The 103859-nt window shown below is 48.2% G+C and overlaps 2 protein-coding genes and 1 long non-coding RNA gene across 4 annotated transcripts; 2 read left to right on the top strand and 1 right to left on the bottom strand.

Annotated features, from left to right (window-relative positions):
* Positions 1 to 18274: 18274 nt before the first annotated feature.
* Positions 18275 to 71366, bottom strand: LOC135303430 (uncharacterized). The gene is made up of 3 exons (XR_010364914.1): positions 70903 to 71366; positions 33303 to 33422; positions 18275 to 19007 (listed from the first exon to the last, which is right to left on the bottom strand). It is a non-coding gene; the product is annotated as an uncharacterized LOC135303430 (long non-coding RNA).
* TH (tyrosine hydroxylase) lies at positions 54788 to 70912 on the top strand. Its single transcript, XM_064425234.1, has 13 exons — positions 54788 to 54901; positions 59272 to 59475; positions 62318 to 62492; positions 63306 to 63394; positions 63606 to 63673; positions 65399 to 65449; positions 66257 to 66402; positions 66790 to 66925; positions 67048 to 67117; positions 67387 to 67443; positions 68021 to 68116; positions 68280 to 68413; positions 70666 to 70912. The coding sequence occupies exons 1-13, from the start codon at positions 54812 to 54814 to the stop codon at positions 70823 to 70825; spliced, it is 1476 nt and encodes a 491-aa protein (XP_064281304.1). The 5' UTR covers positions 54788 to 54811; the 3' UTR covers positions 70826 to 70912.
* Positions 71367 to 85786: 14420 nt separating the features above from the next.
* On the top strand, positions 85787 to 88907 carry INS (insulin). 2 transcript variants are annotated; one of them, XM_064422617.1, is made up of 3 exons: positions 85787 to 85838; positions 86344 to 86553; positions 88771 to 88907. In XM_064422617.1, coding segments are annotated over exons 1-3 (348 nt in total). In that variant the 5' UTR covers positions 85787 to 85837. The 2 variants fall into 2 exon arrangements, with proteins under 2 accessions (XP_064278687.1, XP_064278686.1); XM_064422616.1 differs by lacking the exon at positions 85787 to 85838 and having other exon boundaries at positions 86367 to 86553.
* Positions 88908 to 103859: the final 14952 nt, after the last annotated feature.

Here is a 103859-nt window from a genome sequence, read left to right as displayed (position 1 = left end):
TGGGAAGGTGAAGAGGAAGTGGGTATCGGAAGTTTGTTTGTCCTGGCAGCAGCTCTCAGGAGGTGGGTTGGGGTGCCTTTATTCAGGGGAGCAGCACCTCTGAGAACAGTGTTGTCCTTTAAAAACCACCCATAACCACAGTGTCCCACCTTGTCCTCCTCTAACTTGAGCTGCATGTTCAGAGTCTTTATCTAAAGGCAATAAGCAAATGTGAATCACTCCTTGGAAACTATCGGCAGACTCATAAGCTCTGTCCATTACTTTTGGGCTCATAGTGAAGACCTGCTTCAGGGGAGGTGAGCCAGAGGTAAAAACTGTGTGTGTGTAAGAATGCTGTGAAATAAAACAGGGCTGGTGGCATGAAAAACTGTGGCAGAGACTATTAATTCCCTTAGAGAGCTCCAGTGAATGTTAGGAGTTGAATGGAGCAAAACGGGCTGGCCTGTAGAATATGCTGAACGAACACAAAGCAGAAATGGTTATTAAAATTGACCTACTTTACAGGGACCCTGTGTATAATCTCTGCTGCCTTAGTACTGGGAAGATAAAATTTTTCAGGAGTGTCACTTGGCAATTCCAGATTCAGTAATTGCAGTGGATGCTCTGTAATCTAGATCTGTACAAGTATTCCACATACATGATTCCATTCGAAGAAGAAAAACTCCAAAACAATTCCCATTTTCATGGGAAAATGAAGGCTTTAAGAGCAAGCAGCATTTAGGAGCCTGCAATCAAGAGCAATAGCTGTTGAACTGTGCTTCAAGTTAATTCCCTAATAAAAGTTGCTCTAATAAACAGTTCGTTTGAAAGGCACAGGGAATTCAAGTGCTCTAATAAATGTCTTGCAAAGGTTTTATACCCTTTGTGGCTCTTCAACAATACCCCAGGTATCACAGCAAGAGCTGTGAGCTGGCCTGGGCTGTGCTCAGCAGCAGCAGGGAGGGCAGGTGGAATGGGGAGTAATGTGGTACCTTTCCCCAGAGAGAGTTCAATGGCTTCATCCTCACAGGTGACCTCCAAAAAATAAATTCATATAGACTCCCACATATTTATTCTCAGCCTAAACCAACATCATGTCATCTCTCCCAAGCAGTTTAGACATCGGGACTGCTGCATTGGTCTGCACAAGTGTCCCATTATTGCAGAATGCATTTTTTTAAAGCATGTTACTACTGCTGGGCAGGGTGTTTGTTTTCCTTCCTTAGATGCACTGATCATTTTAGTATTTCCAAAAGCAGTACTTGGCTCTCAGTCAAGTAACTCCCAGCATTGTTGCCATGTTCATCTGATCACCCAAGATACCATTGCAGCAACTTTGAAGCAGTATCAACTGTAACACTATTGGCAAGAAATCAGCTGTAAGCAATTTTCACTTAAGCAATACTAATATTAGGGGGGAAAAGAGCTTAGTCAGCATCACAAATTATCTTAATGCTGTCAGTCAGAGCTAGAGGGAAATCAGGAAGGTACAATTTTATTTTAAAAACCCCACAGTGCTCATGAGTCTTCCAAACAGTTGAGGGGGAAGAAGGTGCAAGAAAAAGGATGTATGTGTGCTTTAGAAACACGGGATGGACAGAGGGACTCCTCTCCCCAGCCATGGTCATGGTGACAGATTCTCAGATAAACCTGCTGAAGAGAGCTCTGCTACACCAGAGAGAAGGGCACTGGATCACTGTGCCCTTTAAAGGAAGCATTAGGGTGGATGCAAGGTAGGTTCTGTGGAAATTGCAGCGGGTACCTTCAGCCAGCCCAGCTCACTCATCTTCAGCACTACCTGAAGACTGCTTGGACCTCGCTGAGAAGACTACTGACCCTAAAAACTCACACCTAGAACTCTACTCCATTTATGCAAAATACCTGCCAGTTCAAAGAGTTGGAGATGAAAGCCCTCTGACCATGAGAGTCACCTGTCAGCAGACAGAGTAACAGCAGACCTGTCTCTCAGCCAGGTACTTCCCCTGCTTGGAGGAGCCAGCTACACTTGATGATGGGACCCTCAGTGTCTGGGTTAGCTGCCATCAACCAGGAGCTCCCCTGAGGGATTCCAGAAAGCCTGGGTGCCTGCCTAAACTGCTACAGGAAACGCTTGTGGCAGGGATGGGGAATGCCTCTGATGAGAACATCATTTCTCTTTAGATGTGCAACTAGAAACTCAATGCCTAAAATGGAAACCCCAGCTCCCAGCAAGACAAAAACCCAGCCCTAAGGTACAGGGCTGCAGGAGAGTCATTTAGTCAGATTCAGGCAGAAGAAGATATGCTGAGGAATTCTGAGAATTAAGAAAAAAAAAAGCTGGGGACTCCAGGGGGTACAGGCTTGTCAATGTACAGATACAAAGCACACTTCTGTAAACCTTCCACATCTCCATCCACCCAGATTCCCCTTTTTCCAAGCAGCATTTCACAGGCCACAGACATGGCAAATAAAGCAGAAACAAGTTGCAGGATGGTGTCAAGATTAGCTGCCCCCCATCCCCACGCAGAAAGAACCCTTCCACTTTCAACCACAGTCCCCTCCTTGGCATTTTTTTGTTACTCGGGCTGAAGATTTTCTTGTTACCCAAAGCACTTAAAGCCCAGTACAAGGCAAAAATAATCCTGTGCATTATGGCCTGGTGGTGTTTAAAGGATGATGCTGTCTGTCATGGGCAACCTCAGCTTCAGTTCCATGGCTCCTTCCAAATTTCTCCACATACTACTGAAAACAATTTTGAAGGAAGGGCCTGTGCAGCCTGCTGGAAGGCTTGTACACCACAGGAAGAGCTGGGAAGCAGGCAGGAGAACGCCCTGCAGCATCCCCATGGCAGAATGGCATTGTTGGTCCTCCTTGCAGAGCGAGTGGCTTCAGCAGAGCCCAGCACCACAGAAAACAGAATATTTGGAGATAAGAGTCATGGGGAAAAGGGCTCTCTCCTGTTCCTAACGCCACAAGATATCACCACTAAATACCCTCCTTGCCACAGATCATCGTGCAGGAAACAGCCCACGATTGGTTTCAAAGTAAAACAACTCAATTTACACTAACACCTCATAAAGATCTTGTTAGGAACAGCAGGCAGCGAGGGAGCTCCTGCAAATCAGCTTGCTGCTGCCTCCCCTCCCATCCGTGAGGAGCGGCCGCCAAGAAAATACTTGTCCTGCCAGCCTTTGGTCCGAGTAGCGAGGCTTTTCGGCTGCCACGGTTTGTGGGCAGACGGCTGTGTGCCGAGACTAGTCCCGAGGTCATTTCACTCCTTTCATGCAGGTCACAGAATAGCTGGCTAACAGCAACAATTTTCAGGCATTTCTTATCTGGATTGGATGCGGGCCAGGAGGCTGGGAGGGTGCATAGCTAGGAGTGAAAGGCAGCCCCTTGCACAGCTGACGGCAGGCAGAGCTGCCCTGGCTTTGCCCAGCTTGGGCACTGGCCAACGAGGGCTCGATTTGCTTCCCAGAAACTGCCACCAACAAAGCATTGGCCAGAAGCATACCTGGGAATAATGGGCTAACAACAGGAAAGCAGCACCAGGTGTAGTCACAAGTGAATGTCACACCCTAAGGAGGCCATTGGGCACTATAACAAATGGCTTGGAATTCCGGGGACACCATACACGCCCAGCTCCTTTGGAGCTTTGTGCACACTCTGGCACACAGGAACAGAGGAGCTCTGCCAGGTGCTTTCAGAGCAGCCCTGGGACTCACTGCAGGTCCTCTCAAGCCAGTCCCCGGGGCTTGCTCTTTGGAGAAGTGAGTGGATGCTCCTGTGGCTGAGTCTGAGAACATGGAGGGGTTTTACACTTACAGATTCTCAGTCTTTTTATTATGTTTGAGTACTTTCTTCCACCCATTATTTTCCCATAATAAAGATTTACTCAGAATAATGGTAAAGCTGGTACAAAAAAGAGAGGGGTGGCATGGTTAAGGCCCTTCCCAGTAAGAGAGGCTGGTTTGCACCTCTGTTGCAACCATCTTCGAGAAGGGAAAGTTGAAAGGGAGCATCAGCATCCTTAGCTTAGGGGAAGTATTGTAAAAACATCAGAGACTGAGATTTCTGCTGTAAATTAGATTGAGGGTGTCTCCTGTTCTTGAGAGCCTACAATCAGACAAAGATCATTGTTCAGATCAGGATGACTAAATTCTTGTTTTCTGCAGGTCACTGCCTGCCCCCTTACTCCTGCTGTCACCTCTCTTTTGTCCCCAGGCATAACAAAGTGGCAAAAGAGTACATGAAGTGATCCCCACAAGTCCTATCACAGCTGTGCTACAGGTGAGGCAGGACAGAGATACTCAGACAAACCCCAGCCAGGCTCCAAAGCCAGCATCCAAACATGGTGAGCAAGAAAAACCCAAGACTAGATACACATTTGTTATCTGCCAAAGCCATCAGCATTGTAAAAGACAGGAGAAATAAACAGTCATGTAGAGAAACAGAAATGGAAAGGAGAAGCAAGTGTAAGAAAGTGGCCAGCAGTGGAAAGCATAGTGCATTAAATCAGAGCAAGAAGCACAGAGAAATTATTTCAAGTATTGGTCTGTGACACCCTTCCCTCCCCTTCCATAAATGCTTGTGTTTATGGGTAGATGTTAATAACAGCAGAAGCATAAACATCAGAAAAGGAGAAACTTGTGGTAAAGCTGCAGGGACCAGGGCAGTGCTTCAGGCTTTGACCTGTGAGCATCCACTTTGCTGCTGGAGAAGCCTCAGTTCTCTTCTTTCATCTCCTGGCCTCAGCCCCAGCACTCACAGCCTGCAGTACAACAGTTATCCAGTCACCAGACCCAGTAAATTGTGCTTGCTTTTTAAGTTGTTTGGTTTTGCCTTTTTTTTTTTTTAAGGGAAGAGAAACCAACAAAGAGGCATGATAGCCCCAAGGGGAATTTTCTGTTAAAGTCACTGCCAAAAGAATGACCAATTTGTAAGTGAAATGTTGACACTTTTATAACACAGCAAATATCTTTCCCTTGAATGAAGCACTTCAAGATTTTTTTTTTTTTGGTAGAAAAGATGAATTTTGTCAGGATGTTAAATACTTGTAGGAAGTGTTGCAATACTATAACACATTTTCCCTTTCACTCTGTTTCCCACATACAATTCCTTCAAGGGTGCACAAAGGAGCCACGGTCCTCTAGCAGAATCATCCACAGAAAAAGCAGGTGAAACTGGGTAAATAAAAGCCCAGCTTAGAAGTATTAGTAAATACCACATCCCCTTACCAGCAGAGTACCTGCAAAGCCCTCTGCACAGGATGCTGACTCCCATTTTCCTGCTTTCACCATGGGCTTGTTTTTATCAAAGGAAAGTCAGCCGGTCTCAGTGGAAGCAACTGGTCCCCTCAGTGAAACACCTGCATGTGATTCAGTGCCGAGGGTGCTTCTGTGTCTTCTCCTTGCCCAGGAGACACCAGAGGAAAGTGGGCAATGGAGAGGGTGAATGTGCTTCCAGCAGCTTGAAGTTTGCAGCACACGCTGTGTTTGGGTCTGATTTGAATGGAGGCAAGGATGGGGACCAGGTCTGGGTGAAGCAGCACAGCTCTGCACCATCTCCTTGCCCAATTCCCTGACCCCTCTTCTCCAGCAGCCCTCAGGAGTGTCCCTGCATCCCTGCACTCTGCATGGACCCAGAGTGCTGCCGAGATAGTTTATACCCGTTGGTCTTTGGTCTTGCTAGAGGACAGCCAGTAAAGGGAGGTGAGAGCAGAGGAGCTTTTGAAGTGGGGAGACCACAAAGCTCATTTAGGATGCATACACCACCAAAAAAACCCCAGCCACCAGACAGTAATAACTTCAAAACAGTGCTGACTGGAGTTGAAAACAGTGATGTACTGGCAGAAAAACTAGTGCCTAAGCCAAGTTCAGACGTGGTGTAAGCTGAGTGTGATTGTTTATGATGCTGAAGAGCGCTAATGGTTGCCGGCAGGCAAGTCTCGCTGTTAAAGAGAAACACACAACTTGTTAAAGCGACCTCTGGGCACTCTTTCAGGCCTAGCAGAAATCATAACCAACCTACTCTCTGCATAAAACCTGCTGGAGAAAGCGAGGGCAGTGTCATGTTCCTTGGTGGAATCTGGGGTGTAGGACACAGGCTGCATTTAGCGTGCACATTGCAGAAATCATGGAGGGAGCAGAAAGCTGGAGAGGGCACAGAGGAAGTGGACACAGACTGGGGCAGGAGGCCACACAGGCTGCCTACAAGATGTTTTCTTCTGCCGTGTTTGGGGGAACAGGATTTGGGATCATTCTTTGTGAAAAAGCAGATGCAGTGAATAAGAAGAGTTTTAGAAGTGAAGCATTGGCATTAGAAAATGGCCCATTCTGGGAGGTGTTGAATGCAATAATTTCTCATTCCAAAATGTTCAATATTTTATTGAGATTGACAAATTTCTTCATGGTCAAAATGTACAGCAGACCATTTGCTGAAGAAAAGATTTCACTCTGGGTGAAACTTAGCTCAAACTTAGTTTAAAATTTCATTTTGAGGTACCTCTGAATTATAGATACATCAAAGTACAGTGATTACATTTGATCTACCACAAAAATTCTGGGTTCTGCTTCTTCCTTAACAAAGTGATAGCAAGTCAGCATGAGAAAAAGTCAGGTGGTCAGCTGAAAAACAGCAAGTTGGAAAAAATAGAGGTATGGATGTGTGTGACAGCTTGTCCCCTAACCGCTCCAGCCATGGGGATAGCCTTGATGTTCAAAATATGCTCCTAAAACATCTCAGAGGGCAGGATTTGTGTGGCATTAACAGCCCTGAGTGCTCTTTGCCCAAGATTCAGCCCTGCTGTAGGATTTGCAGCACACAGCTTGGGGACCAGAAGACTCTGCTGGGACACAGACACCACAGCTGATGTATAGGGAGGGGTTCTCCCACAGGATCCTCTCCAAGCCCATTTTTCTCCAGTGCCTTTGGTTCCCCCTCCCCATCTCTACTTAAAATTAACTTTGCATCAGACATCAACCCACTTTGTTCCTCAGTGCTTTCACCGTGGGAGAAAGCTGGAAGTGGAAGGTGGAGCACAGGGAGCAAAGGACAAAAAAAGAAAATGGAAAATATGGAAGAAAGTGAGAGACTGAGGACGGAGGGGAGGAAGGGCTTGAAAGGGCTGCTGAGGGACAGCGGCAGGGTGGCCCCCGGCTGCCCCGCATTGTGCTTGGCTCTATCCATCTAAATAAAGGGACTATCCTGACTTTCGTCCCAGCTGGGAGAGGTTTTGTTGCCTTTTGGGTTTTGGTGTCGTCCCCTCCCCCTGTTTTGCTCCCCCTCCTCTCTTCCCTCCCCTTCCCTCCCCGCTTTCATCCCGAGTGCATCAAAGTGCCCCCGTGTCTCCGACCCCTCGGGCGTTTCCACCCCCTCCCTGAAGGCACAATGTCCCCCTTTGTGGCCACCACCCAGATGACCTTTTCTACCTTCTTATCCTCATTTATCCCTGCGCCCCCGGGTAAATAAACCCTGAGGCGAGGGATGGGTAGAAGCTGGGACGGAGAGAGCTGGCCGTGGGGCAGCTGGGCTCCTTTTGCAGCCCCTCTAGCCCCAGCCAGGCAGGAGTAATCCCAGGGGAATGAGCACGGGAGAGTTACTAGGAACTGGCTTGTGCACCAGGGACAGTCAGCCTGCCCAGCATCCCACAGTGAGGTGGAGATGCAGATTTCACCCCAGAAGAGAATGCATCCCTACTTCCACTTCATTTAAATGCCCATGTCAGCCAGCCCCTTTGCAGAGGCAGAGCCAGGCTTGAGTCAGGGTAGCCAAGGGTATGTGGACACATGGACCTTTGAAAAGCAAATGTCCAGCCACAGTCTGTACCAGGGATGTTCACAGGGGAGGAGAAAAACATTTGCTGGGCTCTGTGCAGCACCAGCCTACTCACAGCCCATGCTGTTGTGCCTGGGAGCTGCTCACTTCTCCCCTGGCTTTTCTCCCCTCTGCACATCTCCCTTCAGTTCCCACTGGCTTATCCATCTTTATTAGTCCCTGCTTGTTTTGGCAGATCTCGTCACCTGCCAGGGCTCTGGTCCTGCATGGGGCTTCACCTCTGCTCTCTGCCACGTTTTCCAGTGCCCCCAGCCTGGCACATGTTCCTGAGCAATCATAAATGCACTGCGGCTCGATACAGTGCTCCAGCTATGAAATCCCAGTGAAAGCCTTCCTTCTGCATGTCTGATGCTTTCAGACCTTGACATTCAAGCAGATGTGCCTGTGCCAAGTTCTGTTCCAGCTGTGCACTCTGCAAAGGCAGGTCTAGGATGGACATGTGAACATCCCCTATTCCCTGGGGCAGACAAGGATATCAGAGTGGGCTCAGGTGGCTCTCCCTGGCTGAGCATCTGGCTTGTGTTACTTCACTTTTTACTTCAGCTTTATTCGTAAAGGGAAAGCTCAGATCCACACAGTGCCCCAGGTTGTCCCAAATGGAGAACTCTCCACCCCAAAGCCCTAGTCTCCATGTGTTTCAGATCCTTTTTTGGCTGCCCAAGGTGATACAGTCAGATCCTAAATTAGTCCCTTATAATCTAAATTGAATTTAGACCCAGAAAATCCCCAGCTTTCAGATGTTTCTGGTTACACAATAACTCTGGCTCTTCTTCTCACAAGAGTGAAATGGCAGGATTTTGAAATTCCTTGTTGGTTCATGTTTGCATATAAATGCTGATTTTATCTTTTCTGTACACAAAGTAAACACCAAGCTGTTTTACAATAATGTTGCCGTTGGAACATGCACCAAGGATGGCAAAACAACTTAGAGATGTTTCCAGACCCAAGGACCATGCCTCCCTTCACACAAAGAAGCCGCCCGCTCCGAGATGCCCGGCACACCCTCATCCCTGTTTATGCAGATCAACAGGCAGGTTTCATTAGGCGCTAGTAAGATCCCGAAAGAAAAGTTGGGTGGAGATGACAAAGGATGTGTATTCACCTAGGCTACCTAAGCACAGGTTCCTGATGGAGCTGAATTTTTCCATAGGTCCCCAAGAACCGTGGAGCCTGCTGGAAGTGCACAGAATCACTGCAACTGAGAAATGATGGCTCTTACTTAAACTGGGATTTACATCTCTTATAATGCTGGTCAACATTACAAGGACTGTAATTCATATTAAAATAAATGCTTAAAGTAATGTATCTATTGATGATTAACTCTCTGGGGGGAAACTCTTATGCTGAGAGATGCTCTTTGTGAAAGAACTAAATGCAGTCATGGCCAGAAGCAGAGAAAGGAAGATGTGCTGCGAGGAGGAGATAGCTGTCAGAGAGTAAATTAATTCAGCATAATCCCAGATTTACAGAGCCCTGCTAGAGGATCAGAGGTGGCCATACTTAAAAAAAATTACCCTTTCCACAAGCCTGACAGCCTTAGTTATGGAAAGAATAATGTACAATCAAATAAACCCACATTTTCTGATTATTTCTTCTTATTTGTCACTGGATATTGCAGAAACTCTGTTTGAAGGTCAACAGCCTCTGGTGAAAGAGGTGCTCTTGGGTATAAAGGGAGAGGATAAAAATCCAGCCCAAATACCTCCCTTCAGCCATCTAGGAGTGCGGTGTCTACTTCAAGTTAGTCATTTGACTACTCATCTGCTCTAGCAGCCCACGAACACAGAGGCATTTTCTGAGAGCAATTCATTCTGCTTGCCCTGGGATGACTGTTTGACATGGGATCAGCCACCCCTGGGTGATGCCTGGCCCTCCCAACATCCAGAGGTGGGTCTGTGGTGAGGAGATGCGTCAGTGGTAGCCAGCTTTGGGTGGTCACGGGTGGAGGAGTCACCTCTTGCCCTATATACCTGGGTGCTCATGGAGGCTGGAGCACTTCCCCCATCCCAAAAGTTATCTCTGAAAAAACACCTATTCACCCCAAAGTTCACTGAAATCCAGGTTCCAGTGGCCTTTGTGTTGCATCTGTACCCTCTGAGACAGTACCAGAAACAGACCCCAGCTCCCTGCTGCTGGCCACCACACCTGATCAGCATACAACAGACTGAAAAAAGCCCACGGCCTTGTGCACTGAGCATCAACCCTTGATCTTGAAATGGCACTAAATGCATCCCATGAAATCTCGGTGATATATTTATCATGTCCTAGCAGTCATACAAGTTTCGAATGTTACACTGCCTCTAAGATTGCAAGAGCAAAACTGAAATTGTGACACCAGCTGTTTAAAGGGAAACAATTTAAAAAGTATACTTGCAGGATATTCCTGTTAGGAACCACACTTTCTTTCTTGCTGCTTTGGACAAGAGGTTTAGGAGAAGGACTGGTGTGTGTACATGTTCTCAAGGCACTGACTTCTGCGTCTGAGGCAAGAGACAGCAGAAGGTGGATGAAGAAGACAACAGAGAAATGTCACATTATTTAGTAATAGGAGTTGTTCCATGTCAGAAGCAATTTCAGTGGGACAAACAAATCATCCCAAGCCTGCTGGCACAGCTGCCCAAGCCAGGCTCATACGTCTGCAGTACAAATCACAAGAAGCCTCTGTAATGCAACAGATCCCATTGCAGTGTGTCAAGCCCTGCTGCCAGTCCCAGCTGTCATTTGCAGCCAGGTAGGTAACACTGCTGCACATTTCATTGCTACAGGCAGACCCTCAGCCTGCCTAGAAATGTGAGCAACAGCTTGGGTCAGTATGAAAGAAAGAGTATATTAAATTGTCAAGAATGACAGAAAATGCATATGCCAGTATCTTGTCTCTAAATGGAGTCACTCGCCCACACAAGCTCCTCATCTGACCTCACTTGGGTGGCTTTTACTGCCTTCATTGTTTCTGTAAAATCCTCAGAGGTATTTCAGTCCATAAAGAAGATGGAAAATCTATTAATTGCCTTATGGCTGCACGACAAGCCCACCCCTAATTTGCCCTGAGCCCTCCTCCTTGCCAGAATCCCCAATCCCTATTCCCTACTGAAAGCCAGGGGCACTGAAAGCCAGGCTGGAGAGATCTCCTCTCTGCCTCCACTGCAGCCCTTTGCTTTGCAGAAGGACATGTATCTGTGACACGGCAAGTGAGGGGGCAGGTACACTTGTGTTCCTTGAAAGAAGCCCCACCATGTGCATTTTCTGTAGGTGAACAGATGTGCCCATTCTATGTGTCCCAACCCGCCCTGATCTGGTGTCGCTGCTCCTGTCCTGGCACCGTTTCCCTGTCCCCACAGCCCCGCCACCCGCCTCCCTCCTCCCCCCCGTTTCTGCCTTACCTCCAGCCTCTCCGGGCAGTGATTAATGGTGCCCATCAATCAGGCACGGCTGCGATGAATGCGGCAGCAGTTTGCGATTAACCTTGGAGAACCTTGTCCCCCTGTCCCCGGCCATCCCCCTCCAGAGCCCCCCACTGAGATTATCGGGTGAAATGAGGCGGGATGAGTTTGTACCGGGGGGTGGGCCCTGGAAAACAGGTCCCCTGCTCTTTTCATATTGAAATGGAGAGTTCTCAATCTCTCTTTTGAACTTTGCTCGAAGGGATAAAAAAGAAACCCGAACCCCAGTGTTTTCCTTCAATAATGCAGAGGGGAATCCAGATTGGGACAATCAACGTTAGTGACAACAGTGGTGCCAAAAGGAGTTGTTTCACCTGCCTTGTGGGAGAAGAGAAAGTGTAAAACCATGGGGTAGCTGCTCAGAGGGGACAGGGTTCCACTTGACCTCCCTCTGTCTGCTCTGCTGTCTGTGTAGCAAACCCTGGCTTTGCTAGGGCTGGACCGACACAGGACAGAGGAGTCCTTGCTTTCAAGAAGTGATGGCAATGATTTCTTAGTTTCTTATAATGCTTCTTCGTGGCTTCAACAGGGATTCGGATTACTCATCTCTGCCACTGGAGGAGAGTGGAAAGAGAAGGTGTTCCCATTTCTGCTTGTGCCAGGTGCTTACATTTGGGATTGCTTGGCTGGAGCAGACTGACATCCTTGCAAACAGCAGTGTGGCTCTCCCCAGAGCAGCAGGGTGCACCTTGTGCTGTGGTTTGGCACACGGCAGCAGGCTGAGGAGGAAAAGCCAATGACACCACCTGAACTGCACCTGCACTTAACACACTGCCACGGTGTGAGTTGACGCTGGGTGGTTTTGATTTGGAGGTGTTCAAGGGCAAAGTTTAGGCCTCTTGGTGAGAGGGTTTGGTCATGGTGGTGGCTCATTGCTGGGGCTGGCATTTCTCAGGCAGGCAATGCTGTCACCGTGGCATGATCACCCCATGGGTCACACATGTGTTGTGACAGCAGGGGAGGAGGTGAAACAATCAGCACCTTGAGGAGAGACAACCAGAGATCAATCTAGGGCTTGTAATTCCAGGAGGAAAGCTCTGGTGAGTGAGATCATTTTCCAGTGGGTGGGATACCTTTATGCTTTCGCTCCTCCAAAAGTCCTTAGTGCCCCCTCATTTGCTTATAATCACCAAGAGGCTTTCTTGGTAAGAAATAAAGCTTCACATGCTCCCATTTAGACGCCCATGGGGCCCTTTTTAGTCTTGTCCCTTTGTAGATAAGTATGCAAATTAACAAACGAACTTCAATTAATAGCCAAATCCCTTTAAAGAAACAGCTTCATAGTCAAGCATTTCTGAACAGGGTTTTACCCATTATTTGTCTCTCATTTGAATGGTTATTATGAACATTTTGAACTCTGTTGTTCATACATTTATATACCCACACATACACATGCAGTCTTGCATGCATGCAAATGTCTGTGTGTCCAGCCAGTGTTTTCAAGCTCAGGAGGAAGAAACCTTGCTTTGCTCATGGATTTGGCAGGGAGCTACTTGGGCTGCCATCAGTTCAGGGGCTGGCCTCCAGCATTAGCCTGTTTCATCTTCTTCTGCAGCATCCCATCCCTCCTCATCCCAGATTGTGGGTGCTTGAAGGGTGCCACGGGGCTGCCCCTTTCAGGAGAGCCCAGCAGCCTGACAAAGCAAGGCCGAGCTTCACCACAGCTCTCAGGGAGGAGGGGCAAGGCCGGGAGGGCACATGACTATTAAGATCTCCCTTCAAATGTTATTAAATAATGTTTTGCTGCTGCAGCACAACAGGTGTGGGGAGGCACAGGCAGGTAAACCCAGCCCAGAGCAGGGCAGCCTGCCAAGTCTGTTTCCTTACATAAATCTCTCCACTTCAAGGTATGCAATTAATCCCGGCTCCAGCCTCCGTTTACCACAGACCTTCTTTGTACACATGATGTATTAATCACCAGAAAGGACTTTTGCACCTCTGCTATCATACTCTCTTTGCAGGCGGCTGCAAAGAACTTTGAGAACCCACAGAGACCAAGGGACGTGGTGGCAGGGGCGGGTTGGTGATGACACCAGACGGCCAGAGGACGTGCGTGGACACACACATGTGTGGGGCTCTGTACCTCTGCCATACTATGCTGTGCTGCAGCTCCTCTGACGCTGATTTTGCCAGCAGATCCCCTGCTCCTCTTTCCCTGGAGACAACGGATGTTAATCAGTAACAGCTCCCCACCCTGAGTTTTACAGGGCTGATTACCAGGAGAGCTCATTAAAAAGCCAGGAGGACAGCAGATCCCCATCAGGAAGCCTGATCCTGCAAGAGCCTGCATGCAGTTCTTCATCCCTGGTGTACACAGGGCAGCAGCCCTATCTCCTGCATCTCAACGGAGGGAGAGGCATGGCTGGCCCACACTGGAGCCTGCCCACACCAGGCTGCCAGAGCACCCTTGTTCTGGCCCCATTTTGGCAAGCCCAAACTGTTTGTGCTGCCCAGATTGGGTTTTGCTGGAACATGACTCTGCAGCCACCAGTGTCCAGCTTGCACCAAGAGTCCAGTTAGGCCAGACAACTCAGATGTCAAGAGCCCTCAGTTTTCCCTTTCTCTCCCTGTTTTGCCCTCTATGATGTGTGCACTGTGTGTTTAACATCCCTTTCAGAACCAGCAGCAAGAGAAGCCCTGAAGTCACACACTCATCTGGATCCTGGCACCAGATCTGATGGCCTCTCCTGTCCACACTTCCCCAAAATCCTTTGGGGTAAAGCAGAGACAGAGGCCAGCAGATGGCCAGTGTGGTTTAACATGTACATGGAATGCTCCTATCTCCAAGGCCTCATAAAGATTACAGATGCACATCTTCAAAGCAACAGAGAATGGAGCATGGGACAGGCGAACGCCCACCCTGCTCCCACCAGGGCCACGGGAGCCCAGGGGGATGCCTCTCCTCCCCATCTGCCTGGGAGGGGTCAAGGGCTGGGCCTTCAGCCCCCACGATAAGGGGGGTGGGAGGGAGCCATGAGCAAGGCTGGAGCTCACTGCTGGCTTCCAGCTGCCTCAGCTTGGCTTTCGGTGTGGCCAGTGCCATGTCTCTGCCTGGGGACACACGTGCATGAGGCGGCTGAGTCACAGAGCTCTGCTCCAGAGACTCTACCCAAGCGCTGCTCAGCACCCATCTGAAACCTGGCTGTCACCCAGGGGACACAGCTGGGCACTCAGCACCTATTGCTTGGGGCTCCCCAGCTGTGCCTGAGGTTTTTTTGGATGTTGGCAGCCAGTGCCTGGTTTATGCTGAGGAAGGCAACCTGCAGGTAACCCCCTGCTCCTGAACCTATAGTGCTGTGCTCCCTCAGGCCACGTTGTCCCTTGTCCCTTGTCCCAGCTCCTCACTTCAAGCCATGAATTATTGTCTGAGCCTGACCACTCAAAACCTTTCCACTTCTTGTTTTCCTTTGGCTGTAATGTTTGTCCCTGGATGTACTCAGACTATCCACAGCAAGGTAAAAATAGCTACTGGGCTTCTCTAGCTGCTATTTCTTTGGCTGTAGCCTTACTTTCAGGTGAGAAGCAGTCTGCAAGATGCTTGTTCATTTGGTAGGAACTTGAGCAGAAAAGAAACATTCCCAGTTCCACAGTGAAGACTTGCCTGCCCCAGCCACAGAGGGTAAGGCACGGTGTGAAGGCAGAGTGCCAACAAAGTAGCCACTCACCCCGAGATAAAGCTGCTGAAGACTGATGTTAATTAAACAGAGAACGTTTTTGTTTTGGCATGCTTATTAATTATTATTATGACTATTTGCAGTTTATATTGCAGTAATGCCTACAGGTCTGAATGAGCAGCCTGGAGTCACTGCTGTCCAGAGAGCAAGCATCCAGGTGGGCAGAGGCCAGGCCCTGAGAGCTTACCCACAAACTAGCAGGACCTCAAGCTAGCTTTTCATCCCAACAAAACTGTCCTTTTCTCCTTGAGTTGCAGCTGAAATGTGCTGTTTGAAGCAGCAGGGATCAGAGGGGTGCCCTGAGGACCACTGGACCACTTCTGCCATGTGGCCACTACTGGGGACTCAGGGTGGGGGGACCTGCAGAGCTGACAGAGTGACTGGGAACCAGGTCCAGAAAGGACACTGGGTTGCCACATTACCTGTTCTTCTTGCAGTCAGTAACAAAGGTCTCCACAGTGCAATGTTTCCTCCCTTCAGGCTGTTTTTCATTGTTCTGTGATGCAGGGGCCACAGACAGGAAGAAGAAGGTAAAAAAAGGAAAGGAACAAAGAAAGAAAAAGAAAAAAAATCAAAGAGGCATGATCTTCTAGGTCCTGAAATCATTGCAAAGTCTGGGAGCCAAGGGATTATTTTCTCTTTCCAAAGAGGGCCAAGACAGAAGCAGAAAGTGAGAATGGGTGTGAGGGCATCACAGCAGTGTGAGCATGGTCCTCTGCAGTGCCCCATCACCACTGGCTCCCACACAGGACACAGCACCAAGGAGAACCTCGCAGGCCAGAAAGTGGTGATGTGGGTCCCTTGCAGAGGAGGATGCTTTTTGTTTCTTCTGAGATTAGGAAGGAGAATACAGCTGTGCCTGTGCTCTGGCTTTTGGACAACATCCCTGCAACTGGGGCACTGCTGAGGATGGAATGGACACTTCATTCACTGCACATCTCTGCATCTCCACGTGCCCCTGTGAGACAGAGCTGAACCAGAGAGGGGCACCCACTGAGATCTGCAGCTGGGGACCCCAGGAATGAGCAGAGTAAGAGTATGCCTGTCCTTGCTTTCATTTGCCTTCTTTTGTCATGCTTATGAAGAATTTGTTTTTTCTTTTGAAGTCTCCCTTCTCCAGCCCCAAATAAGCTGCCTCATCACTTTGTCCCCCCTTTCCCACCACCTGAGCTTTTCAAGCATGGCTTCATGAACCATGGCTGGCTCTGGCTCTATATCACCAGCCAGGAGCTCGAGGATCCCTCCTGCTGCCTCCTTTGCACTTCTATCAGGTTCAACCTGTTCAATTAGTGGTGCCCCAGGCACTGTGGGTTCCAGCTTTCTCTTTCTGCTTCATTTAATTTGAACACACACACCTCTCCCTCCCTTCTCCTCCCTGCTCACTTCAAGGCCCCAGGCTCTGCACTGTGAAAGGCACAAGGCAGGGCATCACTTACACACCTGGAATATGTTACAACAAGCCCAACAGTCTTTTACAAGGAAGTCTTGGGCCCAGATGATGAGTTAGAAAGTCCTTTTGCAAAGCCGCCTTTCTTGGGTAACCAAATGCACAGCTAAAACCCATTCACTGATTCCCAGTGCTCCTTAGGGGATTGGTTTTCTGAGCTGCTTTCTTCTTTTTTTTTGCTTGGGTTTAACATTGTCCTGTGCACACGTGTAGAGCCAACCAGCCGTGTACACAAGCAGCACACACAATGAGGAAAGGATTAGCTGGAACTGCTTGCTGGCTTTTATTCTGATTTCAAAAGGAAGCTGCTTCTGGAACACCTCAGTTGCTTGCCTCATTGTGGAGAAAATTGTAATGGGCACCTCTCTTGCCCCATCCTGGCACTGGCATGGGGATGCCTGAAGAAGCTGCAGGATGGCAGATCCATGTTGTGGGCAGTTGTTGCAGTGTCACACAGGGTATGGAGGAGGCCAGGTCTCATTTTCCTCTGTGTGTTTGTGTGGACAACAGTGGCTGTGGCACAGGGATGGATGCTGTGCCTGTGCACAGTGTGCTGGAGTGATGCTCTTCCTGCCACGGGAAATGTGGTGGCAGTGGGGACAAGCTCTGGGTGCTTTGTGTGAGCAACACGACCTGACAGGCAGCACGCTGCTGCTGGGGACTTGGCCCTGCCGCGGGGACCTTCGGGGACACCAGCCTCTCCAGAGGGGGTGACTGGGAGCATCTGAGCTGTGCACCAATCCCCCACAAAGGCACAGCCTGCAGTGCTCCAGGGTGGGTAGGAAATGAAACTTAAAGCTAAAAATAAAGAAAATAATCTGATCTGTGAAATTGCGTGTTCAGGTGCTGTTGGTGTTGGCAGGGAAGAACTGCAGCTCCAGGAACCTGATGGTGGCTTTGGAGCGCCTCATTGCCTGCAAGCCCAGCAGAGAGCCTCAGCCAAGCAGAGGAGCCCTTTGCAGTTCCCTGGGCAGCTCTTCACTGGCTGCATTAGCTGCTGGGCAGCTGCCCAGGGGCCCATGAGGCATTTGCCCTCACTGCCAGGCTGCTTGGAATATCTCTGCTATGAAAAAGCTGCCAGAGATGTTGATTCCAGTTCTGTAGAATGAATGGGACAAAGAACTATCAACATTGACACAGTTAGACTTATTTTTGTCAGCAGAAATGCTGACTGCTGTGTGAGGACCAGCAGCAGCAGCAGCAGAGAAAACAACATTACGATAACAAAGTGACAGAAAGTCATTTGGCCTGTCATTTCAAGATGAAGATTTAAACATTTCTCTTACTAAAGAACAGCTGGAAATATTACACCAGTCTGTGTTAAATCTCTTCTCTGCTGCCACTACACTCAGCTGTCCCACTCACGTCTTGGCTGTACACTGCAAAGCATAAAAGCTTGCATGTCTCATTTTGTGCTGGACAGTTTTTCCACGTGGTTTCTTAATGCCTCAGGAGTTTATTCTGCAATATTCAATTTTTTTTCCTGTCACCAATCAACTTAAACGGTTGGTTGTTTGCTAATTTTACAGGCAGAGAAATATTTGGCCGAGTATACTGCTGCAACAGTTTAACCAGAACATTCATCATTGTTTACCAAAACTCAGTGACTGGGTAGGACAAGAGTTCAGCCTGACCACTGCTGCTTGGAGCCCAGAGGAGATGCTGAGTGGATGCAGATGCCATTCAAGGTCACCACCTTCCTCTGAGTGAAAGTTAGGGACGCTCACTCAGCATTTAGTGATAGACTCCTTCAGGTGGGGAGCTGCTGGAAGCCCTCCTCAGCCCTGCAGGGAGGATCACGGGCTGCTGCTGAGCAGAGCCATCCCCAGCACGTGGAGCAAAATTTTGGTGGGGATGAAATCGATGGGAATTTTTATGACAGATTTCAGGGTCTGTTTTCATTAAAAAAAAAAAAAAAGAAAAAAAAAAAGAGTTTACTGTTGTCTTTTCTCTCAATCTTTTGCAAGCTTCAAACGCTGTCTCAAACCTGTTCCAGCCACTTTCTGTTTGAAATGGTGAGAAGATGACAGCAAAGCTACCTATAGTCTGTCTGTCTCAATGGGGTGACTCAGCCCAAAATGCCACAGGTCCATGACAGTGGCTCTGTGCTCCCTGACTGGGTCCCTGAGTGGGATTTAGTGGGATTTAGGTGAGGACCAGCCAGGGGTGGATGGGAGTGCGGGGTGTTCCTGAAGCCTCACCTCCATCTGCCTGGAGCCTTGTGGGGCTGATGACTACAAATGTGCAGCCAAGGGAGTGAATTTGAAAGGCAAAAAAGACGTTTAATGCAGGAACTTGTGTAATTCTTTGTTTGTAAAACCCTGGGTTTGCTGTACCTATCCCTCAGGAAGGTGATACAGCCAGCTATCTAATTTTTCATGCATTTTGCCATTAAAAGGGCACGCTTTCAAGAGGGCTGGAAGAAAAGAGGCCGTGCTTATTCCATTGACCCCGTGCTATCTCTTTATAAACATGGCTGAAGGATTTCTACGGCTGAGATGGGTAACAAAAGGCTCTGCAGAGCCACAGCTGGGATTTTTCATGCTCCAAGGAGAGACGAGCATCTTGCATCCCACCGAGGATTTTGGCTGGAGCTGCCGCAGCTGTCCCCACCTCTCTCCGCTCTCTTTCACCCGGGACATCCTGCACGGGCTGAACAAGGGGGAGACAGTGAGGATGCCGGGCACAGAGCGAGGGGGAGCAGGAAGAAAAGCAGGGAAGGAAGGACAGGAGGGGCGAGGAGGGACAGGAGGGGCGGCGAGGGACAGGCACCGCGAGGCAGAGGGGAAAGGTGGAAGGAGGGGGCTCGCGGCGAGGCGAGGGGACGGGAGCTGCCCCTTTCCCGTGAAAGCGGCTTTTCAGATGGAAATGGAGGGTCAGCAGCCGCCCTTGGACAATGGCCCCGTTCCCCGCGGGCACAAAGAAGCGGGGGGACGCTGCCGGAGCCCCGCTCCGCACCCCGGCCCGGGCAGGCCGAGGGGAGGCCCGGCCGGCGCTGCCGCCGCTGCTCGGGCTGCAGGCCCAGGGCCCGCGGGGCACGAAAACTGGCTGGAAGAATGCTAACAAGCTAGGGGGAAGGGAAAAAAAAAAAAAAAAAAAGACGGAGAGAGAGAAAAGCTGAAAGATTTCAACACAAATAATCTTCAAGGAGTGTTCTGTAAACAGAACGGAGGGCAGGGCGCCAGGAGCACCTGCCTCTCCGCATTGACATTAATTGTTTCGGGAAGAAGGGGGGAAAACGCCTCCTCTCGCCGCACGGTGCTCGCTGTGAGCCCGTCCCGGGTGGCTGGGGAGGCTGAGGGGGCTGCCTGGCGGTGGGTGCCGCAGTAAAGGCACCCAAAGCCCCTCTGCCTTCCCCTACCGCTTCATTCCCGAGTGATGCCTGAGGACCCGAATGCTTGCTAAAGGCATTGGTGGTTTAAACCTCTTAGTGTCTTATATCACCCTTGGTTCCTGCTATTGTTTTCACTCCCTGTACCGTGTGTAATCCCTTGCCGGGCGCTGCCAAGCTCCTGACCTCGCAGCTCCCCTGCACCGCCGAGTTCCTCAGGCACAAGTTTTGTCCTGTTCTGGGGGTGGGTATAAAGGAGCTGGAAGGCTCCTGCACCCACACAAGCAGTGGAGAAGGATTAGACCGTGCACGAACAAGTCCCTAATCATACAGTTTGGCAATCTCACGGTAAGCCACCTCACCCCTCCCAGCAGGGAGTTAATCTCCGGTCTCAAAGCGTGTGGCAGCTCCCCGCAAAGCAGCGTCAGTGTTTGCAGGGGCTCAGGGGAGGATGGTGCTGGAGGTGGCAGCTCTGGAGCCATTTCCCTCTACCCCTTTCCAGCCTGCAACCTGTGCCAGCCTCGGCCGAAGAGCTCTCTGCCTCTCATGAGCACAGCTCCAAGGACCTAAAGCGTTGACACACAAGTGCACACAGTTTAGGTTGAGATCCTACGGGTACCCATTATGCACTGCATCTCCAAACAACAATAACCTGGGGGCTGCTTCTTCCCTTAGAGCCATGAAGGACGTCAAGGCACGGAGGGTTATTCGGTGGTGGTGGGGATGTGGGTGGGCTGGACATGATGCATACGCAGATGGGACACAAGGCTGAATCCTTGTTTGGTGCTTGGAGTGTAACTGAGGCTGCCAGAGCTGCCTCGGGGGCATCTCCTGTCTCCCTGCTTTAACAAATAATGCTTGCCTGAGGCACACAGCAGGCCCAAGCAAAGCAATCCAGAAATCATCCAAGGGTGCTGATGGATTTGTTAGGTGGTGTAAAGGGTATACTGGTTTCATCTGAACACCACAAGGCTGATTACAACTTGCTAAGGAGCTCTCCTGGCTGTTGCAGTCAAAGATCTCCCTACAGATGCAGCTAACATCAGCCAAGGGCTGATGGCTAATGTTTGTTTGTTGCTCTGCCTTGGAGCTAGATGGCACGACTGAATTTTGCAGGCATTGCTCAATTACCATGAAACAGCATGTCAAAACTTCGGCATTTGCTCACCTTATGCATGCAGAAGAGTCTGGATGGAGGTGTCACCAGAGGTGACTCTGCAGTTCGGCAACACAAGCTGGAAAATGACCAGACAAGGCTCTGTCATGGGAAGCAGTTCATGTAGTGCTTCCTCAAGGGAGGGAAATCTGCAGTGAACTTGTGTTTGTTGCAGCATCACCCACTTTAAATGAGGGTTATGTGGGTACAGCAGAGCAGTGGGAACAATGTGGTGTTCTGTTGGTGTTGCATTATTCCAAGGTTTTGGCATTGACCAGGTCTCTAAAGCTGGAGGAGATCTGCTGGAGGAAAGCACTAGTGAAGTCAAATATCTCCTGTTCCTTGCTTTTACCTAGGTTTTGTTGTTTGATGCCCAAGCTTTCATTTTTCTGTCTCCAGCTTTCTTCTCTTGATAGTCAATATTCCTTACTTGGGACACTCTTAAACCTCACTGTTAAGTCAGTCAGCTTTTTTCTGCCCTGCCTAGTGTCCTCCTCGGTACATCCTAAAAGTACCTCTCTCTGTCCCATCACTCCTCTTTTGGGAATGGCCATCCTACCTTAGATCTTGGCCCTGGATGCTTCCCAGTGAATTGCACATCCCCAAGCAGTCACACCATGCTTGGTGTCCCCAGCTGACATCAGGGACCCAGGCAGAGTTTCAAGCCCCCACAATGGATGGGGAAACCTGCAGATTTGGGGGGAAGAAAAAGGAAGAGGCTGCCCGTGGCCAATGCCTCTTTCCCCCCATCCTGCCCTCTCCCAGTTTAACCATTAACAGGCTGGCTGGCCTCGCCGAGACAATGGTCTGTTTGTTTAGCATGGGGGGAGCTCATATCGGGGGCCTGGCAGATTTATCAAAGCAGAGTGATTAGCTCTATTAGAGAAGGGATTTGTGTAAACAAAAAGACAGGTGCAAAGAGACGATTCCAGCTGGCAAGGGCTTCACAGAGCATGAAGCATTTCAGTGGCAATAAAACTTCTTCCAGGAAACAAGAGTCAGACTGGAGAGAGCATGGGTGGTTTCAACCTATTTGACTGGCCCTCCTGACCACCAACCCTCCCAACCATTTATCCTCTCTGCCTCAGACAAGGGGGATGTGGCCTTTGGTGTGCCCATGGCTCTCACTGCTCCTCTGAATCTCCTCTTGTGGATGGGTTGCAGTGTTGGTAGTGGAAGCTGTCCCTTGGGGATGTGCCACTTGTCACCCCTGAGCCACATAATGGACTCCAGTTCACAGTGGGAAGGCTAAACCCTGTCCTGCCATCCCCGTGGTCTTCCTTCCTTCCTTGTCCTGCTGGAGTGATGCTGGGCCACTGTGGTCCCACCAATTGTCAGGAAAGGTGTTTGTCATTTGCCAACAAATGTGGCTTGGTGCAAGCCTGGTGCCAACCTCTGCAAGCAGAGACAAAGGCTGAATCCCAAAATGCCCAGACCTTTACCTATTTTGAGAGCTTTCTTTGGAAACTGAAGAGGAAAGCCCTATCAGCAGCACACATACCATAATCTTCTAATTCAAAGCACCTCTGTTCACTGCATTCACAAATTTATCCTAATAGCTGCTTTGTGAAATTATTATTCAGTTTAAACTACACCGAGACCAGAATAAGCATGATTTTCTCTCCACTGCCAGAGTGTTCAGGCTTTGTCACAAGAAACACTTGAAAGCAGAGCATGCAGCTCCCCCAGCCCACCTCTTTGGAGCATTGCTGAGCAGAAGTTGAAGTTTTGGTTATGAAAGGTCATGTGAGCGAAGCAAATCAATGAAACAGGAGGAAGCTCACCATGGGCTGTGGTTTGGCTTCTCTGATTTGAGATCTGCCAAATGTGACCCAGGAAAAGAGAAATTTTTCACACCCAGCTGCAGTTCATTGTCACAGCAGAGGACTGGTAACAATAATCTGTCTTTTTTTTTCCTTCTGCAATAACCCTTCCTGCAATAGCAGATATGTTTTCTGCTTCCTTTGCTACCTGTGTCCTTAAATGATCTCTTCAAAGGAGCTATACTGATGCTGTAATATTTTACTGAATGTAACATGCATTAAGCTGTTTCTTCAGACATGTTATGTTAGCCAAGAATGTATTAGCAATCCTGGCTGAGGGCTGGGGTTTGTAGATGATTCAGGCCCATGAGGCACCTAAGCACCTACTGAGATTTTAGAAGCACTCTAAATTATAGCCTGCAATTCTAGATACTGGCTTGTTTGTGTCTTTAGGTACCTAGCAATGCTTGACTTTTTTTTCCTCTGTTATTATTATTTACATTTTACTACAATTTAGTATTATTATTGTTATATTTTTGTTCTATTATTAAGCTGTTCTTATTCTAACCCACGCGTTTTCTCACTTTACCCTTCCAGTTCTCTTCCTCCCACCCCACTGGTTGGGGGAATAGTGAGCAGCTCTGTAGTGCTCATATCCCAGCTGAGGTTAAACCACTACAGGTGCCCAGGGAAAAATCCAGTCCTCTGTGTGGCTCCTGAGACCTCTTTTGTACACAGGCCACCGGTGTACCCAAAGGCTGCAGCCAAGGTGCCACTGCACACCACTGATTTCTGCACAGTCTGTGGAACTTCAGTCCTCCTTGCCCTGCCTTGGCTGGTTTTTATATGCCAACAGAGATGATAAGGTTGGTCTCTGTTTGCAAAGTATGAAAGATTTCATGAGCTATCGCTCTGCTTGCCGCTGGCCACGTGTGCAACTGCATTCTTTGCCTGCTTGGATGTACTGGTTATCACTGAAGGTAGCTATAAAATCAAGCCCTGGGGCTATGTTTTCAGAAACAGGTGCCTCAAATGTGGGCCCAAAACATACACATCCTTAAGGAGAGCTGTGCAGCAAGCACTGGGCCCTGTGCACACACTACCCCTGTTTCTTGAACAGTACATGTTTCAGCTGCCCAAAGTATGGTGCCACTTAAAGTTGGCCTTTGAAGCCCAGCTTTGTATGGTTTTGATGAGGTTACTTTACTGAGAAATCCAATGGCTCACTCACTGCATGTGTGTCTCTGCTGCACTTGCTGGGTGGATGACTTGTGTGTTCGGTCCCTGGATGAGGATGATTGTCATTTGTCCTGCTATGTTCCCTCCCCCCCTGTAATTGTGACCTGTTCCATGCTGTTTCTCTCTTTATGGGACATGTGGGGCTGATAATGGCACAGATGTTACAAGCAACTCTCTAAGCCTGAGCAGGTCCCAGCATGTGAGTTCTCTCTTGCCAGGTTTGTGGTGATGCCTTTTGCACCTTCCTTCGTGGTAACGCTGTTTGGCCACCAGGAGCGTGCATGTCCTCTCTCCTTCTGCCTTGCTGGCTTGCTGGTTTATGACCACTTGTTGTTGTTCATCTTGGCTGAAAACAAAAGAGCAAGAAAGGACGTGTGTGTGTGTGTGTGTGTGTGTGTGTGTGTGTGTGTGTGAAATCAGAAGTCCAGTGAAAGCAGAGATGGTGTAGAACCTAAGCAGAGCCCTAAGCACTACACCTGATTTCTCATATTCACGCTTTCCTCACAGCAAACAAGCCTCTGTGCTGCTTAGAGCTACAACCTTTCTGGTTGAAGTGTTCCTGTTTCACCAGTATCACATAATTTGCATTGAGGGTCAGTTCCACTTTCTCTTGGCATTTTGTAGCTATTGAAAGGAGAAAGCTTAGAGGCTCTGCTCTTGCCTCGGACTTCAAGGAACAGAGCATATTTCACCCCATTAATGTGAAAGCATCAATTCCCTTGTGCATTCAAATGGCAAAACAGATCCATCAGTGTGACAGAACTGTCTGAGGGATCTTCATTTATGCCTTTTCCCCAAGGGTCAAACAGTGGACATAGGCGAGAGTGGAAAGAAAACCGGGCTCATGAAAATTCATGCAATTATTTCTTGGCAAGTCATCACTACCATTTTGCTTTTGGGTCAGGAGGGTGTAGAAATGCTGGTGGCTAGGCAGAGATCCTGTGAACCTGGCCTGCCTGCCACCTTGCACACCCCAAGGAGCCCGAACACAGCATCCTGCGGTGAAGAAATGGCAAACCTGTGATTTCCCCTGCTTTGTGCTCCTCCTGGGCTCTGCTTTGCCAAGGGTGCCTTTTGCTGCACCATCACTCAAATTTAGTTTGCACATGGACAGGAAGTGAATGAGAGGAGAGGCAAATGAGATGTTCTGCCCCTGGCATCTTAACAGAAAGGCTCCAGTTTACTTTGCCACATAATCAAATCCATGCAAATGCCGGGTGTCAGCAATGTCTGATAGTGGCTGTTTCAGAGAAGGATGAAGTAGTGGTGTTCACTGAAACCTGTGACAGCACCTGTACATTGTGACCAACAGATGACCTGCTGACAGCCCCAACAATTGCAATGCATGTACAAAAGGTGTCTTTTGGATTGCCTGGATTGTCACAGATCTCAGTGCTTTGATGAAAGGACAGGGGGAGTCCTGCATGTGAATCACAGCTGATGTTGCTGTGGGGGGACCTGGGCTAGCTGAGAAGGTGCCAGTGGCCCTGTGCAGCCTGTGCCTGGTAGCCAGCAATGTCACATACTGGTTGCTCACATATTGTCCAGCTGGAGAGGCAGGGCTACAGACCTATCACTCTCACTGCAGTCAGAGGGCTGCCAGCTCAGTGCACCCTTTGTCTCAGATAGCTCTGCTGCCATATGCATTTCACCCTCCCAGTGCCAGGCAGCAGCAAAGATTGGCACTGTTTCTAGGAGTGGAATGGAGGAGGTTAAACCTACAGATGCCTTATTTCTAGGTGTCCTATTTGTATTTTAGCCCTCCATAGGCAAGGGCAAACAACAGATCGGGAAATGAGCCTGATGCAGCTTCTCCCCTTGAAACCTGTCCCAGTGCTTCCCAGCAGCACGGAAATGCAGCAAGACTCCCAGAGCCCTGCACACCTCTTGTCTGGAATATATACTTGTGTGGAGAGGTACAAGTGCTTCCTATTTGGTAAGTGCTCTTAAGAGCTGTTTACAGCTTGCAGACACCAGCAGAAATCCCTGGGCGGAAGGAAAGGGAGCTGCCACCTGAATCCCTTCTACTTGGGATTAATTCGTGCTTCGCAGCATGTTTCCCTGATGGAGCAGCAGAGGCCCCAGGGATTATTCCTGTGCTAACCAACCCACTGGCTGGCCCCAGCCCCACTCCTCCTCTAGGCAGCTCTGCTTCTCAGCGGAAGGTCTTGCCCTGGGTTGCTCCATGGCCTGCAGTCCTGCGTTTCCATCAGAAAGGATCAGCTGTGATGTTTGGGCTGCAGGCAGGCAACACAGAAAATTAATACCCTTTTCTTCACTGGCTCAGAGGGGGGAGAGCTTCCTGCCATCCAAATCGTGCCATCAGGATGTGCTATAAGAAAACAAAACTAAGAACACCAACAGCAACAAAAGCCAGTGCATATGTAAAGGAGACTCAACAAGGAGGCTCATGTGTTATGACAGCTCTCAAGGACAGCCCTAGACCTCAACCATCTCTGGGGACATTCGTGGTCCTCCTTCTGGGAGGACAGCCTGGGTACCAAAGGGCACCAGCACTGCAGCTTTGTGACAGCGAGGAGCTGTGCTGCTCTGAAACCCTCCTCCCATGCACTCAGCACCCTTAGTGGCCATGGAAAGCCCTGCTCAAGCCATGACAATTAGAAAAAATGCCTTCAAAGAAAGGCTTGAATATGTGGAAGGACACAGAAGTTATGAAGGCTTCCTTCACTATCTGTTATGTGCTGACTTATGAGTCTGGGTGGCTGTCGAGATGATTTGTAGTGGGGGAGCATCAGTGAGTGCAGTGGCTGCTGCTGGCCTTGATAAAACCCCAACTTTAGACCATGAGTCTCTGTCCTTGCCTAGGCTTTCACAGAATCCCAGAATGGGTCAGGTTGGAAGGGACCACAGGGGGTCATCAGGTGCAACCTCCCTGTTCAAGCAGGGCCATCCCAGGGCTCGTGGCACAGGATTGTGTCCAGATGGTTCTTGAATCTCCAGTGAGGGAGACTCCACAAACTCTCTGGGTAATCTGTTCCAGTGTGCAGTCACCTGCACAGTAAAATTAATCCTCACATCTTTCCTTTCCTCCTTTTCCTTTTCCTTTTCTCAGAGAAGGGTTCACAAGAGGAGCACTGCAGCCTGCTGAGTTAAGCTGCAATGGAGTGGCAGTGTTCCTTATGCCTGCTGGTCCAGCAGAGCACAGCTCTTCAGAGAGGGCAGGTTCCCAAGTTCCTCTTCTGTGCCAGGAAATCCCAGTTGTTCCCATTGCTTGGTGCAGACATCAGACTGAAGGGCCAAAACTCATAAGCAGAGGCAGCAGCCCCAGGGCTGAAGGTCACCAGGGAAGAGGATGGCAAGGTTCTGCTGCACAGTGGTGGTGGAGACAGTGGCCACACAGCTCTGCCCTCCTGGCTGTAAACGTGTCTGGGTGAAGCAGTGGCCCTTGCTGAGGCAGCAGCCAGCTTCTCCTTGCTGCAGCAGGAGTTTTTGGCCAGCTTCCTCATCCTCAGCACCCCTGAAACCCCTTACACATCTGTCCTGCCATAAGTGGCTGGTGAATCCTTCTCCTGCACATCTGCCATTTGGCTTACCAGCCTTTTTTTGTATTATTTTATTTTATTTTATTTTATTTTATTTTATTTTATTTTATTTTATTTTATTTTATTTTATTTTATTTTATTTTATTTTATTTTATTTTATTTTATTTTATTTTATTTTATTTTATTTTATTTTATTTTATTTTATTTTATTTTATTTCTATTCCAGGTAGCTCCCCTATGGCTTGGCAGTACTTGCAGTGGACCCTGGTCCATCCTAGGGCAGGGGGCACCTGTCCGGTGAGGGCTTTGCCGGGGACCAGCTCGGTGCTGCCGGTGGAGCATTCCTCCTGCACCTTTCCACAGAGGTGTGCATGCCTTTCGTTGCCTGCCAGGGAAGCGGAGGAGCAGGATTGCTCAATTAACATATATGTACCTTGGCAGGGCACCAGCCCGGATCGCTGGCTCCACCCTGCCTTCCCTTCCCTCCAGCCATATCGTTTCCCCCCTCCTTCTTTGACATACCATTCCTCCTCGCTATCTAGGCTAATCTTCATCAGTCATTGCCCTGGTGCTCTCCTGCTCTGACACGCTCCGAGTTTCAGTACAATTCCTGCGGCAGGTCGTGTCACGTCCTCTCACGCCGGCTGCTTTACACGGATCCGCGCTGAGGCACCGCACAGCCTTGAGCAAGACTTCTTCTGCTTGCAGTAATTTAGGGTGTCTTTCTTTATTGCTGGCTGCTCAGCTCCCCGGGAGGAGGAGCCGAGGCTTTCGGCTTGCTCCGGAGGGCTGGCTAAAACGCGGCACGGGGCAGAAACCAGCCAGCGTGTTCCAGCTTGAGCTGCCGCCCGTGTGATTTAGACACTGAGGGATGCAGATTTGTTATTTCTGGAATGTCCGTGAGTTTCACTTGGGGTGGTTTTTTGTTTGTTTTCTAGAAGGGCCAGACTGATACCCTGTTTATGGCCAGCACGCTGTTCTCTTTTAAGCAAAAAGGGTCTGCCTCTGCAGGGCTCTTTGCCACATCTGTGCTGCTGCAGGAGATACAGCACTTCCCTCAGTAGCCCGGGTGTGCAAACGCAGAAATCAAGGTTCTAACAAGGGAAGGAGTCGGTCTGTGCCATTCATCCCTCCTGAACTCCCTCATGGCCTGTGCTTACCTACCCATTTCAGTCCCGTCCTTCATCTCTCCAGGCCTCACCAACCCCTTTTCCATCCTTCCCCTGCGCTCTCTGTTTCCATACATCATTCCATGTTCACATCTTTGCAGGGTTTTTCATGTTAGATCACACCTTCCCTTTTCACCTCGCAACTCAGCTGTGCAGTCCTCAGCATGGCACATGAAGAGGTGCCACTCTTGTTTTGGTCAGAGTTCTGTGAAATCTCCCTCCTGCCCACTCAGGCCATGCCTTGCTGCTGGAAGTGGGTTTTGCAAAGCACCAGGCACTGCATTCCAGTGAGGGATCAGTGATGGGGAAAACTTTGGTAGTTGTGATTGTGCAGGTGAAGGAGAAGTACCTGAACCACTAGAAGGATATGCCTGGAGGAGACAGAGATGAAACATCTCCAAGTATGGGCCACAGGAGCAAATCAGGAGGCTCAGTGAAACCAAGGCAGTGTTCCTGTGTCCATGATTGCCCAGCCTGATCGGTTAACATGCAAAAGAGATCCTGCAGCTTTTGTGTTTGCATCTGGTATTGTCACAGGGCTGGGCCACGGGCTGAGATCTGTGGTCTCTGTGCTTTGTTATATAGTGGTTACATGAGCTGATGTTGCAGGGCACTTTGAATACTAATTCGGTGTTTGCATGTTATCTTTTTCCCTAAGTAATTGCCATAGAGCGACACATGAGTTATGGTGAGAGAAGGCTGTGCCAGAGAGAGGACACACTGCATGGAGAGGGGTGAGGCCATGGAGATTGGGACTGATCCTTACTTTTTGGTAAATTCCCAAAGGAAGTTTAGAGTCAAGCTGAGAAATATAATCAAACCAAGTGATAAATATACTCAGCTACAGCAGTCCCACTTTGAGTTTGCAGGCATTTCTTTCTCGATGTTTTTACTGCTGCTGGGTAGCAAATAAACTCATGGAAATGTGAGAAATCCTCTTTGATTAAGGACTCTGGGTTTCCCAAGTCTGTGCCCATTCTAACATGGTGCTGTTCTCCCTGTGATCATTTGATCTTGGCTGAAACACTCCAGATTTATACTATTTAGGGCTGTATCTCTCCATTGACATGTAAAACTTCAAACTGAACAAGGTGGAGCAGCCCCTGAGCCCTGGTGTCCTTGGCTGTCTCACCTGCTCTGTCAGGGGTGGGAAGCAGCAGAGCAAGGAGGGAGAGGATGCCCCATCCATGATAGGCATCATTTTGTGCCTCCCCCTCTTATTTCCATCATGGCAAACAGCTGTTGCTTTTATTTTAATTAACAATGAATAAGGAAGAAGGAAGTTCTGAATTCAGGCGTATGGAAATGCTTGGCTAAAAAGCAGAAAACAGAGAGAAATCAGTTTGAGGAACTTACTTCCTTTCACCGTGACAGTTTTATCCCCTCCTGAAAAGAAAAAGGCAAGAGCAAAACATGTCTGGTGTAACCGCTAAACCACTAAAAAGGCCAACAAACATGGGTTGCTTAACAATTGGTCTTCAAATAAAGGTGGAACAGAGCTGTGCTTGTTGCAGGCCTGCTCCCTGTCTTAGTGCCATGACTAAGGCTTTTATCACATGCTAAACCAGGGCAAGTTATTGCACTGCACAAGCAACGATGACACCAAATCTGGAGGCACTGTGCAGTGGTGTCTTCAGGGGTGCTGTGCCAAGGGCAGTCTGGTGTAGCTGCTCAGCTTAGGCTCGCCAGACAGCCCTGAGTACCTGTAGGGACCCACATCCCACCTGGGCTGCAATCCCGACGGAAAGGGGTCAGCAGAGTGCTGCTGCCCTTTGTGCCTGCTTGAGTTTTGGCAGCCTGGCTCTGCCCCCAGCCCCTCTGCTCTCCTCCCTGTTCCACCAGCTACTGCCTGGCCCCGGAGAGAGTGGGGAGGAGGAGGAGGAGGAGGAGGGCATTAGGCAAATATCCCCGGCTTCTTAAGATTCCTGCTTAATGAGCACGTTTGCTCTGTGCCGCATTGCCCCCCTATCAGTACTCTTATCAGGCTGAGCCTGCCTCTGCCACCTGCAAGCACAGATATCAGAGTAGGTGGGGGGGGGGGGGGGGGGAGCATAAACCAGCTTGTTTTAAGTTCCTAGGCACTAAAGGAGTTTCAAAGTGAACTTATCACTTTATTTTTGTCATTAAAAAAAAAAGAATAGGATAAAACGTGACGGGCTTGCTTTATGATTCACTGATTGCAGATGTTTCCTGTCAGGTGGCAGCAGTGCTTGGCTTTCTGTTTGTCATTTCCAAAAGGCAAAGGTGCTTGGCACCATTTGGAGCACATGTTAAGCCACCAAGCCATACAAGCTGCCTCCCCAGGAGGTGCCAGGTCCGAGGGCTTCACGTCTCTACGTGCCTGCATCTGTGCCAAAGGACTTTCATATCTGTTCTTGGGCTAAAAACACATTTCCAAAAGGAGTCATAGGGACTCACTGAAGAAAACAAGGTGTGGTAATGGGTAACTGCCCACTGCCACTTCAAGTGGGTTTTAAGGTATTTTCTGGCCAAGTGCTCAGACATCTTACTCACACCAGGTTCGGGTCGGGTCTTGACCAGCAAACAGGCAGAGAATTACACCTGAGCTCACCTGTGACCTTACCAAATCCTGCAGCCTGAGTGCCCAAACACTGTCCAGGGAATTGGTGCTGGCCCACTCCCGACTGCATTAATCCTGGAGCCTGGCCCAGGCTTTATCACATTCAGGCACCAAACAATGCACAGCCCCTCTCTTCATGATTAAAGAGCAGAACAAAACAAAAATCTTCTATTTCTACAAATGTATTACAAATATATAGGACCTCAAGTATTTGAACGTAGTCTTTGTTGCGATCACACTGCAACAGTCTTGACTATGTTAAGATGAAAATTCTGTTCTATTAAAAAAGTTTTGAAGCCCCATGCTTTCTTCAAGTGACAAGTTGCATCAAAAATCTCAGAGATCCTGAGTAACAGAAATCCCAGAAAAGCCATGTGCTGGACAAAGCACTGCTGACATTAAAAATGTGATTTATCTCTCTTTTGACTGTCTATCTTATGGATGCCAAGAGCATCATAGCCCCCTTCCCTCCTTAGCTGTGCCACAACTGCATCAAGGTGTCCACACAGGGCTTATGGAAGCAGTGAGTGTTTCCAGGGTGTGTTTGGGTGAACAGCAATGCTCACCAACAATGTGTGTGCACCTGCTGCCATTGATGGCTGTCTGTGTAAGGCCTTCCTTGGGGTCTGTCTGAGGGTGAGCAGTGACAGGGGCATGCAAAGACAGATGGTGAAGCAAGAAGGGCACTTTCTGTATCCAGCCTGGCTGCTGGCCTGTGCCTGTGCCCAGTCAGGTGTGTTGGTGCTGGGCAGCTGGGCTGCAGCTACACCAGGGCACTCGTAGCCCTGCAGCTTTGTGTGCACAAGCTGCTGACATGGGGCAGGATGAGAGATGCCAGCCTTATTCTGGAGATAGGGAAGGGGCCTTTTCATCCCAGGGATCGCTGTGAGCAGCCTTCACACACAGGCTGAGGTCTGGGGGCATAGCCCTCAGGTGAACACACTGCTAAACACCACTGAGCCCTCTCAGAGCCAAGACCTACATCCAAATGTCATTGGGCTATTTTTGAAGGGGAAAATCCCACCTTGAGACAGCAAAATGTAGAGGCCTAAGACTTATTTTTCCCGTCTTTCTTCCCTGCTGAGCTATAAGGATGCAGGGTAGCTGGAGGCACAGCTTGCTCAGGGTCTGTCAGCTCCCCAGCCCTACCCTGTGCTTTAAACAGGACAAACAGGTTATGACATTAAAGTTTCAAAACCTGTGGGGGGTACCTGACACGGGAGAGGTTAATGCAGGGGCACTCTAGGCCCCTGGAGAAGGGGAGGGGATGCTTTCAGGCTTGAAATGTAGACACAACTTTTCCAAAGTTGGAGCTGGCTCAGAAGAAAACCAAACTCACTCTCCCCTCCCTCTTGTCTCCTCTGGCAGTCTGTGAAGCCTGTACCTTGGCAGGCAGAGGCTCAAAAACACATTGCCTCAGGCAAGGCTGTGTCTCACCCTGATCAGAGCAGCCCAGGGCCTGGATCCCTGCACTGCCTGTAGAACTTCTGAGCACCCAGTTGCCAGCCAGCTGAGGGGGAAAACTGCACTCCCCTGCCTAAACACCAATCTGAAACAGCCCAGCCATGCCCAAAGATCAATGGCCTGAAACCCAGAGCTGTGGAGATGCTGCTGGTGAGGTCTCTGTCCCATTGCCATCACCATGCTGGAAGTGAGGCTGGAAGAAAAAATACACAAGTGGGTCTTGGGTTTATTGCTCTAACTGGCATGTTGGCATGGGAATGCTGTGGGCAGCCCACAGGACTGTGAGATGTGAGATTTTAACAGGATCACGGGGAAAACTTGCCTGTGATGAAAGGGGAGGAAAGCTCTTGTCCCTGGGCATAAGATCTCTCCCCTGCCATGCCCTGAGTTCCTTGCACAACCAGCACTTTATGGAAGGTGAAAGGAAGAAAAACTCCTTTATGGCTGCCCCATGGGCTGGGGAGCCCCAGTGTTGTGGCCTTGCCTCCTGACTGTGGGGTGCTGAAGCCCTAAAATTAGGCTGCAGCACCCACCATCACAGTACAGAGCTGCTCTGGCAGGGTCAGCAAGCAGAAGTTGGGAGTCAAAGCACCTCTGTACAGGGTCTATCACTGTGCCTGCCCCAGAGCCCCAGAACAATCTGCAGAAGAAGCAAGCACTTGGGAAAAGGTGAGAAAAGCCTTGGAGGACTTAGAAAATTTGCTTGTGGGCCCTTAACTGAACCACAGGTGTGCAACATACCTTAAAGTTCCTGTAGTGGGAATCCAAAACACTCTCTAAGGGTCACCCCAGGAATTATGGTGTCCAAGCAGTCTCCTGGTGTTAGCACAGGTTCTGGGGCTCAGGAATTGCCTGTGCTGTCTGTAAGGGAGAAGGAGAAAAAGCAGCTTTTTGGGACTGGAGTAACCACCAAGTACAGTCAAGAAATGTTAGTTATACTCCAACAGCATCCATGCTGTCCTTCATTTCCTTAAAACTGCTAGGAGCCCTCCCATGGGATTTAATATACCATTTTACAAGAGAGCAAGATGTGTTCTCCCACTTACAGTGCATCAAGAAGTAACTGGTGTGCTTGGTCCCAGGGCTCTTTGGTGCTCAGCGCATGGGCACCTGAGTTGGAAAACCCCCAGGGACTCATACGAGGAGCTCCAGAGGCTGACCATTGACCTGGGCTCCCTCCCAGTTCCAGCACAACTCCATGGAGTCCCCTTCTATGCTCTTTCCTACCTAAGGGATGGTGCGGCAGAGAGGTAGGTGCTGTGTGTCCCTTGGCTCAGCTCTGCCATCCTTGTGTGAGGGATGCAGTGGCTGAGCATCCCAGCTGCTCTCCCGCCGCTGCAGTGGACAGGGCAGGCACAGAGGAGGCTCCACGCTGCTAGAGCTCCCCCCTCTGCATGTGCTCCCCCGTGGCTGATGGGTCCCCAGACCCTGGGAGAGTGACACCCTGACATTTCCCCTCTCTTCTGTCTCCGAGTGTCATTTCTCAGCACAGCCAAGCTCTGTGTCCCCCGCGGTGCTTTGGAGGGCACCCGCTGCAGTGGCTGCATCCCGCAGGAGGGAGGAAAAGGGGGACAGTGGAATGCAGATGAAAACAGCTGGGAACCCCTCCATCTGCCAGAGGGTCAAGGTTTCACTCACAGCCATTGTGGGAACTTCCTCGTGGATCCACATACTATATATTTTTTTTAATCATTTATTCTAGCTTCTGAAGCCCTCCAGTGACAAGCTGTCATTTTGCTCCCTTAATCGTATTTTGTGCCTGTGCTGCTCTCTAGGCAGGTCTCGGAGCTGCTTCCTATCTCTCCCAACACTTAACCATTTACAGCCTGGAAGACATGCAGAGATGTTTTTCTCTTTTCTGGAGGATGAATCCATCCCCCTTTCACCTTCCTTTCAGCAGCTGCTGGAGCTGCTGCTACAGTTGCAGTTTATGTGCAGAAAGATCCCCACCAAGGAGAAGGGAGAGCACTTGGAGAAGAAAAGGGTGGCAGTCCTCAAGGAAACCCCTTTGTGAGTCCTGGTTCAGCTCAGATCTAGGTCCAAGGGAAGTAAAAACTAAATATTCTTAGTTATTTGCTATTCTCAGCAGTGCTCTGTAGGGCTGAAAAGATGGTGTAGAAGAAAAGCCACTATGGGCTCAGTAATGCAATATTCTGTTTGGTGGGCAGCACTTACCAGGAGCCCTGAGGAGAAGTACCCAACCCCTGGTATCCCTGGGCTCCTCTGGCTGGGTTTGCTCTGGTGCAATCTCTACATTACCAGCAGAAATTCTTGAAGCCCAAATGTCTGCCAGATCAGCTGGAAGCCTGAGCCCTTCCCAAGGAGCCTGGAGGCAAGGAAACAGGATGCTGTTTTAATGTAGAAGACACTTTTACACATAGCATCTGCTTGAGCAATCTAGAGAAGTGGCACTCAGGTTCCCTGGCAACTTTGCAAGTGCCAGGGAAAATCCAGCAAAGAGATATATTTAAATGGTGGAAGAATTGCCTCCTTACAGATGGAAAGCAGGTAAGGAGGTGGCCTGCTGCCCTCATCTTTTGTTTAAGTAAGTGGCTGGTGTGCATCAGAGAGCCTCTGAACCCACTGCTTTGTATATGCACTGGGACCCTTCTGACTGAATGGAAGCAGGAGAAGCTCATTGGGACATCAGTGATGCCCACAGTCACCATTTATATGCTGCAGAAAGAGAGCGCTCAGGGGCTTCAAGGGAGCTGCTGCAGTGCCTGAGAGGGTTTTGGTGGGATTTGTACCAAATCTACACAATCTTCCCCTGCTCTCAGCCTGCCCTTCTTCCAGCTGTGGGTCTCCCTGTGGGTCTCTCTGCAGAGCAGTCTCTGCCAAGGGGCTCCTCTGAAATGAGAGGTCTGCTGCACCTGGCTAGCAAAATCCCCTCCACTGGCTGTGACAGCAGTGACATTTAATGCTCCCCAGCCTTGCAAAGACAACACCTTTGGGATTCAGCCCACCACATGCGCCGAGCAGTGGGCTTACAGTGCCATGAGCAGGGACAGATGGTGAGGAGAGCATGTTGCTCAGGTACAAACAGCAGCAGGAGGTGATAAGAAAGGTTGTGTGCAGTTGCTGAGGGAGACCTGCTACAAGCAATTGCCTGTAAAAACTCCGGAGAGATGCAGGATGAGTTTGCAGGGTTGATAGTTAGATTAATAATGTTCTCCCTCATGGGACAGGAATTTGCCCCGTGGCAGATCTCAGCCTCCAGCTCTGCAAGATGCACATGCATCTGCCTGTGTTAAATGTAGCTGGATCTCATCCATGCTCGGGTCAGCAGCAGGGCTGGGACCCCCTGACTGCCACACAGTCCCCTGCCATAGAGCATCACTGCAGCCTCTGCTGCCTTCCCACTTCTCTTAGTTATACCCCACATCTTCTGTGTGAACCTGAAAACTTTGCGTACCCCTCCAACTCTGAAGTGAACGGTATATTCTTCATTTTCATAATTAATGCTATTCCTATTATTAAGGGCTACCAAGAATCTGCCTTTGAGGGATGTATTAAAGGAGATGATGGGTAGATACGTGGGATTGGACAGGCCCTACCCTGCAGGCTTGATAGCCAGTGGTGTGCATCTTCCCTGACCTGGAGATGTGCCGGTTGCAGTTCTGATTGATTACAGGTGCCAGTTTGGTTACACAGTTGCTGAACACAGCATGTTCCTCCTTTCACATTCTGATTCCCACTTCCCTGAATAAGTCACAGACAAGATGACCTTGTCAATGCTTGCCTGACAGTTTCAAAACCTGTTTACTCTGGTCTCTTCCTGGTCATCCCAGGAAAGTGCTGCTGGGATGGAGATACTCCATGTGCAAACCCATGCAACACGAGCAGAGCGAGGGCAATGACTGCCTTTAGACCTCAGCCTCTTCTTTTTCAGTGCTGGAACTCTCTGCTCCCCACAGAAAAGCTGAAAGGAAGGAGTGGGTGCAGGGGCAGGAGTGATGGTGTGGCAGAGACCCTCAGCCACTCCTCCCTGAGGAGATGCACATTCATCAGCTGGAGCTGATGCCAAAGGGGAAACCTTTGTCCCCTCTCCCAGATGCATGACAAGGGACCCACAGGCAAAAAAAGACTGTGACACCTTATCATTTGCAGCAAACTTGATGTAGTTTTTCCTTTCTAGATTCTTCTCCTTCCCTCACCTACTCCCCTCACCTACCTGCAAGTCACTTCTGTGGAAAGGGGCTGCATTCCTCCCATGTCTCAGCAGCAGAAATGCAGACAGGCTGAGAAGCAGCCTGGTGAGATTCCTACAGTCCTTCAAGCACTTAGACTGAAACTGGAAAACAGTGCAACCAGCAAGGAAGAGGAGTGCATGGCACAGTAACAAGGGCTGAGAAATGCATCAGTGGGTGAGAAAGGCTCTAATCCTGCAGTGGTAACAACAGTGTGGGACAGACTGGGTATGTGGCTAGATCTGACTGCTGGAGTTGAAATTCAAACTCTTAAGACAGCATTGAAAACTTTTAAGTACCTTTAAAAACCCCAATATTTTTGAAGCCAGCATCATGGCAGTAAAGGTGCCCTCTTGGGCAAGTGCATCTGCTCAGCATGTTCAGAAAGCAGCACACAGTTCCTCTGTGCTGGCAGAGGGAGCTCCTGCAGCCACAAAGTCCCCAAAGAGAGTAGAAACCCTGAATATCCATGTCCCAGGCAAAGGCTTCTTTTTCTTGGGATTCAGAGGGTGGAAGAGTGGGTTGCAAAAGGCTGGAAGCATCAAGAGAGGAGAGAGGTAGTGTGGACATGGCTCATGGCTATCACTAACACATCCTTTGGGGATGTGCCTGGTCAAGAATGCTCTCCTGTGACCAGCCAAGGATAAAGTTCTCCTCAGGGCACTGCTCAACCAGTGTCAAAACAGCAGCAGCAGCAGCTTTACTCAGGCATGAGGGATGTCCGAGGCATGGCTGTGGGTGCCCACCTCCTAAAAGCCTGAACTGCTGACTGTCATGGCTCAATCCCTCAAAGCCACCTGCCCCAAGAGAGAGGAGGGAGCCAATGAGATCTGTTCACTGCAAAAAAAATCCCATCTTCCATTTCAAGGCTAATGGAGGGGTCACAGAGCATCCAGGGAAAGGACTGCTGCAAACTGTTGCCCAAATGCCTTCTTGAGCATCTTGTCATCTGTGTGCTGCCACATCTCTGCTGGTCTCCTCTGTCAGAAACAACCAAGAGCCCAGCATTGGCATGGGGGCATCTGTGCAGGCTGGACGGGGAGCAGAAAGAACCAAATTTTGCAGAAATCCTGGTTAAAGTGAATTTGGATTAAAATTCCTCAGAGATTTTAAGGCAGATTGTCACAAAATGAAAATCACTTCAACCTCAGGAATCTGCCATAGGATTACCAAAGCTTTGCATTATATTTTAGATGGCTGTCACTCCTCAAGTAAGAAGCTCATTCCTTGGGTTTTTTCTCCTGCAAAAATGTTATTGCAAGTGCAAACTGTGTCCTAGGGCATTTCATAGAATCATAGAATAGTATGGGTTGGAAGGGGTCTCAAAGATCAACTAGTTAATGTCCCTTGCCATGGGCAAGGACACCTCCCACTAGATGAGATTGCTTAAAGTCCCATCCAACTTGAACTTGAACACTTCCAGGGATGGGGAACCCACAACTTCTCTGTTGCAACCCATTCCAGTGCCTCACCACCTTCACAGTAAAGAGTTTTTCCCTAATAACTAATCTAAACCTGCTCTCTTTCAGTCTAAATCCATTTCCCTCCTTGTTCTCTCACTACATGCCCTTGTAAAATAAACCTTTTTGTAGGCTGCTTTGGGGACTGGGGCGCTGCTCTAGGGTGTCCCTGGACCTTCCTCTTCTCCAGGCTGAACACCCCCAACTCTCTCAACCTGTCTCCACTGGAGAGCCACCCCAGACCTCTAACCACCTTCATGGCCCTTTCTCATATATACATATATGTACATGTAAAGGAAAAAAAGCCACGTCTTATATCTTGCAGCACACCATGAAACGCTTCGGGTGTGGGCTGCTGTGGGCTTGGAGAGGGGCTTCGCAGCTGTACCCTGCCACTGCCACAAGAACAGCCGCAGCCCCGAGACGGGGAGAGCCCGACCTCGCTGGGGCTGGCACGGACCCTGGCGCTGAGCCGCTCGTGTCTGCGGTGCCCGGTTCGGGGGGAGCAGCGGGTCTGTCCGCAGCCCCAAAGCCGGGGAGCAGGAGGGGTGCGGGGGCAGGATGCCGGGGAGCAGGGAGGGGTCCTGGGGCAGAATTCCAGGGAGCAGGAAGGGTGCGGGGGCAGGATGCTGAGGATCAGAGAGGGGGCAGGATGCCAGGGAGCAGGAGGGGTGCAGAGGCAGGATGCCGGGGTGGAGGAGCGGTGCAGGGGCAGGATGCTGTGGAGCAGAGAGGGGTCCTGGGGCAGGATGGCGGGGATCAGGGAGGGGTGCGGGGGAAAGATGTTGAGGATCAGGGAGGGGTGCGGAGGCAGGATGGCGGGAATCAGAGAGGGAGCAGGATGGCGTGGAGCAGAGAAGGGTGCTGGGGCAGGATTCCAGGGAGCAGGAAGGATGCGGGGGCAGGATGCTGAGGATCAGGGAGGGGTGCGGGAGCAGGATTCCGGGAATCAGAGAGGGGGCAGGATGCCGGGGAGCAGGAGGGGTGCGGGGGCAGGATGCCGGGGATCACAGGGGGCAGGATGCCGGGGATCAGGAGGGGTGCTGGGGCAGGAAGCCGTGGATCAGAGGGGCAGGGTGCCCTGGCTGCCGGCGGATCCGCAGCGCCGCCCGGTGCGCTGCCGCCGCACTGCGCTGCTGCTGCCGCGCCGAGCAGCGAGACCTTCCGGAGCGCATCTCTCTGAACTCCGGCCCCTCCTTCGCCTTGCCCAGGGTGAAACAGCAGCGGAGCAGCGGGGCCCTCCTTGCCATTGAGGCACGGCTCCCGCCGCGCCCTGTCTGTCGCTGAGTTTGTCCGTGCCCCTGATTTTGCCCAGCATCACCCGGGCAAAGCGTGTGAGGTCCAGGTGGAGCCCCAAAGCAGATCACGGCCTGGGGATACCCGCCCAGGAAAGCAGTTCACAGGAGCAAGACAGTTTTGGTGAGGATCTCCTCACTGCTGGGATGGCACCTTCCAACCCCGGCTCCTCCTCCTGCACCTTGCAGCCCTCACGGTGCCCCCTGCGAGGAAGTCACTTATTCATCACAGCCCACGCTGTCCTGACAGCCTCAGGCACGCACAGATCACCCCTGTCTTGCACAGGTTATCTATTTAATCTGTTTTCCACTTAAAACACTATGCAGAAAACTACAGATTTCTCTGCATTCACTGCACCACCAGGTCGTTCCTATCTGTAAAGTTTACCACCATTTTCTTTCAGGCCCGTGGTTAAGATATCAAACTGCCTCAGCCAGAGAGGATGCCCTCCTCTCTTTTATCAAGGGTGCTTTCTTTAGGGCTGGTTTTCCATGGGTTTTAACAGCACAACTAACTCCTCTTTGCATTTTAACTGCTCATGTCCCTAAACAGAAAAGCTTTCAGTCTGTAATTTGGGGTGATTTCAATTAAGACTACATTATTTGAGAAGGATTTACCATGGAAGTGTCCCAGCCCAGCTCGGATGCACTGCTCCCCCATGGTACCACCAAGACCTGCCTTTGCACTGGGGCAACAACCCTGTCTTTTTCCCCATAAAGAGATCACGTCCTGCTGTTTTCTTGTGCCTCCCAATTCCACCTGCCTCCGGTGTCACTACAAAGCACAACCAAAAATCTATACTTCTTCAATACCCTGTGCCTTGCCGAGGACAGTGCTAATAGGAGAGGCAGACCACTTGAAGGGCTGATCAATAGGCCCTGCCTGGGTTTGATGGTCGGTGTCTCAGGGAGCCAAACGCTGTCTAAACCCTCAATTACCCTTCCCTCGCCTCTCCCTGCCTCCTGACAACCACGGTGGTTAAGCCCTCTTCAGCACTCACAAGTGGACTGCTGCCTAATAAAAGGCTGCAAAATGCCAGCACATCCCTGTGCCACTTCAGCAGATCACTATTTAATGCTGAAAAGAAATTCAGTGAAGCAAAACTGACCCATGGCTCCACTTAAAAAAAGGCAGTAACAACAGTGAAAAGAAGGAAAAAGAAGGTTTAAAAAATACATTACAAGGAACAGGGGGTTTAAGACCTTTTAGAAACAGTTTCAGATGAAGCCTGTGGGCCTATTTTTCACAGCAGATGTAATTTTTCAAAGATGACTAAGTGTCCAGCTTTTCCAAAAATTGGGACCAGAACAGTCACTTCAGTGCAGGGGTCTGAATCAAAACCTTTTTGGGTGGCATGGGTTTTGAGTGTGGAGAAAGGGAGAGGGGAACTGGCCAGCCCTGCCCTGCCCTGCCATGGGATATGCTGATCTTTGGAGCTGTTCCCTGTCTGCTGTCAGGATACATCCCCAGGCTGCAGGTGGGGCTGATGGGGAAGGAGAGGCAGATGCCCATTCCCAGAGATTATTGTCAGTCACCCTGAAGTGAAGCAGGATCCCATTGGAAGCGTGAAAACGAGGGTGAAAGAGGGTGAGCAAACATGCTGTCATGGGAAGACGAGGCACAGGAGGTTTCTGTGGGCTGGGGCTCTGTGTCCAGCTGGACTCAGCCTGCTTGGCTTCCTGGAAATTCAACAGGGGAATGAGATTTCAGGCTCCCTCATGCCCATCTCCACCCATTAAACGAATGTTTACTGAAAGGCAGAAAGCTATTCCAAGTCCCTCTTGTTTCAGGAAACCACTTCTTTACGGACATCTCCTGAGTGGTCAGAAGCATCTGTCAGTGGAAAGGAGGACAGGAGCACTCCTGAGTGCTGCCAAAGTTTTGCAATCTTCCTTTGATGTGTCCCCCATCAAGGCAGAGCCTGCCTGCCTTGCCTGGCATGAAGGCTCTGGGGAGCAGCTCCAGCCTTCCTCCTCCCAGTCCCAGTTCAACCCCTGGCTGACCACCAGAACCTGGGGAGAAGGGGGGCTTCAGAGAAAGGGAGAGGAGAAACTTGCAACATCAGGAACATTTTTGACCAATTCCTTTCGTGGATGGTGAGTCAGGGGTGCTGAGAGGATGGTTTGGATTTCACTTCCTCCCGGATGTGTCTCTGATTACATCTCCTTGAGACCTAACAGAATTTTGATAGCACTGAGCAAAAGGCAGGGTGGAGATGGCAGTGGGACTTCATAGCTGATTTACATACAAAATAAACACAGAAGGTTTCTACATCAGCTTTATCTCCTATTTTAAGGCAAGATGGCCCTCAGGAGGAGATTCCATGTTCAGGACTATCTTGCAGATAGTCCTCCTCCAGGCCACCATTTCTCAAGAAACACAAGAATGGAGTTTCTTTCAGCCATGCTCGTGGGGGTGTGAGCAGAAGTTTATGTCCTGCACAGCTGTGGACTCTGGGAGAAGCTGGTCTGCTTTTCAGCCCTTGCTAGCAAGAGTAGAAGCCCAGGGACTGACCTACCCATGGTCAATCCTACCACCTACAGTGAGACAGGAGAATAACAGAGGGATCAGGAGAGCTGCTGAGGCACCACTGGGAAACTCAGCCTGTTTTTCTTACCCTGTGTTGGAGGCCTGATAGAACAACAATTATGGGAGGCAGGGAAGGGAGCAGTGCCATGATTACAGAAGAGCCTTAGAAAGGATGTAAATATGATTTTTCAGGCTACTATTGAGCAGAATGCAGCATCTTCCTGTTCTGGGAAATCCAAATCCAGTGATAACAATAACAAATAACAAATAACAAATAACAGCTACCTTCTGAAGAGTCACATGAGCCACCATTTGTCCCGATCCACCTGTGCTAAGAAGGGCTGGAGGATGTGGGGGAAGGTTCCCTGGCTGTGACTCAGCGCGGGGCCAGCCTGGAGCACTGCGTCACTCTGTGCCAGTGGAGAGCACAGGCCAGCAGGCACGTCACAAGCAGCAGCCAGTCACCTGTTCCCGTGCCCTGGCCCTGCCAAGGGTCCATCTCCAGAGCTCACAGCTGCCCCACGGGCATCAGGGACCCAACGGGGCTGAGTACAGAGCACAGTGGGGCTCTGGAAGGAGCTGCAATGTGTCATGGCAATCAGAAGAAGGTACTAAGGTGTCACATAATTACCAAGGGTACTAAGTGGTCCTTATATAAAATTTTTCCCAGCAAACTAAAAAGTGTGTTGACCAGCTGGAGGGAAGGAGACTTTCTTTTTTTTGTTCTTTTATTTTGCTTGCTTTTGGGTTTTTAAAATTTTTGTGGGAGGGATTGTTTCAGGTGGGCTTTTGAAGAGAATTTTTTTCAAGCACTGCTATATTCCTTTTCTTTTGTATTCTCTGCATTGATGATCCCAGAATGGCAGAGTGCTTGAAGCTGGAAGGGATTTCTAGACTGCCTTGTTCCGTTCCCTGCTTTGGCAGAGCAGCTGCATGGGACTGGGTTCAGCTGGGCCCACCAGTACCCCTAGGGCCTTTGGTGCAAAGCTGCTTTCCAGCCTGTTGGCTCCCAGTGTGTGCTGGTGCCTGGGATTGTTCCCCTGCACTGTCACTTGCTGGGGCTGACCACTTCTTCAGCCTGCAAAGGTCCTTTGGAAGGGCACCACAGCCATCTGGCCATCACATGTCACCTGGGATAACCTCATTTCAATTCTAGTTTTTAAGCCCTTCCTGGGAATGAGGAGTCCTCCAAGTCCTTTTTGGGACTGTAGAGGTGACCAAAAAGAGAACAGTGGGAACCACCCACAGTGTGTTTTCTGTTTTGGAGCATGGATTTCTCTGACAGAGAAGTTCTAAACACCTTTGTCACCTGACTAGCCCCAAACATGCTCTAAGAGCTGCTTGCACAGAAGGCCTTTCAAATAGATCTGGACCAGATGGAGAGGTTAATTTGTGAAAACAAGAAGCTAGGAAGGATAAAAAAAGGATAACCGGTCTCATCCTTGCACTCAGGTCCCCATTATCTCTCTGTGCCTAAGCTTCACTTTGACTGTGGTTTGGTGGCTGCCTGCTGCTCTCTAGGTGGGAGAGCAGTGCCAGGAGAGGAGGTCTTGTGCACAGCCAGAGCACAGCTGTATCACACTGCTGGGCCCCCGGTTGTGCTGGAAGAGAAGAGCACTCCTTCTCTGGAATTTCATCCTCAAGGAGTAAACCAGGGAGCAGCATTTTATTTCAGCCATGATCTCCACTGCCTGGCAGCTGCAGTTTGCCATGGACACACCTTGTGAGTGGAAAGAGGTGCTTAAGCTGGGACCACGAGGAGGAGATCAGCTGTTCTGCCCATCCGAGGTGTGGCATGGTCTATACTGCTCCTGCCCTGGAGATGATGTCCCTGAGTCCACAAGAGAAAGGTCTGGCACTTGGGAGGGGGTGACAAGGGTGGGATGGTGACCCAAAGCAGACGGGGAGCCACACCAGCTCTGCACCATTTGCTTGTTTACGGTGCCCCAAGCTGTCATCCTCCTGCAGCAGGGAGGCATTCCAAACAGTGCCGGTCCTGATCAAACAGGGGCTTAACAGAGGCCTTCTCTGGGAGCTGCCAGGGCTGAAAAGCAGCCCTGTGTCATGAAACATGGGGAAAAACAGGCCGTTGTCCCTGCTCCTGGCCCGCGCTGCTTATCGGCGGCGCAGTGGGAACAGCTCCACTTAGGGATGTTTGCTCTGCCTGACTGCAGCAGTGTGATAGGGAATGTGGTGAGACATCAGGGCCCCTGCCACTCCCCACGGACACTGCCAGTGCTACGGACAGCATGTGCAAAGGCAGATCCTCTCTCCCATCCTCAGCCCCCTGGGTCCAGCCCATGGCCCACCATGTGCCCACCTCTTCCATGCTTTCAAACACATCTGCTCTGCTTAAATTTCCCCAGTGCATGCCACCCTACCCTCCACAATGGGGTTTGGGAAAGCCCCCTCCCCACCTCGTAACCCCTTAATCTCTGAAAAGCAGAAAGGACCGCTTGTCTTTTGCTCAGTTATTTGCAAGCCCCAGTACAAGGGGAGGAAGCTGGTCCTGCATGTGGTGCTGGGATTGCACCCCAGTCCAGACCTGCTCTGAGCTCCCCTTGTCTCCTCCTCACCTCATCCTCAGCAGTTTCTCGACCAATTTCTGGAATAAACCTCTGTCTAATGGCAGGGGACTCTGACTCAGTGCATGCCTTAATAAGAGGTTATCAGCCATATTGATCCTGCTCCCATTTCTGAGTGCTGGAGACGAGGCTGCAGCTCTCCTGCAGCTCCAAGAGAAGGATCCCCATGACAGCCTCCTGAATCCTCTGTACCCCAGAGCATCCTTTAGGATGTGGAGAGCTGTCTTGGGATGATGTAGACTCTTGGAGGAGTTGGGGCTGGGTGTCTCTTTTGTGCTGTCATGAAAGGGACCACATTTCTGCTTTTTGGATACCATTTTAAGCATGGAAACAGGGGGCTGGATGGGGTATTACTTACTTTCTGTGCTGTCCCTTGACTGCCAGGTAATTCCTGAACTGATGGTGAGCTCTCATTAGTGCAGGATCTCTCCCAGTGGTGCTCCACTTGTGTCTCTTCGAGGTCAAAAAGTTCCCTGCACTTTCTTCAAGGTTCTTTCATGGAGATGCTTCTCAGCACCCCTATGAAATGAAATCCATTCTAGAGGACAGAAAACTGCTGTAAGATGGAATGCTTGGGGACCTGGAGGGATGTTCGGTGCAGTTGCATTGGCTGAAGCCAATGGGATGAGTCCTTTTACATCCAAAGCTGTAAATTTTCAGGTATGCTAAAGCTCATTCTGGAGAAAAAATTGGAAAAGATGACAATCTGGGGAAAAATCATTGATTTTTATGACAGGAGCCTTTGATCCTCCTAGTTATGCCACATGAGTGACTTGGGAAGCAGAGGTTTGGTTACAGTCCTGAAGAGTATGGGATCAGCAACAGCCAAACCAACCACAGGAAAGTGTTAAACTAACCTTCTGCCATCCCATTATCAAAAAAGAAAAGAATAAAAAAGGAGATAATCCTTGTTTAAATATCACAAGCAGCAGCTGAGTCAGTGGGAGCTTTAGACTGGAAATGTCAGGGAGGAATTTAGATTTTCTGAGCAGTTGCTGCTCTGCAATTATCATAAGGCACTTACAAGGACCCCTTGTCTCTTGTTGCCCTCAACACGCATCTGCAGGGAGGGGGAGCAGAGAAAAAACACATGGCCCTACTGGGGACAGATAAGGAAATCCAAACTCCATCCCACTAAAGACACAAGGCAAATCCCTTCAGGCTATGGTCAGGCTTCTGCTGCTGTTCAGGTCGAACGTAGGTAGGGAGGAAGGGAACGGGGAGGTGGGGGAAGGCAAACCCACAGGAGAGGCAGGGAAGCAATATATATGAGAAAGAGGGGAAAATCACATCCTGCCTTCTCCTATAAAGGTATTTATTTGCCTTTGGTAGTGTTTTGGAAGTAGGAACGAGAAGGGAGACAGAACAATGAAGATACAGGGAGTTTTTAGCCTCTTCTCTGTAGTGCTTTTCCTCCTGGACCATCCCACCTCATTGCCATCCAGCACGTCCCTGATGTAAATTAAATAAGGGAAAGTACTATTAAACCTCCTGATGCAGGCACTGCCAGCACCAAAGGGAAAGGGGAAAGGATGAGCACACAAACCACGTAATTTCTACCACATTAAGTGATGTAAAGAGATGAATTTTCCAGCTGGTACACACGGAAAGGCCAAAGACTTCCTCTGCAGGGGTGATGTGTTCTTACCTGTCTTTTCTCAGGAAAAATGCCAGGTTTCTGAAACCAGCCTTGGCCAGGGGCGATGTGGAAGGACCTCAGCCATGCAGTGCTAGTGGGTCTTGAGAGGGGTCTGCCTTTCCTTCCTGGGGCTTCCTGGCTGGGGGCAGTAGGTGCCCTGTCCCAGCTTTGTGCCTTGTGTGTCACCACAGCCGGATCTCCTCCGCAGCACACAGGCTGTCCATTCCTGGTAGACTTACCCTCTCCTGTCCCTGTTTAGGACAGCTAAGGCAAAGGGGAGCACAGCATTCCCAAAGCCCATTTGGCTAGCTTGCTGTCACTATTAGAAATATATGTCCTACTGCTGACTTGAACTTTTCTTCTTTGCCTAACTTTCAGCTATTGATCTTTTTGTTCTCTTCTCCACTAAGACCTGTATGAGTCCAAAGATCCTTAGGGATCCATGTGTGTAACTGACAGCCCCACCATTTGGGAAGATAGAAAAAGTAATCTCATAAATGCTTTTCCATGACATCATCCCAGCAGCTTAATGGCAGAAGTACTGAAGTCAGGCATATTGTTCCAGTAGAGATCCCAGACTCTTTTCTTTCTTTACTTTCCATGACTGTGAATCAATAAAACATTGTTGATACACCTTGAAGATCCAAAAGAGAAGCACAGGGCTTTGATGAGTCATCCCCTTAAGCCTTGTGGGTGGAATGAACCTTGCCATGGATGATGCATTTGTATTCATCCTCTGAAAAGGAGAGGAAAATATTTTCCTGTGATCTTTTTCATGTATTTATTTACTTGATGACTACCTGTTAGGAATAACAGATGAGATCCCAAGCAGATCTGAATCAGTTGGAAAGCACTGGCTTCCCTGTGAAATGATGGTGATAATTTCCAGTAGAGGTCTGGTTGTGTCTTTGTAATAAATCTCACTGTTCTATGCCGAATGCAAAACATCTGTCTGTGTATAAACAGAACGATGAATAAACATTCGTATGAAGTCAATATGGTGACATTTTCATAGGTCTGAGACCCTTTGTGTGACACGTAACGCTAACATCACATCAGACCTTTTGTTTGACAGGTGGATGGTTTTTATCTCCCAGTGCCCGAGGAGAGAGGGAACTGACTGAAGTAAGAAGTGGACGATTTGCTGTTCACATGGAAGTAGCACTGAGCTGCATTTTGCTGGGCCACCTTGGTGACCTGAGCTGTTGTTACAGAAGATGAGAATAGGAGTAGGAAAAGAGGAGGGGGAGGAAGATGTATCTATGTCAGAGGAGTTACATGCTCATGAAAATGGAGTGAGTTGGGCAAGCACTGACAAAGCTCTGATGGAAAACTCTTGTCCTCTTCTAGCATCATTTGATTCCACAGCTGGAACAGCAGGGATAGGTGGCCAGGAAACAGAGGAGAAGACAACACTCAGAGGAAGGGACCAAGAGCTGATATGGGGCCAAGACCCATCCCAGCCACACTGTGCAGCCTTGCAGTCGGGTCCTAAGGCACAGGTGGCTCCGGGCTGAAGTCCCTTCAGGTGCCATGTCATCAGCTTTGGCCACACTCAGACCAGTCCAACACAGAGTGAAGGTTTCCTTCTGGAAGGGCAGTGGGAACTTGCTTTGGTACCTCATCAAGGTTTGTCTTTCTCCTTTCTGATGCTGCTTTGAGTTACATAAATTCTGTCTTATTCCATGGCATGGGTGAATGAGCAAGAAGGTTAAACATGCCAGACACCATAGTCATCAACAATGAAGAGACTAAATTCCCCAAAACCAGCAGCAGCACTGGGACTTAATGAACTTGGCAATAAAATGGGGACATGTCCTTAACTTTCTTTTTTCATCTACAGGAAGAGCTGAAAAATTGAGGCCACTGTAAACCTCTTAGTGCTGGGATTTCCAAGGGTGTGGAAAAAAATCAGCAGTAGCAGGAGTCCCTTTTCCACATGTATTCAGCAATACAGAGACCTGATGGACTACCAGGCATCAGGTGAGAGGAATGAAAGGAGATGAGAGCCAAATATTTTCTATTGATTTCTGCATCTCTTGCCCACCATTAACTGTTTCTTCACAGCTGAAGGTCACAGCAATTACCAGCCTGGTGGCAGAAGGCAGGAAGCGAAGCAGTGAGTCAAATGACTTGCCCACGGCCATGAACTGAGCTGTCAGAAAGGCAGTCCCTGTTTTCTGTGTTCATGGTTGGCAATAGAATTAGCTGTGGACATTTGATTCCTCTTGTCATAATGATTTGGATGTTTTCTGGCTGCTCTTTAGCTGCACAATCTTTTTTTTTTTTTTTTCCAAAAAAAAGCAAATTCACTGTCAAACTCAATATTCAAAAATTCTGTGCCAGACCTTCATATGATAATTACTGTTTCTTGAAGGTTTTTCCACCTCTCTGGGAGCTTGTAGAATCCTCTTCAGCCTTTCCTCACTTCTCAAAAGGGTTGCATTCAATTTTTTTTTTTTTCCGAAAGAAAGTAAACTCCAAGAACTGGGAGTAAAATATTTTGTGTCACAGACTTATATAAAATCAGGAGTAGTGGTGGTGCAGAAAATCTGTTGCAATACACATAAATTGCCTTTCTGCACAAAGATGACATTCTCTGATGATCTTGTTAAAGAAATTGTCCACAAGTTGAAATACAGTGGGCCAGAGGTGTCATCAATTAATTTTACAACAACACTAAATGGCATGTTCCAAGAGGTGTGCATTATATTCCACCACCTGCTCCTGACTCTCTGCTTGCTGGCCACATTTCCGAAGAGAAAATTGCTCCTAAGTGCTTCCCCATTGATCTGAGACAAGATGGTTGTTTTGGATTCTGCAGTGGCAGATGAATCATCAATACAATATTTCTGAATTTTCACTCCCCTGTTCCAGGTCCATTTGCTGAAATAGAGAGCTGGGTTTGCTTCTGAAAACTCAGGGCTAAATTCTCAGTTCCTGAGAAAAGGCTGTTTCCCCCCTCCATCCAGGTAGCCTCCAGTCCCTTTGAAAACACTTTCCCCAAACAATTAATTGTTTTCCTGGAAATCAGGTTATTTTCCTCTGAAAAGTTGATTGCTGCAAAAACTTCCCAGAATTCTATTTTCACTGTTTTCCAGTGAGTGGAGATTGAATGGGTTTTGAGGCAAGATTTGAGCAACATGGGTACAGAATTTTGTGTCTGAATGTGAAAATGAAAACAGAGTTATGAGACCAGCCCCATGCTTCAAAATAGGGGGCAGAAGGAAGTTTTTTTGTGGGTTATAGGAATATTCTCAGGTTTAGCTAAAGGCTAATTTGGCCTTTTGGAATGTGAAATCTCTGACATGGATGTTTGCATTCAGCTGCTGAGGGTATTGGCCTTGGTCCTTAAACAATTGGTTGGCATCTGTGGAACAGATCTTTCCTGTACACTGCATTGTGAAAATGCACTGGCACGGTGAGGCAAAATGTCATTGGAGGAGGTTGCACAGCCCTACTCCATCATCTCTAAATAAGTGTGTGGTTTTTTTGGTTTGTGGGGTTTTTTTTGGGTTTTTTTTTTTTTTTTTTTTTTCCTTTTAATGTAATTTGCTGTTTTGATTTTGCCTTGGAAGAACAACTCCTGCACAGGGACCCATCACATCCCAGAGGTGGCCTCTGCAGTGGAGGGGATGGCAGAGCTTTTCTCCCAGGGTGGCACAAAGCCTCTCGCTGCCCTGACTGGAGGTTTAGCACATCTCTGCTGCTTTCAGCCCCCCTTCCCCAGGGCTCATCTGTCGTGAGACAGCCTGAGCACAAAAGTCCACGTTTTCTAGATAATAGGAGGCTGCGAAGTTAAGATGGAGGTGAGGATTTTAATTATCTCTTTTATTTTTTTCCCCTCCTGACGCTGGCCCAGTCTTAGGGAGGATGCAATGATGTGAAGGCCTGAGGTGTCATTATGGGTTATTAAACTCCTTTGTGGCACTTGGGGATGTTGAATGGAGCCGTGAAGGGAGAAGAGGAAAAAACATCTCTTGATGGAGCTGGCTCACCCCCCTATAATTGCTTCAAAATTACGGCAGACTGTAATTATTCATGCTGTGGAGGGGAAGAGGGAGAGAGAGCAGGTGGGTGAAGGGGAGAGCAGCAAGGGTGCCTGGGCACCCCTCATGGCTACCAGGATTGCCTTGGTTGTGATGGGAAGTGGCAGCTTGCCCTCACATCAGAGTACCCCATCCCTTTCTGGGCCTTGCTGGGGGACTGTCACAGCACAAACCCTGTCCCTGCAGCTCCCTGGCCCACCAGAGACACTCCCCACTCTTGCCCAGTGCCTCTGGTTCAGCCTGGGGCTTGCATCAAGACTAGAGGTTGGTCTGTGGAGATCTCCCCAGCTCCCCACAATTAGGGGTGGGTGTTTGGCAGGTGGGGTTCCCCCTTGGTCCCCATACCCGAGGTGCCCAGAAAGGCTTATTATTGTAAACAGTGCTTGATGATGGGACATGGTTGGATGATCTACTCGATAAATTGAGCCTTGCACTGTGGTGGAAAGAGAATTTAAAGATAGGCTTGTATATATATTGATTGTCATCATAGTTATGCTTATTTCTGTGCTTTGCCTGCTCCAATCCAGCCACAAATATTGGTACCTTGCTTCTATCTCTGCACCACCAATCCCATATCCCATGGCAGGTGAAATGAGCCGCCACAGGACCCGCAGTACTTGGCACCTTAATGCCTTTCCTGGGTTGTTTCTGGGTCCGCTTCACCCTTGAGGGAAGCACAGTCACAGCATCCCAGTTTATGGACTTCTCTGTCTGGGGACTAGTGGAGGGAAAGAGTGTCCAGCTGTGTTTGCCATGGCTGCTTTATGTCAGATTAATCCCTTAAAACACACAGCTGGATACACATGGCACCCACACACATTCAAGGATGGTCATGTGGTTGGAGTATGAGACACAAAGCAGCGATGGAGACCCATCCATTTGTTGTATTTCCTTTGTAAAGCTTCCTAAAGGCTCCTCTTCCCTATTAGCAAATCTGGTAATTAGTCAAACATGACAAAAGCTGAGACAAACCTGTCTTGGCTTAACCAAATACGCTTACACCCCCACAAAAGTCATGCCTGATATCAGCAGAACTTAAACATGGACCCAGGCAGGTGGTTTAGGGAGATGTAGACACATGAAGACATGAAAAAATCTAAGATGTGGCTGGTTTCCAAAAAGATGGGAATTTGCCTGCAAAGGACACAGGTGGAAAGTATGTTGAAGAGCTTTGCACTGGCCTGTCTTGGAAAAAGCAAAATCCTTTTGCAGCCGTGCTGATGATTGCTCTGAAGGACATCCACCCACCTTGCTGCCCAAAAGGAGGACCTGCTGCCACATGGTTTCTCCCAGCTCCCCTCCTCTGTCAGCTCCTCCAGGACAGGAGAACCAACCTGATTTTCCACTCTTATCAGAGAGTGAAATTCTTACCAGGACAACCCCCTCACGGCAATCTGGACGTTTTGCCCTTGTTTGCATGGAAAGCAGAACTTTGGCTCCATGCTGGACAGCATTTCCATACAATGCAGGACTCTCATCACCAGACAGGGATGGGGTGGGCAGATTAGCAGAGATTAAAGAAGAAGAGAGTTGTATGCCAAATTTGCCAACAGTAGGAAGACAAGGCAATAAAAATCAAGGGCTTTGGGATGAAATAACTAAGTAGAAGGACTGATGATCTTGAATAAAGTACTGGATTTCATAAGGGAAGTAACAACATGCAGCGAGAAAAAAGGAAAACAGAAAATATATTCAGAGAAATTCCATCTAGTCATACAATAATCTTGAGAATTTGTCTGATGTTATCAGCACATTTTAAAGCCTCTGCTTGTCAGAAGAGCTTTCATATGTAATCTCTGAATAGGTTACAGCCTGCAGGAAGGCTGAGTGGCTTGTTCTGTTCCTATATTTACTATTTTTCCAATTTTCTCAATTCTTTACATGAACTGACATTTTAAGGCTATCCTCTTAGCAAATTTATTACAGATTTGGATAACTGGAGCTTGCTGTGATGGCTGATTTTAGGTTTATCATCACTGGCAAATACTTCTCTAAAGAGACCTTTAAACTAAGTCAGTTTCCAAAAATAATAGGTCTAGCAAAATGATTTCTCTTTCTGACTTTAAGGTAAGAAAACAGCATGAAGGAAAAGGGATTAATCAATTAATTTAAATTTTGTCTTTGTTCTTTAGTTGAACTGAAAACCTCAAATGAAAAATGTTGTCATTCCATATTCTACCTGCTGTTTTAAATGTAGTACAAGCCAGAATAATTCCTCCATAGTTAAAACTTGATTTGGTAAATACATTCAAATGCAATTCTTGTAACTCTCCTCCTACCCAGGTCCCTATTTCCTTTCCAAGTGAAATCCCAGTGAAGCTGGCCCAGTCTTGGCAAGACCCTTCATTGACAATGCTTCTTTTTAACAGGTATTACTCTAGCAAAGTCTCTGAATTGTTTTGATTAAATATTTCTGGAGTACCTAGCATAACTGTGGCTTTTCATCCTTAATGTCTCTGCAGCTTCATCCTAGATTGTGAGGAAGAGCCGTGCCCTTTGCCCCCTTTCTATGCCACCTTTACTGGCATTAATGGTGTTACAGAATCCCCACTGAGGTCTCTTCACTGGTGCCTCCCATGGAAGATACCTGAGCATTGTTTCTGTGGCCTCTTTTGGAGTGGGTTCTTTTGTTCCTTACAATCTTCAGAGCCCTGTTCCTGGCATCCCAGCCTGTCCAACAACCATGGTTCACCTCAGCCAGGGACACAAAAATAAAGCAACCATAGCATTGTGCTAATTTGCATCCCCCAACAGGAGGGTCCTCAAAGCCACCCCAGCAGACAGGAGGTGGCTGAGCCTGCAGTGCTGCTCCTTGACTGCCTTCTGGCCAGTGGAGTGCCTTGGGACCTGCTCCCAAAATATTTCCTGAGAAAATCTTGCAACACCAGGCAGCATTACCCTCCGTCGGTTTGGAGGGGTTTTATCTTGTGTTTTGAGCATCCAGGGTTTAGCAGAGAGCAAATACACAGTTTAGGAGACTCAGAGGGGATTAGGGATGAAATTAAAGCAAAAGCAAGGGCTGTTCTCAGTGTGTGAGGTGATACCACACCTGAGGACACAGAGGCTGGGGATAGATAAACCACGATGGCTGCTTAACTCCTTCCTCTGGTTTTTACTGCACTGAACAGCCAAGTGCCCTCAGCACCTGCAATAACAGAAGATACTCCACACGACTTAAAATCAATTTTGTCTCACTACTGCACCAATCTTTAGCTGCTGCCAACTGCTTACTTCAGATTCAACTCCCACCAATGAGCTTCCCAAGCTGCCTTGGTGGGGCAGGCAGTGTTGGTCATGCTGCCTGCTCCATGGTGTTTGATAAACATCAACAGCTTTGCATCTCCAAGGATGTCAATGGGTTGTTGGTCCTGCAGAGCTTTTGGCACTGCAGAAGTCATCAGCAGCCTGGGATAAATTCATCTGTCCTGCTGAGTGCAGGATGAGCCACCAACCCTACCAGATGTCCGCAAGGTTGCAGGTGAGCTCTGGGGCAGTCAGCTGGTGAAAGGCCACCAGCTTCCCTGCCACAGGGATTTGTGCCAGTCAGTGGCCTGTCACCAGGATGGTGGTGGCTCACACAAAACATGGCCATGCATTCCTGCAGCACTGGTTTGGGTGGGACAGCTGCTGCAAATCTAACCAGAGAAAAATGCCAGTTTTACTCACAGCAAAGCAGAGACCCTGGCATGGGTCTGACCTGTCACACACTGTCAGCCCCAGCTGTACTCAATCATTTGGTCCCTTAGGAATTACTGCAAGAGGAGCAAAGCACTTAGGAAGGCAGGACTGCGAGGGTTTTTCTAGGTTGTTTCCTCTAAAGCCTTTTCCATGTCTGAGGAGTCAGATTCTGCCCTGCTGCTGTCAGAGTGACATGGCCAAATCAAGGAGGTGGTGGGGGAGCCCTGGCAGGCACAGCGTTGTCAGTAGCCGGGCGCCGGGAGGTGCACGCATGAGAACGGCATCCAGTCCCGCAGCTGCCTTGTGGGAATCAGTGTTATTTTCCTATTGCTTTACTGCCTCCATGACAAGGCAAACAAGGGGGGGAAAAAGGCTGGAGAGGGCTAAATCTCTCCCTTCCTTTTATTTCATCCTTTCACAGATTAAAATCCTTTCACGCGACTCCCAAGCTGGGGAAGCAAATGTGCCGGACTGAAACATGTAATGAGAATGAACTCCATCCAGAAGTGGGGGGAGGGGGAAAGGACAGAAGGGGTAAATTAGAGAAGAAATCTTTTGGATGCAGGCAAACAGGTGGGGGATTGTCTGGTCTGTGAAGGCAGGGTGTCTGCAATCTTTGTAGCGATTAGATTTAATGGGACAGACACGTTTCTCTCCTTCACATCCCCTCCTCCTCTCAGCCCGAGGGGGAGAAAGGAGGGAGGTGGTGATGGGGAGGTGGCAGGGGAAGACAAGATTTGAAAGAGTCTTTGACGTCAGCCCTGCCCTATAAAAAGCTGGCAAGGAGCTGGAAAGCAGACAGCAGAGCTCGTGGAAGAGCAAAGATGCCAACCCCGAACATCTCCACCTCTGCAGCCAAAGGCTTCCGCAGGGCGGTGTCGGAGCTGGACTCCAAGCAAGCCGAGGCCATCATGGTAAGACAACCCTACCCCACTTCTTTCCCTCCCCCTCCAAAATCCACAGCCTCTTCCATAGCTGTAGGCAGAGGCAGACAAAGATAGATGGACCAACACTTTGTTTGTGGGACTTCCCTGACATGGGCACATCCGGGCGCCAGGCTGGCAAAGGGAAATTACTCCAACAGTTCTCTCCACATACTGATACATGTGAAATGAAAACATTTAAGGGGGTGAAAACTTGAAATAAGAAAACCAACTCAACCAAAAGTAAGGTGAATAACCCACAGACTTATGGCAAGAATAGTAAGGAATTCCCCCGTGAAAGGCAATTTGAAGACCTTAATGATTTCCAGATTTCAAGGCATTAAACTCCAGAGATTTCACCTTTTCTAGCATAATAAAAAAGTGGGCCTGTCATTTCAGACAGCACACAAGGCACAGGCAGTTTAACTTGTTTGTTCATGGTTGCTGTATCCAGTTTATCTCCCAGAACATCCTTCCCCCATTTCTGTTCCCAGTCCTCCTTGATGTATTCTCAGCCCTGTGTTTAGCCCAGGGAAAGCTCCTGCACACACCAGGTCTGAATGTGTCAGGGAAAGGAGAGGAGCATCAACATCAAATGTCTTTAGAAAGCCAAGCCTAGCCAACCCATCAGACTTGCTGTAGGGACAGGGACATTTCAGCTCTTAACTTTGAAGCCTTGCCAGGCAGGATGAGCTTGAAGACTCCCAATATCGGACGGTCCTGTGGGGCAGAGATGTGGATAGGCAGCAGGTGACGATGCAGGAGCCAGAGCAGCCAGTGGCAATGGACCTTAGGAATAGAGATGGGTGAGGTAGCAGATATGTCTGGCAGATGCCTGCAGTGTGACTCCAGCAGGTCACTTTTAGAGCTCCCCATTTCTCTCCCTTATACCTACCTGTTGCCTTTTTCACCCACTCTCCTCTTAACCCTGTGCAATGCTCTGCCTCACTAAGATCAACCACTACACTGGCAGAAAGGTGTTTTGGACAGTGGAGTTTGCTGGAAAAGAAGGGAAACATTTAGAAAACAAGGAGGTAAGCTTGCTTTCTCTAATAAATGGAAATCAGGGAAGACTTCCCTCTCGTGCAGTCATTTTCATTCTGCAAAATAATGAACACTCAAGTGGCCCTTGAAAACCTGATATTTTCCAGGCAACTTGTAAAATCAGTATTTGAGATGCTCAGTGTCTGGAGAAGTGAAGAGTGTTTGGTTATTGCACCCTCTGGGGTGTTGCTCTGTGTTTTATGAAAAAATGGGGCACTGAACATAGGGGCCAGGGGAGTTCATGTTCAACAAATGGGCTGACAAGAGTGAGGCAACCTGCTTGGGGTGAGTGGCTCCTCCAGCCTGGAGGGTACATAAAACCTTAGCCTGTGATTGTTTTTGAATGAAAATTTTCAGAAAAGGGAAAACAAATAAAATTAAAACTTTGCCCTGTGAGGATTGCTCTGAGAGTTGGATGCATGAAAAGATTTTCTTTTGCTCTCACCTAGCACAGATGATCTCCACAATCCTGCCTTCTACCAGGCAAGAGGCATGACTCTGCATTTGTATGTGACATGGCATGTCCCTGGCCCTCGTGTTGTCACTGTGACCGTGGGTGATCTGCCCCACAGCCATCGCCCACCATCACATCACCTCCGGCAGCTCTGAGGTGTTCCCTTGCCAGGGCAGCTGCAAACTGGGGGGAAAATCCAGACCTTTGCAATCCCAATACTCCTCTACACCAGCAGGTATTTTACATGTCAGCTGGGCCAGGCAAACATCAAACTCCATGGAAAATTCTTTGGTTACATATTAAGTTTTTCTGCTGCTAATAGTTTTTGCAAGAGACCCTGGGACTGTAGCTGGGGCAGAGTTTGGTTACAGAGCCAGGCAGGAGACAGCCATTGGAGCCAAAATAGCAGGAAAAAGCACCCAGGAAAGCAGGGGTGGGACATTAATGTCCCCAGTCTTTACAATCCTTCCTGATTGCTGTAAATAATGAGCTGGGGGAAAAAAGCAACAAAATCGCTCAGAACACAGTATTTTTAATATTAATATGCAAGCTGGGCACTCTGACTTGCAGCAAATTTGAGGAAAGAAAAATGAACAATCCCTTCATAAGAGGTGCAAACTAACCTTCAGAAGAGGTGAATGAGTCAGGCCCCGGTTAGGCAAATAAATGCTTTGCAAAATCAAATTACAGTTCTCACTGTACCCAGATGTGCACTCAGAGAGGGAGTCTGCAATGCAATTCAGAATATCACATAATGGTGCCTTTGGAAGAAAGAAGGCATTTATCATGAGATCAGTTTGGTTATTATATATGCCACATTCCTAATTTCCAGCAAAATGAGCATAAATGTGAGGAGCAGATTTGAGGACAGTGGGGTGGGGAACATGCAGCCAGGCGGCTTCATCTGGCAGAGGAGGCAGCAGGCGGGCAGATCCCCCCCAGCCCTCTTCTCTCAAGCAAAATTCAGCCTTTTTTTGCTTTGTTTTGATTTCCCCCCCCCAATTTACCCACTTAAACTATGCCATCATACAGCTACAAAACTTCCAGGACTCCTTGACAGGGACCAAAGCCCCCACCCCTGCCTGCCAGTGGCCACCAGCCCCAGCACATGTGTGGGACTGGTTGAGTCTGCTTCTCCTGGTGCAGCTTTCCAGTCACCCAACCCTGGCATTTCAAACCCCACCCAGCTGGATTTTAACCTGGTTTACCCCCTGAATATGAGGGTCTAATTTCCCTCCTCTCCCCTTCTCCAAACCAGAAGTAAAATCCTGCTGCACCTGGGGGCACAGGGTGACAAAGCACCCTTGGGTAAAGCACTGCCTGGCTTGACATGGCTGTGGAGCTCATTTTCTGTGGCTGGCACAGGGCACAGTTTGCCCTGCTTATTGCAGACACATTAAAGTAAACACCAGCTTAGCTTAAAACACTGCAGTGATGGAAAACACACACTTAAAGCCGAGCAATACACATGCTCACAAGATTTTTAAAGTTGTAACTGAGATCACCTGTTAGATGTCTGCTCTCTTTGGGCACGAATTCCACCAATTCAGACAAGCAGCAGCAGGCACTTACTTGTTAGAAAGTGTTTTTCTGTGGCCTGAGGAATAAAGGGTGGATCTGGAAATATAATTTTGTAGGGGTATCTTTACTGAAACAGGAGCAGATAGAGGTGTGTGGGCTGAGTTTTTGAGGCTGCATTTAAAGTGTCAGCTTTACACCGTTAAAGCATCCAAGATGATTCTCACAGGAAACATGAGTTACTGATAGTGGGCTTTGAAAATCAGAGAGAAAATAAACTTAGTAGTCAGTCAGGCTGTCTTGTGAAAAGGAAAACACTTAATTTTCACAAGGTAGGGAAAGCACTGCTTAGTTAGTATATTAGCATGTTCTAAATATTTTCAGTGTAATCTCAGGGAAAACTGCAGCCAGTCCCACTCTGTGAACTTCGGTGCTGCGCCAGGTTTCTTTTAGCAAGCTCTGGAGGTTTGTCATCTGGTTTGGGTCTTGAACACTGAAAACTGGAACCAGATGCATTGCCTCTGAATAGAAAACTGGTTGTAAAAAGACCAAGAACAAATAAGTTGGTATATGAGCTATTTGTATAACAAAAGAAACAGCAGTGATTGAAATAGTTCATCGTTCACTATAAGTATAAACAGGTGTCCTGACATGACCTCAGGCACAGAGTTGCATTTTAGATTCAATTCCAAGTAACAGAAATCTGCAGGAGTTTGTTCAGACAAAATAAACCTACAGATAAATGGGAGGAATTTATTTTCTGGGGTATATGGTTGTGGTTTCAATTACACTTCAATGGATAAGCATCCACTTAATGTCAAAAGTAAATGTCACATTGGATCCTGGGAGCAGTTTTGCTAAGCTGCCCTGCTAATACACCTGCAAACAGTTCCTGTTTCCTGGCCAGGCCACAGCTGTGGGCTTCACCTGTGCCTCACAAAGTATCTTTTCTCAGATGACCTCAGGTTTATCTGATGTCTCTCCACTTGTGTTCATTAGACACCTGAAAACCACACAAGGTTGTTTCTGGGTTTTGGTTTTTTCAGAAGATATTGAAAACTGCTGCTAGGGGAGGTGATGGGAGAATCCTGCTCTCCAGTGATGCTAAAAAGATATTTTACACAGATTTTTTTTCCTCCCCAAAAAAATTCACATTTCTGAAAGTTCAATTCTAAAACCTCAGTCCTCATGAGCAGATCTTCCTCTACAAAGCCAGGCAACTCAGTCCAGGCTTTCCCTGCTTCCTCTGCTGACACATACCAGTCACATCTCATCCAGCTGCTGGGAATGCCTCTGATCTCCTGCACTCTGTGGGCAGTGTTACTTATTTCTGTTCTGCCTTCAGTCTCCACGGTTCATTGGAAGACGTCAAAGCCTCATTGAAGATGCCAGGAAGGAAAGAGAGGCTGCGGCTGCAGCCACTGATGCTGCAGAGGCCACAGAGACCATTGTATTTGAGGAGAAGGATGGGAGAGCCATGCTGAACCTCTTCTTCATGCTCAAGGGAGCCAAGACTTCACCACTGTCCCGTGTCCTTAAGGTATTTGAGGTGAGTACATTGATACTAAAGGAACACACTCCAGATTTCATGACTGGGCTGTGAGAAGTGTCACTTGAGTGTAATAAAGAAGCCTCAGACTAGGTCTGCCTGCTTTAAATTATCAGCTAATTGTCTGGTATCTCTAAAGTCATGCTTTGCTCATGGCTCAGTGTGTCCTCACTTGCCATCACTAAAAAGGAGGCGTACCTCTGTTTTGCAGTGCTGTTAAGCTCTGGCTTTAATTTTGCTTAATTATTTTCAGTTTCACACTTGAGTCCACACCCTTATGGTTTGTAGTGTACTCTGACAACCCTCCCCACTACTCAGCACTTCAGGCACAGGGCTCTGAACCCACATTCAAAGCAAGCTGTGTGCCCTGCCTGCCTACAGACCGAATTCACTTCACTTGTGGGTCATTACCACACTGGTCCTCAGTCAAATAGTTACAGAAACAACTTTGCTCTGGGTGTAAAACTGGCATATGGATTTCAAAATTACCTTCTCTATTCCAATTCACATGTTAAAGGTTCTGTTGGTTCCCCTCAAGAGATGCATCCTGTTTATGCCTTTAATACAAGGAAACTGGTAACTGAGCTTTTCCCCCCTAGCCAGCAGTGTAATGTTGTATTATATAGGATCTCAGTGCCATGAATGGAAAGACTGACATAAGTGCTGCCTATTTAAACAGTAATCCAAGCATGACATCTTGCATTCATGTAGTGAGTTTTCATCCAGAATGATTCAAAAGTGTTTTGCAAACTGAGGTTCTGAGATGTGTTTTATCTACAGTAGTTTAATTTCATTGACTTCAGCAGTGAGAGGAGAGGACAATTTGTTCCTATTAATCAGTCACGTGGCTTGTAAGGGGCCTCTGGAAGTCTCTACTCAGAGCATGTCCAGTCACAGAAGGTTGTTTGGCGCTTTGTACGCTATACAGCTACTTAAAAAGTGTAAACATACAAAAAGTGTGTTTGGGGGATAAGCATTTCCCTGAAATTGTAGGGCATTCTAGCTATTCATTGCCCATTTAGTATTACCTCTGATAATCTTATGAGAAACATTTAGATCTTCAGCAATTACAATTCCTCTATGAGGACTGTTGAAAAAAAAGCTGTTTTCTGGGCAATATATGGTCCTCGTCTCAAGACTGAAAGAACCTTTATGACAAAACTTTTCAGACAAAACCCATGTGTTGCGTTGGGGTCTGCTCCCCAGAACACACTGATGCCAGATAAAGCATGACAAATCCGTCAGTGTAACATTCAACAGGCTGCTCAGTGGGTATGAAACAGATGTGTAAGCTCTTGTACTTGGTAGATTTTATGTTATGCTGCATTTAAACTCTGTAATTTAAACAATTTTTAAAACATCAAGCGAGAAGCCGTGGCAGCTTATGTTCAAATATTGTTTGTTTCTTCCTGGAGCAAAAAAGCTGTTTGAGCTTGTCACAGAGAGAGCTTTAAATATAATAAAAAGACAAGCATGTCAAGTCCCAACAGAGGAAGATTCATTTCCCAGATCCCTCTGGCAATGCAGGTACAAGATATGAAAGCAGACGGGCATAATGACATTTACCTCATCATGAACCAGGCTGCAGGGAAGCTGGTTTCACTCTTCTGTCTGTGTTACATGCAGCTGAAGCACAGGTAATGCAATCACGGCTGTCAGATTAATGCAAAGGTATCGATTGTTGAGGGGACAATGTAATAGTGAAGTTGGTAGGTACATTAAAAAACACCATCCTAAATTTAATTTACCTGTGGCATCGCATCTGTTCCTTCTCATCTTTTTGCCTCAGATTAACAAAAGAAATGATGTCCCTTCCTCTATCAAAGGTTCTGCAGGAACTTTGAGAAGGTTGGGTCATTGCCTAGTGCCTTAGGCTTGTACTGCCAGTTCTCACTGAGCTAAAGAAAACAAATCTACCAGGGCCCTTTTCGAGTCTACAGACATCATTTTGCCTCCTTATTCCATGAGGGAGGTCAGTTCCTACAGCGAGCCCAAACGACACCAGTGCTGGTAGCGAGCCCAGAGCAGCGCTGGTGCGGGCGAGCCGCGGCAGCGCCGGCGTTCAGCACCATGGCCAGCGCCGCGCCGCCGGCCCGCCCGGGCAGCGCCCGACCCCGCGGGGACCCACCGGGACCCAGCGGGACCCACCGGGACCCAGGGGGACCCAGCGGGACCCGCCGGAGCCGCACCCCACCCGCCACAGCCTCGGGAGTGCCTGGGGTGGGAAAACGTAACGTGGCGCTCTGCCACACCAACTGCGTGTCTTGGTCTTCCTTGACATGGTGGAAGTCTTCTGTTGGTAGTTATAGAACGGCCCCTTTGTGCAGAAGGAAAAAAATGTGGAATTAATGGGTAAGTGTCAACAAGAAGGAATCCGTCCCAGACCGGGATTGTCCCTCCTGGAAAAGAGAAGGCTTCTAGGAGACCTAATTGCAGCCTTCTAATATCTGAAGGGGGTCTAGGGGAAAGGTGGAGAGGGACTTTTTACAAAGGCACATAGTGTCAGGACAGGGGGCACGGATTCAAACTGAAAGAGAGTAGGTTTAGGTCAGGTAGTAGGAAAAAATGTTTTACTGTGAGGGTGATGAGGCACTGAAATAGGTTGTCCAGAGTTGTGGATGCCTGGGAGTGTTAGAAGTCTGGTTGGATGGAGGTCTGAGCAACCTGGTCTGTGAAAGTTGTCCCTGTCCATAGCAGGGAGGTTGGAATGAGACGATGTTTAAGGTCCCTTCCAACCTAAACCGTTCTATAATTCTGTGTCCGTATGGACATCTTTGGGTAGTAGCAGAAGGTGTTTCAAATGTTGCTTAATTTTTTTTTCTTCTTTTCCATGTCTCAAAAGACATTTGAAGCTAAAATTCACCACCTGGAGACCAGGCTTAGCCGAAAGCCCCGTGAAGGGATTGCTGAGCTGGAATACTTCGTGTGCTGTGAAGTCCACAGCTCTGACCTCAATACTTTCATCAGCTCCATCAAGAGGGTAGCAGAAGATGTGAGGACCACTAAGGAAGACAAATGTAAGGAACTTTACAAACATTTTCACTCGTGTGGAGAGGCTGAGCTTTCCCTGAGGAAACAGGTTGGAGGCTTTGTTATTCCCAGTAAAGGGGAAGGGTTGCTGTGTGCTGAATTTGAGCAAACCAGAAGGAGCTGCCTCTGGGATACCTGAATCCTGAAAGTAATTTCCCTGCTTGTCCTTTTCTCAACAGACTCCATTGTCCATAGAACAGTCTTCTGGTAAAAGATTGAAAAAAATTGAAATAGGAGCTTGAATTTGTGTGCTTTGCTCACACCTCTCCTCATGAGTTCTCCATCCCTACTCCAGCATTTTGTATTATAAATACAGTAGTATTGTATTTTGTATTATAAATACTACAAGTAGTTTTGTACCTATGTGTTAGGGCCTCTGTACAGATTCAGCACTAATCTACAAGACACTTCCTCTGCCATCCTATTCTGAAGATAGAATTATTATTGTAGAATAATATTGTAGGAGAATATCCCTAGAAAACTATGACCAGCAGGATCTCTGGGTGTTTTTTTAATGTGAATCACTCAGTAAAATCTAATTTTCATCTTCTTTACTTTTGCCACAAAATATTCTGCTGAGAGATGGGCAAGGAAGTAATGTCATGCAGATCATGGCATTGCACATGACTTTACGAAAAGAGCACTGAGTTTGTGAAACTACTGCCTGAAAGTAGCTGTGCCATGTTGTATGTGTACATTTGGCACACCAGATCAGGTGTATCTTATTCAGCCTCAGAGCCCCTTCTTTTTAAGGAATCTTCACTTCCACAGACAGACTGTTCCTTTCTCTCTCCCCATAGTTCACTGGTTTCCCAGAAAAATCTGCGAATTGGACAAGTGCCACCATTTGGTCACCAAGTTTGACCCTGACTTGGATCTGGATCACCCGGTGAGTCAGTCTGTGCACCCTGTCACACTGAACTCCTGAGCTGTGCCACAGAGGCAGGGAGCTGAGAACATCCATTGGTGCAGCTGACCGGGGGACCGGAGTGTGACTGCCACCTTGAGATACGTCTCTCCAGCCAGTGATGTATTTTCCTGGGTGAGAAACTTTAGCAACTGATTAAAGGTCCTCTCTCTGTTCCTGTTTGTCACCACAGGGCTACTCTGACCAAGTATATCGCCAGAGAAGGAAATCAATAGCAGAGATTGCTTTTCACTATAAGCAGTAAGTCTCCTTCCTAACATTCATGTGGGGATAATGACATGTCAGTGGACCTGTTGGGAAGTCATTGTATGTCACCTTATGTCACCTGTATGACACTTCTCTTCCTTTATGTTTGTCTCCCCATTCAGCCTTTCCAGCTCCTTTTGTGTTTCTCTTCTTTCTTTGCATTCCAGTCTCTCTTTGATTAAAAAATATCTGTCGTCATTAATTCATACATTGGTAAGGATATAGTAAGAATAAACCTCCTGTGTAACAAAAGCCAGATATATATCCATCACACCTCAAACTCCATTTGGAAATGTAGTATCTCTTTAGAATGGCATCTAGTTTTGACTTCAGCGTTTCAAGTACTGAAAAAGATACCCATGCCCAGAAAATTTGTTCCAAAGGTTCGTTATCCTGGTCGTGAAAAAATGTGTTTTATTTCTGAGCTAGACTTCGATAGCTTTAGCTTTTACCCAATGGATCACACATGCCTTTCATCTGGTAGATAAAATACTGCTATCAGATTTTTTCTTTTTTACTATGAGGGTATTTATAGGCTAAATGATTCACCTCCAAACTCTGCTAAATTAAACAGATTCCAGTAATGTTCTCATCATTGTTTTATATAGATTTAAGACTATGCCTTGTACTCTTACTTAATACTTCTATTCTGATTCATGCGGTGATAGCACTCAGCGTATTCACTACAACATCAAACAGAGTCTGATATTCAGTTAGGTTTGTAAAATATTCCCTTGATCCTATTCAGTGATGCTACCTTTCACTGTAGCATTCTCTCTCTGAGCAGGACTTTAAGTGCTGAAAGCAGATTACAGAAATTATGTGGGTCACCTGTTTGAGCTACCCCTGCAACTGGTGTGATCCCAGCAAGGGATTCTGCTCTTGGTTCTCATGTACCTTGCCAGTTTGAAGCCCAGAGTTTGGACACTGATGGTTTTATCCTGTTCAAATACTAAACACACAGAAAGTCACTGTGTCAGAGGAAGAGCTCCAAGTGACACAGGGTTAAATACTGTCCTAAGATGAGGCACCAATTTAAGAGGTCTTCTCTAACATCTCACCTGCAGGTTAACACTTACGAGACACTGTGTAGCATCCCTTCAGGAACTGTGCTTTACAACATATACATATGTCATTTGTTCAAACATAGAAAAGAAAGATTTAGGAAATACATTTGCTAACTATGACGAGAAAAAGCAAAATTGTCATTTCATCAATGCCCATTTACATCAATGTTGAAATTTTATTTTCCTGCCATCCTTAACCTTATTGACAATATATTTTTTCTGCAGGTCAAATGCATTTAGTTTTCCTTATTAGCTGCTTTTGTTTCCCAGCCACTGGTTCATTATTAGAGATATCAGCTCCCTGAAGTTCAGATATATGAAATGAATTTTTTTCCACACACAAAGTCTTTCAATTTTTTCCAGAGAAACCCATTTTTTTTCCCCCTGGTAAATATTACACATTCTAAACTCTTGCTCATCCCTTGTCCATCAATAATTTCTGACTAGACCCATGCTTTTCTTTGCATCTATGTATTTGTTGCAGCTGTACAAATGACCAAGTACTAAGGCTTTGTATTTCCTATCACCCTGTTGTTTGGTTTTTAAAGAAGATTTATGAGCATTATGCAGAGCTTCTCCAAAGTGCTTCCTTCTCCTAGGGAAGAGGAGCCTGGCTGGGGCTCTGCTCAGTAATGGTGCCTTTGCCTTGCAGTGGGGACCCAATCCCTCACGTGGAGTACACGGCGGAGGAGACAGCTACCTGGTGAGTGCTGATTCCATTATTAGTGCTGATTCCATTATTAGTGCTGATTTCACTAGTGCTGCTTCACCACTAGAAGCTGGGAATCATAACCCAAACATTTAGGGCATGACCTCTTGAAAAATGTGTCAGGACCACAAGCATCCTACTTAATGGCTTGTTATAAAAACCCCTTTCCTGCTGCAGCCTCCAGCAGTTTCCTCCAAAGAAGCCTCCCCACAGAACAAGGTAGACAATTTGAAGCCCCACTTCTCTAAGGGTCCTGACTCAGTAGCAGGCTCCAAAGAAAGAGCAGTTATCACAGCTGCAGGAAGAAATGTGAGGCCCGTGGTGAATATCTGTGTGGTACCTCACAGGCCTCACTTAGGAAAGGACTCCCTTTGAAGGTGATTTTTTTCCAGGAGTGTTGCTGCAGGAATGTTTCTGAAAACAAGGCCAGGTCATATGAGCTGAGTACACAGGCTTCTCAACAAGGTCATCTGGTTCTATTGACTGTCTTCACAGTGCAACTTCAGGAGTTAACCTACTGGGAATATTTTCATTCCAGCTAATACCTTTCATACAGTCTTCTGACCTCCAATTCAGAAATAGGTCTGTGCAGACACAGACCTGTGCTGCCTTTGCAGGTTCATTTGAATGAGTTGCTTTGTGTTTACATACCTCTGTCAATGTGCAGAGACATAGACTTAGGTGGGGAAAGGCAAAAGGACATGGAGCTTAAAGACACGAGTCCCTGATAATGCATAGCCAGAGTGCAGGAGAGGACTGGACGCATTAAGCACTGAGTGTCTGCCACCTCTCCTCCTGAAGGAAGGAGGTGTACAGCACCCTGAAGAGCTTGTACCCCACCCATGCCTGCAAGGAGTACCTTGACGCTTTCAGTCTACTGGAGAAATTCTGTGGCTACAATGAGAACAACATCCCTCAGCTGGAGGAGGTTTCCCGCTTCCTGAAAGGTGAGTACGAGCCTGGGGGACCCAGGTTCAGGGTCTGCCAGTGGGGCCAGCTGCAGATGGGAAACCTGAACCCAAAGGAGTAGTGAGTGAGCTGAGATTGAGGTCTGAAATAAAAAATCCTGAGATTTAGGAGGAGAGCTGGTGCCTTGGGCATTGCTCACGGAGGATGGAGGTAGAGCCCAAGTGGTGGGGCCTGCAGCTCAACACAGCGGGCTGTGGCTGAAGGGCAAGTCTGTGGTCAGGTCCCAGTGAGCAGCTGAAGATCAGGTGCTGTTCCTAGGAGAAGCAGATAGATTAGGCCGGTGTAGCCCTTTAGCTTCCAGTGCTGGGGGCAGCGGCACAGCCCGTGGGCCGTGCAGCTCGCACAGTCGCTGTGTGCTGTTCCAGAGAGGACTGGCTTCCAGCTCCGGCCGGTGGCTGGCCTGCTGTCAGCACGGGACTTCCTGGCCAGCCTGGCCTTCCGCGTCTTCCAGTGCACGCAGTACATCCGCCACGCGTCCTCACCCATGCACTCCCCCGAGCCGTGAGTATCACTGGCCCCACGGCCTCCCTGCCTGCAAAGTCCCAGCAATCACCCTTTTCCTCAGCAGACACACTCTGTCTGCTGCTGACTGTGCTTTCCTCCTTTCCCCCTCCCGTTGGCAGGGATTGCTGTCACGAGCTGCTGGGGCATGTCCCGATGCTGGCTGACAAGACATTTGCCCAGTTCTCTCAGGTAAGGTGGTGTCTGCTTTCCCACCTTGAGAGGTGGGAATCCAAACCACCTAAACCCTTCTTCCTCTTATTAACCATGAGTTCTAGTGATGGACCAAGACCCTAAATACTGACTCTGCAACAAAGTGGTTTTAGTCTCATCACAATGAAGTCCCAGCAGATGCCTGGCACTGCAAGGCAGCAATATGTTTGGTCTTGAGCCAGTAAAACAGAGCAATGAATGTCTAAGGCCCTCAGTCCTGATGTTTGTCCCTTTTCTTCTCTTCCTAGGACATTGGGCTGGCGTCTCTGGGAGCGACTGATGAAGAAATTGAGAAACTAGCAACAGTAAGTTTTCCCCTTTGCTGGATGGGGGGCACAACACCTCCAGCAGTGCTTCTGTGATATCAAGGGGACTGGTCCAGCCTGGTATTCCAAAGTTTGCAGGCTCAGAGCTCCCACCCAAGCTGCCCCATGCTGTTTTCATGATGACTGTGCAGAGCAGAGATCAGTTAAACAGCAGAGCTCGCTTGCACATTAACCCAATTTTCTCGGGCACCAGTAGTATCACCAAGCATCGTATTTCCAACAGCAGCACTGCTGGGACTCTTTGGGATGGGATTAAATGACACCTGCTTCCTTTGGCTCTCCCTCAGCAAGGTGACCTGTCCTGCTCCAAGGACACCAAGCAGCAGCATCTCACAGCAGATGGAACAAGCCCAGGGACACAGACTCTGTCCTGGTGTAGCAGCAACTTAGTTTAGCACTTTTCTCTGAAAGCAAAGTGTGGACAGGGGACAAAGAGGCAGGTGCCTGTTCCTTTAAACAATCCCAGACCCTGGCCATGATGTAAGGGCTCAGAAGTGACAGGGACATTAGGGTGAAGAGCTGTGTCCCTCAGGAAGTTTTCTTTTTCTTTTCACAGCTTTACTGGTTTACAGTGGAGTTTGGGCTCTGCAGACAGAATGGAATCATCAAAGCCTACGGAGCCGGGCTCCTCTCTTCCTATGGGGAGCTCATAGTAAGTCCCACCAGAACCTGCCTCTGCTTTAGACCCTGTAGAGAAAAACACCTCCTGCTTCTGCACAATGACTTTCCTCAGTCTGATCTCCACCTTTGCCTATCCCATATGTGCTCTCCAATCCCCTTGGTTTCACGCTGGATTTTTTCTGCCGTGTTCACAGCACTCCTTGTCAGACGAACCAGAGGTGCGGGACTTCGACCCTGATGCTGCAGCTGTTCAGCCCTACCAGGACCAGAACTACCAGCCTGTTTATTTTGTGTCTGAGAGCTTCAGTGATGCCAAAAATAAATTGAGGTAGGACTGGGCAGTGAGAGAGATGCAAACAATAGGAGATTAAGATGTTATATATTGAAACAGGGCTTGACATTATGGCTGCTTTCAGTCTGAGTTCTCAGAAGTGCTCTGAAAACTTTGATCGGGTCTTCCAAAGTAAAGCAGTTCGCCAGATCCTACAGGGAACATGCTACACATGAATAGATCTATCCAGGGGAAAAAATTAACTTCTGCCACCTAGGCTTGTTAACATGTGTTACTGGACCCCAGATACTATCTCACCATGGTAATTGGGTTTCCCAATCCCATGGGACTGCAGACAGCATGGTAAGGGTCAGCTCTACCCACAAGCATCTGCTCAGAAGAGCATTTTCTTGGTCATACCCAGAATTGCCCACAGGAAGAAAGCTCAGTCCTTGGACTGCTTTGATTGGCAGAGGAAAACTTTGCCTATACCACTTTTATCCTCGCTTAGGAAAGAGACAGGATGAGGCGAACATGACGTACATGACTTTACAGTTCCTGCATGAGGGGTATTTAATATAAATAACTTGGTGAGGACTGCTATATTTCAACTTCTGCTTTTATTACCCTCACTTGCACTGTTCATGCAACCTGGAGTCCAGCTGCTCAAGAGCAAGCACTGGGGGAGCCCGTGCTCACACAAACACACTAGGCTGCTTTAAAAAAACCCAACTGCTGCCTAATGAGTCATAAAAAGGGAAAATACACCACATACACAGCCAAGATTAGGCTAGAGGGTCTTGACTGTGACAAGCACTGTAAATTATCCTCTTTAAGGAGCTCAGAGACCACACAGATGCTACTCTGTGAGGTGAAAACATTAAAGCATCGTCCCTTTTGCATTACTGGCAGCTGCCACCACGGGCCTGACAATCAGTGTTACACTGGAGAAAAGCCTCTTTTCTCAGAAAGGACACACTCCCCCAGTGCCCTTCCAAGCAGCCATGCTGTATCTAGTTGCTTCCAAAGGTGTCAAGTGAGCACACCCATTTTGGAGGGCAGGTTTCTAGCCATTAGCAGCTGTGCTACGAGCCCTCGCCGTGGCTGCTGACATTAACAAGACAGGTGAGCAGGACTTTGCCTGGCACAGCTGAGAGGAACCACATCTTTTAGGAGGAGGACAGTATGAGTATGCAAAAACCTCCTTTGTTTGTGCTTTTTCTCGTTGTCTTCCTGCAATGGCATGGCAGCTCCCTGCCAGCGCCAGCCTGCGCCTTGGGCCGTGTTTCCCCTTGGCCCTCTGTGCTGTGTTTTCCTCCAGATCCCTCCACTTCCGGCCTAGCCATGGAGAACCAGCTGGAGGAACATCTGTCTGCATCTGGAAGGGATGCGCTTCCCCAGCGCTGCGCCAGAGCAGACCCGCGGTAGCCACAAGAGGGTAGCCTAAGCTAAGCAATCCAGGAGCGAAAGGGTGAAGCCTCAGCCGAGGACAGGAGCATGCCTGTTGTTAGCGCTGTTTGTCCCCTCATGTTCCCAAGCTTTTCCAGCGTGAGACTGCAGCCATAAGCACCTAACGATAGATTTTCAGCTCCATAGTCACAAATGAAAAAACCCTACCTTGTCAAGTATATAAATCTCAGTGCTGGAAATGAATGTGGGCAGCTTTGGGGAAATCCTACTCTTGATTTGCTTTCACTTGACCACATACTTCTCCAGTAGAAAAGCAGCAACAAGGTCTTGCTCTTGAGAGAGATCAGGTAGAGTCAAGCTCATCGCTGAGATTCGGGCTGCATTTGGCTTTGGGTACAGCAGTGCAGCTTTGCTGAAGCACAAGGCTCTGGTGACACTATTCTCATTCTCTAGATCAGGTCTGAGCCACTGCCTGTCAAGTTTATCCTTAATATGCCAGACAGATAGTTCCCCCCTCCCCAAGCAGAGATTAGTCAATAAATGCATGTCAGAAAGGATTTAGTAATATACTGTGATAATACCACAGGCTTTCCCTGCAATTAGCTTCTAAATCTCCTTGGCCTTTCTGAAAAAGGAATTGCAGCAGAGGATGCCTGGCAATGGCCATGGAGGTGACCAGTTTGATGTGCCCTCCTGTTTGGTACAGAGAGCCACAGACAACTCATGGTGTTCTTGACAAACAGAAGGGATTTCAACTACTGCTGTAGTGGAGCTGGAAAGGTGGATACTCCGCCTGGAGGCATTAAGCTGTGGTGATCTTCCTGGGTAAATGGTGCTGAGTAGGAGGGAGAGTCAGGACGCACCTCCTGTACCCATCCTTCTGCACCCTTCCCTTGCAGGAGCTACGCGGCGCACATCAAGCGGCCCTTCTCGGTGAAATACGAGCCCTACACCCACAGCATCGAGCTCCTGGACAGCCCCCAGACCATCTGCCACTCCCTGGAGAGCGTAAGGGATGAGCTTCACTCGCTGATTAACGCGCTCAATGTTATCAGTTAATACAAGAACTGAGCCATTTCCGTCCCCTCCCTGCCCCCAAAGCGCCCGCCCTGCCCTCACCTGCTGATAATTCCTACCTGTCTGTCTTCTCCAAACATTGGCACTGCTGCCTGTCACCACGCGACCCCAACAGCTTTCCACTTTTGTGTGTAGGGCCAGCTCGGAGGAGGGCAGCGGGACGCACCCGAGGCCTGCTGGCTTCTTGGGGAGCTTTTCTATTGACTGCTGGAAGAGGCTTAGCAGATACAAAAAAACATGGCCAAGCTAAAAAGTTGAAGTCAAGAGCTGTGTGCTAAGCTCCTGGGTGCAAGGAAGAGGAGAAAATGTAAAAAAGAAAAAAAGAGGAGCAATAATTTTTTTTTAATTGCAATTTGAGAGAAAAATTTAATCTGCCTTTTTTTTTTTTTTAATCCCCAAAGCAACTCCATGAGTCTTGTTCTTAGTTATCCTAATATTACTATCACCTGATGCAGCTCAGGTGTGTGACTAATGCTATCGCTGGCCATTTGCAAGGAAGGTAAACATCTGGTTTGGATGCTCAAACCCAGTTTCATGCAGTTTTCAGTGTAGATATTAATGGCTTGATCTGACCCAAAGCTCTTGGTTTTCCTCCCCCTGCTTTTGCCCTTCTTATCTTCTTGCAGGCTGTCTCATAACTTAGCGGTTTGCTCAGAAGTTTGGCCCAAGGTTATGCAGCTGTGCAGTATCAGAGCTGGGCTTGGGATGTGTGGAGGCTGCTAAACAGCTGTGGGGGACAGCGAAGGGGAGAATTACACAGAGTTGTTTGCATGATCATTTATAACGTTTCTGTGCCGACTTTTGCCGTCCTTATCCACAATATATGATTTTTATAATTTCCTCTTTAAAGAACTGCAAGACTTGGCAGTGAAGTTTTGGCTATTAACACGGCTAACATTGTTCTCCAGTGTTACTTCTACTGTGGCTCAGTCATAATAGTTTACAATCCATTACTCTTTATCCCATTTCAGACCTCCACATATATGTGCTTTACCCCAGTTCTCTCAAATTTTAACTCCTTAGCTACTGATGGTACTTAGTCTCCTGCCTGCTTCAATCTCTCCTTTCTGTTTCTTTTCTTATTTGACCCTTCCTCCTAAATTCCTCCTAAATTGCTTAAAAGGCCATTACTGAAATCAGCAGTTTGACACCAGATCTAGCTGCTTTTCCTCAAGCTGTTCCTTCCCTTCGGATTTTTCTGTAAACTGATAAAACTACTGAGTTAATTCAGTCATTGTCATTTTAGAGCCCTTTTTCCAAAGCTGCAGCAATGATTTCCCAATCTGGGTGGATCCAGATCATGAGTTGTAACTCTCAAGGCTCCCTTAAGTGTTGTAACAATTTTTCATTTGGGTTCTTCAGATATTACTATTAGATTAAGTAGCTGGAGCAAGCTATGCAAGACTAAGGCAGGCTAGGCCATAGTTTAGTATCTAGCCATGAAAATCTTATTGGTGACTTCAGTTAAACAGACTAAAAAACCCAAAAAAACAAACAAACAAAAAAACCCCCAAACAAACAAAAAAAAAGGAAGATAAAACAAACAGGCAAACTATAAAAATTTTGTCTGTATAGTTAATGCATGGGGTATGATCTTGTTAACAAGAGCAGTGCCACTTTGCTGGTCTTCAGGATACTGTTTCTCCTCTCCTTTGGTAGTGTCCAGCTCCTGGCTTGCTGCCCATGAAAGCAGCAAGGATGCTCCAAACCCTGCAGGAATGCCAGGCTCCTGATCAGGACCGTGCAGGAAATCTCTCTGTGGAGCCATTCGCTCTCTGATCTGGCCTCCAGAACTGTAAAGTCTGAAGGGGATCATCTCTAGGTCTCCAAAGCACTTCACAGTCATTATCTGCCTTCTTAAATATCTAAAATTAATGCAGTTTTAAAAAAGACTAAACTCATTAATATGGAGCGATAAGCCAATTTAGAAATCCTTGCAACTGCACGAGACCTCAACTCCTCTGCCTTGCCTTGGAGTTTGCACTGCTGCTCCTTGACTCTGTCAGTTGCTGCTTTTTCGAGGAGCTGTAGTAAAGTCTGCTGCAAAATCTGTAAAATCTGTCCTGCAAAAGCAGAAAATAAGCAAGACTTGCAGCATAGTTCAGCCCCATGAGAATGCAAGCACACAAACAGATGTGCTGCAGCTGGGGGAAGGTGTGCACCAGGAGGGTGGCACTCCCTTGCTTTTGGGACACGAGGCTGAGCTGGGGCAAGCTCTGAGTGCAGGGGCTGGGGCTGCACAGGTCCCAGAGGCCCCTCTTTGGGCCATTTTCAGTGTCTCTGTTCTTCACAAATTCGTGACAAATTCCAGAATTTTTTGGCCCCTTATGGAGACATCTGAAAACATGAACCCATTTGTATTTACTATTACCCTCACCTATTTAATATCTTAGAGTATTTATCTTATTGGTAACTTGATAGGTCCCCTTTCACTTTATCTCTAAGCCTTGTTCCTTTTTGTCTGTTTTCAAATACATTACTTGGCTCCTTATTTCATAAACTATATATGAATTGGATCCTTGCTCTCTCGTTTTACATATTTTTCTCATGCTGCTTCTTCTACAAGAGCATTGCTTTCTTCTTTATCTTGCCATAATATTTTAGGCTCTTAGACATAGGGCCACTAAGAGACAGGCTATCCAAACAAAATATGGTAGAGTTGTAAACCAGTCCCTAATCTATCACTGCTTTTAAAGCTACTGATAGCGAGGTTAACTTTTTAACCCATAACTTTGGATATTGACCTACAATTGTCTTTAGATTATTTTTAATAGTCTGACTCATTTCTTTCTACCATTCTGGGTGATTCCAGCTGGTAGGGTTTATACACCTAGCTTACTCCTCAGGCTAGTAAATAAGACTCAAATTCTTCTCTTAAACCCCCTTCCCAACCTCCCCTCTGTTCATCTTATCCTGTCTCAGGTGCTGCTCCACACCTATGAACAATTTTCTGTAACAGCCTTGCTACAGTTCCAGCAGTTGTATTCCTTTTAGGTGGAAGAACCTCAGCCTGCCCAGAAAAGGTATTTATTGTGGCAAACAGATACAGATTTGTGACCGTTTATTGGGGTGATCCCTTGGCACTATTTGTCTCAGTCTTTAGTTTAGCCAATGCAGCAGAGTTGGCAACTTTCTTTTACTAATCCACTTTTGCACACCTTATGCAGTTTTTATTCATGTCCTATGTTTCTTACTTCATTTGAGGCCAAGTATAAACTCTTTGCACTCTTTTGAGATTACCTTACACTTTTTATGTAGCTCATTATGACAATTACCTTAGACTGTCATAATCAGCTATGTAAAGAAGTGTAGGATGCTCTTATTCAACTGGCCACACTATTCATCCCATCTTTTTTTAGCTGACACCTGTCTGGAGCTGCAGTAAACAAAGTCTGGGTTAATTTATCTACTTGCTCACTAAATTACTTCTCAGTATTGCTTGTAGTCTTCATATTACTTCAACAACCTTTACATATATTTTATTCCCACTCTCCCTCTATGCTTGTAAAATAGAACTCCTGTTTTCTTCATAGGTGTCCCACCATGTGCTTGCCACTGCTCCTTCCTTGTTTCCATTCAAAGGATATCCACATCAATATCCATTTCTTCCGTTTGTGTGTAAGAGCAGAGTAAGAGCAGACTGGGGTACAACGGCACCATCAAGGAAAAAAGCCTCAAACTCCATCTGCCTCTAGCCAGGTTTTCTCATAGCCAAGGAAATTTTGGTCCAGCCACTGGAGAGGACTCATATGCTACTGGTATCCATTTTCCTCCTCTATTTCCCTGTAACAGCACTGCTCCCACAGTATCAGCTCGTGTTGAAATTCTTGTTATGAATAACTTTCCCTTAACTGAGAATTTGAGTGCAGAAGCTTTTCAAGCAGCTTCTTTCATGTCAGATAAAGCACTGTCTTGGTCTTTGCTCCAGCTCCCTCCCTGATTCTTTTCCTGTCATTTCCATAACGCTCTGCTGCTATTAGCAAAGATGGATACACTGCCATAAGATACTAGCACAGCTATAGATATGCTGCCATGAGAAATTAAATTCTCCCAGCACTCTTCACAGTTGGGATTGATTAGTGGGAGTATTTATTTCACAGAAAGCTTAACCTTTCTATCATTTATCCATCTTCTTGTTTCACCAGTTTCAGAGTCCAGGCATTTAACTTGAGGTTGTTTTAATTGTGCCATATTCAAGTTGACATTAAATACTGTTAGGTCTATTAATTTTAACACTCAGCTGCATCTCTCTTCTAGCTCTTCTTCTGTAGTTGTGGTTCCCCAAATATCATCACATAAGGCAATCTCTTTTCTTTGTCCTCCAAAACATCATTCAAACCCTTTCCTCACACGAGCATGTGCAGCAGGGCAGGTGCTCGGCCCTGTGGGATGCAAGTAAAGGTATCTTGTTTGTCTCTTAATGTGAAAGCAACTCTGTCAATTGCTTCTTCCCCTGCATTTTGCCATATGGAAGCTTAGTGTGAATCGTGGGGGTGCATTTGTGCCACCATCTCTCCTAACTCATCTGCTGTCCAAGGAGCCTGACTCAGCCTCGGGGCTGCCAGGGGCCTTGGAGCTACCTGTGCTCCACTGGGGGTGGTTGGTTGGTACAGGGTATCACGTCCTGCTGCTCATGTCCACGACATTCAAGCAGGCCCCTATCAGTTTACTAAATACTCTCCATCTTCCTCGATGGACTTATGGACTGGTAGTGATTGTGCTAATTAGATCCTTGTCTTACCACCAAGCTGGGGAATTTGATTAAATTCCCATGGTGGCAACATTAAAGGTTTACCAAGGAGGTGCCCGATGTACAATGATAAAAGCTGGTGAAGCACACGCTCTAATCAATTTATCACTTAATCCCCAATTAATTCTAAATATCATCAGTTTCTCTACTGTTGTGCTTCCTTTCAGTGGCTTCATATCTGCAGCTACCTGCCTTGGTAAAATTTTTTTTCCATTTTAACAGCTACAACAGTTTGATCTGCTATACCCATCTACCCTGGGACAGCATTTGGAGTCTTTGTGGGATAGGTTGCTATTCTCAACTTCTCTTTCTTTTCCCATTTGCCCATATCATCCTTGAAATCATCTTTCTGTGATGGCTCCCGATTCAGTTCTCTACACCACTTTCTGGAACTCCAGCAGTTATTTTTAATTTTTGCATCCCAATCTGCTTTTGCAAATGTCTAATTTTATCTTTGCATTTACTATGATCAGGTCCCTTTTGAGCTCTCCCTTGCTTCAGGGCGAACCACTGCACTATATGTGTTAATCACCCTCCTTAATTCCGTATTTTTTCTTTCTTTTTCTAAATTCATCTGATTCTCTAATTGCCATTGCACACCCTTATTGCCTTTTTGGGCCACTAGATGGTATTCCTTTTCTAAAGACAAGCTTATTTCAAGTCACTGGATAGACCCTTTCAAAACACAATTTTCCCATTGGAGCAGCTGATGTTCTGGTGTTGCCTTGGTATAGATTATTGCTGTTTCCCGTAACAGTCCCATTAATAGAAGCAGTGAATCCTTGAGTCCCTTTTCATCCACTCTCTCATATCGGGAAACATTTGGTCTCTATCACCCATCGGCTTCCTGTGGGCTAGAGAGGCGCCCACAGCCCCTGCTCTAATCTCTGATATTGTTGGGATTTCCTGCAGCCCTTCAGTATTCCTGGTTTTAGGCTTTTTCCTGAGTTGTCTTGGATTTTTCCCATGCTTTCAATTTTATCTTAAGCGATCCCTCAAGCACTGTGCACAAGGCTGGTTGGGTTTGTAGAGTTACCTTGAATGGTTTGGGTTCCAGCCCCCTACCATGGGCAGGGAGCCTTCCTCTAGACCAGGTTACTCAGAGTTCCATACAGCTTGGCCTCGAGATCACTCAGAGAAAAGACTTTGAGGATCTACCCAGTCACACCCTTCACTAAAAGATGTTATGAATTTCCCTTTTCCTGACTGTGGAGCAGATTTGTAGGATTATGTGGCTGCTTAGAGCTAAGCACAAGCTCATGTCCTTTGGGTGTGTCATAGGATCCTTCACACCATTCCCCCAGACCTCACCAAACGTGACTGCAAGCTCTAGAAAGTGACTGGGGAAAACCAAAGGGTCAGCCCAGGTTAAACCCTCCCCTAGAAGGAGCCTGGGATGTCAAGGGAGGACGAAGGGGGAAAAGCCTTCCTCAGAGCCAGGCCCCACCACCCCTCTGGTGTGTGCCTGTCTCAGTGCCTCGCTGAGCGGTCTCACTGTTGTTGCTGCTGCTGCTGCTGTGGGTGGATCTGTCTGTCTGTCTCTCTGTGTAAAGAAATATGGAACAGAATTATTTTTCATTTTGGAATTGTGCTGCTGCTCACATGATATTAAAAATAAAAAAATATATTTCTGGTCTAGCATCCTGAGTTTGACTCTTGAATCCTTCTGCTGTCCAGATTTGGGTCGGCTGCCTTGCCTGTGGGCAGTATGAAAATCCAGCCTGGGGCACCTTATGGTGGAAGACCTGCAACTTGCGCTAGGGCAAAATGTTTATTTGGAGGTGGAAAATGCTTTTCAGACGAGATGATCTAAGCCTTTCTTTGGCAGGATATTACCAATTGCACAATTATGCATGAAACAGTAGTTGGGAGGTCTCTTTTAAACAGTAAAACATCAGGGGACTTGCCTTCACCAAACACATTTTGTCCCAGCATTTCTCACTATTTCTGTGTCTGCTGCATCCAAGTGGGGTACAGGGTGCCCAGGAATTGGGATGCAAGTCCAGAGACCAGAAGATGCCCAATCACTTAAGTGTTTCCTACTCCGGAGTTATCCTCATTTTAAAGGAAACTAATTCCTGCAAGCTTGGCTTTTACATGAAAGCCAGACCCCTTCTCTTGTTAAAATCCCTTCCAGAATCAAGCACAGAGGTGGATATTGCCAGCACAGATCTGGGCCATGCATCCAGGCACCCCAGTGCGCTCTGAGAGGGAGTTTCCTAATTTAGGACTTGTAAGGATACCCTGTATCTTCACAGCGCTCGTTAAAGTGTTACAGCTGTAATGAATTCATCTTCATTACATGCTTGGGAGGTAGAGGAGTACTCTTGTCCCTGTAAAAAGCTGACAGATAAAAGGAGGCAGAGAATCAGAGACTCAGACCAGGCACAGAGCCGGAAAAGTAATTACATGCCTAAACAGCTTTGGGAAGAAGTGTCTAAGTGGCAGATCTGGGGCTTGAACCTCTGTCAGCCCCCTCAGGACCAAATCTTTCTTCTAGTGCCGTGGTGGTAGGGATCAGAAGAACTCAATTATTTACAAATCCTGTAGCCGCAGGTATGCGCGCACACACGCACCGCCTCCCCGGAGAGGGGAACGGATTCGGATAAGGCTGCGCCTGACCTGAGCTGTCATTCGTGCTGCTAATCCAGCTCAAATCAGTTTCCCCTGGTTTTTTTCCCCAGGGACCAGAATGGGTACTGCACTTTCCACTGCAAGGAATTTGTTGTCAGTTTTCCGACACTTGTTCATTACAGTGTTTGGAAGAATGCTAGGTTTTCTAGGTGGAGGGATGATCTTTTGACGTTTTTCTGGCACAGCTGAAAGCAGAAACTATCTGAAAAGCCTTGAAAACTGATCAGGAGGGGGTTTTGGGTGGTGAATTTTTTTTTTTTTTGTTTGTTTTGTTCTGGTTTTCCCGTTGTTTTTAACTGAATATAGAGGTTTGCACAGATTAGGTAAGGGATTGAAAAACCCCACGTGTCTGCACCCCAGATGTGCTACGGTAGCCTTGCAGTACTCTCCTTGTGCAGCTGGTGGGGCTGGCGGTGACAGGTCAATAAAACAAGCGTTTGGAGATTAGATGTTTTTCAGTCTAGCAAGTGCTGTGCTCCAAATGGATGAGGATTTCTTCCTGTGTCTCTTAACCAATTTGCTTTGAACGTCTTGTGTGAGGTGTGAATCACTCAGGGGCAGCTGTAGCACATGCACATGTTTACATCTGTACACAGCAAACCTCCCAAACCCCATGCACATCCCAACAGGGATGATGGGACCCATACAAAGTCCTTGTGCATCCCCGGAATGCTCTGCTCCAGAGCTGTAGAGGGTTTGTGTCTCAATCTAAATTTTCCTAAATCCAAAATACTCTCTCCAGCTCCAACCAGCCACTTTGTATGTGTTTCTGTATATTATGTTCAGAGGTTTGTCTTTAGTTACTTGCAATGATGCAACTGCTTTTCAAACAAAGATTTGAATTAAATCTGAACTACAGCAATGCAAGACTGAACAGGCTAAATGGTGAACTCCATTCTCTGATGGATTCAAGGCCCATCCTCATTGATTTTTCTGGAGGAATAATGACACAAAATCCTTTTTTTTTTTTTTTTTTTGCTCCTGACATTAGTTCCACTTGGTGTCTTGTGATTATTTTCTCTGGGCACAGCAGGGTGAATTGATCTACAAAATATTTTCAGGGATGGTGGAGGATTAAGTATCTCTCACAGATATTTCAATGCAACAGTTGTTACCAAGGACTGTGAGAGAAAAACAGGGTGGGGTGAGGGAGTTGTTCATTTTCCTTCCACTAAGGTCAGCCTTAAATAACTCTCCCACCTCCCTCGGAGGCTGAGACAAGATAATAAGACAAAAATGTCAGAGCAAAGCACGGGGCCCCTCTATTTACAGCAAAGGCCAAATCGCTAACCAACAGATCGGAGCTTGCTTTCCAAACACCGATAAGCGGCAACTTTGAATTAACAGCCCCGGTTCCTCTGCCGCTGTAAATCAGCCTGACCCCGGGTGCCCGCAGCACCCCAGTGCCTCCCCCCAGCCAGGGGCTCTCCAGCAGCAGGAGGGGGCTGCAGCAGTGGGCTTAACCCTCCCGGCCCTGGAGATCCCTGTGCCTGGCTCCAAACAGCCCCCCTTCTTCCCCTGCCCAGCCCCCTATCACTAACAAGCCTTATCAGCAGGATTTACACCTCCTTGTCTAGGAACCCATAGGAAAGCCTATGGACTAGTTACCGATGTGCATCCAAATCCCTAAAGTAGCTTTAAGTGCTCAAAACAATCCACTTACCCAGTGATAATTAATGGTATCAGACCTGGGAGTTCCCGTTCCCTGGCAGGGGGGATCAGAGCACTCCACAGTGGGTCTGGCCGACCACAAGCAGGAAAAGGGGCAGCCCTTCTGTGAGTCCTCAGCACCTCCGGCCCCAGGGAACACCCTGGGAGTGAGGAAGGACAGTGCCAGGAAGATGGATGCCTGGGAGCCACCACAGCTCATAGGAGCAATGGTGAGCTGGGTTTTTTCCAGTGCCAGATGCAGTGCTGGGAAAGGTGCTTTGGCACAGAGCTGTGCCAGTCGGCAAAACACCAAATGCCACATGGATGATGCTGTAGGAGTGAGGGCGAAGGAGGAAAAAAATCACAGCTCCTGTCTCAGGTCCCAGCCCAGCTGGAGGAACCTGAAGTGCTGAAGCTCAAGGTACACCCTGTGAAGGTGAAGGAGCAAGCAGCACCTCCAGAAGTCATGGAGAAAAATGGGATTTTAGATCAATGTACAGTGGCAAAAAACATGGATGTATGTGACACAATGATTTATTTTCAATCCATGAGACCACTTTACAGTTGGGACAGATCCAGTCTGAGCCAGTAAAAACCATTCCTTTGTTTTTTGGCATTTCCCTCCTTACCCTCTTGCTGCTTTGACTGGTTATAGCACCCAGTTTTAGCACCCAGCACTTTCAGCTGTGTCTGCCCATCCTTTCCAGCACCATGACCAAGGACTGGGTGATCCCCTGCTCTGTTTCACTAAAGGCTTCTCCAGGTCCAAAGGGTACCTGTGATGCCGCCTGCTGTGGAAGCCATGGTGGTGGCACTATGGGACTTTAGTGCCTACAATTTCGGACACTGGAGAGAACTCCCTGACAGACTCAATGGCCCCTCTCATGGCTGTTTCCTGAGGACTGGATCAAGATCTTCTCTGTTTGTTCTCGTGGACTCAACGACACAAAGGACAGATGTGGTATCAGTGCTGAAAATGGGTATTTTTAGATTGGTGCTGATCAGGCTACTTTTCCAGCGCTCCTCCACTCAGTGGAAGTTATTTGTTACTTTTGGTTCTCAGTACTTGTCCTCTGGCAGGGTGTCATCACCTCTTCTAATGTTTCTCCATCTCCACCAAGGATTACTTTTGGGCCATTAATAGCCACAGATTTAATCTTCTCCTCATTGATAAACAAACTAATTTGTTCTGCTGTGTCTGCTAATAGCTGTTTCTAGGAACTAATAACAGCTTTTAGGTGCTATTTTCTTCTTTACCTTCTCAAAAACCATTTGGCTGCTAATATTTTCATAGGGTTAAAAGAAGCATAGCTGTTTTTTCCATCTCTATTTATAACCTTGCATATGCTCTTCCCAAAGTGGATGGGAAAGATTTTGGGAGCTTTACTCTGGAGATCATTAAATTTGGTTGGGCTTACTTGGGCAGCTGCACTTGTGGAGAGGTTTGAGCCTGCAGAGGCCAGTGAGACTTGAGCAAGGTGCAGCCAAATTTGCAAATTCAGTGGGCTCTGGTGAGCTGGGCTTGCCAAAGGTCAGCATTTCCCTGTGAGAGGCATTATGTACTCAGGAGGGGTGGCCAGAAGGTTTGAGCCTCAGGAGACTGTTCTCAGAGCTGCAGCACACCTGGAAACCTCCATTGTTCTCTAAGGAAAGCTACTGGCTCTCTGGAATTGCCAATTGCATCTTCTGCCAGTGAGCTGCATCTCCAGGGCTGTGCCTGTGCTCACAGTCCTCTCTTCCCAGAGCTGATGGGAACTGATGGGTCAGACCTGCTTGGATACACTGAGCTTTGGGACACCTCCCGCTCTTTTATAAACCCATCCTTTGTGCTCTAAGCAGCAGGATAATGTCCCTGGCCTGAGAGAGCCTGGAAAATTGTGAAGTCCACAGTCCAGCAGGAGCCCCTTGCTTGAGCTTGGTGGCCGGTGGGGCAATGGGGGTGGCTCACATGGCCACCAGCCAGGGGCTGCCTGGATTAGTTTATGGAAGCAGCCCAGATTACCTGTATCAAAGTGAGCATCCCCCTGCTCTGCTTGCACAATGCCCCCTCTGAAGCAAAGGCATCTCTCATTGTGTGACTCCAGATAAGCCAAAGTCTCACCCTTTGCTACAGCAGCCCCTTCTCTCCCCAAGGCAACGTACCTTTGCTGGAATCTTTGCAAGTATTCCCAGAATTAATCCCCCTCCTCAGTGCCAGGTTCACCTCTGTGCCCTTCATCTCACACCTGTGCCACTGCACATGTGCTTGGACACATCCCTGGGAGCAAAGCAGCTGGAAACCACATGGAAACAGGGAGCACCAAGAATGCTGGTCACCCCCAAAACCTGCTCTTGGGAGCGCAGACCCCTCAGGGTGATTTGGGCTGTGTTCCAGCAGCCTGCTGGCACAGTGCAGATGAGCACTGGGGCCATTTGCTTCAAGAGGCACTGAATTCACCCCACAGAGAAGAGGAGTCCTGTGGTCACTGCTGTGTGGATCCCTGCTGCTCCTCTGGGACAATGCATATGCAGGCATGGGAAGGACAGTGGCAGTGAGCACAGGACATCAGAGCAGCAAGGGGGATGTGGGTGGCATTTTGGGGTTCCTGGTGCTGAGAACTTGCTTGGCTTCAGCCCTGACCTTTGCTCTCACTAAGACTTGCACAAACTTGTAATTGTCAACTAGTTCCCCTGTAGTGGGCTTGTTATTTTTTCAGGACAGGGTTTGAAAATGCGAGACATCTACAGTAGTAAAGATTTTATTGTGCTGGCAGTGGACTGTAAAACTCAATTACACTACACTGGGGATTGCCTAAACCTTGTTCCCACTGATGCAACTGCTCAGGCTTGGGGGGGATGTGAGGAAGGGAGGTGGTTTTGAGTCACCTCTGGAGGTGCTTTAGCATGAAGAGCAGCAGCAGCCCACGCCCACCCAGCCGCTCCCACCCTTCAGCCAAGTGAGCCCAGTGTGGACCTGAGGATCTGGGGGATCACAGGAGCCATGCATAGCTGAAACAATGGATGAGTGCTTGGCTCATCACTGCCCAATGACATGAAAATCATGGGGAAGCCCAGCCTGGAAGGAGTAAGTGGAGACTTTTCTGTAGAAAAAGCTTTTCCATCGAGAAATGGGCTCCCCTGTTGGCCCCCTCTCTCAGTTCACTGCTGACATGGGAGTTTTCCCTCTAAGACAAAACTTTCCGCAGTTTGTATCCGTTTTATATCCATTTATATGACTGCTAGCATTTTTCATATTCCAGAGGACCATTTATGGTAAGAAAATACGTTTTCCAATAAATAATCAAAGTGATCATATTTTGGAAGGGGAAAAAAATCGTAGTAGGAAACTTTTGGAAAAAAAAAATTGGCCTGTGCTGAACATTGAGCCAGCATGATATCTTTTTTCCTTCCAATAAATCTTCTGGCTTATTTCTGTACCCTAACTACAGTGAGCCAAGAGGAATTCCTGAACGCTCGGGTACAGTCAGCCGTGCCCCGGCTGCGGCATGCTGCAGGAATGCCACGAGCTTTTTGAAGCTACCTCCAGGATCTGGTCAGCCAAGAGTAAGAGAAGCATCAGGCTAAGAACATGGCACTTTCAAAGCAAAAGAAAGCAGATTCTTTTGTGACATCAGTGGTGTAAGCCTCAGGGAAGGGGAGAGGGAAGCTGCTTAGAAGGGAGACAATAGTGGATGGAGGATTCTCCTTATAAAGCCCCTCTGTCAATAAAACTTGCGTTCAGGTGAGCTCAGGTAACATTCAAAAGTGCAAGCGGGAAAGCCCTAAATGGCAAATCTCAGCATGTGATTAACCTGGGGAGTACCCTGCTCAGGAGCCTTTCCAAGGCAGTTGCTTGACTGAGGCCCACTGAACGTGGAGCAGTTGAAACTGCAGCCAGCAGTGCTTGATGACTGCAGGCAAATGATTGCCAAGGGGATCTGGAGGGCAATTCTGAGGATGAGTCCTCTCTGTCTGAGATTCCGGGTGCAAGGTCCCTGCTCTGGAGGAAGCATGAGTCAGACAAGACTTCTGCTCTTGGCTCTGGCAACCTACTTCAGTTGGGGTAAAATGCCAGGTTTTATCCTATGCAACTGCTAATTCCCCACCTTTACCCAGTAGTAAGAAGGTCTCAGTAAGTGAATTCCCTGAACTCCTGTCTTGCTGAAACCTGAGCCCCTCTCCATGAGTATACCACTAGGTCATCCAAGTACATCTAATATCTTTTTTGAGGGGAAGAGAGGCAGAGATAGTGTTACACATTGTGCAGAAATGCTATTAGCCGTAGTTGAGCATCACAACTTGGATTTATTAGCAGGGGGCTGAGAGACCTACATGGCAGGGGATGTAACTGATAACCTTGTCTTGCATCCGTTTGAGCAAATGGGTCCTGTCCCTGTGTGCTCATCAGAGATTTAGCGCTTCTCACGAGCTTTTTTGCAATCACAGTCATTTAGCAAACATATGATACTTCACACTCACAGCCGTGACAGGGGCATATGGCACTTCCTACCTCCTAAATGTTGATGGATGGAATTGCTTTGACTATTCAAGGAATCAAAGGCCTGGTTCGAATCTCAAGGCCTTGTGCTGATTTCAGTGAGCTTCCCTCTGATTTGTCCTGTGTGTGGAGAATCAGCCTTATTCCAAGTTAAACAAGCAAGAGAGTTCAAACAGATGAAAACGTCTCCTACTCAGTGGTCCTGAACACTTGAAATCTCAAAAGTTGGAACACTGTCAAGTTTGAAGATGATCTCATTCCCAGCATTTAAAATGTGCCTTTTCAGACAAAAAAAAAAAAAAAAAAAAAAAAAAAAAAAAAGAAAAAAAAAAGTATACTTTAAGCAGAAAAAAGTACAAGCTCGCTATTGGTGGCAGAAAAGTTGAGCACAAAGGTACTCAAAAATTGGATAATGTGGTGAAAAGAGCAAGAGCTAGATGTGTTGCCAAAATCAGACCCATAAAAGTTGGTGGACCACTGCTGACCCACCATCTATCTCCTTTTAAGAGCAAACTTACCAGCAGAATGGAGATATCTGATTATCTCCCGATTTTCACTGGGATTTACCAGAAATGTTTCTTGGTGGCGAAGACACCATTTTGGACAGAACTCCAGAGAGAGAAGCTGAGATGCTCAGAGCTCCCAGCTGCACATGGCAGAGACTGAGCCTTTACTCTGCTTAATCCCAAACAGGAATTTGAAGGGGCAGGTGAAAGAGGGAACCTGCCTTTCTGTGGGAGAAGGGGAAAAGGCTTTTTTTTTTTTTTTTTTTTTCACAGACACAATTTCTAATGCTCAAACTCTGGCCCTGTGCTGAGCCAAAACGACCACCCAAGGTCTCCTGCAAAATGCAGATGTTATTCCTCCCCCTGCCCAAGCTGTGGACGCGTGTCTCTGGCTGAGCACCGCGTGGCCAGTGAGCCTGAGCACAGTAATGTGTTTTCCTTCTCCTAACACCTGACAGTAGCATGATTTCACCAACCACTTGGTCCCATTGCTGCATACTTTCCAAGGTGATATAAATCAAACAGATTAACATGTTTGCTTTTAATTTTACATTTTAGAAGCAGCTGTTGAACCACCTCAATGCCAACAGTGTCTATTGCCAGCATTAGTGTCATTAGCAGTCATTGCAGCTGTAATAGCACCATTATCTCCTGCTAAAAGGGTCACTGATGGCTTAGGACAGAGCTTCGGGGAAATGAAAAGAGCAGACTAAATGAGATGGAAACAGCAAACAGTTGCTTCTACCTTAACTTGCATAAAGACCTGTGGATGCTACGCAGAGGGAAATTAATTTGCACAAGTAGCAAAAATTTTGGCTGGAGTGTCATCAAGGAGGAGGGGCTCTTGGTGGCTCTCGTGTCACTTGGGCTAACATAAAGCATATAAATATGGGAAAGAGAGAATGGGACATTACTACCAACCATCTTCATCTCTCAGAGTGAACTTCTCTCCACCTCTTGCTGCCACCTCTTGGGTAAGTTGTTTTGCCTCCCTTTTACTTTCTACCTGCTGTGCAGACCTGTCTTCTTAAGGTGATGAAGCAGGCAGTGACAATTGTGGCTCTTGACCCAAGAAAATGAGGCCTCCCTCCTCAGGTCTTTGAGGACATTGTGCTGGTTTTGGGCCATCATCACACATTACTGCCCCCTGAATGGGCAGAGAGGGTTTTTCCTCTGAAGGGGTCTGCTGATCTTGGCTCTCCAGGGCATGTACATTATATGGCTTGGTGGGATGGCTCTGTCAGCCTTTTGAGGCAAGACAGCAAGGAGCCTGAGACTGATGGAGCATGGAGATGGACTTATGGTTATAGTCAGTAGTCATTTACTGTCACTTGTAAATCCTGGTGCAGAAAGATCTCTTCCTTCTCAAACTAGAAGGTCCATCTCCTACTTTGGTCTCATTTCCATACCAGAGGAGCTAAAAGACACAAGAAGCTTGATTACAACCTATTTTTACCTTTCCTGTGTCTCCTCTGCCTCTTAGTGCTAGGCCTCAGCCTGCCCACCATGACTCTCTGGATCCGATCGCTGCCTCTCCTGGCCCTGCTGGCCCTCTCGGGCCCCGGCAGCAGCCACGCGGCCGTCAACCAGCACCTCTGCGGCTCCCACCTGGTGGAAGCTCTGTACCTGGTCTGCGGGGAGCGGGGCTTCTTCTACCAGCCCAAAGCCCGGCGGGATGTTGAGCAGCCTCTAGGTAAGCGGGGCTCACCCTACAAGAGACGCAACAACCGCCTGTCTCTGACAGTGACACCAGGAATGTCCCTGGTGGGGAATGCCAGGAATGCCTTCAGCATGCCAGCAGCATCACACTGCCAGTGAAAAGCTCTTCAGGTTAAACAGGCAGATGAGAGGGTGGGCAGGGAGGGAGGATTTATGAGGCAAAAGGAATGGTGCCTGGAAGCTCAAACTCTAATTCTTTGTGTGGCTGTTACACCAGCCTGGGAGTATTCATAGAAAATAAAGGGGGGAGGAACCCAAGAAGCCTCTTTCTGCCCCAAGACAGGATCCCCATTGTTGTCCCCATTCTACTTCTCAGCCATGTTTGTCTGCTACATTCATAAAATCCTCCAGAGACAAAGCTTCCTCTGCCTCCTGGAGCTGCCCATTCCCAAGCTTAACTGACCTTCTTCTTAAGTGTTTCTTCCCAATATCTAACCTGAACATCCCTTGCTGTAAATTATTTCTTATCTTCTCATTAGTGGACAGGGGGAAAAGCCTAGTCCTTTCATCTTTATGATTGCTTTTCAAAATATTTGAGTACTGTTCCCATGTCTAGTTTTGACCTCTCCTCAGCTGCACAACCCTACTGCCTTCCTAGGTCATATTTTCTAGACCTCTAAACATGCAACTCTGCATTTGTCCACATCCTTGCTGGCTGGTGAGGACTGCAAAAGTACATTGAACATTCTGTCTTCCAAGCTTCTAATCAAGACTGTGAATAGATGAAGAAGAGACCCCTGTGCAAATTGCATCCATTTCAATCCTCTTTCAAGATCAACCTTCACTTAACATCCCTGACTGCAATACATCTCTCCCACCATTTCTCTTCCCATCACATACTATTTTCATTTATATCCAATTCTCTCTCCTGTGTATGTAACCACCCTGTGAAATAGTCTTAGGGGTCTTTGTAAGGTGAAACAAGATAGTGCCCTAGCAGAGGGTTTGCCCATGATTTGTTCAGGATGTCATTTGCTCATTCTCTGATTATTCCTTTCTGGATACGACCACAAATGGATTGGAGGTTTCGTTAGCCAAACTACCTAAATACTGTACAGAGAATTTTAATTATGCCAACAAGAATGCAAGTATTTGAGAATTTTGTACCATTTTTTCAGGACTTTTGCCTGAACCACCACCTCTTTGTCACACAATCTGGTTATGTTTACAGTCTGCTCACAGCTGGCTTGAAGAATGAAGACAAGTAAATCACAAAACTTTGACTAGCTATTTCCTTTTCTACTTAACATTGGACCAAATTTTTCCCAAATTTCCCTTCTAGCACACTAGCATAATGATTTTGTGTTACTCTTGTGCCTTGTTCATTGCCTCACGCTTTGGGGGCTTGGGGATTTCGCATCTTGTACTGTACTTGTATTGCCCTAGAAACCACATCTCATTCTCACTTTCCAGGCATTTTCTCTTTGCTGTTAAGGGCTCTTTTCTTCCTGCAGGAAAAACTCACTGATTTATTTGCCATTTTCCATATTTTCATTGGGCAACTAAAACCTGAACAGATCTGTGCACAAGTTTTCAAGTTCTCACCAGCAAATAATCATTCTGTTGAGTGTTATCTGTGTCCAAATACCCTAATTTATCATTGCTTCTAAAAACTTGCCTCCAGCTGTGAACACAGACACACACAAATGCTTTTGCTGTCAGCTTGGGGCTATATCCAGGCAGCCAACTGAATCAGGCTGTTCAGGAACAGCTGGGAAATGCACCCAGCTTCAGAACTGGACTGTCCCTGCAATCCCATGAACATCCCAGTTGTCTGCCCAGGCTCCTAGAAGAGTGGGTAACTGCTTGAAGGGCTCTGCAGTCCCAAACTCTTGTCTATAGAGCAATCCCGTTTTATCATCTCACTTACTCATTGCTCACCCCAGGGAAGGCTCAGGATTTCTCTTCTTCTCCACACATATTCCCCTGTATCCCTTTATCCCTCACACTGCCAATAGTCACTCAGCTTGGCATCTTCTGAACACCACAGGATTATTTCGGGAGAGGAAACAGGGAGTCTGAAGGTGCTACAAACATCATCAACCTGGGGAAACCTGTGCAACTTCCTTTCCATTTTCCAGCCAACTCTGGATTAAAAATCTGGTGCCTGCTAAGGAGGTGTCTGCAGGGCTCGAGAGCCAGGGCTGATGCTGCGTGATGTCCCACACCTTTTCTTCTTCTCCCCTGGCAGTGAGCGGTCCCTTGCACGGTGAGCTGGGAGAGCTGCCCTTCCAGCAGGAGGAGTTTGAGACAGTGAAGCGAGGCATCGTTGAGCAATGCTGCCACAACACCTGCTCCCTCTACCAGCTGGAAAACTACTGCAATTAGCAGCAGGGCTGGCGCTGGGGAGCTCGTGGGCCGCGGGCAGAAACACGCACTTATGCTACTGCACCTTCAAAGCAATTGAATAAATGTTCTGGATCTACTGGAAGGACTGTGCTGGCTCATGTGTCCACATCTTTTTGTCTGCTTTGGAGTGTCAGTGTCCATGCCTGGGTAAAGCACTTTTCAACCATCACTTCAGATTATCCTTCTGCCACGCTAATGAACTCCATGGGAGTGAGGGAGGGAAGGGTATTACACAGCTTTGGAGCAGGTATGGGGAGCATCCGGCACACCCAGTGCTTGGAGAACCAGAAGGAGAAGGCAGAGATGTTTAAACTAGACTTCTCTTGCTAGGGAAACATTACATCTGTAACAATGTCATGCTGATCAACTTCCTGCAGTTCACAGCCCAAATATAGCCAGGCAGCTGGAGACTGAACTTCCTCAGCTACATAATGGAAGCAGTACAGATTAGGCAAAGAATTATGTCACCTATTCATTGTACTCAGAAAAATCATGGATGACCACCATGGCCGATTCAGAAAGTTTGTCTAGTTCCTACTTGTGCTCGTGGGAAGCCCAGAGAGAGTCCCTGCTGTGGGATGTGCTTGTTGTTCACAAAGATATCACAAGCCATGTACTGAAAGTGAATTTAATCCAAGAAGGAGTTTTGAATCTATTGTCCAAGTGCTGGGCAGTATCCTTGCTCCTGGTGCTGCAAACCTCTTTCAAGTATCTGGTCCCAAAATTGCCCCTCTTCTGCGAGGAAAATCTGCCCAGCAGTGCCAGAGTGGCCAGAGTGTCCCAGAGTGTAGGGTGTAGAGTGTAGTTCCCTCTGCCAAGGGACTCCTGTGGCAGTCTACTGAAAGCCATGCAGAGGGGCTCTGTGGGATGGGCTCAGCCTGGCAGAGGTGACAGCAGCAGCCAGGGCTGCTTTTTGCTGGTGACAGATTTTGAAAGTTGGTCTGAGAGGAGCCTGTGGTTTTAACAGCCTCATTTCCCAAACCAGTTCCAACTGCCTCCAGTGGAGCTGCACAGATGGAAGCTGCCACCTCATCCCTGCCAGGATGCATTACTCCCAGTCCTATCACAAGCACAAAACTGGCCAAACCACTACAAACTGAAAGGCTGGAAGAGCAGCTGGATGAGCTGCTGAAAAGAAGATACAGGCATAAAAAATGAAATCAGAAAGCACTCATGATTCCCCGTGGTGACCTTCCATACTGATTCCCTTGAAGCAACCAAAAGCCCAAGACAGGGGCCTCCTCCTGCAGGTACCACACCAGTGCTGCAGTGCTACTCAGCCAGTCCTGCTCTCCCTGACCACCTTTTCATCCCTCTCCATCACCCTTTCTGCTGGGCCCCACTGAATATTCCCAGCAGCTGAGCTTCAAACTCTGACAAGCAGCTTCAGGCCAAAATCATGTGGTTATGAAAGCACAGCAAGATATATTCTGTTCCTGAGCTACTTGGCCCCCACCAAACCTCACAGTGTATAGCTCCAGTGGTTTCTAGAGGGGACTCCCTGGAAGCAATTCTACCTGTCCTGGTGAACCATGAGGTCAGGACAAGTATTATTGGAAAAAAGAAAAAAAAAAAAAAGAAAAAAAAGAAAAAAGAAAAAAAAAAAGCAGAGCTATTGCTCATTGTAAGGCCACCAACATTTTCAGGCATGCAGCCAAGCACCAGCAATCCCATCCATCCAGGAGATACCACCGTGATCCAAAAGGCAGATGTTCAAGTCTGCTTGGATGTTCTTGGGGAGGGAAAGGACATCCAGCCATGGTGGTTCCTCCATCTGGCACAGCTCTGTTTATCTGCTGGCACTCCTGCCCTGGCAGCGATGCTCTGCTCGGGTGAGGACAGCTCTTCAGAGATGCCCAGCTCATTTCCTGCCCTCTGCCATTGTTTGGTCTGATCCTTTGTTTGTTTGCTTTTTCTGAATGCTCTCAATTAGGACTTGTTGGGAAATTGCAAATGCCACTTTTTCTGCTGGAAAATGTTGATTCATCAAGATCAGCACACCCCGCAGGACCGGACTGGTTTTAGCAAGGCAGGATTTGAAAGAATGAAGGGACATAGAAGGTTTAGGTGCCTGCTCTTCATCCTCTGCATCCCATTGCCCAAGACCACAAGCCATCACCAGGCTCTGAGCTACCCAAGGGTGGAAACTTTTGCTTGTGTTGTAAGATTCCAGAAGGTGACTGCCCAGGTCAGGGAGGGACAGATGGCCCCATGTCCAAGCTGTCTGAGCTATCTGCAGAGCACTTGAAGGTACTGTTGCTTCCTTCCTCCCCAAAGCAAGAGCTGTCCTGGAGATGAGTGACCTGTGGTGAGCTACACTGCTCTCCAGGAGGTGCAGGAGAAAATAATGCATCAATTTGAAAGCTGTAGAAAGCTGAAAAAACGAAAAAACAAAAAAAGTTATACACTTTTGCTTTCCAGAACTGAAAATAACATAAAAGGCCGGCTCTTCACTTTTTAAAAGCTGCAGTAAGGTGAAGGCCAAAGGAGAACAAAGGTACTTTTTTCCCTTTTTCTGGAACTCCAGGGAAGAAAGCCTGAAGGCAACCCTATGCATTTTCCACAACAGAGCACATGGTTCCCTGGCCTACAAACATGCTGCTGCTGGCTTGCTGACCGTGTTGTGCCAGGACAGGCAGCTTTAGCCCCCTACCCCACCCAAACCCAAGAGTGGGTGTCCCAAAGGCCCTTCCCGACATCTTTAATGGTGTTCCAGGATGGAATTTCTTTATAAAGCCTCCCTCAAATCCTTGTGCCCTGGCCCAGGCCATTCCATGTTCTCAGATGGGCTTGGGAGATGCCAGATCATAAGAATTCCTGCAGGAGAAATGATTCAAGGACAGGGAATGCCGCATCCATTGACCTCCCTCCCTGCTTCTCCTCTTGCCAGGCTTTGCATTGTGATCTTTGGGAAGCAAATGCATCCAGTCCCCTTTACTCTGACTCAGCAGTTGCTCTGAAGTGATTTTTGCGGTAGCGGTGGGGCATCATGCCTGACTAAAATATCTTGGCTCTGCTACTCTTGCAACAAACTTCCAAAGGTCTCATGCTCGTGGTGGAGGGCAATTTGAAGAGAATGCAAATAAAGGCTTTGGTTCATTCATGCTTCTTGAATAGAGAATAGAAAGCTGAGCCGCAGAGGGGATTGCAAGGCAAATTCTTTGGGCTGCTGAGTTGTTAACACTGCCCAGAAAAGGAAGGACCGAAGTTGCCCCTGTCTGCCACGTGCACGAACCCTCCTCCAAAAGGGCAGCGCTACGGTTTTGAGGAAAAGGGAGAGATATGCACAGAGATGGGAATGAGGGGAGCCTCTGCAGGGCACTGGCCATTGGGTCCCTGGTGGTTGGGGATCAGATCATGTCCTCCAGGCTGCTGGATGGGCTCTGCTGCTCCAGCTTATCTGGAGAGGAAGGGAAGGCTGCCACTTTCCCGGAGCTAATCTGGCTGTATTATTTCCTTTCCGGGAAACCACAGATAGAGAGCTTGCTGTTACTCTGGGAATTTAAGAGATCTACTTCAAGAAATAGTCAGACTATATTCTGGGATTTATTTCTTTTTAACCATCTTATCAGCATTTTAGGAAATTTTAAACCTCCTTACAGCGTCTCCCCTTATCTGCAGAGTGATTCCTAATAACAGACTTGCAGCAATGACTTGATTTGGAAAGCATGCACTGAGCAGATTCAGTGTTAAGACCTCAAATTCACTCTGCTTTAGACCAACCTCACCAAAGACACCTATCTGGCACAAAAAATAGTCTTTCTTCCTTCTCCTTTCACTCTGGGCAGGAAGAAAACTTCAGGTCAGGCTATAAATTGATCTGGAAAGTCACTGCCAGTGCATTGCCGCTGGGTGAATTATTCCTGCATGCTGTGGGGAGGAAGGAGGCTGGTTTTTTCCAAGCCCAATGCCAGCCTGGCTCTCACATGCCCCCCATTCCCGTTGGGCAGAGCAGGCAGGAGCAGATCCAGGACAATAACGGGAAGCGAAGCAAGCCCGTAGGAGCACACAAGGAAATGATCTGAGCCTCAATCATTTCCCTCCATTCCTCAATCCTTTCCCTCCATTCCCAGTCGTCTTCAGAACTGCCAAGAAAAGGTGGACAAACGTCCTGAACTGCTCTAGCCTCCTTTCTGTTGCTGAAAAGAGACAGCTTTATATAAATACCACTTTATTTATTTTTTTTAATGCCTGGTACATGCCAGGAGTGCCAGGATCTCCAGAATGCATGTGGTTGCTCACACTAAAATTTCCCACAAATGTTTTCAGATTTTGGAAGAAAATGGATTACAGAAATAAATTTGGCTTTTGATTTCCAGGTTGTTGTCATTTGTTGTCGTTTGGGCTTTGTAATGCTGGATTTTGGCAGTGGGGGTGTTTTACATAACTGCCAACTTCTGAAATGTAACTTTTTGTCAGAAAATAATGCAGCTTCCTCTTTTCTAATCAGAAAACGGAAAATCAAGTATAAATGACACCACCCACCCTATACTGACGAGAAACCATTCTGTGGAAGTTTCAATGGAAAAAATTCTGCCCTTTTTTCCCCTTATCAGAAACCTCCTCCACTTTGGAGACTGAGACCCAGCAGGGTCCTGGCTCTGCAGACTTGCCTGCCAGTGGGTCTTGCACACCCAAGTTTCAAGCTTTTCCTATGTGTTTTGGGAGATTTTAAAAACTTATCCCAAATAAATGCTGTCTTGGCTACTGGGCTTCTACTGATTTCAATGGCAAGAAAAAGGAATCACCAAGTGAAAAATACCTAGTCAAAGCATGTCCAGGTTGCACACCACAGCCTGCTCCTCTCCTGCTTCTGAAGTTGTTTTTTTCAGTATATCTGCAGCCTAAACCTGGCTACATTTTTTTTCCAAAAACTGGCACCTTGTCTCAAAATAATGAATTTCAACCCCAAATAAGGAAAAAAAGCCCTGTCCCCATGGAATTCAGATGAAATGTGGAGAGGTTATTTTTCAGTCCTAGTCCTGGTGCAGATGTTCTGAGGCAGATGTTCAATGTGCAAACCTGTGCTCCCAGGGCATTTTGGCTCACCAAGCCGTGGGTGAGGTGAGGGAGCTGTGACAGGGAGGGGATGAGGTCACTCTTCAGTCCCTGCACCCAGGCTGCAGAGGGGTCATCTGCCTCAGCCTGGCTTATGCCTTAAGCCTGTGGGAGGACCACCAAAGGCTGAAGTCCCTCTTGTCACCACTCCTCCAGCAGCAGCTCCTTTGCCCTGAAAGATCCCTGACTCACCTCAGGAACAGTGAGCAGCACTGAGCACTGACATCATGCCCATTTTTCCTTTATGGTTTTGACTACAGAGCCTGCATATCATTCTCAGGATGCTTGCCCTTCCTCACCCTGTGGAGCTGTTGCTTTGACTGCCCCGTTTCTCTGTGCATCCCATTTAAGAACACAAGACTGGGAGCAACTTCCAAGCCAGTTGCCTTGTACCTTGCTAACCTCACATCACTGCCTCCTTCATCTCCAAAAAGACTTTAACATCCCAATTTCTCCCTTTAGCCTGTGTGCAGTTTTAGTTTCTGGAACCTTTCCTGAGGAATTCATCCTCTCCTGTTGGGCTTCACAACCTGGAAAAGATCCCGAGGTTTCACATATCTGTTGAGAGCAAAGCAATTACCCGTGGCTCTGTCACTGATATAGGGCAACACAAAAATGTCGGGAATCCGTGAAAGCCAGATTCCTGTGAGGGCTCTCCCTCCTGCTGCAGTCCCGGCTGCTGCCAGGGGATGGAGCGCAGCTCAGCCCCCGCTGGACCCGCACCCCTGCCTGCAGCTGCCGGTGGCAGGGGGACCCGCAAAAACAGCGGGGGAAAACTGATAAACACAGGCCGTGCTGGAGAACATCTCCCTGGAGATGTGATGCTGGAGTAAGGCTTGCGCCGAGGCCATGGGACCAGCAGAGCTGGGGCAGCCAGGAGATGGCTGGAGCAATGGAAACAAACTGCCTGTGAGCCCACTGCTCCTGGCATGGCCAGAGACCTGCAGTGAGGATGAGCTGGGTCACCGATGCTGCTCTTGCTCTTCTCTTTGTTTAAAGGTTGTTTTCCTTCAAGGAATATTTTGGTTGCCTTTCTGAACCTCCTTGGAGTTGGGACCACCAGCCTGGCTCTCACAGCCAGGGCACCCTCAGCACCAGTTCATTGTCAGCCTGCAGCCCACCTCTTTTCTGTGCACTCTGCCCAGTATTTCCTCTGAGGTAGCAGAGACCAATGACCAACCTGTTTTGGGTTGTGTGGGCCTGTGTTTTCAAGTCACAAATCTCCTTTTTGAGCAGACCAAGGTTTAGGTCTGCAATAACCTCCAGCTGCAAAGAACCTGTGCTGTGCAAAAACACCCTGGGCTCATGTGGCACTGGCACTGAAGAGCTGCCAGAGCACAGATACCCATCCTGAATGGAAACATTAGAGTTTCAAACTGGGACATCTCCCCACCCAGCTTTGCCACAGGGCTGCTGCTCAAATCCTCACTCCCACGCATGACATTTTATGGGATCATGGTCCTCATCCTTGGCCACGACACAGGGGACAGCCATTAGCCCAGCCAGCCCCTCCTCACGGGGGATGAGGCCCTAAGGAGGGTTATGAAATGATGCTACAGCCAGCAGAGGGAGTGCTCAGAGCTTCAGGACGCACAGGGACAGCTTGGGAAGTGCCAGAAAATGTACTGAACCCAAGGCAGGAGCGATGGGGTGCTGAAACAAAGCTTCTCCCTGGCTCAGCTGCCAGCAGGGTGAGGCTGAGGATGGGGAAATGGATCTGCCATGAACCCTCCTGGAAACCTCGGGTACTGATGAGCCAGAGATGAGGATCCACAATGAAAGACATACTTGACCCTCTTGGACTAGAGGAATTTTGTAGAGCCTGTCCTAAACTGCCAAGTGAAATCCCCCCATTCATTCAGTCCTAACTTTGGGCTCTGGGCTTTCCAAATGAAGTTGTTGCTGCATCTCAGTTAGTAAGTAATCACTCCTATAGAATTTTATTTCCAAAGCAGTTGTCCTTATGCTTCACATAAGTCTGGAATCAGGAGGCATTCTGTGGGGTTGGAATTATGTGAAGCTTAGGCTTGACTCTGCCCACCAAACGAATATTTTAAGCAGATCTTAATTTGATTTTAGGCCAAACAGAGCAATTTGTATTAGTTTAGTGAATTAAAGACTTAACATCTGGCAATATCTGTAACAGTCTCTTAAATTATTCTCCAGGAAATGCCTCAGTGGTGGCGGGGGCTCTCCACTCACACACAATATTAGAGATGTAGTTAGCTTCCCAAATGCACACCATCAAAGACTCATGCCTGGTCTTTTCCTAACCGTGTGGATTCCCCAGATTTTTAAATGAAGGCCTTTCAAGCACCAGTGGGCAATTTTGCAACTCATCTCTAAGCAGATCAATAACTAAAAGCAAGGTAATGAAGTCAGGTGTCTCTGGATTGTGTTAGGACAAGCCCATGGAGAGGATTCTGATGTGGACAAGATAAATGCCATTAAATCACTTGCAGGGTGAGGTTTAAGTGGGGAGAGCCTAGCACAGAGTGTTGGGAAGGTGTTTTCATGGTGAGCACCACCACAGGCTGATTAACACTGCATGCAAACCCTATTGCAAGCCTGATAAAAGACAATGGCACACATTTTCACCACTAAATACATCAGGGATGAAAGGGAGCTGGGAGCTGGGGGAAGAAGCAGAAAAGAGCACCAGGAATGACCTGACCTGCCTGAAGCCTGCTTTTCTACTGGAGAGCAAGGAAGCTTGCCCTAAATATCTGAAAAAAAAAATAAAAATATGAGAGAGACTTGGTGGCAACCAAAATGGTTGTTCTGAGAGGAGTCCTGATGGTGTACAGCAGCCAAATGCCTTCTGAGATTTAATGCCTAGAAGGTGAGGTTAAGCCCATCTGGACTGGAGTGAGGTTTGGTGGGCAAGAGGCAGCTACTCAGAGGGATAGTCCAGCTATCAACAGGAAAGATTTGTAGGGTTTGAATCAACAGAGGTGACACACATTCAGTGTGTCAGAGCCAAGGCCAGAGAACGTCTCTGCTTGAAACCCTTCCCTCTTGCAGCCATACCCCATTACAGCTGAGATGTGGCAGTGAACCCTGCCGCCAGCCCACACAGCCTGCTGACCTTACTGCTCCCTTCTCACAGCCAGGATCAAATGAGGAGAATAAACCCAAAGGAAGGAAATGTTCCCTCCTACCTGTAGTTGCCTTTCAGGAATTGAATAAGATTCCAAGATTGAAAAATCTTCCTCCCTGGCCAGGAGAAATCTTGAGCAGCTCTGCAGCAGAAGACACTGTCTGTCCCACAAACTCTGTCATGTGCTGTGAGCTGGTCCCAGCTTTTAGGTGGAGATGCCTTGGCCCAAGACAGCCTGGTATTTCCAGCTCAGAGTTACTCAAAATAAGTCTGAGAGGAAAGGCAGCATTTGCTTGTGATGTGGATGACTCCTTCAAAAGCTGAGCCTGGCTCATTCACAGCAAACTGGGACTGGGAAGCCTTCATGAAGATGGAAGGGCCATCCTGTGGTAGGTTCAATGAAGGAATAGGGAAAAAAAGACAATGCAAAATGGCTCAAGCAGTGATTCATTTGGACTTTTATTATGGTAACTCAAAATCAGCAAGAACAACCAAGCTGTCAGCAAATCCATTTTAGATATGAACAGCCCTCTAAAATCAGTCTTAGATGGTAATATCCTCCACGTGTGCTACCGCAAATCCCCTTTTTGACAACACCTGATGGCTGGTGCAGAAGCAGGAGAAAACTCCATCCTGTGGAGAGGTGGGAGCTCTGGTGTGGGGACTTTCCCCTTGACTGCCACACCCTGCCCTGCAACCTGTGCTGCAAACCATTTTATTCAGATTTTATATCTGAATGCCAAAGAGCACATCCTCTGGGCAGCCCAGCAGAGATGTGGGCTCCAGCTTGGGCACTCACTGGAGCACAGTGAGGTTCAACACACCAGGGCTTTCCTGACAGAAACTTCTCATCAGGGCCAGAGGTCCCCCAGCTTCATAGCAGAGCTGTTCTTTCCCACTCCATTTGGGGCTTCCATGCTTTGCTTTACCTTCCTGACAAAGTCACAGACAGCAGCAGGGTGGCAGAGCTCAGGAACACCCGTGGGAGCTAGGGTTGTCTGTCAGAGAGCCCTGGGCAGCTTCCATTATGAAAAAAGGGCTGTGTCTGGGAGGCTGGCTCCTCACAGCCTCTGCTGTGGCCATGCCAGAGAAGGGGCAGGTGGGAAAGCAGGTGCTGTTTGGGTAAATCTGTGTCAGCAGTGTCTCCTCAGGCTGGTGTTGAACATTGGAGCCAGGTAGAGCACAGCCAGGTTGAACCAAGGGAAGAGCCCACACTCTGTGGCCCTCTGTGTTTGGTCTCTTGCAGCCTCCTGCACCTCCACCTCCTACCCTACACCTAACTCTGTGCCTGGAGCAGCTGGATTTGGGATGCAGAGATGCTGCAGCCTGCAAGGCAGCTCCATCCACCATCTGGGCTTAAGACCCCAGGAGATTCTTGCCCCCATGAGATGGTCTTGAAAAAGCACCACAGGATCAATCCTGGTGCTGGAAACGAGTGGGCAGAGAGAGAGGGGGCACAGAGGCTGGCATGTTGGTAACCAGAGGCCATGTGGTGGTGGCAGGGATAAGAGCAGCCCAGAAGAAGGGAACCACCACCAAAACCCTCCAAGCATGGTGGCAGTGGCTTCCTCAGCCCCAGCTTTCTCGGTGGCCTTGTGCAGGTCACGTAGCCCACTTGCACACTATCACCATTCCCTGGATCTCACCCCCATGGGTTACCCATCAGCCAGGGCAGACCCTTCAAAGCAGTTACTGAAGCTCAAGGGCTGTTTTCCATTTTATTGCAGGGATCTGGGGCTGTTTCCACTCTGATGACCAGAACCTGGCTCCAGCCATGGCTGTCCTGGCAGAATCATGCCCAGAAAAGCATGCCTAATTTAAAAGCCAAGTGCCAACATCCCAAGCTGGTTGTTTAGACTAAATGGAAGGTTTTCAGGGAAAAAAAAAAATCACTCTGACTTAAATTCCACCCCCCTTCCCCAGGAGATTAGTCCCTATCTGGTTGCCTCCGAAGGTGGGAGCAAAGGCTCAGCAGTGAGTCATCCTTTACTGTGTCTACCCCAGCAGTGCTATTGCTGCTCTCATGTGGGGCTCTGGCAGTGGCGAGGGTGGCCGTGGGTGGCAGAAAGAGGCCACGAGGCATCAGCCCAGAGTGGGTTTGCACCCCAACAGCGCTGCTGCATGTGGGGGATCAGTGAGGCATCCCAGAGATATCACCCTCCCCAGACAGCTCTGGCTCAGAGCAGGCAGGCCCTGCATGAGTGGGGTCTCATGGCATGGGAGCTGTTGAAACCCCCCAGTGACTCAGAGAGATGATGCTCATGTAAGTTAATTAGTGAGCGAGGGCAGTACTCAGCCTGCCCAAAGGAGCCCGAAGCCCCTGGGCTGACTCACTGCAAACAGCGAGGTTCCCCCAGAAAGGGATCCCAAAGCAGCTCACAGGAATCAGCAGTGGCAGGCTGCACTCATCATCTCCAGTGACAGGAGCCCCGAGTGGGACCCAGCAGGTCTGGCCTGAAATAATTCCCCATCTTGGTCACTGGGATTTCTTGGAGAGAAAGGAACTTTCCTCTAAAAGGAAAGGGGATGCCTGCTATCTATTGCTGGATTTTTCTCTCTCCTTGTATCACATGTAGAGACAAAGGAATTCATTCTATCTCTGGAAAACATATTTTTATTTCTTTTCTGTTTTGGATTAGGTTCATGGAGAAGAGATTGTTCTAGTCTGGCACCTCTTGTGGTTAGTGTGCTTGTTTTGACTAAAAAACACCCGTGTGATCTCTACATATTTGAAATGGTTGCCTTTCATGCAAAAAAAAAAAATCTAAACAAAAATCTCTGCAACTTACTTTCGGGTGAAACAAAAATTTCTTTGGCATGAAGATCTACCTGGTGGACTGAGAGGACTCAGCAAGAGACCTGCCTGGAGAAATGAAGGGAGGAGAGGTGGGCAGATTTGGAATAGGGACATGATTTCCATCGTTGTCTTTACACTTGCTGATCATTAGATATGTCCAGGTATTTGCATAGTGACAAGGGCTCACTACAGCCACCTCTCATAATTAGGGATGCCCTAAACTGGGACCAGCTGAAGACAAAAGCATTATTTCCAGTAAGTGTTGTGCTGTCCCACTGAACATTTGCAGATGCAGGTGTTTTAATTACTCTGCTCCCACTGCCTCATCAGCACACCCTTGCAACGGGCTCAGATAAAGGCAGAGGGGCTGCCACAGGGCTAGGGACAGCAGCAGTGTCACAGGCAGGCAGGGAGTCACCTCCAGCTCATACAGGCCAGGCACTGAGGGTGTGCATCCCGGGAACACCCGCACCGAGGTTAGGATCCCAGCGCCACGGGAGGTGGCTGCCAGAGCCTGCATCCACACATGGATTATGCAGGGAAACGCTCCTGGGGGGTCTCCCTTGGCTGTGGTGATATCTTTCACTGCAGTTTTCTTTAAACTGTGGGGAAGTTGGATTAGGTGAGGAATTCCACAATTTCTTAGCTTTTCAAATAACATGTCTGCGATATCACCCAGTCTGACTTGAGCTCCCACCTGCCTTGGGAATTCAGTTAACCCTTTGCATGTTGCCTTCACAGAGGGCCTCTCTGGAGCCCGTTATCTCTGCTTGATGAGGAGACACGGGTGACACCAGCGGAGTGGTGCTGGAAACAGGGGGCAGCATCTGAATCACCTGCCATTTGGCTCTACCTACTCAGACAAGCAGCTTCCCCCGCAGCCCAGAAATACATTTATTTGGACACCACACACACACACACACACACACACTCACACACGCCTGCACGTGCTACGCAAGCATACCACCTGCTGTTTTGAAAAGCTTACGTGCATGGCTTCTTGGGGAGGGTTACCTTCCAAGCAATGAGTAATTAGCTTAGCAGTCTCAAGGGTCCTACCCTGTGTGAGGTCTCCTGCTCCAGAAGTGCTGGGATCTCGGGAAAATCTTTGCTTCTCTCACCAGAACCTTTCTGAAACACAGCTGGCACCATAAAAAGCCCTCCTCCCCATCACACAGGACTGTGTTGTACCTCCTTGCCCTGTGACACTAATGAGAGATGCCAACCCCAACTGTACACCTGTCCTTGAAGGTGAAACAGCTATGAGCTGGTGACATGCCCAGGCCCACCCTGGCTCAGGGCACAATATCCAGCATGGCTCTGCCAGCACCACATTATTGCCATGCTCAGTGAATTTTTCAGCAGCAGAATATAAACATTTCTAGTGAAGTGCACTTAGTGTGAGTTACTTTGCCAAGAGCTGTTGCCTCCCCTTCTTCACTATGATTATGAGAGAGAGCTCTGTTTAAGCAAGAAAACAAATTGTCCACACCTCCCCCCTCCCCATTGGGCATCCATCACCCAGGGCAAGGGCAGTGTGGTCTGGAGGGGACGCTGGCAGCATGGGTGGGCACAGGGTGTCCCTGTGTCACCTGCATTGGGAATGGGAATGAGGTGAGGGTCTAAGTTATTGCAAACCCCCCTGTAGCCCCTGCCAGCTGTAGGTGCTGGAAGTCCCAGCCTCAAAGGCAATGAGGCAAGAGGGGACAGAGTTATCCCTGTCATGAGCTGGTGCATGGGGATGAGAACCAGAGGGAAATTAAGTGGCTTGCCCAGGGTGATGTGTGGATGCAGTGGCAGAGGAAGGCTCTGTATGAGCCCCATGCTGCCCCTTGTCCCCATGCCCACAGCCACCTGCCCATGGGACCCCAGCCCCACATCCTACTTTGGGGTCTTCACTGCTCAGCTCAGACATGAAGGCATCATTTCCTAGGCCTGGCAGCACATTCATCCTGCCCAAAAAGCCCTGGCCTGAAGAAGTGATCCCTGACAAGGTGTGAACCCCTGGTCTGGAGGAGATGCTGCCACCCAGCCCTCTGACCTAAGACACTAAGAGCTGCAAACAAAGACCAGCACTGAAACTCAGCAGCAATGCTAAAAGAAAGGAAAAAAAAAAAGAAAAAAAGACAAAAAAAAAAAAAAAAAGAAGAGGAAGAAATGCCTGAAAGATACATAGCTGGGATTCCAGAACCCCTCAGAGGTATTTGGGCTTAGCCAACAGGCTCGGGGTTTTTTTTTTTTCAAAGCCATTAATTGCACAACAGAGACATATCTGCACCACTCCACCTCTCTGCAGAAAATAAGGGCCCCACATATATTGTCTAAAATGCATCACCCTCCGTGCTCCATGCCATCAGCTCCCTTGGGCACTTGGAAAAATAACCCATTCCATGGTGGTATTTGCAGCTGGCACTCGTGTCTGATTTTCTGCAGGGTATTGAAAGGGTGCTTAAACCATGCACCTCCCAAGGGTGCATCTGGAATGCAGGAGCTGCATCCATAGGGGCAGAGGGTTGGAAACCCACCCTGATCACCTGGGCAGCTTTTCTGAGCTGGCTGCACAATGAGGCCAAGGGAAAGGTCTTCAAGAAGCTGCCCCAAGGCAATGCTGGTGCACATAAGGACTGCAGTCCCCTCTGGCATGGCCCATCACTGGCACTGCCATCAGCCACACAGTGATGGCTGCTCTGTTGGAGCTGCTGGAGAGGATCTCAGAAGCAGCTGCTGTGTCTCATTTTTTGTGAAAGACCTTACTAAAAGCTCACTTGTTTTCTCTCATGGATCCAGCAACATGCAGCCAGACTGACCAGTTCATACTGATACTCCTGTGAGCAGGATAAAACATTCTTAAGGGTGATCCCTGGGTTTTCCAAGTGCAAACAGAGCCAAGTGGTGTGTGTGAGGGTGCCTTGCTGGAGGATGAGACACGGACACCCTGAGAGGACATGGTGTGCTCCTGCTCAGAGGCAGGGGGCATCCCTGCACACCACCTTCTCACTGCTCAGCTCCTCCCTGGGAAACACAGCGATGCCTCCCACCAGAGCTGCCTTCCAGAGCATTCTCATCAGGCCCTCCCTGCAGGGACACACTGATGGGTCACCACCTTCACCCCAAAGAACTCCTGGTCCAAAGGGTTTCCTGCTGTCTCCTGTAACATGTTTCACTTGCAGGATGTTTTGACTCTGAGCTTGCTCTGTAGACAAACCCATATTTGTACAATGCTGTAAAGAGCCAACTTCATCCTCTGGTGCTTGGAAGAACTAATTGTACCTGCTGGAGCTTTTATTGGTCATTAAACAATCCTGGACCACTTCTTCCTTATGACATTCCAATGGGTATTTTGATGGCAATGCTCAAAAAAAAAGGAAAACAGGAAATGGTGATGTGCTTAGCTGTTAATATAGGCACAGACACATCTTACTTCTCTGCTACTCTGCTTGTTGCACATTTTTGACACAAATAATCAGACAAAACTTGGAGCCTTCTGGGCTCCCTCTGCAATGAAAAGAAGCTGGGGTGAGGGCAGGCATTTCTCCTTTGTTGCCCTATTCTACCCTTCCTGGAAATTCCTTTTGGGAGCTGTTAGCTGAGCTGGAGTCCTCCTTGGCAACCAAGGATAGACAACCAAGAGACGTTTGCTGTTCCACAGATGATGGGGAGAAAGGAGACACTTTTCTCCCTTTCTGGGATCATTTAGGACCCTGGCACCCCTTGTCCTCCCCTTTTGGGCCACACTGCAGACAGCATCCCAACAAACAGACCTACCACTTGCTGAACATCCTTTGTGCTTTTTCAATTCCTCCCTCACCCTTGGCCACCGGGACACCTCTCCACCCCACATGCTCCTTCCCACAGCCTCTTGAGCCATGTGAGGCTGCTCACACTGGAGCTTTTCTCTAGTCACTGGGGACATTGAATTTTAAAAGACATTACAGGAATATCAAGTCTGTCCAGCCCATAAAAAAATGCATAGTTT

The sequence above is a fragment of the Passer domesticus genome, chromosome 6 (assembly GCF_036417665.1).
Source record: "Passer domesticus isolate bPasDom1 chromosome 6, bPasDom1.hap1, whole genome shotgun sequence".
In the NCBI taxonomy this organism is placed as follows: domain Eukaryota; kingdom Metazoa; phylum Chordata; class Aves; order Passeriformes; family Passeridae; genus Passer; species Passer domesticus.
Note: the sequence above shows the minus strand (reverse complement) of the source record. Positions and strands in the feature narration are given on the sequence as shown.

Excerpts from the sequence above, each read along its gene's own strand:
- TH (XM_064425234.1), top strand. The coding sequence starts at position 54,812 with ATGCCAACCCCGAACATCTCCACCTCTGCAGCCAAAGGCTTCCGCAGG. Across the intron at positions 63,395-63,605 it reads ACTTGGATCTGGATCACCCG|GGCTACTCTGACCAAGTATA; the intron begins GTGAGTCAGTCT and ends TTGTCACCACAG. Across the intron at positions 67,444-68,020 it reads AAATTGAGAAACTAGCAACA|CTTTACTGGTTTACAGTGGA; the intron begins GTAAGTTTTCCC and ends TTCTTTTCACAG.
- INS (XM_064422617.1), top strand. Across the intron at positions 86,554-88,770 it reads GGATGTTGAGCAGCCTCTAG|TGAGCGGTCCCTTGCACGGT; the intron begins GTAAGCGGGGCT and ends CTCCCCTGGCAG.